This window comes from Chroicocephalus ridibundus, chromosome 3 (genome assembly GCF_963924245.1).
Source record: "Chroicocephalus ridibundus chromosome 3, bChrRid1.1, whole genome shotgun sequence".
Classification (NCBI taxonomy): domain Eukaryota; kingdom Metazoa; phylum Chordata; class Aves; order Charadriiformes; family Laridae; genus Chroicocephalus; species Chroicocephalus ridibundus.
This window is the reverse complement of record NC_086286.1, coordinates 30,810,275-30,954,453: the sequence shown is the minus strand read 5'-3', so window position 1 is coordinate 30,954,453 and position 144,179 is coordinate 30,810,275. Positions and strand designations below refer to the sequence as shown.

General features: G+C 39.5%; 4 protein-coding genes and 2 long non-coding RNA genes across 27 annotated transcripts in view; 3 read left to right on the top strand and 3 right to left on the bottom strand.

The window, feature by feature from the left end:
* Nucleotides 1-17,082, bottom strand: part of CAMKMT (calmodulin-lysine N-methyltransferase) — a 225,795-nt gene extending 208,713 nt beyond the window's left edge. The window contains exons 1-3 of the mRNA XM_063328625.1: nt 16,956-17,082; nt 11,080-11,246; nt 1,527-1,591 (exon numbers count right to left, since the gene is read on the bottom strand). Coding sequence (XP_063184695.1) covers nt 1,527-1,591; nt 11,080-11,246; nt 16,956-17,054 — 331 coding nt within the window. The 5' untranslated portion in view covers nt 17,055-17,082. The remainder of the gene's footprint in view (nt 1-1,526; nt 1,592-11,079; nt 11,247-16,955) is intronic.
* Nucleotides 17,083-17,084: 2 nt separating this feature from the next.
* Nucleotides 17,085-49,385, top strand: PREPL (prolyl endopeptidase like). 13 transcript variants are annotated; one of them, XM_063328617.1, is made up of 18 exons: nt 17,085-17,619; nt 18,140-18,382; nt 21,059-21,259; nt 21,780-21,846; nt 22,516-22,722; nt 24,709-24,832; nt 27,162-27,378; nt 27,968-28,153; nt 29,605-29,808; nt 30,560-30,735; nt 32,287-32,503; nt 32,702-32,851; nt 33,787-33,913; nt 34,966-35,072; nt 35,959-36,118; nt 36,945-37,088; nt 45,519-45,709; nt 49,078-49,385. In XM_063328617.1, exons 2-15 carry the CDS (start codon nt 18,164-18,166, stop codon nt 36,034-36,036), a joined length of 2,280 nt encoding a protein of 759 aa, XP_063184687.1. In that variant the 5' UTR covers nt 17,085-17,619; nt 18,140-18,163; the 3' UTR covers nt 36,037-36,118; nt 36,945-37,088; nt 45,519-45,709; nt 49,078-49,385. The 13 variants fall into 13 exon arrangements, with proteins under 13 accessions (XP_063184687.1, XP_063184685.1, XP_063184684.1 ...); XM_063328615.1 differs by lacking the exon at nt 49,078-49,385 and adding an exon at nt 46,045-47,701; XM_063328614.1 differs by lacking the exon at nt 49,078-49,385 and adding an exon at nt 46,045-47,701 and having other exon boundaries at nt 45,519-45,887.
* On the bottom strand, nt 36,468-54,485 carry SLC3A1 (solute carrier family 3 member 1). The gene is made up of 11 exons (XM_063328624.1): nt 52,606-54,485; nt 51,567-52,053; nt 50,102-50,281; nt 48,850-49,004; nt 47,708-47,833; nt 44,057-44,176; nt 42,908-43,032; nt 41,461-41,659; nt 40,506-40,652; nt 37,885-38,001; nt 36,468-37,045 (listed from the first exon to the last, which is right to left on the bottom strand). The coding sequence occupies exons 2-11, from the start codon at nt 51,961-51,963 to the stop codon at nt 36,605-36,607; spliced, it is 2,007 nt and encodes a 668-aa protein (XP_063184694.1). The 5' UTR covers nt 51,964-52,053; nt 52,606-54,485; the 3' UTR covers nt 36,468-36,604.
* LOC134512831 (uncharacterized) lies at nt 51,857-57,808 on the top strand. The gene is made up of 3 exons (XR_010070254.1): nt 51,857-51,965; nt 54,504-55,620; nt 56,236-57,808. It is a non-coding gene; the product is annotated as an uncharacterized LOC134512831 (long non-coding RNA).
* A 7,740-nt stretch (nt 57,809-65,548) lies between these two features.
* Nucleotides 65,549-128,572, bottom strand: PPM1B (protein phosphatase, Mg2+/Mn2+ dependent 1B). Of its 10 annotated transcripts, none has more exons than XM_063328605.1 (9): nt 127,656-127,978; nt 111,291-111,406; nt 101,129-101,273; nt 93,730-93,774; nt 89,523-90,386; nt 87,496-87,613; nt 79,260-79,371; nt 75,151-75,208; nt 67,427-69,280 (listed from the first exon to the last, which is right to left on the bottom strand). In XM_063328605.1, exons 5-9 carry the CDS (start codon nt 90,366-90,368, stop codon nt 68,975-68,977), a joined length of 1,440 nt encoding a protein of 479 aa, XP_063184675.1. In that variant the 5' UTR covers nt 90,369-90,386; nt 93,730-93,774; nt 101,129-101,273; nt 111,291-111,406; nt 127,656-127,978; the 3' UTR covers nt 67,427-68,974. The 10 variants fall into 10 exon arrangements, with proteins under 10 accessions (XP_063184677.1, XP_063184678.1, XP_063184675.1 ...); XM_063328601.1 differs by lacking the exon at nt 93,730-93,774 and adding an exon at nt 109,023-109,119 and having other exon boundaries at nt 67,428-69,280; nt 127,656-127,977; XM_063328607.1 differs by lacking the exons at nt 67,427-69,280; nt 93,730-93,774 and adding an exon at nt 65,549-67,400 and having other exon boundaries at nt 127,656-127,970.
* Nucleotides 128,573-136,803: 8,231 nt separating this feature from the next.
* On the top strand, nt 136,804-142,383 carry LOC134513808 (uncharacterized). The gene is made up of 3 exons (XR_010070516.1): nt 136,804-137,370; nt 138,558-138,681; nt 140,113-142,383. It is a non-coding gene; the product is annotated as an uncharacterized LOC134513808 (long non-coding RNA).
* Nucleotides 142,384-144,179: the final 1,796 nt, after the last annotated feature.

The window sequence follows — 144,179 nt, the reverse complement described above, 5'->3', positions numbered from 1 at the left end:
CTCTAGCTTTCTATTCTGAGAATCTACAACACCAATCTCTCTAAATGCCTCCCATAATTTAAGCAAAGCATCATTAAGCTTATGATGCCTACATCTATAGCTGATGTCAACCGTAATTACAAATGCGCATTTTCTTTCTCAGCCTTGGTATTATTAATTTGGATATTCATATATCCCTCAGATATCATTTTCATTCAAAAATCAGAGAGCAAATTTCTCTTTGGCAACAGTTAAAGAATATATCCTGAAGTATTTTGTGTCCGGACCACAAAACTGCCCTCAATGTTCAGAACTCAATGAAAGCTAGCAAAGTTTAAAAAGGAGAGCACATAGCTTATGATCATTTTTTCCTTTTGAAGGCAAAAGTTTATTAACTAAATTGACCTTTTTGCTAATGAAAAAACGTTTACTGAAACATAGTTTCGGAATACTAAGACTGGAGTTTGGAGATGAAACGCATATATATCAGAACAGTTTCTATATCATTGGTTTGATAAGAAGGAAGAGATATACGCACATTTCTTAAATATCTGGCAAACTTAGAGAGACCCCCCCCCCAACTTTATTCTATCAGTTTTCTTGTTTGAAAACAAACAAACCAACCAACTAACCTAAGAAATAAAGCAGAATAATCAAATAAGAATTATATGTATATCTGTAAATGTTAATTATATAATAGTAATTACTCATTACATCAAAAACATTTAAATATTTTTGCTCAGCTTCTTTTCCATGATCTACTACAATTTTGTAATTCAAGTCCATTAATAGCATAGATAATTTTATTAATAAGTATACTGAAGCAGAGCCATACTGGGTCAGATGCTGAAGGTCCACTTATAGCTCATCTTGCCTCAGGTTAATGCAGCCAGTAACTGATGCTTAGATAAGAGTGAAAGATCATGACAAACATATCATCCTACTGCCCCATTAATTTTCCTAACATCCAGCACTTCCTAAGCCATACGTAACGTCTTTATATTTAACAGCCACAGTGAATTTTTCTTGCACAATTTTTTTCCCCTTTGCTTTTTGAATTCATGTCATGTTCTAGGATCCAAAACATTCTGTGGGGAGAAATTTCACAACTTGACTGTGTGCCTTCTTTTGTTTTTCTCTGGTTTGAGTTTGCCCTCTCCAAGCTAGAAGTATCATTGTTTGCTTCCTGTGTTCTTGCACTGCTGTTCCTCAGACAGCCACTGCTGGCCACTGGCCAACACAAATCAATGAGCTAAACTAATTTTTTGTCCAACCCAGTCCAGCTGCTCTAATGTCCCCACCGCAGTCACAGAACCAAAAATAACCTGCGCTAGGGATGACTTAAGGGTGTATCCACAAACACAACTGCACTACATAAAAACAGCATAACCTATAAAACACTACGGTAGGTAGATCTGTACCTCTGACCACAGTAATGGTGTTTCTCAGCTAAATGAAATGGTTATCGAGGGCTCACGCAGAAATATTTTACAGTGATACAACTGGACTTCTTCTACCAAAATAGTACAAAATAAACAATGACTTACAGACGTTCCCTGTGTTGTCAAAACTTGTAAGAACATCTTTAACATTTAAGAGTCCATTGTGAAATCTGGAAGAAAATATAAATACTTACTTTAAGAACATATAAACATTAAAAAAATTAAAAATCTTGCCTCATCAGAAAAGAGGTTCACTGCATGCATTCACTTCTCACAAACACCTTTCACAAGCAAGTAGCAAACAGGTACCACTGTAACCACCAGGGGGAAAACAAGGGGATAATCACTTGTCTTCAAAGTTTCTCCACCTAAATTCAAGAACCAGGAGCATGTTTCTCAGAAACTAATACTTTGGAAATGTTTTCGTTTTGATAAAGTGCATCAATTTTTGTTTAGTTGTGGAAGACACATATAGGAAAGGAAGAATTTTGATAAAGTGATTTCTTTACAGAGGAAAAACAAAAGACTATTTCTGAACAGCAGCTGCACACACATTCCTATTTTCTCCCACTAAATCAAGAACACTTCATTTAATTAATGTGAACAATGAAACTGATTAATGTGTTCAGTGAACTGCATTTTCTTTGGTTTTACCCAAGTGAAATAAACATTCAAAACTGGGGATAATAAATTAACTGAATTTCACATACCAACTGCAAATTTTAGAACAGTGAGCAAAACACTGACAGCAGCAGAAAGAACATGCACTGAAGTTGGATACAAATTTGCCTAAGATAAATGTTATAGATGTCAGGCAAGTTGGATTCTCACCAAAAACAAAAAAAGCAGCTAAAATTATTTTAACTATTCCAAGCTAATCTAGGCCCAAAATGAACAAAATGAAAATAAAAATAATCTTACACTTTACAAGAATCAATCACTTAGCTGTTTCACAAATGCAGCAAAAAAAAAAATCTAAAAATAATTCAGCAAGGCAGTAAAATACAATATTTTAATAATATTTCACATATAGCTTCTAAGGCTGTTTAGGAATGTGCTAATTTGAAATACTGGAAAAAAATGGGAGAAATCCAACAATTCTAGCACCTACAAAATTAGTTCCCATTCTCAGCTTTTCTTTCCTGAAGGAAGACTGTTGTAAGAATGCAAAAAAATTTAAAAAACAACCTTTGTGCAAATATGAAATTTTATATTTATAACAAAAAAAGCTATTTGTAGCTTCTGATAAGCACAAGCATTAAACAAACATTTACTTGTTAAATTTTGAGAAGCACCAAACAGCAACTAGACTAATTCTTAAAAAAAATTAAAATCAAATGGAAATTAAACTAACAAACTGAAATGAGCTCATAATCAGGGGCAACAAAATGTATGAAAGATATGAGATTCAACTGGACATTAGAGCTCTTCTCCCAGTTACATGAAACCAAACCAAAAATACATTCCTTAGCTGCAGTGGAAGCCTACAGGAATTATGACGGACCACATGGACTTAAAATGCACTTTTTTCTTCCTTTTTTTTTTTTGCAAGTTTGTTTTCAATCAGATTGGACAACTGATGCAACAGAGTTCATTCAAGGGAAATGACAAGAACATGGACGGGATCAGTAGTTCCGCCAGCCACAGAGCTGCCCTTTAAACTGTCCCCTGCTGCCTCCTTAGCATCCTACAAACTCCATAACCGTGCAGATGTCTGACACAGTTAGGATCTCTCAGACAGCTGTGGATGCTTCATCTCCTAAATGAACATAAGATGGGGAGGAGGGGGAGGGAAGATGTTGAGACAGTAAAGAAATATTTTAATCTTTGTTGGCATGAAGATTAGTCTTGGGATAACATGTTTTAGTCCGGGTTTTCTCTCCCCTCAACTTCTGTATGTATATAGTCCATATATGAATGAGATTTATCACGCCAATCTTCAAGCGAAGCAAACAGAGGTGAGGATGAAGAATTTAGCAATCTAGTACCTGTAGTTCAACAGAATGCTATGAAGAAAGAAAACAGGAGTGTCCTGGTCTAGAAAAGAATACAATTTATGTATTTCAGGGTCAAAAGGTAGACAAAGGTGAAAAAGAGAAATCATACAACCGTAGCACTGGCCTTATAATTATCACTAAAGCAAATTTCAGTCTGTTTCCAAAATAATGGTTTATAACTGGAAATGAGAAGTGGACAGCGCAGAGTACCTCAGTCTGAAGAATAAACTAAGATTCCACAACAGATGCATGCCACACTCTTACCATTTTTAAGGTTGTCCTGAAATCTTGGTGATGTTTTATTTAACCTACTGAATGTTCTTTGTCTACATTATTATTTTTCGTACACTCAGTTTTCATTAAGGATCAGTTCTTCCTGTCATTATAAAACACTCTTTCCATAATTAAAATCAACATAAGCAAATTTCAAGCATATTCTTATATTCATTATTCAGTGGTCAAAAGCTTGTGGTGTCCAAGTACAAACACAACACACCCAATGTTTGCTCTCTTGGCCAGCAGAGGCATTTTGCACAGGCCATCTGCAACATTCAAAGTCTCTAACTCTGTCTCAGCAATCTCTTTCTTGCTTTCACAAATACTGTTCATGGCTAGGACATGAGTGAGTCATAATTTAGTGATGAGAAGCATCCAGCTTTGCTATGAGGGACTTCCCCCTTCTCAGTCTTCCAGATGCCCACACTCATCGTGAAACAGAACAGGGTTTAACAGCTGCTTCCTTTAGTCTGATCAGCTTATGAAACCTTCACTGAATAAAAGCAGGGAGCAAGCTCAATCTCCTAGAATGAGAGGAGGAGCCAATATCTCAACAGTGATCTGAACAGCAAAGCTGCTGACATTTACTCCAAAAATCACATCTCAGGTCTTAACTATATTACCATTACGGACTATTTTAAGACTGCTCAACAGTGAACCTTCCCAAGTCAATTAGCATGATAGGAAAATACCTCTTCTTGCTGATAAAGCTTTTTCTCCCTAGACCAGGCTAAAGAGGTGGCACTTAAATTCCACTGGTAACCACTTCACAGTTAGGGAACCCAAACAGTGAAAAATTGAGCATAACTTCTATTGCAGACAAGTTTTAGGACTGAAGAAAGCAAAGTGCCAACAGCTGATCTACTTGTGAAAGGGAGTGCTCAGGGAGAGACACTTCCAAACAGCAACAGCCATATGTTTCTCCATTTGGAGAACTGTATTTGTAGGGCCTGCAGACAAACTCTGCACCAGCTATTCCCCAACCCTTTTCCATATCAGATCTGACTTGCAGACTAAAAATTTACATGCACCTGTAAATACAGGTATTCTCTAACCCTAAATTCTGCCATAAATTCATTGCTACTCAGTCCTGCACCTAAAAAACATAACTTCTAGCTTGGGGTCAACTGCTCTGCATACACCTCCCCAGCAGCTCTGTACCAGCTGCTGCTTCACTGTCCCATCCCATCAGCTGCTCCTCCATTACTGAGCCCAGAGAAAACTGCCGATACACATCACATCTTGTTTCTGTGAACGCCTCTCATCACCACAGCTTTCCACAGTATGCCTTACAAACTGCCCACAAAGAGTTTCTGTCACGTGCATTGAATTATGAAAGTCAAAGAAATGAATGACAGAAGCTTGTGGTTAAATCCCAACCCCCAAATTCCCATAAACTTCCATGGGCATCTCAAAATACAGAAGAACATTAGTATTTAGTGCTTTGGAATATGTCATGAGTGCTGTACAGTTCAACAAGTTCAAAGCTGCAATTGCTGAGATCAACAAAGTACTTCAAACAAGCATAGGTAAGCATCACACATAAAGTGAATTTCAGGCCAGCGTGGTTAATCTGATCTCCAGTGTTCTTATAACAAGTGTTCAAGGTACAATATGTAAAGATTTCTATGGCTGAGGCAGAAACTTACAGAAGACAAATCTGTCAGAATGACAATCTAATTTAACTCATGTTTCTCCTGATATGAGGCAAAGCAAAATTCCTTACTCTGTACTATGAATAAATCAACTTTGGATGTATAAATAAAGTAAGAGAAAGAGAGATATCTTTAAGATATATTAGTGTTCCTTCCTCTCCAATTCAGGCAACACAAGCGGCAGACTTTTACATCTATTTATATACAGCTGTAGACAGCAGAATAAAAATAATCTTTCAGTAGCTCCCTATTAATGTATGCTTTTCATCAACCATAATGAAACAAAACTATGTTCCTTCTTTTATATTATTCTTCAACTGAATGAGGAAAGATAATATAAATAACTAAATACATACAGTAAACTTAAAAAAAACGATAAAAACTAAGGAGGAATACATTTCCCTATAACACTCAAAAGAAAAAAACCACAACACATCACCATACATTATTAACCTAGATACAAAATAAAAGTACAATATTTGTGAAAAATGAAAGACAGGATAAGGGTGAAAAACTTACTGCTAAGGGTACTTTAAGAGGCGTGGTGAGTGTCACGACCAATTGTCCTCCCAGACCAGTAAGAATCTCAAGAGTTGTCTGCAAACTTTGTTATTTGATGAAATGTTTTTTTCTGAGCCAGAGTACAGATAGCAAAACAAGATAACTCCTCTTTCACTCCAGTTCAAGATCTCAGCTTAATATGGTAAGAAACCAAACCAATTGCTTCTTTGACTTGAAATTCTTTTTATAAATACACACGTCTTGGGCAATATGATGGAATAGTCTTAGTTCCATCAGTGAATGAAAGCAGTATGTTACCAAATCACTTTTTATCTCTTTCCTCAATTTCCTCCTTCTGTGGCCAAGCATTTATGCTGCTAAATCCACACAATTGCACTTAGCATGCAATAAATGGAACAAAGCAAGTTTATCATATCTGCAGAAATTGTCCATAAGGGGTAGGCAATATTCCTGGAAATCTGCTTCCCTTCATTTTTTTTTTATGTCTATCCCTAAAATAAAAAAATCATTAAAACTTCAAAACGTTATTAACAGAAATATCCTATAGGAACAGCCAATGGTATTCACTCCTAGACCATTTTCTAACATACCACTTGCCACAGACAAACAACATCCCTCACATTTCTAAACCAAAGGTCTAGAATAATCTAATAATTTTTTTCATATTTCTATCTAAAGGTTCATTCATATTCAGAATAAAGGCATGACACCTTGTAAAGAACACTTAACACTCTTTACAAAGATTTAACCCTTCCTGTAAGCTGCTAACATTGTTCTTTTTGGTTCTGCATTTTAGTATTTGAAACACCAAATGACTGATCAATGGAAAATATTTTACCACAGAAATAACATATTTCTTCTCTAATTGCTTAAAATGAGCTTACAATTTTAAAGTAAATCCATATCCTGAAGTAGAAAATTTGAAGATATTGATTGCTTCTTTTTTAACTCTAATAAAAGAATAATTTTCCTGTCTAAAAGACAGACACCATCTCCACAGTGAGACACTGAATCTTTATGATCTATAATCATTTCACTGCTAGAACTATTCATAAAAAATTTAAATTTAAAAGCATATTCCTGACTAAGAACAGAAGGATTTAGAAATACAATATTAAATAAACATTTAAAAATATCTCTACTAACTTACTCTATATCTTCTTATCACCAAGAAAACACATATTTAGCACACACAACTTTTAACAGCAAAATGAAATACCTCCAAAGTTAAAAAGAACTTGAACCACGCTAACATGGAAGTTTTATGAATAAAAACATATTTTTAATGGAGAAAAGACCCAGAAGGCCAGATAATATCTGTAATGAAAGATATCTTTTTCCACTTCACACTTGCAAGAAATTTCACTCAAGATGAGGTTTATATCTTTTCACCTGCAGACTAGATTACTCAGTTTACCATATCCAAACCGGAACGTGAAAACTGCAGCAAGATTCCAGCTTGGACTAACATGTCTGCTTTCTCCACATTAGACTGCCATAAACATTCAGTCTGATTCCCAGGCTGACTTCCTGTCAGTTTAGGGATTTATTTTTTAACTAACATTAATTGCAAACAACACTAGAGAGCAGTTTCATGTATGTAGCCACTCAATTCATACGATCAAGACAAAGTAGTAGTGTGCGGGAGCATCAAATATGGTACAAATCCAAATGAGACTAGACTAATCAAATGAGATTCTCGATTATAACACAAGAAACTTCATTTTGACACATCTTTCACTGCTAACAAAAATATCACACTCATCAGACACTCCTTTTCATACCCCAGAGCTATGGCGAAGCACCCTAGTACCTATACAAACTTCAAGAGACCACCTTCCACCATGTATCGTGAATCTACATTTCATTTAACACACCAGAGATCACTATTTAACCAGAAGAGTTATGGGGATTTTTAATATGAGACAATGATGTTGTCACCTCAAGGATCTAGCCAAAACGGCACATAAATCCAGCTTAAATTTTTTAAGCAAAAATTGCCTTATATTGGCTTCCTGCTTTGGAAGATTTGTTATTCAGAAAGATTCTAAAAATAAACTCGTGACAAAAAAGTACGGCATAAGCTTTTCTTTCCCAAATGTGACTCCAACCTGAATTTGATTAGAAAAAGAGCAGATTATTAAAACAAGCTGCGTTGAGAAGTTCAGAAAAGCACGCACATGACCGGGAGTTCCTACCAAAGCTTCTTTTTGCCTAACTAGTCCCCAAATCCCTTGAGAGCAGTAATTCCAGCTAGGTCATAGCACATCTGAATATACAATTTGATCAGTTTTGATAGCCCTTGAACTGATATAGCTTGACCTTTATACTCTTTGCCAAAAGCCACTAACAACCTTATGAACTTTCTTAAGTATTTAGTCTTGTCAAGATATTAGCTGACAACCCTTTTAACATCCAACATATGTAATAAGCTTTCCCAAGAAGATGTTAATGCATAAGGAAAACATATGTAGATGAAAATTGAAAAGCACATTTGTCAAGACTTTAGAGGGGCCATAGCAACATTATTTTCCTGACAAAAAGATACAGAAAAAGGCTCTCCTACTGAAGGACACTGTTCTGGGTTTACCTGACTGATGTTATTGTTAATAATATGCTAATAATATACTCCTGTTATCTTGTTAAAATTGTTCCTATTGATGAAAATTATGATAATGAATATTTTGCCAATGGGAGGGGAAAAATGAAGGGAGGACTATCAGACATACACAAGATCCTTAATTTTCCAAAACATGATCGGTTTTCAAAGATCCGGGAACACTTACTCCAAGATTTCTTGTCTTCTACATACACAAGATTCAGCAAGGAGAACTGTTGCTCTGTTATGTAAATTAAACTGTCATGTTTACCCTCTTAAATTACTGCTTCTACAAAAACAGAGAAGGACCTTTATTTAATACAGACTTAAGGTAAAGCGAATTTTGTTGCAGGATTTATACTTTGTCCCTGGCTAAATACACAGCGAGTATTTTCTCCTTCCCTTCTTCACCATCCTGCAATATTTTGAAATCATAAGTATATACTATCTATTGCCACTACTTCAATATATAGAGAAAACATTTTAATATAGAAGTGGAAGTAAGCTTTGCGGTTGGGTCTTTTTGGTTGTTATTTTTTGTCATTGTTTGGTTTTGTATTTTTTTTACTAGATCCCTGAGTATATTCTAGAACAGAAGAAGATACGGGGAAAAAATAAAAATCACCACGAGGAGACAATCACCCTATTCTCTTCAATATACAGTTTTTGAAACCCACTGTGAGCCTGCTCCAGCACAGGAACTGTACATTTCTATTGGCCAAGCTCAGAGGAACATAAAAGGTTAAAACAAAATCCCCATACTTAGAAAACTATATAATGACCACCAGTAATAAAATCATGCATGAACAAACATGCTTGTTCACAGTCTACAGTTTGAGCTTTGTCCTATTATCAGTGAAGCTACTATTAGGCAAATTAAAATGCCAAATAAAATGATGACATGGGAAGTGATAGAAACAGAAGTACACAAGTATCAAATGTCAAAGCAAGATCAGCCTGACATCCCCTTGGCTGTTGTACTGCTGGCACAGGGGAACCTTAGCTTGCCTCCTACCTTAAAACTCACACAACTAGTAAATCAAGTAAGTGACACAGTGTTGCAAACCATGGTAGTGAACTAAGGAGACTGAAAGAAGTTCAGGACTGCAGAATGCTCTTCATGCAGCAAGAAGTAGTTCGGGATTGCAGACTTGCTCAGCCTAAATTCTACCTAAACGCCCTACTTTTCCCACCACCAGTGTGCTTCTGAAGACTTAAAACCAGGACATAGAGACACTGCACAAAGAGATAAAGTAGACTAATCTCTGAGCATCTGGGTGAATCTGTAGCATTCCCCAGCAGTTCATCGGAAAAGTCCATAAGCAGGAAAAACACTGTACCTACTTCTGTTACAAATAGGCAATATTTTTTAAATGGAAAAGTTTCCTTTTGAAGCCTTCTAGTGTCAATAAGCTTAAAATAAAAAATTAAGGCTTTATAAAGCTCTAAACAATTTTGCATTTGACTTTTCACCCAGCTGCAAATGGAAACCCACATGTAGTGTTGTGGGGTTGTTTTTTTGTTTCTTTTGGGGTTTTGCTTTGGTTTGTTTTTTTCTTGTTGTTTCATTTTATAACCTTGCAAAAATGCCACTTAGTGATGGTCACTTGTTTGTGTTAGATCTTAGTTTCTAAGATTGACTTTAATTTAAAGGTCTCAGCTAAATAAAAACGCACTTTACAATTTCGATGACTCAGGCTCTGCAGAATATCTTCTGCTGTGCACAGAATGCAAAATCCTACACCCTCAGCAAGGCTAATTAGGGGCTGCAAAACAAGTATTGATTCAGGGATGCGTAAGTTACTGTTGCAGTGATACCTGTTGAGGCAAAACGAAGTTATATACCTGTACAAAACAGAACACGGAGAAGGAAACCAAAGCAGGAGCAAAGGGGAGGGTGGGGGGACGACGCAAACACACACAGAGTAATGAATGGGAGCTATAAACTTTTCTGTTTTGCTAAAGCTACTGAGAATTTATTAAGACTCCTTCAGAGGGTTTTGGGGGGAATCAGGTTTTTGTGTGCTTTTTTTAAAATGCAGATATCTTCTTTTGTTTTACCTGCTCTAATATATAACAGGTTTGTTCACTAGCCATAAACCATTTCTGTAGGAAGAGGAAATTTTTATTCTTTTGGTTTGCAAGTTGGCTTCCAAATTATCATTGAATTTTACAAGAACTACTAAGAAGAAAATTGAATAAAATACAGATCACCACCAAAAAGCTTTTAGAACTTTATGAATAACATCATGTCATTAAATTTTTTATTAACATTACAAGTAAATCTGTTCAGTTTTTTTACACCCTACTTATATCTGAAGAATGTCAAAACAGAAAGCTATTAGAAATATTAAATAAATGCTCGTATTTGCATTCTGTTATAGGTACAATCATCAGTATTTTCATTCAAGCTCTGCCACTTCAGTGACATGTACCAAAAAAAAAAAAAAAATCAGACTAGCTGCTTACTGTAACAAACAACTAAAAATAACATCTAACAGTTTATTTGTAAACTATGCCCTAGTTATACAAAACACTAGAATAATGATTAATGAGTTTGAGGCCTGTATAAGATCTTAGGACATACTTAAAACTTAAATGATGGTTACCTTAAGGACACACTATACTCAGGATAAAAGATGCTTTTATACTGAACCCAGGTCCCAGTTTCCTCTTCTGTATTCTGGTCTTCTACCGAAAAAAGATTGAATGACGCGAACCTTCTTACAGACACTTGTTGGAGATGCACATCTTTCAAGTGCTTTTTCTTCAGAACCTTTGAAATGAAGAACAAATTAAACATTAAGAATAAAACTTTAAAAAAATAAAGAACAAACACTGAAGAGGCAAGTCTGGAATCAACCATAATAGCTACGCTATTAGCTAACAGCTATGAGTAACTACTCCAAGTTATGTCAAGCCTGAGAAAATAACAGTAGTATTGATAGTAGGGGTCAAGAGAATGGGTTAGGAATTTATTATGCCTTAATATATATATTATATCTCAATAACTGTAAAGCAAATGTACTGTGTTCCTAAGTACACAAAGTTGCTTTTTTAACTCCCGCTCCAGTGAACCCACACCAGAACAAGAGAAGCAGACTGGGTTCTTCTCTATCCTCCCATCACTCCTGTGAAACTTTGTGTGCCACTCACTGTCCCTGTTGATTAAAAAAAATAAAATACAAAAAATAAAAAATCTGTGTGATATGCGTTTGCCACATAGAATACTTCCTAGGTTAGAAGTCTACTGCTGCACGCTTGCAGAACTGCTGCCAAACTTGCAACCTATCCCAGTCCCCAGACTTTCAGATGCCACAACTGCATATTCCCCTACCAGGCCCTCGGAAGGGGACCAATACATTACCCAACCTTTACGTGAGCCCCAAAATACACCGACGGCACCAAGTTCAGTGCTAAGAGACTGAAGATTTCAAGGCAGTGGCAGAAGCAGAATGTGGCCATTTGCATTTTGTATAACAGCTAAACGATTAAAACACTTGTTCAGGAAAGTGAAAATGTGGAGCCTCTGTCCTGCATAGTCTGCTGCATGCAACCGTGTCTTCAGGGAGCGAGGTATCAACTCCTCTATGCAGGAAAACACAGCACCCAGCCCGTTTGAGCTGCATCTTTGCACCAAAGACAACTAGCATTTCCCTGCACGACAAAAAGGCTTATTCTTTAGGTCAGTGATGTGGAAGGAGAGATGTCCTGGGTTTAACTTCTTTCCCCTAACATTGGACGGTTTACATAAATAACTGCCATTGCATTTTTAAAATGAAAGTGGATAAGCAGTCCACAGTGATGGAAAAAAAAAAAGGAGCAGAAGATAAACTCATCACTATAAACAGACAGAGCTATAAGAAATAGCTCTATTGAGTAGAAGAGCACCACAATTTAGTTTTTTGACAACCAGAGCTAAATCTGAAGTCAAATGAGAAGTAGCTCACCAGAATTATGAAACTTGAAGCTTTGCATATCGGATGCATACAACAATATAAAGGTCGACCTCTGTCAACTGTGTTTTATCTGGAAATCCACTCGCACCCAACACTCTTATGGTTTGGTGCCATGACCTATTATTTTGCAGGATACTTGGAAATACTACCGATGTGAGCAGAGCGATTGCGTTTGCTGTGCTGTTAGTTTCTAACAGCAAGTCTGATGCCTCAGGCTTGCTGCTTTTGGATCTATTTTAATCATCAAGTCTCAGCATAGGAAAGGCACAGGAATTTTCATCAAAGTATTAAAAATGGCTCCATGCTGTCCACACTATTTCTTCTACTTCTGTAACACATGGGGAAAACACACACATGAAGGAAATCACAAAAACAGCAAAACAGGAGAACCAAATTAAAAGACTAGAAGAATTGAGACATTAATATAATAGCGATACGCCTGGAAACAAGATGGACCAACTTGACAGCTAAAGAAAACCACCAAGATCTAATTTTCAGAAAAGCATGTTGTTTTGGGGATTTTTTTAAAGCAAAGGCAAGCCATTACTAGCAGGAAAAAAAAAAAAAAAAAAAAAAAACAAAACAAAACAGCAGTGACAACACTTTTCTGGTTTCAGTTTTCTGTTCTACAGGGACTTCTATCCACTCTGTAAAATGCATTCTCCAGGTTAGCAGAAAATCTCATGAGCATTTGAGTACTCAAAAAAAAATTTCTCCCACATCCTCCAACTAAAATCAAGAGGTAAGATCTGAAAATTACAATAGCAGGTCAAATCTTTTAAAAACCTAAATATAACTGAGAAAACAGAGCACAAAGGAAGAATATGTTAAATTTTTTATATCTAACTCTTCTATTTTTACATAAGCATCACAATCGTGTTACAAGCTACAAAGATAAGCTGCTGCTATAGGATAATCCACTGACAAAACCCAGAAGGTGACAAACCTATTTAAATTCATAATGATGTTTTGAAGACATTGAAAGACTGTCTCCTCTGTTTTCATGATGACCTTCCAATGAAGGTGAAGCTCCCTAACTTCCTGCACACTGCTATAATAAACAAACATGTCCCAGGGATCTATAAAACCAGTAGCCAATGTCAAAGCAAGCTAAATGCTTCTCAGCAGAATAGACACCATTCTTGGTTTTAGTGATGGCAAAGAGAAAGAGCTATGGTAAGGAAGGAATCACCAGACACCACCATTCTTTGGTTGGGGCTGGTAGCCATTTTATCTCCTCCCTCAGTAACATTTAGCTATGTTTCCCTGTCTATTTTTACTTTAAAAAAAGTCCAGAAGCTTTGTTTCACTCTCTTCAAGATCTTCTTTCGGTACTGAAATGCCCTGTCTTCTGCACAAGATCTTTACAGGTGTACACAAGTGTTGGACTTGTACATGGGTCATACATACACATATTACCTAAATAAATCATATTTTAGGTTCTGTAATGAAAGATTCTCTTCCAAAAATTAGATTCCTTAAAAGAAAAACAAGAACAACAACAAAACACCCAAAACAAACGATGAAAGCTCACACTTTTACCTTGTGGTTTTCTCTCTGACTTGCATTTTCTGTCCTCTCTAACTTCACCTAGCAATAAAGAATTCTAAGGCAATTCTTTCATCATTAACATACAAGACATTTAAAAAAACAAAGCATCACCAAAATGCCTCCTGTTTTAGAAAGAGTCTAGTAAAATATTACCACAGATGTCAATTGCAGGGCCCTCAGTATTTAATGACAATATTAGGATCCCTATAAAACCTAAAGATGTTTGATGTCTCTTAAAAAAAAAAAAAAAAACAAGCAAAAAACACATGGAGGAAGGCAATCACCTGAAATTCCCTGTATTTCTTTGTGTATCTCATTGTGTATTACCTAGTTGCACTAAAAGCCAAATTCAGTAACAGCTGATGGTCTACAAACCTCCACTGAGTTCTATGGCACTTACCGGAACATGGTATTTTGTACATGCAAAAAAGTTTCTACATAATCAGCTACAGCATAATCTATAACTACATCTCTAAATATCATCAGTAGATGCTGCATTATTTATTTTTACAAGTAGTTCATTTACTAAATTCTTTTATTCAACCGTAAACAATTTACAAACTCAAAACTAACAAAACCATGGAAAAAGATCTGGAGCACAGGCACCCTTCACAGAGGGAAGAGCAGGAAGAGAAGAAAAATTGTTTCAGGAGGTCTGTTCAGAGAAAAAAAAAAAAAAAGAAAAAAAGAAAAAAGCCACTTCCGGGTCCACATTTAACTTTCACTTTTCAAATCTAGAAGCTAAAGCACATTAGCAGGTGAGCAAGACTTCTGTGAGAAGAAGAGCAAGGGGAAGCTAACAGGCAGGATCAACATATAAAGCTTACAGATTTCAGGAACGTTTTCATTAAACTTTCTATAGGGAGCAAGTGTACCTATAAGGAGCAATGCCTACTCCTCTAACTTCCTTGCTAAAGACTACAGACTGGATAATGCCATTAATTGGTAGGCTGGTAAAGCTCAAAATACAGCCTTAGAGAATTTACTCCAGTCATTTATAAATGCCCGCTACATGTGAAACATACCTTAGCTTTTTTTTTTTTTGAAGCAAAAATATTTTCCTTGATTCTGACAAGCTAAGTTTAAAAATATTGCCAAACTTCAAACTCAGTACATACACAAAACATTTTATTGATAAAGAACACATAGGTAATTATGCAACCCCCTGGCTCTTTATGCTAGCTTCATAGGATACCTGATAAAAGGGCTTTTTTCTTAATTAAATCAGCGAGCACGCACTCAAGCATCCTTACCATAGCAAATCAATTTGTGTACGCACTGAATGAAAGCAAATTCAATATATAAATACACCACAGAACTGATTTCATGTAAGGCGTTATTATAAGCAGTATGAAAAGCATTTTTAAAAGCACTGTAAGGAACACTTTGACAGAGCTCCTTTAAAGACGGTTTCTCCCAATCCATAGATAGATCCAAGCATCACCGTAGTAAAGAGTGAAGAACTGATTTTTATTTCAGATGTACCAGTAAGATTAAATTGATCCTTGCTCATTGTACCATATAAAAATCAACAGAAAAGCTAAAGAACATGGAAAAACCCAGGGAATCTACAGAGGAAAAGGTCACAGACAAATGTAGTTTGAGGAAGAAATGGAAGCCTTCTCCCCAAATACCTACATGCACCCCTCATACCGTCATTCCATGGTTATGAAAAGTTCCTTAGGATTTTAAGAGGCAGGGATATGCCAAAGGCAGTATGCTGAAAAGAAGGAACAGCTAGTATAGCCACAGAGCACAGCTTACATAGTCTGCTAGGACAGAAACCTACAAAGACAAACCTGATACTCCTACCAATAACTTTGACGGTTCCTGCTTTAGAGTGTAACAAAACAGAAGTTTGTCCTGTTGAACAGGTCCAGAGTGTTTGCAAACCAAAAACAAAGAAAAGGTGGATACTAACCTCCCCACACCTCCCTCTCTGTTACCCAACTGCAGCCAGGTGCCCCTTTTCAACCCAGCTGCCACCATCAGACCCAGCTGCTGCCACTGTGCCCTCTTGGGGAGAGCTCGGCCTGGGGCAGGTCCACGCATCCATCTGCACAAAACTCAACATTTAAGCTAGGGCTGTAAATATCACCCTCGATAACAATAACAACTAATGAAACTGAGCGGGGTTTTTCAGCATATATACTCATCTGCAGAGGAATCCTTTCAAACCTTTGCTCCTAAAGGGTCCAAAAAAGCACGGAAGGCTGGAGCGCAGGCGTAACCACTTGCTGCTTCTCCCTTCTCAGGCCAGGCCCCAGGGCTCACCAGGCCACCAGCAAAGCACCATTTTGGCTGCCAGATGAGCGGGGTCTTGCCCCGGCTCCCCACTAGAGGCAGTTTGGGGGTGTGTGTGTGAAGGGCGGGAATTGGGTAGCAGCCACAATAACCAGCTCCACCAGCACCCACGAAAGGTGCCAAACCCCTGCTGAAAACACCAGGCCAGTGCCCGCAGGCTGTGGGGTGCTGAGGGGCTGCCAACCCTCCTCCCCTTAACACTGCCTATTAAGACCACAGATTGCTTTTTGGATCCCCTGACGGCATGCTTAAAAGACCCGTGTGCGTGTGCTTATGTGTATATATTTTTATTATTTTTTCGCAGGAAGAGGACTGCAAACCCCTTACTAGTCCTCGCAGTCCTCCCGTCAGGGGTGCGGGCATCTCTCCTCAGCGCGGCTCTCCACACGGCCCCCGCGCCCGCAGGATTCCGCACCGCCGGCCTCAGCCCCCCCCGCCCAGGGCACAGCCCGGCCCCTCGGGCGCTACGAGCCACCGGCCACACAGACCCGCGACCGCCCGCCGCCCCCGGGGTCGCGGCAACCCAGCGCCGGAGGGGCGAGAGGGGAACGCGAACCGCCCCGGCCCGAGGCGTCGCCGCCGCGTCAGGGGACAGGAGCGCCCTTCCGCTCCCCTCGGGCTGCGCCGCCGGCCCGCCCCGCCATCCCCTCCCGCCCGCGGGCTCCCCCTACCTGTCCGAGCAGCCGCCAGCGGGCTCTGGCCGCTCCCGCACCGCTCCCCTTGCACCTGCCCGCGGCGGGACGGCCCGGAGAACCGGCAGCCTCAGCCATGCAGCAGCGAGGAGCGTGCAGACCACCCCCACGGCGGGCGGGGAGCGCTGCCCTGGCCGGCGAGGACTTGCCGCTGAGCCTCCAGCGGTGGCCAGGACCAGCCGGCTTAGGGCTTGAGGGGGAGGAAGTGGGTGGCCATCTTTGGTAAGGGCAGCGCTGAGGCGACAGGCTGCTGCCGCGCTACGCCCCGTTCTTCAGGCGTACCGGAGGGTGCCTCAGGACGGGTCGCCTGTGGCCTCCGCGCCCGGGGGCGAAACAGTGCGTGGAACGGGAGCCGCTTGAGGAAGCCAGGGCAGGAACGGTGCCAGCCCGCTCGGCGTGCGAACGCCCGCGCGCGGCGGCTCCGCCCTGACATCAGCGGTGCTGGCCCGCCGCGGCTGGCGGCTGAAGCGCCCTGCCGCCATCTTGGCTACGGGCAGTCCCGGGAGGGAGCGAGGAGCCGCTCTTGCTCGCCTGCCATCTTCCATCCCGGGCGGCCCCGCCGGAGGGAGAGCGGGTCCGGCGACGGCGAGTCCTTGCGCGGGCGGCGGGCACTGCCCGGCGTTGGCCCGGCCTCGCCGCGGCGGTGAGGGGCAGGGCTGGCGGGGAGCGGGGCCCGGCCGGGGCCGGGGCGGTTTCTCTGGCCCTTGCCCGGGCGGGACGGGGAACGGGACGGTGAAACGTGCGGGGCCTTTACTCCCCCCTCGCCGAGTTGCAAACCTGGCAGTTTTCCTGACAGGAGGGGGCTCAGCTCTTGCTGTCAAGTTACCCTCTTAAGATAAAGTGATTTTATTGTTATACGATGCTTATGAAAAGGGAAAAAACTTCCCCGAACCCTTCACAGCTTTTTGCTTCTTCAACATCTAAACATGCACAGTTGCACCTTCTTTTCTCTTCATTGAAAGTGTCACTAGAGTTAAACTTTCAATCACCAGGAACCACGTTAACCAGTTGTTAAGAAAATAGCTTAAGTTTTACTGTTTCTTACCCGATTTGCTTAATGAATCAGTCTCATTTCTTTGAAAGAGAGAAAGTTTTGCTTTCAGTTTATGTTAACGTATATTTCACGTACACAGTGAACGTGATCAGCCATTGGGGATTTTTAGAAATTTCAGGTTGACTATCAAGAAATGAAGGTTGGGACAACGTGTGTTGGACTGCGAAATCTTCTCCAAGGGCTGAGCTTCAGTGTCAAATACTACTCTAAGCATAACCATCTTCAAACAGTATGTCTTTATAGTAAAATAAAACACAAAAAATGCCACATCCTGGACTGTTCAGGAGGTACATGCACACACCGGACTGTGCCACCTGGAAGCATCGTGCCTTGGAGATTCTTTTCCTGCAAGGTATGCTGTTTAACTATAGACTTAATGTCAGTGACCACCTTGGCAAGAAAGCCGTGTTTTTCAAATGTTGAGGAAACACATTTTTCCTAAAGAATTTGAAGCAGAGAGATAAACACTAGGATTTCAGTTATGTTCAAAGACATATACCATTTTTCAACTGTCCTATACTGTTTTGATATAAAGCTGCATTTTCATTGATTTTCCTGCTGTAGAAGTTTTAAAAGAAATCGGTATCTTCCAGGAAGATTCGGATAGTGTCAGGAGAAAACTGTGAGAGATCAGCTAGTGTAGAGGCAGTGTCCAAACTGATGACATCAGACTTAACCACTGTGACCTGGCTCAAGAAAACTTGACTTTTTCTGTGCTGACCACGAAGTCATGGTTTGCACTGTATTAAAATATTCTATTGACTTCTCATAATTGTATTCACATGTGATAAACTATGCTTTAAAAGGTACTTGGATTTATTTCTGTTAGTAAATATTGTGTAAATGGGTTGCAATGTGTCATGCACAGTGTCAGAAAATGGTCTGAAATAATTTCAGGTCTTCTGTTCCTATGTTTCTAATACGGAGTTTGCTAAAGGTATTATAAAAGCTTACTGCAGTGTGACAGCCTGTAAACCGATTTATATGCATAAGTACTGTTTAAAAAGATTGGTGCTTTGGTTTCTTAAACATGTTTTCAGGTGGGTACATGGTTGTTCTAAAATTGTTGCAGGTTGACAGTTTCTTCAAAGGTGACCCAAAGATCATCTTGTAACCTTCTTAATTCTAACCATAACATAAACAGTTCCTAAGCCTGTGTCTGAAACATAAACAGGTGTTTCAAGGAGCACATATGAAGTCTTGGTGGATGAGAATGTGTGGTTTTGTTTATTCGTTGGCAGTTCACTAACACAGTTACAAATGTTGATCTATGACACTGGTTCCAGGATACAAACACAGGTGGTTTTCACCTGAGAGGAAGCTGTGCCTGTTTGCTTTGGAGCAAATGTTTGCAAACCAGTTGTCACTGAGATCCTCTGCTATCCTCAGAATCTTTCTATATGCTCTTCTAGATGACTGTTTTTTCCCCAGGCAAGGGAGGTGCATAGTAACTCTAATATATACCTACACTGTGGCCACCAGCTCTATATAATATTTCCAAATAAATACAATGGAAACTGTTGAAAACAAACGGAGGGAAATCATCAAAAGATGCATAAAGTGTGGAACTTGCCAAAATAAATTGTGGATGCTAAAATTTTACATAGGTACAAGGAGAGATTATACATGCACATGAAAGAGACTTTTTACCTATCCAGAAACCACATTCAGCTCGGGAAATTCCTGAGCTAAAGTCATTGAAGGTTTGGGGAATATCATCTGTGCTTGTCCCATTCTTATGCTTCCCTAAGTATTCATTTGTGTGCATTGTTGGCTTTTTGTTTGCTTTTGGTTTGGGGAATGGGGTTTTCTTATAGCAATTTTTCCACTGAGTGGAGAGAAGGTGGTGTGATTAACGTGTCCTGCCGTTTCTTTACCTTGGCCAGTTACACAGTTGCTCCAGAGCTTCTCTAAGGGCTTTCACAGTTTATTTGACTTGAAGCTTCTGATTTGATAACCTAGACTAGAGGGACCATTGGTCTGAACCAGTAATGAACACTCAATATGCTGTCATGAATGATGTCGTTTACGTTCATAAAGAGTTTGGTAACTGGAGCAGATAGTTTCTCCTCCTTCCAAAGCCTACTCGTAACATTCATATTTTAGATCTTATGCATTTGTGAAGACAAATCAGGAAAAAAACAACAGTTCTTGATGAAAAGTGAGGATGGGGTAAAAGGTATATGCTGGTTTTTAATTTTAGACACATTCACACAATACACTGAGTGTTATAAAATGCTACTTTGTGTGATCTGTGTAGTGTTACATATTGTAATATATGTTGTTAAGCTTATTTGATTAAATGAGATTTTATAGCAAGCAAAAAGAAGTAGCATTGTGCTAGCAATTTTAACACATTTTAAACATTTTTACAAGAGAAGACAGCTTTGTTGGCAATGAGGAAGCAGTAGTCTGCTCATGAAGCACGGAAAACCAGATTGCTAAGCTTATTCCTGATAAAATTTTTGCAGAACCTATTATCAGTTCACTGCTTCACTTCATTCTGTGCCTTATGAACATTTATACTAACACTTTTGAGGAGGTGGAGCAAGAAGCTGAACAAGCTGCTAAGACTCCTAGGTACAGGGACAGTGTTGTGGGAGGCATTGTTGTCTAGGAAAGGAAATGAGAGATGATGCTCTTAAGACAGGAAAAATATGAGAAAACACCTCTGAATAAGGAAAAACAACAGGATTACATAAAAATTAACTAAAAAGTAGTTCTAGAACAAAGCCAAACATATTTACAAATAATGAATTAGGAGCATACATTAATAGTACTCTAAATTTTGAAGAGAAGACCTCAATAAACGTATAAAGCACATTTGACAACGCCTCCCTAAATATCAGGAAGAGCTGAAAAGAAAAACTTGCTCCAACTGTGGTTTTTCTTTTTAATGACATGTACTATTGTAATAATACAAAGTTGGTTTGTGTCTGTAGCTCAGGAAATATCATTAATGCCTCAGTATATTCATATTGTAGTACAGAGCACTGGCTTGTAGCCATTGTTGTCTTTCCTTACTTAGCAGGCAGGGACAAAAATCCCTTCCAAAAGGAAGCAAAATACATCCATAACAACATCCGCGCATTTGTACAAGGATCTTCTGAAATCAGAGCAGGAAAACTGGAATGACATTTCAGAAGGGTACAAAGCCATGACAAAAAGAATCAAGGAAAAATTAGAAGAATTGCACAACAAGTGTATGTTCAATTCAGGAAGCCCAAGGGTAAGTGGCAAAAAATACATTTGTCATCACAGAGTACAAATAAAAGGCAGTGAAACCATTCCTGCTATAAAATGCTGGTTTAGTGATTATTTTATGGTGGTATTTTCTAGTATTGAATATTTTAATAATTGTGGATAGTAACAGCGTATGTTTAAACCAGCTTGTACCTGTTATGATTGTGTATTTACCTTAATTTCAACATATGCAAAAGCAAGTAAAGATACAGTAATCAGCTGACTTTTTGATGAAGAATACAAGAGATTGTAAGTTACAAGAGCAACTGCAGGTGATCTGAGGCTTTTGTTAAATTTAGAGCAAGTATAGGTAGCTTAAGTAGCCTAACTTTGAAAAAACCTTTCTGATGCATGCAGTTCCTTCTATAGTATCAAATATACGTGCTGTTCTGTCATTTGTGTATGTTAAAATTGTCTTGTACAGAACAATGACTGAAAATAGGGATTCTAAGGGAATAGTCTGACTATACGTTGGACTTGAAACATGTTTGGTTTGTATTGAACAGATCAGGTTTGGAGAGAATGTGTACTTTGAAGAGAATGGCTGCATATTTCTTTCAAAAGGAGATGATGGTAAGGGATTTCTCTTCCTAACATGGTACGATTGTTAAAAATGTTGTGCATGTATCACTTAGTGTACTTTTCTTACATTAAAGCTTAATCACTCTCTTTCTTAAAATAACTAAACTAAAAATACTTTTATAAAATTCTTTAATGATTGATTAATAGTTCTAGAATCCTGAATCTGAAAAGGTGAGGTGAAGAGAGTTAGGGAAGAGTATACATTGATACTACGGCAAGTTTCTGGAGAGAAAAGAGAGAAGTCACTTTTTTTCAGAGCCCTAACTTAACATTTTGAAACAGGAAAAGCACATTCATGCTTTTTTGTTCCTGAGGGGTGGAAAAAAAAATTACTACTTGTATTTAGTAAAAGCAGCTGTGCTTAGGTATCTGAACTTTAAAATTTAGTACATTTACTAGTAGCTAAGATCTACACTTTTAAAATATTTTTAATAATAACTACAGGACTTTTTTTTTCCCTGGAACTGTAATTTTTTGCTTATTTTTACAAAGTGCATTTGCAAGTATCTTGCAAGACAAATATTTGGTGTTAATAAATTCCAGCAGTATACTTGTGAATACTGCAGGCAGACTTGTTAAATACAGGCATTAACAATCACTGTTCATTTTGACAGTGCCTTAATTACAGGATTTTTTTGCTCTTTTTTTTTTTGTATGTAGTAGATGAAGGAAATGTTGACATTTTATTCAGTACTGAAGATCTTGGCTTTTCTGATGCCTTTATTCAACGGATCAGAATTTCACCAGATCAGAGATACATGGCAATCAGCTTAAAAAGTGACAATTCTGAAGAGGCAACCTGCGTTATTATGAAACTTGGTCATTTTCCTGCTGTGGAAGAAGTAATTCCAAGTGTATTTAGTTTTGGTAAGTTGTTTATAAATATGCTGTGGATCACACCAGCTTTCTGCACATTTTTGTTAGTCTACAAATCATATAAAAATATTTAAAAGAAATAAGCAACATTTTTAGATTTAATCCTTATAGCTGGTGAATTGTTTCTTATTTATGATTTCTTCCACAGTGCACAATTGCAAGTTATCTGATGTGGATGAAAGTGACTGTTTTCATGATACAACTTTTCTTTTATTGTAAAAGCAAGCGTTTATACATGTTTGAAAAGTCATACATATCATTCTTCTTATTTAATTCAATACGCTTTTTAACAAAGCTACTGACATGACTGGTTGCAGTATAAAGATCTTTTTGAGAAATGGTACAGTTACTAAACCCTTACAGCTACAACCAGAGTCACTGATAGCTGTAGGCACTTACCTTCACTGGAAAGTGTGCAAGTGCTGCCTACTATTAAGTATTGGCTGGAATTTCAACTGGACTATAGGATGTGAGTCACAATTTAGAGCCCAAAGTCACCAGTCAGGCCATAAGTCAGTTCTTTCAAAATATATTGCAGAGCTTTGCAGTGCTGTTAAAATAAGCAGAGGTAAACTGAAGTGAATGGGATTTTTTTTTTTATGGCATGTTAAAGAACATATCAAAAAGAGTGCAATAGTGTGCATACAGTGTTCCACATCTTGTATTTTGGATTATATTGTTAGATGTCATCTAGGATATATGGTGCAGTAAGCAATTTGCTTGGGCAGGACAAAAATTTAAAACTCTAAGTAAGACTGCCCAGTTACAAAAATGAAGAGTAGCAAGAAGTTAATGTTGTGTTTGCACAATTGAAGATTATAAATGCCTGTTGAAAACCAGGCCTGCAAATTTGGCAGTGACATCTTTCACTATACTTGATTTGAACATCTGTTTGTCTGGAAGAATCAGTACGTATAAGAAACCGACTCCCTATTGCCTACATAGGTGTGACAGATCATGACAGACAGTACGAGTACAAAAAATGACTATCAGAATGGTAGATATTACACCCATTTTGTAGACTTACTCAGGTTAAGTGAGGTACAGGGGTGAGCAAGAGAATTAGACCTTATGACAACTTGTAAAGTATATGCTTGTATTGTATGATACGCAATAGCAGGCAGACAAATGAAAGTTCTTGAAAATTTACATCTGTGGGTTTTTAAATGCTAGGCTATAGAAGAACTTAGATTTCCCTTCTAAAGTCTTGTCTTCATAGTGAACCCTCAGCTACTTGTGCACTTCAGAGCCACATTGGGTTTTGTACTGAAAATTAGTATTTATGCATAACACAGCATACAATAACTTTTTAAAGCTTATGTATTAAACATCATTCTGGTGGCTATAGGAGCAGCAGAGATAGCAGTAATTTGGCTGGATCTGTCAGATTACTAAACTTCAGAATAGGAAGGTTCCTGTATTTACACATTTATGATGTTGATGAACACATATACAAGCATAGAAAACTGTAGAATTATCTCGACAGTACGCATGGGGCACACACATCATCTCTTTTCTCTAAACGGTTTGCATGCAGTCACATGCACTGGTGCAGAGCTCATACCCTCTATTATCTTGCTGACTCCAGCAAACCTCTGTTTCTCTGCTCAGTTTTAAACAGCCACACATCTTCTATTTTCCTGTTACCTCCAGAGCCCCCACAGGGTCAAGAGCTTCCTCTTCCTGGGCCCTGGAACATTATCCTCTGCCTTTTTTTTTTTTTTTTTTTTTTTTTTTTTAGTATATTACTACAGTCTTGTTCTGTGAGTTTCAGAGAAAGCATGGAAAAAAATCTTTTTGTGGCTTACCCCACAGGCTTACATCCCAGCCTCTGGGATGTAGAAGTGCTGTCCTCAGTTCCATGTCAGCTGCAACCCACCTTTTTTAGCATTGGGTCCAGTGTTCATGGAGCTCCCTTTTCTCTCAGTTATAGTATATGCTGTTCCAAATTTGATATGCATTTGTCTTTTTTTCCAGAATGGGCTACAAATGATGTTCTGTATTACACAAGTCAGAAGAACCTTAAATGCCAGAATGTGTTTATGACCACTTTCACTAATCAGAAACATACTGAGTTAGTTTATACAGAACAAGATGCAAGGTAATACCTAAAATATAACAAGTCCTTTATATATTCTAGAGCATTTTATAAGAAAATATAATTGATTTGGAAAACAAGTTCTTTCATACCGTATTCCAAATGGTAAAAGGCATTTTTAAGTTGTGTTCTGCTGTCAGTAGTGCCTTATGCAGTCTGAGAATGTGTTCTGTTCTCTTCTTGATGTGATCAACAGAGATTTAACTTTCCTCTCTTACCTCACGAGTTCAGCTGAGTTTATAAATGTCAAGGTCAGTCTCAGGTCAGGGTGTCCTTTAATGAATGTGTGACAGTTTCATACAGGGTAAATCAGACTGTGGATTTCATTTTGTTTTCTCTGCTATTGATGTCTGATACATCTTTTAAAAAACATAGAAGTTCAGGCTAATCCTTGCTCTGGGTAATGGATGAGCAAAATCATTACAGCATTCCCAGAGACAGAACCATTGTTGACTGAATACCCTCTCAATAACCTTTCTTTAAGCAGGGGTTTAGGAAGACAAGAAAGCTCTTGCTAAATTGAGTGCAGAACTAGTTTTTTCAGCCATGTAGCACATGGTAGTTTTACACAGCATTCCATAAATGTTTGTGATTATTCTTAATTCAAGTTACATACTAAGTAAAGAAATTTCAATTATACTTTCATCTTAAAAAAAAAAAAAAAGGAAAAAATCCTCAATTGAGATGGAGTAAATAAGATCCTTTTGTTCCAGCTGCATTTGATGCATACTTTTGGAAAATCAAGTTGCACTGACCTGACACTCCCCCACAGGGAAACTGTTGGCATAATTCTGAAGGTCATAGTCATTACAGTAAATCTACTAGAAACTTACTCTAAAGGTTCATGTGCTATTGCAGCTCATAGCAGAACTCACTTGTTCATTGGAGATGGCAAGACATTCTTTTATATTGCCATTGAGCAGTTCCGTTCTACATCTAACCAGCTCTTTTAGATGCAATCAAATATATATCTTTTTTAGAAGCTTAAAATTTCTCGACTTCCTTAAAAAAAAAAAAGCTAAAAAGACAAAAAAAAAATTGTAATCTCCCCAAGGACTCTGACCTTGATAAGTATGACTTGCCTTTCAGCTTGACTCTCTTAGAGGTAAGGTTAGCAGAGCTGAACTGTTGGAATCTCTGCTGAATGCAGTGCCGCACTCTTGCCAAATTCGTGTGTATTAGAGAGGCAGGAGGCTGATTCTTTGCAGACTTTAGATCCCCCACTGTGCCTGTCCTCCTAAAGATGTCAGGAGGGTGCAATTAGAAAAAAACAATAGTACCAAAAAAATTGGAGTTCCTCCACCTGCAAATAATTAAAGGCACTGAAAATGGTATCTAAAGCATCCTTTCCTTCACCAGTCAAATATTTTGAAGTCTAGAGGGATCATTATTGCAGTCATGTATCTGATCTGTATGATGCAGATTACAGTACTCAACCCTGCAATTTCTTGATGAAACCTTCTGGATCTTTGTGTTGGACAGTTTTGTCTTTAGAGACATCCAGTCTTAAAGATTCAAAATGGCAAAGAAACTGCTCTGTCCCAAGATGTGACATTCCAATTAATTAGGATGACTCATAGAAGTTTGAATCTGAATTTCAGCCTGAACTTGTCTAATATTAGGATCCAGCCACTGGTTATTGTTCTGTTTTCTGTTTCTGGATTTTAGAAGCATTTAAAACCAGTAGATAGTTCCTAGTTTCTTAGATAGTTCCAAAACCAGTTCCTAGTTTCCAGCTTTATCACTGCAACACTGTCCTCAGTGGGCCTCATATAGGCCTCTGTACTTTTTTTAAAAAATAGTCTTTTTTGTCTTATTTTCTTCAGACAAAGTTAAGTCAGTAGCACTTAGGCTTTTTATCGATTTATAATAGCTCCTGCTTTCCTTTTGTTATTGCATTTCCCACGTGATGGCCTTTATTAATTTCAATTTAATTATCTGTTACGAGTTTTTTTTTTTAAATAGGGTTACGAGCTCAATAAAAAGTTCTACCTTTTGCCTGAATCAGTGAGCTTCCAGTCTGTCTCAGTGGTGCAAAAACCTGAATTCAGTTGGGCAACAACTGAACTGCTTTCCTTGCAGATTTCAGGTTCCACACACAAGATTGTGGGTTTTTGAATCCCAGAATAAATGCAGTAGAAGTGGGTTTGGTAACCAAGTAGTCTGGAATTTCCCCAGCCTGCTTACAGGCATGCTGTTTCTTACCTTGCAGGTGGAAGCCCATGACTCTGAAACAACCAATGCATTTTTAAAATAGTAATATCAAGTTTAAGCTTTTTTTTTGTTATTATTTCCTTTTTTTTGTTATTATTTTGTTATTATTTCCTTATAGATTCTTTGTGGACATCTATTGCACAAAAGATAGGCGTTTTCTCACTATCAACAGCAACAGCAAGACAACCTCGGAAGTTTGGCTGGTTGACTGTAGACATCCTTTTAGGTTACCTGCTCTTGTACAAGCACGAACAAAAGGGCTCATTTACCATATTGAGCACAGAAATGACGAGTTATATATTCTTACTACATACGGAGAACCTGCAGAATATAAGGTAATTTTAACTGATAACAAGATTCATGGGATTCATTCAGATACCTGTTGCAGATCATATAGAAATAGTAAGGCTGGCTTTTAGTTCTGTGCTTCACAGCTTACTGAAATAATTTAAGAGAATTACATAGAGCGCTGCACGGATTGAAAGACTGATAGTAGTACATGGAGTCTCACCTGTAGCATGGTAATTTGATTCTAACTCCTTTGGCAACATCGAGAAACGAGTATGCTTTAACAGTCATTTCCCCTATATTAAATTTTAAGTTGGCGATCTCAGTGTATATAATTAAGCCACCTACAGTTCTGCTGGCCACGCAGAAAGTGCTTAACAACTGCCTGAAAATCTTCTATAGATTAATCTACAAGAATTGAACTTATATTTCCAAACGTTACTGAATTGTTCTTCCATTCTGCCCAAGGAAAGAGAGTTTAAAAACCACCAGTTTTAGTCAGGCAACGCCCCCCTCAATACAAACTAATAATTTTTTGCAGTAAAAATATTGCATGAGATCACCTGTATGTCTGTACATCTCATCTGTAACTCTTATTACATCTTAGTAATGCAAGGTTGTTTTTTGTTTTTATAGTTGATGAAGGCACCAGTTGCTTCTAGTGGCATGGAGAACTGGCAGTTAGTTTATGCACTGGAAAAGAAAACCAAACTAGTAGACTTGGAGATGTTCAGTGATCGCTGTATTATGTTCCTGAAGAATGCTGGTCATCTTTACTTAAACGTGATTTCTTTTGTTTCACATTCAGTTCAGTCAATAAAGGTATGTTTTAGTTTGGCTTAAGCAGCATAATATCTTTATATCTTTCCAGTGCTTTTTTTTTTTTTTTTTTTAACATAACGTTATAATGAAAAGAAAGATAAATTCCAAGATTAGAAGTGGTTTGGAAACCAATTGTATTACCTGGGGCTGTTCTTTAGGATTTCATCTGGTGGCTTATGGCAGCACTTAGAAAGTTAGAGAGCAGCCATCCTATGAGCGGGTTCTTTCTTCAACTTATTACAGTCAAACTCTTTACAATACAGCTGATTTGTAATGTAAAATAGGACTTGATTCCTTAAACACTCTACTTGGTTTTACTGGGCCTATTTTTAGTTACACTCATCAGTGTAATAACGGAAATAAGCCTGGCCCTCCCACAGAGGGAGATCAGAACATACAGAAGGCAAGTATGAACACTGTCCCATAGTAAATGGGAAGAGTTAATACTACAGTGTAATCTGTGCAAAGTATTTCTTCCCTTCTCTAGTTGTTGCTAAATACTGGTGGATTAAAAACAAAGGGACTCAATTCAAAACCATCATTTCTTTAGACCATTCAGATAAAATATCTAATTGATTTGTTTGCCTGAAAAATACAATATCTGAACTATTCACAAGTTTATTGCAACAAGCTACCAATGCTGCATTCTATACAACTGCTACAGAAAAAGGTTTTCAACAAAGTACACTGTATGGTCTCTGAACCCTTCATTTTTGAAAATGGTCGTAGTTTATTTATTCAGAAAGGGTCTACAGTTGCTCTGGAGAACTTGGACTTTTGCTGCCATTTCAGAAGTCTCTAGCAATCTAACCCAAGTAAGTAGTGGCCTGGCAGAGGGCTTGACTATGTCCCTGCTGCTCTCAAAGAATGAATCTTGATTTCTTTTATTCCTAGCAGAGTTAAAAATCTTAAATATAATAGCAGTAAGTGTCTGAGGGTGAATGTGCCAGGAAAAGGTTTTGTTCTTCACAATGGCTGGCACTAGGAACAAAGTTAAGAGGCAGGGGTTTTCAGTGGCTTAGCATTACTGAGCTAACTCACAGCAAAAGCTTAACAACTGACATGGACTTGGCTGCGTAACATGTTGAAGGAGGACTGGAAATCAGAGGGGAAACAGGATCTAAAAAATAAAAACAATGCAGAATCATTTAAAAGAATGTTTTAATTTAAAAACAAAATCTGCACTAATGCCCATTTTAAGCTGAATTTGGATTTCTTTTTCTTTTTTATTTCATTGTTAAACTTTCTCCAGTGGCCTTAGGGGAAAAGTTTGCCAAAGTCTTTCATTTTTTGACTGTTTCATTACTGAATTTAAAAGAAATACAGATTATGCTACATACAAGCTGAAGATAATTAGCCTGATATTCAAAGTCTTTTCCTCTGAAGGACACACTAGGCAAAATTCACAGAAGCAGTGTAATGGTCTTACTTGAAATACTGTGTTTTCTCAGCTACCTACATGGGCCTGTGAATTTGAATTGGAATCTCATCCTGAGCATACCACCAGCACTTGCTATTTTCAGCTCACCTCCCCAGTACACCCCCCTAAGCGTTTTGCATATTCATTTAAAGAAAATAATCTCATTGAACAAGCTGTGCAAGAGGTACCAATTATTACGAATTGTCACACTACACGTTTACTAGCTAAAAGCAAGGTAAGATTTTTCAGTCCTTTTCCCATTCCCTTTATTCTCCCCTTCCTCCCCACCCATTTAAAGAAAATGCATTTGGCAGGGAATGGAGATTTAAAAAATGTAAAGAGCAGCTGGTGCTATAGTTACTAAACAGTGGGTGTTTTCTTCAGTGCTATAGAGAAGAACAAGAAAAAGTCGTGATAAGATATTTTTTTTTCCCCATTAACCTGGGTATGCTAGAGGGGATAACAGTACACGATGAGTCAAGAGTCTTGGTATAGTATAACTTAGAATTGCTAGTTGATTTGCGGTATCGTACTCTCCGTGGCAAATGAAAAAGATGCCAGCTGTTGAAAAGAGCACCCCCACAACCAGCTGCACAGTATAGATCAAGAAAGAAAAGTTTAAACAGCCTAAGTTTAAAAAATTGGAGATGTTAATAAAGAGTTTGTGCTGCAGTAAGTGGTAAACTATTTTGTTAATAATAGATATTCTTGGTGTTAAAGGGGGAAGGAAGACTTGGGTGCTTGGGTAGTTTAAAAGCTCCTCAGGTGTTGCACTTAAATGAATTTTATACTCTGCATCTGTAAGCCTACACAGCAGAGGTTCAGTCTCTCGCTTTATTTTTCAAGAGTGCTTTGTACATTCTAAGTGAAAAAAATTACTGTAATCAAAAAAACACATTTTAAAATAAATAATTGAAGTTTTCATTGCCATGTGTCATTGAGATTTCTGAAATGTCCTTTATTGTAAAATACTCCTTCATTTCCAGGATGAAACTTCGGTGCCAATTACAGTTTTTCATAATATGAATTCTAAAGAGCTACACAGGAAACCACTTCTAGTTCATGTATATGGAGCTTATGGCATAGATTTGAACATGAGCTTTAAAGAAGAGAAGCTGATGTTAATTGAAGAGGGGTGGATATTAGCATATTGCCATGTTAGGTAAGTCAAATATAAAATGGAATTAAGATTTTAATCTGTGGGATATACAGACATTTCTTGATACGCAACTGAAGAGGTACAGAAATTATTTTTTCATGTAGCTATACCTAATTCTTCATGCTTTTCACTTCCAACTCTTTTTAGATTTTTTTAACGTATTTTTTAACAAAAAAATAAATTTACCTCAGGAAATAAATTGTACTCTTAAAACTACATACTGTATTTAGGTTTTTTTAAATCAAAAGGATGTTTGTATGCAACTTTTAATCTTTTGAAGTCTCATTACTACTTGTCTCATCCTTACTCAAGAAAAATTTTGATAACATGTTCAAATTGCAATGACATGCTAGCTCCCTTTCTTTCCAAGGGCATTGTGTACTAATGTTCAGTCTGCATCTTCTGAAAGCCATTTGCCTTCTACAGCAACAGCGAAGCATTTAACCTGCATCCCTTGTTCTTTTATTGGCTAAATCCTTTGTCTCCAGGTTTGGCTACAAATCTATTGGTTTTATAGAACCAGTATGTACAATAGGCTTCACATTTTCATGGAGATAATAATTCAGTAGATAAAGAAGATAACAAAAGAATCACTTTAGGGAGGGGAAGGAAAGGAGAGAATGAACAATTGTTTGAAATACCAGTTCCAAAACAAATTCGGCATACGAATATATCCAGCCTGCTATATTTAGTGGCAAACATTGTGCTGTTTTTCCTCCCCACCCCTCTAAATATCTTAAGATGGAAGTCAGTCCTAGATGAAGATGGATTCTTCATCCAAAGATGAAGAATTCTGGCAGACTAATCAGTTAATTAATTTTAAACTTGAAACATGAATAAGGAAACTTCAGATGACTTAGAACAAAAATTTCAGCTGCGGAGAAAGGAAAATAAATAAGTTTTAAAATTCTGTAGTACAAAATATAACATTTCAAGTAGTATTTGAAATCCACAAACTAGAAAAAAAAACCCAAAGCAACTTTTTAACAGTCTCAAAATTTAAGCCACGCAGAAGACAAATCCTTAGAGGCTCAGTGTGGAGCTAAGACATGCTATTTTACTGTTTTTCATAAATCATAGAATGGTTGGGGACCCAAATGGAAGGGACCTTAAAGATCATCTAGTTCCAACCCCCCTGCCATGGGCAGGGACACCTCCCACTAGATCAGGCAGTGTTAGTGATATAAGTATTGAAAATGTTTTAGATATTTTAATAGTTTCCTATATAAAAAGATAATATTAGTGTCTGATTTTGTATTGCCTACAATGACGGTGTCATTTCCTAAAGTGGTGCTTTTACTGTGAGTTCCAGGACACAAGCACAGTAGGGCACAGTTAGGATTTTCACCAGTCCCCATGCACGCATTTTTTTTATTTGCATGTTGTGTATTTTAGCCATAGAGGGTAAAAACAAGAACAGAGAAAAGAAGAGTTAATTGGGAAGGCAAACTATGGTTTTGCAATCCTGTGGCTGCTGTTGGCCTTTCATTATCTGAAGCTTTGCTGTGTAATGTTTTCCAAAAAGACTCCAACTTGAATTGCTTTAAATTTCAGGGGTGGAGGAGAGCTAGGCCTTAGCTGGCACAAAGATGGATGTCAGCAAAATAAACTCAAAGGTCTCCATGACCTTAAGGCTTGCATCACGCTGCTGCATGAATTAGGATTTTCTCAGCCAAAATACACAGCACTAGCAGCTGCCAGTGCTGGAGGAGTTCTTGCAGGAGCCCTCTGCAACTCTGATCCGGAACTTATCAGAGCCATGGTTTTACAGGTGAGTTGCTGCAGACCTTTTATGGATTGTGACATTAAACTGTATTTTCTGTTTCATTCTACTAGTTTCAGAATTGGAAACATTCCAGTTCAGAATTCGCTTTCCTCATTTGTTTGAGAAAACCTTGACCTAGGCGTTGGAGGTCCTGTGTCTTATCTGCCAACTTTTTTTTTTTTTTTCTTTTAAACAACTTCTAAGGCTCCTTTCGTAGATGTTCTAAATACTATGATGAAAACTCATCTCCCACTGACAATTGAAGAACAGGAAGAATGGGGAAATCCATTAGCAGATGAAAAATGTATGAAGTACATCAAAAGCTATTGTCCATACCAGAATATTAAGACACAGGTAAAACTATCCTTTCTGTGTGGAAAGTGTAGCAGTTTATAAGAAAACAAAAAGAGGATAACTGGAATTTTTAAAAAAAAAGTCTATTTTACCTTTTCAGTGCTTTAAACTCCCATATTTTGGAATTGTCTTAGCTGCTGCTTTGTGTTAAAATGAATCATCAATACAAATATAAACTATTTCAGTAATAATCTTAGCAGTATGTGGAGTCAAAAGTGACTACTAAATTAACCTAACACCTTCTCTTAAATAATCAATAGATTTCAAAACCTGTTTTTCTTATAGGACTGCCAGGAAGTAATAGCCTATTCTATCGTATAACAAACCTCAACATGTAAAATACTGTCTCCTTTTGTGGGGGGTTTCTGTTGTTCTACTGGGTTTTGCAGAGTTTGTCACAGGAGGAAGGAGGTATTTTCCGCTGATTAAATACCTTTTCAGAGGCAAACAATGAAATGGAAAAGGAGCTACAGCTTTGACATTGTCATCTCAGAGGAAATCTTTATTTGAAGCAGTGTGTGTTAGCTGTATGGCATAGGTTCATTAAGTAAAATCTAACTATATAAAACCAACTACTTCTTAGGTGTAGAAGGATTGCAAAACTAAACCACAACTACTGTTCTAGGGTGAACCATTCCATGATTATGACTACCCTTCTTTTGTAATAATCAGCATGTATCAGACCTTTACCAGTGGGTAGAGGATGCTTTTGATTACCTTTTGCAAGTAGATGATCCCCTAATATGAAGTAATTTTTCATACCAAAATACTTTTTGCAGTTATAGTGATAAAAGTGCTTTTTTAAGAGCAGGCAATTATGTAATAGATGTGCTTTTAGATAAACCATAACAAGTAAAGTGGAGAAGAATTTGTTACTCACTTTATGAGAAAAATCAGTTGTCAAGTATTTAACTGGTTTTGTTTTTTAATCTCAGTGTTACCCTTCAGTTTTTATCACGGCATATGAAAATGATCAACGGATACCACTAGCAGGAGTTCTACGATATGTTCAGAAACTTAGAAAGGCTGTGCTAGATCATGTCAGCAACACAAATAAGAAAGGTAAGACCATTACAGATACAGATATAACTAAACCAGAACGTTAGCAGTCATATAATTAAACATCATTGAGACTGACTCCTCCTTAAATGCATTTATTTGTACAATACGATCCAGTATCTAAAGCTCTGAAGTAATTTCCATTATGTGCAAGGATGAGATGTGCAGTCATACCGACAAATCGATAAACCGCAGCTAAGATGCACTCTCCAGAGCCTTAAGAGGGACCAGGTATCTCTGTATTTTAAATCTGCCTGAAAATAGTTAAACCTGTGTGTTAAATATTAATAGTGACAAACCACAACAGGTTCAGGAAACCCTCTGAGATTAAAAAAAAAAAAAAAAAAGAAGAGTAGGAGAATATGAGTTGGGCTTAGTCTTTCCTAGGCCTCAAATATGGTGACTGTTGGAGAGGGCTCGCTGAACCCATGGTGTCTAGTCCAGCTACTGATACGGTCAGACTGCAGTTCTCAACAACACATGGATAAAAATCTTATTTTTGCTGCTGTATAAAAACCTGCTTTTCCCAGTTTGCTAAAACTGCAGGTGTTAGGCCAAGTTTGAATGACAACAATGCCAAGACGCTTTTATACCTGAAACTTAACACTAGCTTTGGGACTGTTTCCAGGAAAAAGCACATTCAAGCCTTATTATTTCCTAGTACCATCTAATCTGGGCAGAGGCTTTTACCATTAGTACCAAAATAGATCTTGCATTAGCTTTTCTAAATTTCATTATGCCCCTTTCTGTGCTAGCGGCACAACTGCAATGGTTGAGAAAGGATAGCAGATGCTGCAATTGATGTTGTGGTCTTTGCTCAGAAAGAAAAAAAAGTACGTCTTTCCAAAAAGACTCAGAGAACAAACATGCAAAATATATAAACTTTTTTCAAATATGTAGTTAATAGACATACAAATAGTTCATCCAGCAAGCTGCTGATTCCTTCTTTTTTCTTAAGGAACAACAGAAATTCTGTCAGTACAGAAGGCAGAATTATCTATCCCTAAACAACTCACATCCCCACTTACCTTTTCCCTCGTTCATTCAATGTCAAGCGATCACAAGCTTCATTGTTCCAGGAAATTGGATCCCTAATATCATCTTAGACATCCAGGCAAATGGCAGTCACTGTGATTCATCTTGGGAGGATTCGCTGAATGAGGTATGTTCCCTGTTATGGTCCATAACAGGTTGGAGGGAGGTGGTCCCCTCGATTGATACTTCAGCCTCAGGAGTTCATCCAGTCACTGAGTGTACATTTGAAGTATTAGAAGAAAAAAAAAAAAAAAAAAAAACACAACCACCTGCTGAAATTAAGGTTGCTTTTGCAGCCTTTTATACATAGTGCAAGAGCAACTGCTAGCTTCATATATGTATAAAGGAGTTTTTATATATATAAAAAATGATATATCTCTCTATATTTTTATATATATAAAAGAGCCAGTGACAAAGCTAGATTATTGAACCTCATTGTGCCTTACACCTCAAAATAGTATTAAACTCCCACTGTAATGTGCTGAGAGCTTTGAATGAAAGGTTCAAAGTTGTGCAAAACATTGTTCCATCAGGAAAAGTCTTGCACTGTGGAGTATTAAGTGCTTAAAATTGTCATACTGGCTATTTACTTCCATCTTCCTCACGAGTAAAACATATATGATGGGTTTGATCTTCACATTTTGAAATGCATGATCTGTACTATCAAGGGACGCTACTACAATTAGGCTTCAACATTTTGCGCTTTGTACAAGCACGATGCTAAAAGCAAAATACTGCCAAGACCTGACATATTGTTACTGATGTCTCAGACTATCACAGCTGGATACAAATTTTGTTACTGTTAATTTTAACAAATCCTAGGAAATGTTATTTGGTCGTTGTGGTAGTTATTCCCAAAACGAATTATTTCAGGAAAAGCCTCGTCGTAGGGCAAGGTACTGCTTATCATTAGTATGGGAAAGGAAGAAGATTAGAATAGCTGTGCAAAATCTGAATGTTTATAGTGCAAGGATTTTTTTTTATTTTGTAATAAAATATTTTCATTATTTTAGGTTGCAAGACACCTTGCTTTTTTGAACAAAGAACTTGAAGTATGCCATCTCCAACAGCACATGAAATCCTGCAAATAGCTAATAAACACACTGACCACATGAAGAACTTCGGGTCAGATTTTTATTTATATGACAAGCAAACCCCTTCTCCAGAGAAGAGGTACTTCTCTCAACTCTATATATCACATCACAACTTTATATATTAGTCTTCCTTGCTTTTACCTATTTTAAGAAGTATAGGGCTGCCCCTTTAGAATAAGTTTTACAAATCTGCAGACTTCTAAAAAGTTCCTATGAACTGCCACAGGCTTTGGATTTCACAGGAGCTCTTAATGACAAGGGACTGTAAGGGGCAGCACCCAAAGAGCTACTGTTCTCTTTCCTCACAGACACACACACACTCAAACAGTACAGGTTTAAGTTTTCTTCTCCACAGACCCTAAAGGAGAGTTTATACCATACTTTGTCCTTTTCATCACCAATACAGATGCAAGACAATTAGGTATCTGTTTTCTTTTTCAGGACGTTTATTTTGTACACAAAAGAAGTTTTAATAACAGCCAAAGAAAATGGAAAGTTTTTAGCATTTCCCTAAAACTGACATTTTCTAAATTAACCTGAAAGCTTCGTTAATCTACTCCTGCGCTTAACAGCTCACATAAAGTAAATTGAAGGCCCTGGAATAACAAGCTTTTTCTGCCACAAAACAATTTCCTTGAAAAGCTTCCATAGTATGAACAGGCTTTGCTGTTTTATATTCGAGGACTAGGCCTTCTCCCATTTCAGTTTTAATTAGTTTGGTATTGACAGCTTTACCGGCATTGCTAAAATTAGTACTTAGTCTTATAATAGCTTCAGATGGAAGGCCAGGAACTAGAGCTTTCAGGTCTATTGTCGATTCCTGCCCAAAGTTGAGAACCATCATAAAGACTCTGTCTAACCCATCCAGTTCCCTCACATACACAAAAATGTTGCTGTCGTTCCAGATGTAGCACATCCAGCCCCGCTGAATGGGTAGCTCGTTGCTGCGAAGTAAAGCTAGCTCTCTGTACAAGTTCAGGGTTGAGTTGGACCAGGTCATCTGGATCTGCAACAGGCAGCATTAACAGGGTCACGGCATTGCACTGAAGGTAGGAACCATTACTTACCCCTCGCACCCACACAGCCTGCTAAGAACACACCTATTAGAAATCCAGTTTGACAATTATCTCTCTCCAAATCTGCAAGTTCCACTGAAAAACTGCTTTTTCTCATGCACTTCCTTGGCACGTGTGGAGTGACAGAGACAGGTTTTCAGGCAGGACAGAATTTCACTGACACTATTTCTTCCTCCCAGAGTGTCCTCACAGTACCATTTATTCAGGAGAAACCACAGCCATTCAAAGCCTGATACTGAATTTTTTTCATTTAGTCTAATCTACTGTAGTCACAGCATTTGTTTGTGGTTTATTTTTCCTGTCTTTTTTTTTTCTCTGTCTTCAGTTCTGCTCAGCACTGTAAGTCAGCAAAATCTGTTTGATTTGCTGCTCAACTGCCTTGAAAAAATTTTTTATTTACTTATGTTAGAGATGGTCCGTTAAGTTCTTGTTACAAGGCCAGTGCTTTCTGTAGTAATAGAAGTGAAAAGACGACCAGATTTCAATTTAATATTAACATCCTATTAATATTTTAAAGAGCCAATCATCTACATCATAATTGCCTTTGCCCTGCTTAAATGAATATAGATGAAGTCAACTCCTTACTTGTGAAGGATTTCCTTCTCTAATACAATTTGTTAGGATTCAGTGCCCTTTTATTTCCCTCCCTGGAGTTTGTTCTCATTAGCTACACTACCAATTCCCCACTAAGCAAAAGAAGTCAGAGCAAAACAGATACGTTAAAATATTTTTTAGACCATTAGAGTTAGTCACACACAGAGACACCTACTTCAACATTTACACTTTGGTAGTCAGAGTTAACAGGTAACCAGCTACTGTTGCCTTCCGTAAAACCAGCATTAACTTTGCCATCCCACTGCATGGGGGATTTCTCTGGAAAGGTCACCTGGAAAACAAAGTGGTGTCAGAGCCATTACCAAGAAGTTATTGTTTTCATCAGTGTATTAAAAAGTTATCCCTTGAACAGCCCGTTCGCACGTCTTCCAAACGATCGCCATTTCAGTATTGCTTTAAGTTAAAATTTACTAAGGAGGATGTAAACCTGCTCCAAATCTGAAGAGAAAATAGGACTCAAGACAGTTCCTGAACTGGAGGAGAACGGATGGTCTCCTGGATACAGCAGCACTGGGTAAAACGTGGAATTCCCAAATGACTCTGCTAGAGTTGTCTGCCCTTGCAACAGATCATTGGATAAAAGTTTACTAATGACAGCTCGGATATACTGATAAATATCTAGACACGCAGTGAGTGAATATATGAGGTAGTGAAGAGATGCTGTTAAAATAACAGTAAACAACTGGTAAATGCTATTCAGTGGCTGTTCTTTTGTAACCATCACTCTTTTTACCTTAGCACTCTTCCAGCTTACATTGTAAGGGGGACAATTTGGACAGCATTGTTTGCATGAGAAAGATAGAATTATTTCTAGATGCAAAAACTTTATTGAAAACCAGCTTTTAGCTGATTAAAAAGTGTCAGTGGAAAACATCTGAAGTTCTCACTTGGAAGAATTCAGAAAAATTCTGAAAGAGCTTCCTCATTGTTATTGAAGAGCTTGCCAAAAGATCTGACACTTAAATTTAATGATATAAGAGGGCATAAAATATTTTGCACGTACTTTGAGTGTTTGTTTTCCATGAAAACTGTTTTTCATATAAAGGGCACTTTTCAATACAATCTGTCAGAACAGCAGCTCAACAAAAGAAATTGTCACTTTGCTTGGTGACATTATAAATAATGGGTTTCTCCTTTTAGCATGTTCTGAAAAGCAGGGGGAAAAAAAAAAAAATCCTAAGTTTTCAACACTGGTAACACTCCCTTTCATCTGTACCTCTTTCAGCTTCTCCTGAAGTGTTTCAAATGCTGGGGCTAAAAACTATACCCTGAGCAAATACTCTCCGTCTTTTTAAGCCACCCATTAATCAGGGATTCTTCCTCTACAGACTGAACGAAGAGTGGTTTTGCGTTGTTACGAAGCCGTGAGCTGCAGGGTAGCCACTAAAAGAGAGTAAACCCCGAGGAGCCAAGGGCAAGCCACTTTTCTGAAGAGTATCATTCTGTCAGCAGTAATCAGAAGCAGGAAGAAAATGCTGGAGGTATTTTGACGTAGGTGTTTCTCAGAGGAAGCGAGATTTCCATTTAAATCAGGGAATCATTTCCTCACATCTCAATCAGACAAACCTGGTGACGATCCTCTGCTTCTTCAAGTACCTCTTCCCTTTTCCTCTTTCCCAAAGATTGCCAACACTGTTGGTAACATCATCAGAGGCTGTCTTATTCCCTAACAGAGGCCTTCCACAAAGAAAACAGCATCTGCCATAGGACCACGTTCTCATGGTACTCAGAAGTCGTCCTAAGAGGCAGAGCTGAGCTGTTCCCTTTTTGGTATAAGCTGTTCCACTCGTGCCCATACATCTTGAGCAACGAGACACAACAGCAATCAGGTTTGATCATAGAAGGGACAAGAAATTACAGGGGCTGAACACGAAAACTTCTAAGTTTGGTGGGTCATCACAGCATGAAAGGCACAGACACTTTGTTTTAATCCCCTGACCCTGAATAAACTTATTTCTGCAAAGTTCTGTAATCTAACAAACACAAACGTCCTATCATGTGTTACTTGTAGCTATGATCAAGTGAGCCAGACACTTGGTTCCCAAGGCTCGGGTACCTAAATCCCTTATGGAAAGGGCTCTAAAAGACAAATCAAAAAAAAACTCTGCGTGACAAACAAAAGCCACTCCTGCTTGCCACCAGGCAATGCTAAGCAGGGGCTGGTCAGTATCCCCACCCCTTTCTGGAGATCCCTTCCTTCTGCAGAGCTTGGGCACGTTGCAGAGGGCTGTGGCTTAGACAGGGGCCTTTGCGTACTCAGAGCAAAGCAGTTGGCAGGAGATGGTGACTGTAGTGACGGTCTCTCATGAACTCTGATTTTCTTTAAATAGAAGACAGGAAATAATGGACTTTGACAGAGCGATTAGGGTGCTTCTGTGTGAGGAAGAAGATAGCAACTTGGTTCCTCTTGCCTCAGGTGACTGCAACACACCTCTGCTAACCAGGAGCCCAGGCCCAGTGTTGGCACTTGCTGCCTTTTCTGCTGAAGCAAAGCAAAGCAAAACTGCTGCAAACCAAGCAAGGCTGCTCTAGCAGAAATCAGGGGCCATGACCGCAGTCTGGCAGTTCAGACACACATCAAGGCCTTGGCTGTGGTCTCTGGCCTGGCCATTTACACGTGCTGTCCTGTGGTTTTGCTGAAACTGAAACACCGAAAACCATCTAAACAGGAAGGCTGGGTTCGGTTAACTAAACAAAAGTTCTTGTATTTTTAAGAGTTCTGTTACTTGGAACTAAACAAAAACAGGACCAGAGTTTATAACACTGTTCACTTACGTTTTCTGATGCAATGTTCTCCATGCCTATTTCTTCACCATAGTAAGTTACAGGAGTACCAGGGAGGGTTAAAAGCAGCATGTTTATAACATTGACGTACTCCTTCCCAACCCGAGATGAAACCCGAGCAGCGTTGGGGCTTCCAACCTGAAGAAAACGTCATTCTGTTAAACACACGTTACAAAGTTTCATGCATTTGTGAAACTGATTAACTAATTTAACAAGGTAGTAAGTTGATTTTTTTCTTTTTCCTTTTCGTCCAGGCCTTAACTGAAGGCAGTTATGTTTTTTTATCTTGGTGCCAGCACCAACTTCTGACCCAAATAATTTAGCGCAGAGAAGCCCTGCCAGCAGCACAAAGCAGAAGTGGGGAGAGATGACAAATAACAACCCTCCACCCATTACAGTTCCCTCAGATTTCTGCCATTTTCTCTGTTGTGTGAGGGTGGTGCTTGGTTTGAAGAGATCTCTTGCACATCCCAAACATGATTTCTAGCAAAGACAAGCAAGGTTTTAAGTTAACTGCCCGCAGCTGCCTGCTCTGTTGTCCCCTGGTCCTGGGAGGTTTCCATCCATTGCACTGAGTCAGTTTACAGCCAAAGATAATTGTACCAATGCCATCCTCACTGGTGATTTAGGTCAATGTCCCATGCTGCACTGGAGACACCGAGGGCGAGGCATGATCGTAAATTCCTTTCTGTCACCCTTGCACAGAGGCTGTAACTGTTTATCAAAGGGCAGAAGAGCCAGCGGCTGGCCAGTGCCAGCAACCGTGACTACAGCAGAGTTTCACATGGGTATCTACTACAGCAGCTCAGGCTGCTGCTGATCCCACTGAAATCAGCGTTTGGGGTTGGGGAGAGGTTTCTATCACCGTAAGAGGAACTATCACCTATAGGTTTCTATCACCTATAGGAACAAGCCCTTCCTGTAGGAATCAGACTAGAACTCTTACCGCCCAGTTTGGCCATTTTCCTGTAGGCATGTTTTTCATCCACAAGTTGACAGCTTCAAAAATACTGTTGCCCGATAGATTTTTCATGTTAATTAGGTTGAAATTGAAGGGAAAATCAGCTTCTTGGATAAAAGTGGTTCCATAATACATCATTGTTGCTTCAATGTTTTCCTTCTCATCACCGTCAGAACCCAAAAATCTACAACGAAGTACACAAATACATGTTTTGGCTCATTCTTGATTTACAGAGAGCAGAAGGAAGCTGGGAATGGTATTGGATGTACATATAACATAACACAGCATTAAGAATGACGTTTGCTTCCCTCCTCCCCATCAAAAGAGATTAACACAGAGAAACAATATTTTGTCAAGCAGACAAGGAGAAATATTTTTTGGAAATTTCTGGAGAAAAACCTACAAGAGTAAACGCAAGGCTGAAGTCTTGTCTTTCTGAATTCACATCCAGCAGTTTCCAAGCTTTCCTCTACAGAAAGGGACCTGGGGGTCTCCCAAATTGAACATGAGCCAGTGATATGTGCTTGCAGCAAAGGCAACTAATGCAATCCTGGGCTGCATTAGGAGCAATGTTGCCAGATGGTCAAGGGAGGTGATCCTTGCCCTGTTGAGGCCGCATCAGGAGTGTGGCATCCAGTTCTGGGCTCCCCAGTACGAGAGAGACGGGGACATACTGGAGAGAGTCCAGCAAAGAGCCACTAAGACCATTAAGGGCCTGGAGCATCTCTCCTGTGAGGAAAGGCTGAGAGAGCTGGGACTGTTCAGCCTGGAGAAGAGTCTCAGGGGGATCTCATCAATGTATATAAATACATGAAGGGAGAGCGTAAAGACGATGGAGCCAGGTTCTTTTCAGTGGTACCCAGTGCCAGGACCAGAGGCAATGGACACAAACTGAAATACAGGAGGTTCTCTCTGAACATCAGGAAACGTTTTCCCTGTAAGGGTGACCAAGCCCTGGCACAGGTTTCCGAGGGAGCTTGTGGAGTCTCCATTCTTGGAGATGTCTAAAAGCCATCTGGACAAATTCCTGGCAACCGGCTCTAGGTGGCCCTGATGAGCAGGGGAGTTGGACCAGGTAACCTCCAGAGGTCCCTTCCAAACTCAACCATTCTGTGATTTTAACAATCTCTGACCGTGTCTGAGATGAACTGCATTATTAATACTGTAAAATAAATCAGCCAAAGGGCTGATTAATTACAGTGCCTCTGTGATCTGAAAGGTCACCCATTCTGTTTGCTTTTATACAGTTCAGAGGTAGAGCAGAGATCCCAAGGCCAACTTATTTCCTTTCCCTCACACACTGGGGAAGAGATAGCATAGCCTATGCACCGCTATTTGCATTTGAGGAAGAAAACTTTTTACGGCATGTTATGTTAATAAAAAACATTTTATTGCTAGCAAGAGGGTGATCACTAGCTGTAGTGATGATTACCTGTATCGGCCAGGTTCACTGCTGAACTGATTCAGGGTCTGTCGGAAGCTACGGATGATATCATGCATACCAACTTGTGTGGTCGTGTAGTCATGGTAGAGCTGGGAATAGGCTGTGATACTTCCCTTAAAGAAGAACACAACATTTCCCATTAGTTGACCAATGTTTTAGATTTCAGAACTCTCCAAATTCCTCCTGTCCTTCCTTGAGACAACGCACCAGTCCAGGTAAATTTTAGCTGAAATGAGTTTAACATCCCAGCACTAGCAGCGCAGATCTGAACTGCGCTTGGGGAAACTCTGAAGATATGATAGCAGAGGGATGATTAGTTTGGATCCCATTTTTCAAGCGGGAGAATCCGCCCATAGCACTAACCAACCAACCGAGCCCATCTGGAATGGTGAGCACAGCAGGTGCTGTGTCCACATACCAGGCCAGAAAGAGGGACAACACTGTTGTCCTCATTTACAAAGGCAACAATACCTGCGGAGCCAAACAGTTTTATGTGATCCCCAACTCCACAAGGGAACAGCATCTTAGTACTGGCACTATCTGGGAACGTCTCCCAGTTCACCGCCTCAGCAAAAGCAAGCAGCATAAACAACAGGGCGCTTGCTTCTGAATGTGTCTGACCACGTCTCACTGTGACACACTGCCAACACGAGGGGTTTTGTTTTACTCCAATTGCTACTAGCAACGTAGAAGAAATACATGCTGGTGACTGCCATGGGATGCCAAGCGAGCCAGAGCTCTGAGCTTGCCTCCTGCAGTGGGCTCCCCCAAGATAACCAATCAACCATTAAAACCACAAGACTGGTCTTTTTAGAATATAAATTGAAAAGCAAATTATTTTTAAACAAAAGTCAAAGCAGCTATGTCAGAACAGAAATACGAAGGGTCTACGGACAATTCTCCTCCCACCCACAGCGCTCCTGCCTGCAGTTATCTCACTGACATATACCCTCAGCCCAAGGGCTTCCTCCTTGTATGTGCTCCTTCTGCAGAGCGCCCAGGAGCCACCTGCCCTCCAAAGGACACGACTGACTCGGTCTTCCTAAAGCCACAATTAAGACCCAACAGAGTAGAAACATACACTCTTGCCCCAGTGGGAAATCCAGGAAAAAAGCAAAGACAGAACATATACGTTACTGGATTCTGGGACTTGTTCACTTGAGGCTCATTCCGTAGATGCGTTGCTTCTAAAAGAAATCTAACAGCGCTGAAACTAAATCCATCGATTCCTTTGCCGAGCCAAAATTTGATAATATCCTAGACAAAGGTAGAAGTTGAGAATTCCAAGTGAGCCCATCCCATTCAAAGTAGTACATACTGAAAAAGAAACTAAACCTGTTAGTAGGTATTAACATGTAATAATCTATTTTTTAATTTCTACTTCAAATTTTGAACTAGTGAATCATATCACTAGACTAAAGTGAATCATATTGATCTAAGGTCAAACTAACATCTAAATAAAGCACGTTTTATTAGTTCATCCAGTATAAAAAAGAAAAAGACTGCTTTGTAACTTCTCCCACAATTCACGCAACCAAAGCCAGGGCACGCCTCACTAACAGTCATTTCTAATCTCATCCATCAAAACAATTAGGTTCGTGCTAAGCGCTGTTGTTGAAACTCGTCATGGCTGCACATAATCAGAACACATTGATTCAAACATGCAAGAATATGTTGTTCTGCACAGACCTTGAGCCACCAATTTTCTTTTTATACAATAGAGCTCTTCAAACATTTGTTCAATACTTAAAGGGGGCTTATAAGAAAGGTGGAGACAAACTTTGTAGCGGGGCCTGTTGCGATAGGACAAGGGGTAATGGCTTTAAACTAAAAGAGGGAAGAAATTTTTTTACGCTGAGGGTGGTGAAGCACTAGAACAGGTTGCCCAGAGAGGTGGTAGATGCCCCGTCCCCGGAAACATTGAAGGCCAGGCTGGACATGGCTCTGAGCAACCTGATCTAGTTGAAGGTGTCTCCACTCATTGCAGGGCATTGGACTAGATGACCTTTAATGGTCCCTTCCAAGCCAAACTTTTCCATGATTCTCTCTTATTTGACTGTTGTGAAATTTTTTATTTTATTTTCAGGCTTATTTGTTGATTTGCAGGAACATGAAAAATTATCAGCCAAATTAACTGCTGTCAATTTGTAATTTCACTATCAAATTCAGAGGTTAGTCACTATTAATAAAGTTATATCCTACTTCAGTAGCTATTATATTACTACAGTTTTAATTGCTCTAATTTTAACAAACACTCTAAAGTTCAGTCCCTCTTGAGTGGTTTCTGCAAATGTTCTTTTAGACCATGTACTTTTCACTGTTCTTCATCTGAGAACAAAAACTGTACATTGCCTGAATAGGCTGGAGTAGAACTAGTCCACACTCAAGCTTTACAGATTTTTGTTTGGCAAATAAAGACTCCGCCTTACTGAGTTGTACTTTCTTATCGAGCCATTCTGAAAGCAGCAGCTCTTGATATGGTGTCTGTCCAATACTGAATCCACCAAAAATTAATTCATTTTTATGCATATGCTCATCACAAAAGGAAATATCAAGCGCTAACGTGGTGCTCACTGAGACTGATCTTTTATTTATGCAGGAAAGCTTCAACATGCTGGCTGCGACTTTTCATTGCTCTTGCCTGCCCTGTGGCTACACCAAAGGCTTGAGCTTCCCTGGAAGAGTCCATTTGCTTCCTGCTCAGTCCTTCTAACCTTCTGAAACAGGATTTTGAATTAAAATACTAGACAAAGCTTATTCTTTGACGTGCTGGAGCAATTAATGATGTTCGTAAGTATTACTCAAAGGTTAGTGTTATCAGGCCAAAATTACTAGTTTTCATCTCTTTTCTTTGCATAGGAAATGCAGCATCTATTTGCTACTGGACCTTCAGCAATGTATCAGGAACCATTAAAAAAAAATATTAGCCAGGACCATTGAAAAGTATGTGCAATGCTAGGAAAAAAAGGTGAGAGCGGAAAGACGTGGCGTTAAGGGATTCATTCTTAAGGATGTAGAGAGGTTACTAGTGGAGTCTTTGAAGGATGAGTCTCGAGAGCAGTCTCATTTCATGCTTTAGTTAACAGGTATGACCAGAAGCGTTTTGTTTCTTCACATACATGCAGTACCCGCAGTGAGGGGAGAGGCCCCACAGAGACAGCGAGATCATCACAGAAGAACGGGGCAGCCACGGATACCACCACCAAAGAAACACGCCAAAATTCAGCAGTACAAAGTAGCAAACACTTAAGGACTAAATCAAAACACTTGAGGTAGCTGTACTACCTGATGGGGTATAACTTAAATGGGGGGGAATAAAAGCAGCAATTGTCAGACTCCCCATGCTCAGCCCCACTTCCCCTTATTTTAAGGAATTCTACATTGTCTGCTGGGAGACACAATGCAGACCAGGCATGAGGTTTCATCAGAGCTCCACCTTGCTTGGCAAAGCGCTCTCGCTGTGACCTCTGTCCACCAGTGTCTCTCCCCTCTGAAGTCATCAGAGATGCTGCCAGATCGAAACTCACTGTCTCCCCTGTATCCACCAGCCCAGGCATTCCCCGTAATACAAGTCAGCGCTGCCTCCATTTCTTGAAAATGCAAACATCTCTTTGCTTTTAAAACAAGGTGCCATCCCCACATTTGACTGGCTATTAACAGCTCCTTGTATCAACAGAGATAAAAACCTCTCTCCACTTGGGCGATTCAGCTCTGTTTCAGCACAGGCTTCAGTGCAAGAGCCGCTTTACCTTCAGCGCCAATCCTTCAGTTAACTGTTGTCCTTCACACAACATCCAGACGCGCTAAGCACCTTCATCCTTGGCTCTTGATGGAGACTAGAGCTGAAAGCGGTTAACCACTTCCAGAGAGCGGTCACGTTGGGTTATTTGACTGCTAGCACCAACTTCAAAGAAAGTAACAGCAATCTCAGGACACAGAGGGAGAAGTACCTGTGCCACTGTACAAGATGCCCAAGACATCTCTGCTGTTAAATTTAATTCTGGCCATCCACAGCTGAGAAAAACCTCAGGCTGGAAGCGCTGCAAGGAGTAAGTAGCGGCTAAACAAAGGGATGGCGAGTCTCTCCCTCCAGGGCAGACTGGGAAAGCCTACCCCATTTAATCTAGCTTAACAAAAGTGAGGGGGGATGTTGTCAGAGCCGGAAAAACAAATAAGCATAAGCAAGGGTGGGAAACGCTATTTCAGCTGAAGGACAGGTTTGGTTCACAGACAGCTTAGTGCAAACAGTTTGCAAATAAGGTTCTGCTGAAAAGTAGAGGGCCCCTGAAGCATCAAAGCAAAGAAATTTTAAAGACAGCCTTTAGCAGGAAGAGAAAGCGAAAGGGAAGTCCTTTAAAAGTGCAATAGCCTGTTCCAAAAACCCATCGAGATCTTGCCAGGCACTTGTGAGAGGAGGGGACTCAAGCCGGCAAAAATAGCAAGTTGTATCTTCTGAAAACCCAGAGGACCACAACACCACCCGCTGACAGCGCTTCCACTCAAGGACAATTTTATTGGGATTTTTTTTTCGTTGCTTGTTTGCTTTTAAATTAAAAAGACTTGAACAAAGTACCTCTGATAGTGGAAGTATTACAAGATAAAGCCTGAATTTTGTTTATAAACCTAATGTTTGTCCAGACACCTTTTTGTTAACGACAGTTTACGTAAGTTGCAATCCTCAAATTACTTCCAACTAGACCGTAAATTGTGTACCACAAATAATCAGAGAAATGAAGTGTAGAAATAGCTGCTTTGCTGTTGGCAGAGCAGCAGCGGGTTACTACTTACATGGATTTCTTGCTGGACAGCAAGGTTGCGAAAATTTAAGTCTGGCTGTTCTTTCCCAAACTGATGAAAATAGCACTGCCTTCTCACATCATCAAACTGCCAGCTGGAATTCCCAAAGACGCTCACCTGCTCACGTCAGGGAGGGGGACAGTCAGAATTCTTAATTTAACAAACATTTACTCCTATGCATACTTTAAGATGTAGTGCATTACAAGCATATGATAAAGCATAAAATGCCTAATCAATGGACTAAATTTTGAGTAGGTTTTGGTACTTAACGTTTTTACATTTCCTTCTCTTGCTAGTTGCTCTCCCTTTAGCCGTGCTTCACTATATGTATTTCTTGTTCAATGTTCAGTTTCATTGTTTTTTGGTTTTGTTTGTTTGTTTTTTAAGTAGACTTTCACAGGGAATTATTCAGAATAGTGTGGAAAACATGGGTGGGAACATTTCTTCTGGAATTGTTTTTCCTAAAGCTTATTAAAAATAGCTTTAGTTAACATAGTGCTTTCTGCAGTCTTCTATTATGCCTTTGAAGCACCAACAGTCAGCATGTTAAAATGCTAACTTAATCATCCCTGTAATAAGGGAGTCCAAAAGCTAACATAGCTCTTAAGACCATACATTTAAAAAAAAAAAAATTACACTAGTTTGTCCAAAATATTAATTCCACCTTGAATTTTTAGAATATACAAGTTGGTAATCATGCAACTTTCTGGCCTGATCACTTTCCAGAAAAAGGGAAAAACCCAAGAACATTCTGTTTTGTTTCCCTCCCCACCAACTATGATTTCAGAGGAGTTGAGATGAAGTTTCTAGAGCCGAGTACCCGGACACAGAAGGGGGCACGTGTGAACAATTTGTGCACAACTACTCCTTTTGTGTTTGTTTAATGAGTGAAGATTTAATGCTAAGGGAAAGAAACAAAAGTAATTTTTAAAATTCTGTTTGAAGTAGGAACCCCTCCACCCTGAGCTGGTTTAAATCCCAGTCTGTGCTAGCTCATTTAGTAACATCAATTTGTACCTCTCGACAGCCATTTATAACCCAGGGCACACTGGGACAGTTACGTTACAGCCCCTTTTGCTATGTGGCAACCTGCATCCAGCTTGGGATTTGAACGTGTCCCTTCCCGTGTTTACCCAGTTGTTTGGAGGAGTGACGGAACCGGCAGCCTGTGCGCAGTCCTGCCAGATGTAGTAGTCCGTGTACTTCCCAGTCCGATTGCGACTCAGTTGAAACCATCGGTGCTTGTCACTTGTGTGGTTTGGTATTAAATCCATTATCACCTTTATCCCTTAAAAAAAAAAAAAAATCAAACCATTACATTCAGTCTTTTAAGTCAAAGCTCACATTTTTTCTTTATGCAGTATCAGAAGCGTCCCAGAGGTGCGGCAAAAGAGAAAGGCTCCCACTGGAAGAGCTTAGGCTCGAGGGACTGGTGAGTGTGTTCCATTTTGAGTCAGCACAGCCCCGCTGGCTGCTGATATGGGAAGGCACAGGCACAAACAAAAAGCCCCAGACTACTGATGCAGTTAGTCTAATGAAAGTCTGCAAGAAGCTGCAACGCATCTTGCTGGTCCTGTTCCCCCCTGCCCATTGCTGGGGAGGGAAAGGGAAGGGAAGAAAAGGCAGAACAGATTTCTGCTGTTAGGAACCACTTCCACTAGATCTGACTTCAACATCTGTCTCCCACCTCCCAGGTGGGAAAGGCACTTCACCAGTCTAGCATCAGTGAACACAAGTTCTTCCTCACTCTGCTTAAAGGCTTAGACATTTTTTGCAATCCCAAATGTCTTTGGGACTGGCAAACCATTTTCCATTCAGCCCAACAGCTGTAAGGGGAAACATCTGAGCAAACATTTGGTCTAAAGGCATAAACGCACCAACCGTGGGTGCAATTGCAGGAAGGAAGTGTATGTTCCCTCCCAACCCTGTAATTGCTTCCCTGCTTTCTTCAGAAAGCAGCCATCAGTCATAACATTCAAAGCCAGCCTTGATCCTGTTGGACTACTGATGCCCATGTCCATATGCACCAGGGAGCACAGACAGTATGTCAGCCCTACCACCCATGGACATCCTGAGAGGTGACCATGGCTTGCAGAGGGTGTACTGCAGCCTGACATTGCTGTTGTAGCTCCCCGTGCCTTTGGTCCCACTCCCAGCCCTACCCCAGGGCAGGAAACAGCAATCACAGAGCTTGTGTTGCTGTGGAGGTAACGCATACCCTTCACGGGCACCTCCATCTGCTTCTGCTCAACACCACCATGGGGGAACTGCCAGATGCACAAACTGAAATCTCAGATCATAACCTAGTGCTACAAGGTACACCCGTGTGATACGAGTGAATGTCTTTATTTTAATAGAGTTATTTTGCTTGGAATGGCAGCTTACCTCTATCGTGTATGGCTGCAAGCAGATTCTCAAAATCGCTCATTGACCCAAACATGGGATCGATCTCATAGAAGTCTTCAGCTCCATATCCAAGGTCTTTCAAGGGGGATTTATAGAAAGAGGTGATCCAGATGGTTTTTATATTCAAATACGTGATATGGTCCAGTTTTTCTTGGATACCTGTTGAAAGAAGAGGGCGTAATCTGTTTAGAAAAGACAAAATATTTCTGTTGAAATACGTTTGCTGGGGGCTCTCAGTCACAGATGGCACACAGGTCCCTTTAATACAGGGCCATCTCCTGTTTTCACTGATCTCAGGTATCAGGGCCATCTTGACATGTCTTCAGGGATAGCATCAGATCGCAGATGGAAACCATTCAAAGCCACTTTTATAAGGAATATAAAGCAGGAATTAAAAAAAAAAATCAGATGAACGCAAACTTATAGTCTATTATAAGAAGATTTACACTTTAATAAATTTAACACTCACTTCTGAAAATGAACTCCTATATTTTCTTAAAATGCAGCAACAGCATTGCTTTCCCATTTCAAGGAACATCAATTACATCAGTTAATCCTCAGAACACCCAAAGGAAAGCAAAATTTTGATACAAAAATCCCACGTTTTCCATGCCATTAGGAGAAGTCTCATATTTTTTTTCCCCTGTTGCCTTTTTTTTTTTTCAGGACCCCTTACTCCAGTCTCCCCTAGTTGTTTTGGGTTTGTGGGTTTGGTTTTTTTTGTGGTTTTCATTTGGCTTTTTTTTTTTTTTTTTTTTTTTTAAACCCAAATCTCTTCTATCTTCCTGACATATTTACTATTGGCATGCAACTACAGAAACAGTTTCTTCTCTTCTCTTGCTGGTAGAGTATGTTACAGCTAGTGCTTCTTGTTTAGAAATTTATTGTCCATTATGGTGTTGAGCCTTCCCCTTTGGAAACTTAGTCACAGTTAAGCTACTGATAAGTGGCGTTGCCTCACTTAGTATCAAGTACCCCTTTATCAATGCACTCGGGAGCTCAAAACCACCCAGACTCTGAACAAAAACAACACGCCCTTCTCTCCTTTTTCTCAGTTTTAATTTTTTCTCTTATGGCGAGGCAGAAAACCCGATACAACAAAGTGCTCAGCACCACCAGTTCCTCCTGACTGACCTCAGTTTTGTGGAGGTATTTTACTCTGATGATAGTTGTGCTGCTGCTTGCTCTCAGCCCCACTTCTAAACATCCGTTTTAACTCCAGGTTTAAAATAACAACTTGGGCAAGAAGATCCTAGATCTACTAATGACAGTGTGAATTGCCATTAATGTTTAGTTAGATAACTTTTATTCCTCTCTCCAGTAGGGTGGCTTTCTCTATCGGGAGATTTCTCTATCTATATTTTTTAAGTGTACATACACATGGATATACAGACAAACTACTTCTACACAGCTCTGCACGTACCAAGAACGGAAATTCACCCACCTTTCAGATCCCCATTCCCATCCATGTTGCTGTCCTTGAAGGAACGAGGATAGATCTGATAAATAGGACTGGCCTGCCACCAGTCAAGGCACCTTGGGGAGAGAGCGATAATCGCAATCGTAGCGGACACAAGCACGACGGCAGCGATGATCATGAGCCAGAAGAGAATCTCCCTGGTGACTCTGTACCGAGCTTGGCTGGAGAACTTCAGCAAGACTTCCTTCGGCATCCCTGCATAGGGCTTCAACACCAGCTCCTCCGTAGCCGTCGGGTCCGCATCAACAATGCATGTTTTTGGCATTTCTTCTTGGCTACTGGCATCAGTCTCCTTGTCATCAAAAGCCTCATTTTGAACAAATCCGTTGTTCTCCACACCTCTCTTGTCGCTCAGCTCCATAGGTAAGCTCTTAGCTTTCACCTCAACTATTTCACTTCGTGGTTTTTGTCCTGGAGACCCCCGCCACAGCAAAAAAGTGTGACAACACACCTTTGTTCAGTGAAATGAGAAGCAGAGTAATTAGCATCCGAGTTTATAATCAATCCCCGGCCAACTGGTCAAAGTTCAAAAAGAGACAAAAAGGGCAAAGTGCTCCCGCTCTTCCGCCTAACAGGCATCTTCAGCAAGATAACAAAATGCTACAAGAAAGCGCAGTTTATCCCTCATACCCGCTGAGCAAGAGTTACTCTCTCCAGGACACCAAGCTTCTCTTCCTTTGGACAGCACGGGGAGAACTTGGGGGTTTCTACCAGGAAAAGATTTAGTAAATACGCAGCATTCCAGACCGGTCAAGGCCTCCCCTGCCCCTAAAGCACTCTGAGCATTAATGAGTAATTTAAGCACGGGAGAGCAAGAACGAGGTGTTGACAACTTCTGGCTCAAAAGCAACAACACAAATTAACTAAGAAAAAAAAAAAAAAGATACAAAGGCTGGTTGCACTTCGTTTCTCACAGCTTAGAAAAACCAAAAGCCCCCAACCCAGCCCAGCCCAGCCCAGCCCAGCCACAACTCTTCAGCAGTAACCACGATAAGGCACATACCAATCTTGCGATTCACAGCATGTGATGGGCGGCTACACCCAGAGAGAGCCATCCCCAGGTCGGGACAGGATAGCGCTGCACAGGCACAAGCAGGACTCAAGAGGCAAACCCACTGCCCACTATTAAAATCCCTTTTTAAAAAACAAAGCAAAACCAAGCCAGAAAAACAACACAACAACATTTGTTTAAAGGAAAGTGACCTTTCCCTTCTTTCCCCGCTTTCTACTACTCTAGCCAGGAAAAAGCATTGCCCGAAGTCTGCACAAGTGTGCCCAGATGTACACATCTGCGTGCCCTAAGCCCCAGCTGCCCTGAAGCCACGGAGCCCACATCCCCAGGACCGCCCCTCCAGCCCCTGCCCTCTGCCCAGGCATATCAAAGCAAACGATAAAGCAATATACATTTGCCAAGGAGCTGCCTTATCACATCTAAAAGCAAATGCCTGCCCGTGACCATAGGGTCCTGGGGTCAGGGTCCCAGGGAAACTCCCATAGGCAACTGCAGTGGAGGAAAGGTTGGTTTTGGCCTCGAAAAAGTCTTTATTATGTTTGCCTCAAACCATGAAAGAAGTTTTTCAGTCATTAGTTTATAAACTCCAGCATGCAATACTCAAATGATTCAAAAAATGTGTTATTGCTTCAGTAGCTGAGGTGGGAGGAGGCCTTTTTTTCTGACAGATTTAATCCTTTTCTTCCCATTCTGTTGTCCCAAAGTGGGACTGTTTACCCAGTGTGCAAGATGCCAATATATGCACAGAGTGGAGGTATTTATTTAAATAATTTCTGTACATCACTTCCTCACAGCAGTGCCTGGCAGCAACCTCAGCCTGTGCTGTGTCAGGTAGCTGCGATAGCGGGATAGCTTGTGATTCAGTATTGCCGGGAAATTATTTGAAACAATCTCCCTCCTAATGACGCTGCAGTCTTAAATATCATGGTATCAGCAGGTTGTAAAAGCTTCCAGGCAGGCCTGGTACGCTCAGGGCATAAGCCTGTATTCGGTACCTGGTTTGAATGTGTCAGTCTGTTCACTGTATACTTCATTCATCTTTTCTTCCCCTGCCCCCCCCCCTTAATTTGCTTCGTTTCAATGACTTCATTTCAGATTAAAATAGCAAATGCATAATATAGAAAATGTTTAGATTGCATCACGTACACCTCAAGACCTTAGTACTCCCTGCCTTGCTTTTTCCCCAAGCTCAGAGTTTTAAACACGCCCGTGGCTTTCTTCCCAAAAGCTCCTCCAAGCACCCCAGCGCAGCGGGAAGCAACCCAAGTCCGAGGCAAGAGCAGAGGGCGACCAAAACACAGGCACCTGCCACGGACGCGTGGCTCAGACGAGTCAACGGGGCTCGGGACAGTCGTGCGCAGAGAGGGCTCAGCGCCAGGGCCGGGAAAGTCTGGGAACAGGCTCACACCACCCTCAGTTGTGGCTTGTTAGGTTTTGATTGATCGATTGAGGTTTTTTGGTTGTTTGTTTTGCCTCCCCCCCACCCCCGTAGACTGTAAGCATGTTTCTAAATAATGTGGCTGCCACAATATAGAATCAGAGCTGAGAATATAGATCTAGATATGAATGATACAAACACATAGGCGCAGAGCATTTATGTACATGCACCCTCCAGCGACGCCTATGACCCCCCAAAAACCCCGTCACTCACCACAAGATCAAAGCCAAGCCTCCCAGATCACGACACTGTGCAAAACCAACGCCTATGAGATGAGACTTAGCTCCTGCTGCAGTATTTAGAAAGAGAACTAAGTAGTATGTAAAAAAGGTGAAGAAGGACATTCACTGAAAAAAGCCAACTAGGAGCAACACCGACAAGCAGACCGTACGCTAATTATCCAAGTAGCCCCGCTGTTTTATCTGCTCATTTACTTTTTATTTTTAAAAAGGATTCCCAGCTAGAGCATTGTGTCCAAGAGGAGCAGCCACCAGCCTGCTTGTTCCAAGTCTTTCCTACCTGGCTAACGGGGACAGCCTCCCTGCGTTTGTATTCATCCTGGGAGACAACTGCATGACAAAACAGCAGAGCGTTAAGTGACACCTAATCAGGTTTTAGCGCTTCTTTTTCCTTTCTCCATTTCTCTCTAACTGTATGACAAGACACATGATCCCGCAGAGCCAAGGCCAGCCGTGCGGTCATTTTGTTTGGTACCACGTTGTGACCATGTCACACACAGCTTGCTGCAAGTCACAGTCAGCGTCTCTTTGGAAGAACGCAGCCCGAGGTCAAGGATCCTCGTGTTTACCACTTTGCAGCATGGGCACAGGACGAGAGAAGCTGGGTGCCAGAGCATTTACATACCAGAGATGCAGATCTGCACTTCTGCCAGTCCCAGAAAACATCTTTGGCACATCAGCAGGACACAGACATGTAGTTTATGACAACAAATAGCTGCTCAATAGGCAATGCTACATGACCGTGACTTAAGATGCAGTTTTGTGTCTAATTCACCAGCATTTAATGCTAATTTAATCAACTCTTATCCCTGACTGCTTGTTCCTGCCTTGCATTGCCCCCTGCCTTGCGTCAGGTGAAGTGTTTAGGCAGCTGCGCAGTGAACCAGATTGGGAAACAGATTTGGCTGAAAAAAAAAAAAAATACTAATTTCATTCTTCAGACAGCTCTCCAATCCGCCTGGTGCCCATGAGACCACACGAATGCGTCTGCCAGCCCAGCACAGGGAGGAGGAGGAGGAGGAGAGGCAGGGAGAGGGTCCAGGACACAAAGCACAACTCCCCGACTGAGCAACTCTTCAGTCAAATCACGGTCTTCGTGGCTGCGTTTGTTACAGGACGTTGCTGTCTGTCCCCTACAGAAAGTCAGGGAGTGGAAAGCAGTGAAGTCTTACACCCACAAACGCTGCTGGAATCAAAGATGGGGAGAGGGTTTAAATTCCGTTAATGGCTTACCCACATTAAAACTGCCACGGATCAGGGACCTACCCCCACTTCACCCAAGTCCTACGACACTGCTACCCCAAAACACTGTTGAAGTGCTGGGTCCAAGTGAGTATTTCAGCACCACCCCCCCCTTTTTTTTTTTTTTTTTTTTTTTTTTTTTTAAAGCCTCTACAGTTAATGCTGCTAATTGCCTGCATGGACATCTGTGCTTGATCTAAAGCTACAGGGTGGTTGCATGCTTCTCAAAGGCCAATTTAGTATTTTGGTAGTCAGGAACTGCCACTGCTCTCCACATGCACCCTTTGGAAACAGTTAACTTCCCCTTATTCAAGCGTCTTCCAGGGGCACATCAGCCAAGGCCAGCTCTGCGAACCCTGCCGCGCAGGAACCGTCGTCTTCAAAAGAGCCCCTCTTGTCCTAATGTAATCCCTAAGTAACATTAAAGGCTTATTTATACCTAAAGTAGGACAGAGCGTGTCTTAATTGACAAGCGTGCGGCTGAAGAGAGGAGTATGCTGCTGCAGCAGCTACACGCACGAACCAGAGGCCGTGGTATAGACGAATCCATGTGCCTCACTGCCTCCACCTTCCTCCGGTGGCTACAGGGCATGCAAAAATACAGGGACACACAATTATTTTAAAGTTAAAACAGAACATAAACCATCCTGGAACAACCAGGTCGCTGTCTTGGTGAACATACAATTTTTTTTTTTTTTACAGCCAGACTTCAATCATATTTCAGATCAACTCCACCTTGTCACGTAAGAAGAGCTGCAGCACAAGCAGGTACCAGCGGAGCACAGGGACACCTAAACTGGACATCTGGACCTTAAATGCTAAAAATTTTCTAGAAAACCTGGCAGGAAAATACAGCCAAGGAGCTTAAAACAGATCTGGACGATAACGTACCACAGACCCTGGAAAACAAGCCCAAGAATCTGGTACCTCCTCCTATATGTTTTTTCCTCATAGACTAAAAATAAAACCACACAGGTATTTTGCTTTTATTACAGACCTCCCCCCCCACCTCCACTTGAGGAGTTGCTCGCCTTGAAATTATTTGATAAAGGGAAACCATAAACTTCATCTTAAGAGAGGCAGATCACCAACAATTCCCGCTGAGCTTTAACTTTTTCCTTTTAAAATATATTTTATGTATGCAGGCATTATGCTCCTGGCTTGCTCTCAAGCAATTCTGAAACGGTTCCCCCCTGAGCAATTTTATAGTTTAGCAGGAGTAACTAGCCAGTGCAACTGCGCTAGCGGAATCCACTGAAAAGCATTAAATAGTAAAGAAAACACTTCACATTCTGTGCCAGTTATTCTGTTTACCTCAGGGTTAGATAGGGAAACAAAACCAATCGGTATGTGGGCAGTAATAGCTGCTATCTCCACACAGATTGCCATGGTTATTTCCGTAAGATGGAGGGGTTAATTTCCACAAGTATTTCTTATATATAATTATTTAGATGCACGGGCTGACTAAGTAGTCTGCTGTTTGAGGCTATACAAATGCCAAGTAGCTTGCCAGTTATTTGATACCATACATATTACACCAAAAACCACACAGAGGGGCGATTAAGCACCCTAACGTGCTAAGTGTAGGAAGACGTTTATTGTTAAAAAGTTCTCTTGCTTAATGCTTTTTCATTAAATGGTTTGTTACCACTGGAACTGGTCTGACATAATGCACTTCACCTCTAAATATAACCTCATTATTTACAGAATCGGGGCCAGCTTTACGCCCATGTAAAGAGGCAAACACTGCGGCTGTCAGTTTTCCCTCAGTGGCTCCCACAAGACTGATGGATAAACTGACCTTTAAAGCTACGTTTCATTCAGCACTAAAAGTCCTCCCTTGACGGTGGTGGGCAGCCGTCAGGAGAGAGATGCTCTTGAGGAACAAGTTTCTGAGATGGTATCTTCTACCCAGGAGATCCCTGAGTGCGCGTGAGGTTTCTGCCAGCAGCCTCGAGTCCTGGGAGCGTGGCAAAATACAATTGCATGGGACACCGTGATGTGGTTTGTTGGGGTTTTATTGTTGTTTTTTGTTTGTTTGTTTGTTTGTTTTTAAGGTTAATGGCATTATAAACGTTGTAATTAGCCCCAGCTTTGCTCACGTGACATTTCAGGGGTAGGTTTCACGGGAAGGAAGCACTGGGCCCCTGCCCGCCATGGGTCACCAGCATCGCTGGCTTCTCCCACTATTATTAATGAAAAGAACTATCCTTCAATTCTTGCTGTTAGCACAGCTGCAAGAACAGCAGCACACAGACCTGACTCCTCCTGGATGCCCTCCCCTACAGAGGGTCAAGCACTATACTGACATGCATCCACAGAAAAACTTAAAGCTCCAGGTTTGTTGCCTCTCCAGGAGGAATAACTGCACCCTTCTCAATCTACACTGTACCAGTTTCCCTTTACAGCATTCGTCCATCACATTTCTGACCTAGAGGATAACAACTTTCAAAGAATTTTCTTTTCCAGCCTAGTTCTTAAAAGCTTTGCTACAGAGAGACCCAGATCTCCGTTTGACTCTGGTATGAGCTGGGCACGTTCAGCACAGTATTAAACCCTGAAAGACTTGCTGAAGTTTTGACGGTGTACACTCAAGAGTGACTCGGTGTTACTGAAAGATCTCGGAAATGGGGAAGTCATAACACAGGCAGCAGAGCCAGACAGCCCAACAGGAAGCCAAGCAAAAGCTCAAAACCAAGAGGTGGCATTGTACTGCATCACTACTACATCTATCCTCTGTGTTACTAAAAGACAGCACCCCATAGCAAACCACATCTACCCCTGCTAGAACTTACCTCTGACAACAATTTACATTCACCGCATAGTAACTGAGGAGCAAGTTTTGGTCTGCTGAGCACTGAGCACTTCCTCACGTGGAAGGATGGAAGGATTTTCAGGGAGGGGCTGTCAGGCGAGGAATGCTGTGTTCTGCAGGGCTGACACTGCCTGACCACCACTATCACCACACTGTACGAGCTGTACTGCTTTTCACAGTGCCTCAGTTTCCCCACCTGCAGGAGGTACACACATAGTATCGCACAGTTTTTTATATATATATAGCACTCCACTGAGCCTCTCTTCAGCTTAGAAAAACGAGTTAAATCCTTCTCTGTCTCTATCAGTGCATCTAGATAGGTCTCCCTGCAACTCATTTGCTTTTTTGCACGTATGTCAAATGGGTGATACCTACTCGGGTTGTGCTCCGAGACAGTTTCCTGCTGAAAGAGCTTAGTTTAGATCAGAAATCTCCAGTCTTTGTACTGTCTGTACTACTGAATGGCAGCCCAACTGTCTGTAGTACTGTCTGTACTACTGACTTGCATCCCAAGGCTTTTACAATGGCCACCTGTGACCCAACACTTCACCGGCTCCAGCAACAGGAGCCTGGGTGCGTAAAATTAACGTGAACACTGGAAGTGAAACCAAGGAATTGGAAGAACACATTTTGGTAAAACAAACAAACAAAACCACATTTCTCCAACCGAGCTGGACTGACCTGGCATCCAGCATGGCAAGAGTTGGCCGTGTGCAAGGTTCTGTATTCAAGGAAGGTGCTCCCTGCCCAGGGCAAACTAGACCTCTGCATCAGAGAAACATTTCACAGCTATAAGAAGCCATTTCAAAGATCTAAAGAACTTAATCTTAAATTTCATATTAGCCTGAAAATACAAAGACTAAAATTAAAGACAATCCTTATTTTCCATGAGTTAAAATTAGCTTTTTAGCAGTTCTTCTAAGTATTAATCTTTAAACAGCACCCTACAAATCTCCCCGTGGCCCCTTCTTCAGCCGCGTAGCACAGCTTCCCTCCAGTTCCTACATGGCATGCTGCTTTCCCTCGACACACGACCACAGCACATTGACATTCCGATGTGCAGCCTCACCATCTTCCCCCTTGCTCCCCCACCACCTCGCAGACATTAACTCCAGCTTCTGTACTACCCCACAGCTGCCTCTGCCTTCTATACGTATATAAAGCATCTCTCAATTGCACCTTTGTCGTACCGAAGTCCAAACCCAAAGGGAACACAAGCGGCACACTTACCACCACCACTAGGAAAACACTGCCAATGCAGGCAGTACGTAAGCAAGTAGCGTTCACATGGTAAGCATGTTGACACACCGCTGTTTGAAAAGCGCTAGGCAGCTACACACAAAACCCCTTCCAAGAGGCATCTCCTATGTGATCCATACATTCTTGGGCTTTATTACTATTAAAAACTGTATTTCCTTCATGAAAAAATACACATTATTCTTGCAATGTAGTGACAGTCACCAGCCAAACTTAATTTTCTATATTGTCATCTTTTGGGTTAATTTTTTGGAGGGGTATTTTTAACTACACTGTTTCTACTTATGTACTAATACCATACAGAATTTACTATGCTTATATTGAAAACATACAGAGTTTTCTATGCTTAGCATGGAAGGGTTGGTTTGGTTTTTTTTCATACATAGGAAAATGGTCTAATGGGCCACAAAACTCAGGGCAGATTCCCATTTCCACACAGGTATTACTACAGTTCTCCCTAGATCTGTCTCCCTTTATGCACAGCACACCTCCTGCTAAGCCACCCAGTCCACACCAGATGCCTCAGCCATCCTGTCACCTATATAAAGGAACTTACAGCGCGAGACAAACTCCTAACAGTTTGAAGTTTTGCTTCAGAACCACCTGGCAGTTCAAGGACCCAGTGATCAGGGTGAAAGCAGTTTGGTGAAAGGTGGAGAAAGCATTGTCTGCAGCAAATATCAGGCTGTCCATTTTCAACTTAATGAATCCACTGACCTGCTTGGGCTCTTCAGGTGTTGTATCTCACATTACGTATCCGCATAAAATAGTTTCAGGCACCTAGCTCATCTCTACTAGTGAGCCAGAGAAAAACGCAATCCCACATTCAGCAAGTATTCACATAGTGCATTTAAATCCCCTTCGCCCCTGTCACATAGTGGAGTGACAACTCACACGTACATTCCCCCCTCCCCCTGGCTCTGAGGGTAATTAAAGCAAACACCTGTCTTTCATTCTATAGAATCATTTAGGTTGGAAAAGATCTTTAAGATCGTCGATGTGCCCCCTCATAGTTCTCATGCTTTTAGCTCTGCCACACTGCCCAGGAGTCTGTAGTACCAAGTACAGCAGGACTCTAACCCGCTCAGAACAAAACCAGTTTGCATTTCAAAGACAGATCTTCCAAATACTTCAGTACTGAAGGCTAAACAGAAAGACAGACATACAACATCTTTAAATGAGTGATAACGCAATACCCATTTTCTATATTTTTTCCTCCTTTTCCTTGATGTCATCCAAAACCACTTAATGCAGTTCAAAGCATAGGGGCTACTAAGGCCATATTAGAAGTTATAGCTACAAAATATAACTTTTATTTTCTTTTCATTCAGTTTACAGAAGCAGCACTTTAAATACAGTAACTGCATATAAAAAAAAAAAAAGTTGCTGCAGTTACTCACGCACTTGGATCTCTGTTTTTTTCCCTCTCTAATAAGTTGAGTGGGAAGTTAAATGCAATAACGGTAATCTCTGAAGCAACAGTATGGAACTTGCTAAACATTTTTAAGGTAAGGATGAGTAGGAGGTGAAGAAATGGATGTAAAATATATTCCACCATGTAAAAATCTGTCACCCAGTACAATGAAAACAGGTGTCCAAGACTAAAAGTAGAGACCGAGAAGTTGCTGTAAAGCACCACACTTTTAATCACCTCGCACACTGTTTGCATTAGCAGAGTATTTCCTACAGCTATACCCTTCCAAATTAAATGCAGATTTAGGAGAGCTGGAGAAAGTATTTTGGTTTGATTTCACACATTCTCTGCTCCCAAAAAGGAAATAATATGATTTTAAACACACTAGAAAAACACATCTGCTTTACGTACCCAGGCCAAAATCCTTATTCCACCATTAAACTTAGATGTGTTTATGAACTGAAGATGAGTAGTGGATAAAAGATGAAAAAAAAAAATTCTCAGAGTGTATTCTCCAGTTTCTCCTCAAAAGAACAAATTAAATACCGTAGGTTATTTGCCCAGGATTAAGTGGACATCCACCTTCTTGCATGTAAGTAACCTGCAAAAACAAAAACAACATTCACAAGATGAATTTGATGTGAGTGGTGTTAAGAAATTTCCTTACAAAAACAATGGGAAATATCTTTCCATTAATGCAATCAGACTTTAGCATGTATGCATTTACTTCAGAGTTTCCAACTAACTTCTAAAAGTAGAACGTTTACTAGACTACATATTCACACACACCCCTCCCCCCCCAAAAAAGTAGCTAAAATACATCAGTGTAGAGACATGATTTCACCACGGCTTCTCTTTTAGCACTTTTTTTTATAAAGACAGTTCAGATTTTCCAAGGAGAAATTAACACTCTTGCAAGGAATATAACATACCCAAACATTCTTGAGTACCCTTTCCAAGTTCTGGACACAAACTCCTGAAATCAGTGTTTTATCTCACAGGACACAGAATGTTCATTCTACGGATTTCTGTCCAATTTCTTTCACTTAAGCTCTGCAGTTCTTGCAAAGTGCTAAAGCAAATCTCGTTTGGTCATTTTCTGACATAACTTTGCATAGAAGCTCTCTAAAAAAAAAACAAACCCACACACTTGTTTAAAAACATCCCATAACTACCAAATAGAATCCAGAAGCTGCCTGAAAAAGGCCAGAAAAAAAAATAATCAGTATTTCTGTATTTACAGACCCGATGAACTTCCGAGATGATCTTATGAATTGTATTGTTTCCAACTTTCTAAAGGTCAAAGGCAGGGTCCTTACAACACCAAAGACTATTACAGCATAGCCGCAACTTTCCTACAACTCACTTCAAATTCCACAAGTCTGGGAAAGCACAAAAAAAACAGGGTAACAGTCATTTCCACAACAGACTTGACACAACATGTGTGAAAAAATTATTTCCAACACCACTGTTTCAGTTAGTTGCCAGAAGTCTTCAGAATCCATCTTCCTACTACACAGTGTTTTTCTTCCTTAATTAGCAAGGACAACTGCTTTCACAGAAAGACTACCAAACTGATGGAGAATGGAAAAAAACGGGGGCGGGGGGGGAGGGGGGCGCGGCGGTTCCCCCCCTATAGAAGACCAACCCCACGACTTGAATCCTTATCCGTTTTTGGTAAGTTTTAAAAGCAGGTGCTGAGGCAATCATTAGTTGACCTTAATTCACAGTCGCTAATCACAGCAACAGCACAGCAAAGCTTTTTCTGTTGGAAATCCTAGCCAAGCTGCATATGGACAAGCAAGGATAGCCAAGAACGGAAGCTGGAAGTACTCATCAAGGAAGAAGGAAGTTCTCAATAATCCAAATCAGTCTTTAAATCCAGGCATCACAGCAAAGGAGAGCTTTAGAAAAGGTTTTTGGAGAAGGAAAAACAAGGGATTTGGGGGAACATGACCTTTCAGATGTAAAAAGAGCAAAGCACTGGTTGAGCATGTGACAAAGCGAATGATGGAAACGAGCTATGACCTCAAGCACTGAGCTAAACACAAAAAGGAGGTGCAGTCATGCTAAAATGCAAAAGCTACTTGTCTTTTGATCAACAGAGCAGCAGCTAGATAGGAATATAAAGACGGTGCAAGCAAAGCATAGCGAAATCAGGTTGATACAGCAACAGTCTAAATAAAGAAGAGCAGGAAAAGATCAGATGGGCACACAGAGAAAGGGGCTACAAAGATGCATGAGACCCCAGGTGGAGTTTCATCTGCATAGACTGCATACTTACCTGGAGTACACTGCAGAAGTTCAGTGACTTGGGTACTTCCGTGCGGTTTTGTCAAATTGCCTTCATCTCTGGGAGCATCCCATGCAGCTGCTCACCTGCACCAGTGGAGCTACCTCCCTCTGACTTAATTTTTATTTGAGAGCTACAAAACAGTTGTAAAGAGCTAAAAGCAACATGCCTTCAGTAGACAATCCTTAAATCTACAATTTGGGGTTTAGCCCAACAAAACCCAACTTAATTGATAGATGAAAAACTGCTTGGCACTGTGGCTTTTTTTGCCAGAATAGACCTGATACCTAACGTTAAGGCAGTGTTGTTTTTTGCTTAATCCTCCCGAAGTTAGAATTGCCCACTGAAGCTTGGTTCCGTGACACAACTAATCTCAAGTTCCTATTGGTTTCAATATCCACTATGAACCTTTAAAGTGCCAAAGAAAAACGCCTGGTTTTCTGGGGCTAACTTTACTTTGTGTTTAAGATTTAAGCCAGTGATTACGGCTGACAGTATAAGAAAGCTCACGGATGAAGTGGCTGCCTTAACTCCATTTCATACACGATACCAAGAAGCTACCTAGCCACTAATAGCTAGCCTATGATGTGTTAGAAGAACTGACATCTTACCTATTTTGAATTTCCATTTTGGGGGGTTTTTTTCTTTTGTTCCGTCACCTAAATGGCAACATCAGCATCAGATTCACATAAGGGCCATGAGAAGTATGGGTATTTTGGCCAAGTACCACAAAGGTTTGCAGGCAGGCTCAAATAAGCACATGAAGATCCAGTCTATTAAGAGGAGACTTCTGTTGTAGTTAACCGCTCATATGAGCCTTTTGAGAAGGTCAGGATGACGCCACTTACATTTGCATCCGTTTCTTTATTCCCTATTCCATTTAACATGTTAGAGATTTGTTTTAGGGGACCCTCATTATTTTGCTCATTATCAGAGAGCAGATTTGAGAACTGACACGGACTACATTGTCTCTGTTATAAGAGAAGTCATAAAAATGAACAGAAGAAAAGAATCAAGCTGAATTTGACATGCCAGAAAGACCTGAGGTGGAAGAGACGCTCCCCACTCTCAGCATTCTATAGAAGTGTCTTTATGTTCCCAGGTGGCAATATAATTAAGAGAACATAATTTTAAGACAAACGTTAAAATGGACAAGTTAGAGAAAATACATGAACAAATTTGATCAAACATTCAGACTTCTCATACTAAGAATACAAAGTCAAAAAGCATAGGCTTTGGTTTTTTTTTTCCCCAGGCTGCTGAAATCTGAACAGTATTTTGATTAAACTAAGAACATGATTAGAATTTGGAACCCAGTGGATGCATGAATAGAAAGCAGTGCTAATTTAGAAGGAAAAAAAAAAAAAGAGGTCTTGATTTACGTTTTGTTATAGCTGTGCAAGCTATGGTCCTTCTCTGAAAAACCTATGTGCATGCTTCACTTCTGTACAATAAAAGCATAAACCCTTTGACTATCCACATGATGTAAGAAACCTACACATATAAGCATTCATAGGACTGGAGCATATGGAGTACAAGAACTCTTACCAGTAGAAGAGAAGAAGGTATTAATTTGAAGTTCATGAGGAACACATGCAGGGGCTGTGCTGTACAAGCAAATCCAACAAAATAAAGTTCAAAGAACTTACAGACTCAAAAAATCTACAGGTTGTTCATAAATACACCCATTCCACAGTAAGACTAAGTATTCAGACAGGTTATTACCACGCAGTACCAATAATAGAGGATTTTGTTCTCCTTTCCCACCCAGCTAAACAACTTCATTAATGAAGTTAAAAAAAATAAAAATCAGTAAAAGTTTTGACATAGAGCGTTAGTGTTCGAGAAATTTCTATCCAAAACACCGTACAAAACTTTATAGGTCTAACCTCAGATCTTTAAAAAACTTCAAGAAATGAGTTGACTAAAGTCAAGTTTAATCTGGATTTTTAGACTTTAAATGAACACTCTCCCATAGCTGGAATAAGACTCATTCCAGCTGAACTTGGGATGGATTTGCCCTAGGAGCTCTAAGTGTTGTTTGTACTCTTCTGTCGCCCACAGAGAAACCCACTTGGAGACTTCTGGCTTATTGTGACAAAAAGCCGCATCCGCTATAGAACAAACAGAAATCCATCACTAAGAGACACCTCATAAATCCTATTTGATTATCTTTTTATACAGAACACTCACATCTTCTTGATAAATCCTTCTCAAGAAAATATAAAGCATATCACACTGTTTTAGCAATCCTTTATTGAAGATAACAAGTTGGTTATGTTCACTGTATTGTATGAAACATCACAATATCATACTGGGAAGGTACTATCAGTACAGGGTTGGACCAGAGCGGACAGTCTGAACAATAAACCATTTTGCATTCTTCATTCCCTATCTTTTAACAACCCCAAAAAAAACAGTAAAGGGACAAATACCTGTTAACATCATCATTTAGAACACTTTAACTTACAAGGCTAAAATCTAATGAATAAATAAAATATACTGTGGCAATAATCCTCTCTAGACCAAAAAAAAAAAAATAATAATCAGATACACAGTGAATCAAAATGATTGGGAAAGCTGGCCTTCGGCACCAGTATGAAAGAGCATGTGGTTTTTACAGACTCACCATGGGGATAAAGTTACAGAAAAATACCATGAATTCCATTTCACACAAAACCAGTTGATGACTGTCATTAGCTTAAAACTACACACAAGGGCAATTACATCCTCGCTGAAACACAGTTTAAACAAATAGGAAAATGTTTACAAGGCATCCACAGCATGTAAATCATGTACAGATGGATACATTCATTGTTTCCCCTCCCCAATAGCTTTTATTTTAGATAAATACTTTACTCTTCCCCGTTTTCAGCATTTACTGGACTCATTACATGCACAACTCAAAGAAGTCAGAAAAAAAGTCAAGGTTATTGCAAAAATAGAATTAAACTAAGAATCTTCAAGTACCTTACATGACAGCCACTCTGTACCATGCCCATTGCTTATAAAATGAAAGGTCATTGAACCCATGAAAATATCTCTAATATTTTCTTAATTTAAAATAGATAATTTTAAGTGTATTTATAGTAATCTCAAAGTGATAATTTGAACTTTGAAAATAATGCAAACAATTAAAATTATACCCATATTACACAAGACTTCTGTCTGTATCAAGCTGAAAAAAATCAAAAACCTATAGAAAACCACATATAGAACAAAAAAATAATCACAATTTACATTATAATAAAGGCAAATTTTCAGCATTTTTTAAAAAACCTGCAGCTGTGAGAGATGTCAAAGCAAGTCACTACTAACTATAAATTCATCAGTTTGGTTTTAAAAGATTTTCTCTAGCAAGAGTTTAAGGGTGTGTTGTACACATGCGTAAAATTCTTACTGTTTTTAGATGCCTAGAATCTTCATATATTATTGCCAAATACATTTATCTTCAAGCAAGCAGTAGGCAACATATCACAATTTGGGACACCGCAGGGAAACCTAACTGGTCTGGTAATACAGGTAAAACTGGAAAATTAAAAAAACAAAACAAAACCCGAAACCCAACCAAAAAACCAACACATCTGAGAGCGTATTGCCCAATTGAAATTACTTTCAAGCCACAGAGCTGCAAAGCCTTCCAACTCGGTAAAGTGAAATAAGAAACGTCTCAAACAATTACTCTCATGCTTGTGTGTTGCACATCTCATTTAGCCATAGTGTATCTTCAGAGTACACCTACAATCCCATGCACCTCAGGTACATGTACCGATCTGCTGAGAGAATCGTTCCTTCCTTCCTTTTTAGGGCCAAAGTTCATTACAGATGTAATCAGTATGCCTGAGGCTGGTAAAAATACTGTAGTACAGGCAATGCTAAGAGTGGCAATATCAGAAAACACAAAAATGAACAATGATGGAAAATTCTAATATCTTTCTGCCCATTTCACAAAATGTTGGAAATCCACCAGAATTTTTCCCTTGTATTGAAGAAAACAGATTTAAAAGTTTTTTTTTTCCCCCTTTCAGAATCAAAAGCATTTTAGTAGATTTGTAAGGCTACCACGGATCTTCTAGATCTCCAGCACCCTACAGGAAAAGAAGAGGAGAAATATTACTACTCACCAATACAAATGAAAACATTTTGTTGCACTTTGGATTTAGGTGGCATAATTAAACAGAATACTAGCATAAGACAGATGACATTTTCCTTTTTTTCCATACCTGCCCACTTCCACACACAAACATTCTGGTCCTCAACTTCATGAGGGAATTTACTTTTATAAAACATGAACCCAGTAAAGCTATTATAGCATAAAGACTTAAAAACAAGTATTATCTAAAATTGTACTAAATCATAGCTATCAGTAGATACTACGTCTATGGACTACAAAAAAAAAAAAAATCTATAAAATGCTAAGGAACTCAGCTCTTCAGGTATTCCTGGTCCGCAAGAAATCCCCGCAGGCTCTTTTTCATTAAGGCAGTGAAATTTGTACCTATTTTGAACAATGATATCGTTGTGCAAGGGTTATATAATGAACTGACCACTGACACAAGAATTCCAGATTTAACTTATTAGCAGATTAGTTACTACCATTGTAAATTCCCAGTATTATCACTGATCTACCCAAATACATGTACATACACGTTGTACACCAAAAGGCACGGAAAAGATTTGGTAGAAGGTAAACTTCAGTAGACTAGCCGGTGTTTTCATTTATACAGTTGATGTTTAACTTGAACCTGAGAAATATTGCCCAAATAGAGGATCACGATGAATGTGCCAAACCCAAAATTACTCAAACATTTGTAGAAACTAATGAACATCAGGAGTTAACAGCAGAAGCTATGAAAAGTTTCAAGTCATGTCAGAATGATAGCATTTCAAAGGAAGTTTATTACTTGCTTAAAAAAGTCAATATGCATACAGATATTATTCCACAGCATATTCTTTATTTTCACTTAAACACAAGTTCTTAGAAGTTGACACTAGGTACTAAGTCTAAGTACATTTTCATTTCTGCATATATGTTATGCTACAACCTGGGAAGTAATAATACAGTCATCTAGAAAATAGATATTTATGATGAACAGTGGATACAATCTAAATTGGAAAAAAAATCAAACACATTTCATGAAGAATAATGACAACCTAAACCGTAGTAGCTTTTGTAATTTAGTTGTAATATAAACTATACACAATTGAAATACAAACACGCAGTATAGTATGCTGGGGAAGAAAACAAAGACTGATGAATTTGTATAATTCAAGTAATTTGCACAAATGATACAGTTACGGTGTGAATTACTTTACAATTAGCAAACATATCATAAAAATTATTATTTAAGAATGTATTTAAAAGAAAAAGTTTTAAAATTTCTTTTTGCATCAGCATGTTAGATTCCTATTGCTGGTGTCACACGATTTAAAATCAAAATCTCAAACGGGAAGTTAACTGCTTGCTACACAACATAAGATGCAAATACTATATAATATGGTAGTTGAACTCCTAAGGAAAAGAGAGCTTTGTATAAACAATCTGTACAAATAACTAAAGTAAAAACAAACAGACTCCTAGGATAGATGTGACAAATGTTGAGATATAAACAAAGGAAAATACGCCAAGTGAAGCCAAGCGTTAAATCCGCTACGGAAAACATTATGTCTGTTTATCGCTCATCTCATTCATCCCTGAATCTTCGTTTGAGCTCTGTATTTCAGCAAGGTGATTCCCAGATTCTGTGTGGGTGTCTGGTACGGGGTCACTGGGTCCAGCATGAGTATCTGAAGTAGATGCTGCCGCTGATTCAGCAGTGCACTCTTCTCCCTGCATCTTAGCTAGCCTGTAACTAGTCAGCATCTCTTCCAGAAGGTGGCGGTAGTTCCCCCTATGATTAATTCTCATTTGCCTGAGCGCTTCCACCAATTTTCCCTGCGTTCCACTTTCCTCAGCATCGCCAGGGTCCTTTTTTTAAGATTCAAGACCCCAAAAAAATGAGTCGTTAAACTAGGATATTTTCTAACGACATTTAAAAGAAGAAAAAACACACCACAATTTTTCTGACTGAGAAAACATCAGCTTTGCTCTATTTGAATCTAAAACACCTTATTAGCAACACACATCTTAGAACAATATAATCCACGTTTGTCTATTTTATACAAATAACAATTTAAGAAGTTATACCTATTACAACAGCATTTTTAATCGTTTCAATTTATTTTGAGCTAGACACTGTCAACATGGTACCTCTTCCCAATTAACTCCCTCTTGGTTCAAATTGTTTTTCAATGAATATAGCTGGTGCCCCCCACAAATTGGTCAGTTGACAAATTTGAAAGTTTAAGCTTCTTTAGCCATCAGGTCAATATTTTTAATTGTGAATTTCTGCACAGCCAATAGCAACACAATCCTGTGAAAAACTTCCTAAAGAGAATAGATAACTCTACCACTAGCAGTTTAGGTAAGCATCACATCAAAATAAGTACTCAAAGCATTTTAGAAAACAATCTCTCTACATTAAAGACTGATTTTTGCATGCATGATGCTGCCATGAAAGAAACAAGTAGCTACCTACCAGCACCAGGACTGCTGGTGTTTGAAAAACATAAGACACTATCTTTGACAGATGTGCACATTGGCTAGAAAAATTAACAGGTAGAATATCTATTCAAAGTAGAATCTAGCACCTACAGCACAAAACCTGAGTAATAAGCAGTGATCAAGGAACGGAGGTCTCCTCTGCAAGCCATCTATTTGGCTACAAGCCCTCAGTTGAAAAAAATTGGGGTTTTTTTGGCTTCTCCCCCTCCCCTCCCATAGACTTGCACATCTATTAAACTGCTGAGATGGGCGCTAGATATTTTAACTTTCAAGTGCTAAAGCAGTACTGCTGCTTTAAGGGAATAGTACATTTTAAAGCACTAATATCTATCAAGTTATCAAGCTAGACAAATGGAACTGTATCTCTGGAAGCTGGCAGATTTTGCAATACATTAGAGGCAAAATCCAGACTGCCTTTTTCTCACGCTGACCTCATTTTATTGTCATCTAGTCCAAAAGCTTCACAAACTACAAGTATTGCAGTCACTCATTTGCAAGCTTAATAGCAGCATTAAGACAACGTCTTGGGTTCAGTAGGATTTTGGATGCTGTAATGTTCCTGGAATAGAAGCCCCAAGACTGATAAACACAGTCCTCTAAGAGAGGACAATTTTACCACAAAAATGAATGTTACTGCATATAATGCCATCTCCCTGTGCTTAATTTGTTGCATAAATAGACATACCTCCACTGTGGTTTGCTGGTCTTAGTTTGAGATGTTTTAGTTCCCGTGTAGTAGCATTTTCATATTCAGATAGCTCTTCAAGAGCCCAGTGAGTAGAAGCAAGTTAAAGGAGGTAGTTTTAATGCCTCGTGAACACAAAGGCAGTGAAAATTCAGGGCATCAGGGTGAGGCTACAGATGTACCCTATTTCTTAGGTTTTGACAAAAAAAAACCCAAACCAACTATTTATGTATTTATCTAATTAATATTAGATCAGGCAACATAATTAAAGAATCTGAGTTTTTTTTAAAGTTCAGAGAACATCTAAATTCCACAGTTCCTCCAACCCATCAGTTTTGCTGAGGCTGACATTAGCAAATATACACCCTGAATCTCCACATTTCACAATATTCAGATCTTTAAAAATTCTTTTGTCAGATAGAACTGAATACTTTTGCTCCGATGCAACACTGAAGAGTAAAAGCAATAAGCAATACAATAGCAGCTGAGACTCCTAAACAATTCAAATGCTAGTAGGAGTCAAAGTAACAGTGCAGTTAGTGTTTGATATTCAAACTCACATCCTGCTTTGCACCCTCTTTGATGATGGGCTATTTTGTGCTTCTCTCGTCTCCCTCAGTGCTAGCAGACAAGAAAACCTCAAACCAGCAGGACAAAAACTGCCTCTTTTATATGCTGTACACTATAACACAAATTTCTGTCTTATCGGTGTGTGGCTAGAACAGGTCCCTGAAAACTATGATTATTGTGCAAGTTAGCATTTGTCTTCCTTCATGTTCTAATTCAACTTAGTGCTACTGACCATAAAAAAAGAATAAATTTTTGCTACCTATATTTAACATGAGGTTCACAATTTTTTACCCAAGTTCTGGTCTATTAAAGTATGTATATAAAAAGGGCTACTATGTATTTGAGACAGGATTTATAACGTTTAAGGGCATAATAATTTTGTCCATTTACATTTTTAAAATTACCTGTAGCAGCTCTTAATGACACATGATTTGATTCAACAAGTGCCAGAGTACAGCATCAGCAAAAGCAAGAGAGGAACATGATTGGTTTCAAACAAGATACTCAAACGCAGCTTTAAACAAATGCCACTGAAATTATTAATACAGGCATTATAATTTTAATATTAATCCTTGTGTTTAAGGATACATATACACCCAAGTAGCCTAACTGGATACTAGCCTCCTACTCTTAGGAACACATTTAAAAAAACCCCCAACGGTTGAGGAAGTAGACACATTAGAGAAAGAGTAATACTTTAACATGTTAACTACAACACCAACTCTGTGGTATTGTAACATTACAGTGGTAAAAATTATTTAGCTATGAAGAAGTTCTTTTAAATTCCCTTTAAAGATCCAAAAGTACCATGCCCCAATACATAACAGAGTTCTATGATTTCACTTGCACTTATAAAGTCCTTCACAAAGGCCTTTACAAACAAGCCACCATATTTATACTGCAAGTCCCTCTGCTGAAACACTGGCAAAGTTGCTCTTTGTGAGCCCAATGCAGGGCTCTCTCCAGCCCTGGATTAACAAAATACTTGTACTCTGCTGAGATGCCTGAAAAAAACCAACTTACGACTGCTATACCCTGAAGCCATACTAGTGGTCTCTGAATAGTGCTATAGTAAGGATTCTTTCACTCCAGTCTCGCACTCTACACAACATCTTATTTAGGAGATGTTAAAGATTCTCAGAAAACGCATGTGAAGAATTGGAAGAAATTACAGTCACTAGCTTGGACAACCAAAAAATTCTGAGCACAGCACTAACTGAAATCTTCACAGCGCTGAGTAGAAACAAAGCTAATCTAGAAAAATATACCACCTTGGCTTTGATTTATATACTTTCTAAGAACTTAATTTGAAAAGCTATTATCATCCAGTTCACAGTAACTCAGAGTAACTAGTTTAAATTGTTCAAAGCTAAAATGTATAGTATTTAGAAATAAGTCATATTCTCAGTTGCGAAAGTTAATGTGGTTGGTTTAGTGGGGTTTGTTTTTGTGGGGTTTTTTGGCATTTAATTTTTTTTTTTTTACTCATGCACATTAATATTTTAGCAATTAATTATTAATCAAAGTAAAAAAAATATTCTAGATTTACATAAAATCATCAGATGAAGATGACTGCCACAGGCGTACTTTGCAGTTAGTAACAGCAGAATTCTGCACTATGCTCCCCCGCAAGAGATACGTGTACACTGCTAACCACACACGGGGGAAGAGTCTCAAGCGCAAGTCAGTGCGCCTTCATGCTCTGCAGAGTCAGCCTCCGTGTCTGCAGCTCATAATTTTTAGTATGAAGATCTGCTCTTGCTTCATACTAGTTTAGAAAAGGGGCACTATTAGTTAGATTTCCATCTCACTGTGAAATGTCATCATTGGGATGTACTGTGTTTCCTTCCTACCTTTGCTTCCTGTTTAAACGTGAGATGTGTCGCAACTTTTTATCACAGTGCGTAGACATCATAGAGAGTCTGATGTTGAGTAACTGAACAGCTTCCTTCCTTTATACCCACCCCGTGCACCAGAGTATTCAGTTCAAAAGACCAAGAGATCACCATATATATATCTGGAACGGAGTAAAACTAGCAAGGAGGTCATGTTTTCACTGCCTCAGAGACGAGGCACACTAAATTCATCCACTTCAAGGACAGTAAGATAACAATTCCTACTTGCTGGGAAAGTGCAAATAGGAATTGCATCCTTCACTCAGTGGTACATCCTTCTCTCAAACTGCTCTGGGTCAGAATCACTTAGAACGCAACGAAGAAAGGGTACTGACTGGCAAATGGCATCTTACTACAAGATCAAACTAAAATTTAATCCAGTGTATTTAAAACACATAATCCAAATCATTATCGAGATTTGCACTAAATACCAACAGAAGGCGAAGTTTACAAAGTAGACTGAAGTGAGAATGTACTGCTTACATTTCATATCAAAGAAGCCAAATTAAGAGACTCAAAACAACTATCCAGGGATTCTAACAGCAATAAAGGTCAAAGCTATTAACGTTAATAGGGGTTAAAGCTATATTCTTTTATGAGTAACTTGCATATTTAAGTTTAGTTACCTCATTTTATTAAATTATTATGGATGATGTACAAAAAAAATTTCCTGGAAGTAGCCAATAAACAAAAGGATGCTGTACGGTACGTTAGGAGTTCAGCAAGTTCGTGTGGCTATTCAAAAGTAAACTTGGACTTAGGAAAGATGCAACTATGGCATATGAGATTTCTAGAAAGTTACCATTAGATAAACTTCTTTTTTCTTAAAAAAAGCAACCAACTTATAAAACCTATGCCGTAATCTTCAAATAAACCACTTTCACCAATAACTTTACCTCCAAAGCATGAACAAGATTATGGATAAATATAAAAGTAGTGGCAGGCTGAGAGAGGTGCTGAGTTTCCTGAAGGACTAAAGAAGCTGAAGAGAGGGAAATTTTGTCTAGCTTGTTTCGGGGTACTGTTGCACAATTTATTGAAAATTAAATGAAAAATGTGTACTCTATCACTTTTGAACAACAACAAAAAGGAACAAATCCTAAAAAATAAAAAAGTTAGAGATTTCTTCTGGTTTTACTCTAACAGAATAGTGGTCCCTTCCACCTACACAAGCTTTACAAGAGAATAAACTACGTATAGGTAGCCAAGAGAAGATGACAGTGGGAAAAACAGTGACAGCTGTGGTGAGACTGCATATTCACAATCTCAAGGCGCACAATTGATTATTTCAAAGTATTTAAAATAAAAGTTGTCATCTCCCCAACACCATTCATTGTAATGATCTCTTATCAGTTCTTCAGTTTTCCAAATATTTTTTTAAGCAAATTTAACTGCAACTGATATTAACACCAGTTATTACTTTTTATACTAATATTAAGAGCCACCTAGTAATCAGGTATAAAGATACAGTATAATATATTTCAATATAGTAGTTAAAATTCAACTTATTAGGACCTGGGCAGAAGAATGTAAGACATTTTAGAAATCAGAACTGAACTAGAATCACTTTACGCTTCTAGATCATTGCACATGGGATATTTAAAGACAGTGTGAACTCTAAAAGGGTACGCAATGTTAGTCTTGTTATCTTTTCTATTCAGTGTACCAAGGTCTTCCACACTTACAGAAGACAACAGGAAATGTGTTTGCCCCTTCTACTAGATTTCCAGACAGTAGACGTAATAGCTAGTTCAGTAATGAATATGCTGACCACAATTTTTGACCATAATAAACTGCAATTTATAAAACCCCTGCGTTGTTGCCTCACAGGTTTGACTGAAAAAGCAGCAGTCAATTAAATGTTCAAAAAGTCTTTCAGAATTAGGTGTCAGTTTGCTGTCTTTTTAAGGATGAAGTTCTATCTCAGATCCATCCAAAACAAGGTCAAAATGAACTGTATGCTACAATACATATGTGATGTTTATAATACTTTATTGTCAGTGATGTATACTTTTGCTTAATGTATGACACTACTTTGACATTCTCATCAACAAAGAGGTGTAGCAATCAAAATGGGAACTTACCCCCTCATTCTCTCTGTGTGGATTCAGCCTACTATACACAGCTTCAATAATATTACGCCTAAAAAGAGAAGTTTTAAAAAAAATTAAGCACAACAAAGGATTTTAAAACATTGAGAACTTAAAAAGTCTGAGCGCAGTAATAATTTCAAGGTGTTTAAGATGGTTTGCCTTTAACCTGCCTTTTAAAAAGATGAAGCCCACTCTCAGTATCTTTACTTACTTTCAAGATGTTTGGGGATTAAGCAGTAGATCAGGATTTGCAAAGACCTAACAAGGCACAATATGTTCTTACTTTACCCTTCCCACGGTCTACCCCTTTACATTTTTAGAAGTTCCAGCTACATAGTCAGGTTTTGCCAAGAGTAAAATTTAAATCTATATTTTGCTTACAACAACAAAATTCTTCAAGTTTGCTATTTTTCTTGCCTTATTTCTGGATGCGGAATTGAAGACAGTTGGGTTTTCCCCCCATTTTTATTACACATATACAGGTTACTACCTGCCTACGAACCTTTGAAGTGTGGTGCCCAGAGTATACAAACCTCTGAGATATGTTGTCTAGTGTCTAGTCACACTGTAGAAATTAAACTCAAATGCCACTAGCTAGCCTTTTTTCTGGCAGAGCCATATAAGGCCACATCTTCACAGGCAGGCAAAATAAGCACAAAAAGCTTCTCAAAAAATAAACCCCAAAGTATAAACAGGCTTCTGAGAGGAAAAAGGTTATGCCCCTACATCTTCAAATCATACTAAGAACTGGGAAATGTGTAATAAATATGAACAAAGTTACTGACAGCTTCAACAAAAAGAACTGCTACATGAACTAAGACTCTCAAGTCTGGATGGAAGTGGCCAAGATCTATAGAAATGATGCCTTACAGAATGTGGATAAGCACTGACTGTTGGCTCTTCCAAACAAAGACTGCAAGTGCATCAAATGAACACAGCAGCAAGTGTATCAAGAACACACAGTGATGGTTCTCCATGCAACAGAAATTTCTGCCCCACAATACTGAGGATGCTAAAAGTTTGAAGAGGCTCCTTCTGAACATTAACTTCACGGAAGAGAAATTCCAAGTCACTAACTACATAAACTACTGCAGGATCAGGAAGCATCTCAGTTGTAAGAAGCTGAAAACCAAAATAATAATGACAGGGGAAGTATTTTACATATTTTTCTAGTTTTATATTCTTCCCTAAGCATCTACTTTCGGTTATCCTGTGGATGAGACAGAACGATCCTTGGTCTGATCTAGTATGATGAGGTTCTTATGTTCATACCACGGAAGTAAAAGCACATTTAAAACAGAAGAGTTTGGGTTTTTAATGGAATGTTGTAAGTATGTCGACTTCTGAGACAAAGCAATAGATCAGGTAATCTCAATATCTAGTGTCCAGCATCAGAACGTATTTTTCCAGTCATGATCCAGCATTTAAAAGAGTACCTACTAAAATACTCAGAACTCTGGGAGATGGTTTGCAGAGCAGTGAATGCAAATGACAGTGCATCAAATCTCAGGATGACAGCTAACCTACAGCACGATGTCTTTTCAGTGTTATCATGTGTTCAGAGGCTATATACGTCAATGATGAAATCAGCATTTACCTAGACGCACCACACCAAGACAAGCAGAACGCAGGCACAACAGATACACCTGACAACTCAAAGCTTCAAGACACTGGTGTATATGCAATTTGTGCTTGTTCACACACAAAGGTTTTGGGCTGTGTCTGAATGCACTCCAGGAAAGAAGTTCAGAATTAAACTGACAGTGGCACTTTCAAGAATTATGTCAGATATGAAAAGTCCACCAAAGAACATAACTTCTCCTAAGGCACACCAGTTAAAGTCAACGTTTTAAGAATTCTAGAAGGGCTGCATGGCTGAGCTGGCATGGGATCCATCAGCACTGACAGATTTTCCTAAAGAAAAGAAACCAAATCTTTATGCAGATGATATAGCAAAGGGTTCTTTCCACTTAGTTCCACATTTAGTGATGGTGGAATGGCACAATTCTGACCAAATGTCTGTACTACAGAGAGCAATGGTACCTCCCACCAATGTAACAGCAAATGCCTAGACAGTCCAAGAAAGCCTGCCATAGAAAGAGCAGATAGCCGTTGCAGAGGGTTTAAATCAGATTTAAACCCAAGCCTTTGGGAAATTTCTTATCTTTGCATTTCACTCTTCTTTCTTTAAACAGTGTATTTCTTTGTACTTTCCTTTGAAGGGAAAATTCAGGAGCAAGATGTTGAATGGAAGTACTAATGCCTAAGTGACAGGGTGGTTCAAAACTTCTGTGTCTTCAGCAACAAGTGACCATTCTTCTGGCAGTATTTGAAGTTAGAGGGGGATGTGAGTCAAGTCAGAAGCCAGTCTTTGAAGAGTAAGATTTTAAAGGTCAAAACATCACCATCAAGCGACCACAGCAGAGCTGACACTTTTCGACCTCATGTCTGAAAGAATGAGCCAGTATGGGCTTCTACACAAGTGAGATGCTTGAAGGAAGTATACAACGCCAGTAGAAGTGTGGAGCTACTTCAGAGGTTCCTAAGGTTTGCAAACATAGCCTAGTCAAGGTAGCATTGCATTTCATTTCTCCAGCTCAGGCGTACTAAAAACCTGGTGCTGTAACTGGTGCTAAAACCAAGGATGTCAGCCACATCTGCACGTTTAAGCCAGGTCTTGGAGTTCAAAGAGAAGGACAATGCGTGAATCCTTCATGTCCTCGTAACATCACAGGATAAGGATCCCAGGACAAAGAATATACTCGTTAGGACAAAAGTTTTAAGTTACACAGTATGTGGGTTTGGGTTGTGTAGTCATAACTTTTTCAAAACTTCCATTCAGGAGCTCAATCCTGCAAGTAAAGTTAACTAAATACATCACTGCCTGTCTTTGTCCTAAGTTTGAAGGCCAAGAAAAAGGTACTAAATACTGTATGATACTGTCTAAAAAGAAGCTGCAGGTACACCTCCTGACATCAGTTTTCTGTAATGCAGGACTTCAAAAGTCAAAATGGAGAGAAACGCATCAAAAGGCAAATTCTGAACCTAAGCCCATCAAAAATGTAACCTGGGTCACAACAAATTAAAACAGAATTTATATGCAAAGGTTCCAGAATAATGAAGCAGTACATGATGCAGTTATTAATGAGCAAAACAGAACACACCAACTCATTCAGCAGTTGGGAACAGTTGGAAGAATAGGCACACCACAACTTCTCTGAATGCCTGGAATGCACACAACTGGAGAAAAAGGCCCAGAACTTACAGGTACTTTCAAGGCTAGAAAAAAATAATTATGGCAAACAGTGCTCATTAATAAGTACACGCAATGAAAAATAGATTTATACACAAAAGCTTAGAGGACAGGACTTCATATTTTGAAAAATACAAAGATTCCAAAAGCAAAATAACCTACGCCAGGGAGCAATAATGGGTCCCACTGTTTGGGGAATTCTAGTTTAACAATTGTTTATGCAATCCTAAATTCTGTTCATTCTAATGCTTAAATTATAGGTTATTAGAACATCACCATGAGCCTCCCCAGAAAACCAGTGTCGCTTCTGAATGTTTATTCCAATTAAGTTTTAAAACGCACATCCTAGCTGAACATTCTTGGTTATATAACATTCAATTTAAGACTAAACAAAGAAAAAACAATTTTCTTATAATAACATTTGCTGAGCACAAAAGCATTGACCCAAACTTGTAATTGACACTAGGCGGTGGAGGGAACGTGACATCAGGAAAATAGAGCTGGTATTTTGATATCCCAGCTACATTATTGATAGTTCTTCACAAATTTAAAGCAGTAAAAAGCTAATAATAAGTATTTTTTATTTTTTAAACTGGCCATATAGAAATAGCAGAGTAGCATGTTACGTACAAGAACATGATCAAGCCATTTCCTCTTACCTTCTGGAATGGCAACTGTGACACAAATGTTTATGTAGTGCAGAAAGGTAAACTAGCTCAAAATAGAAAAGTCAACTTTTTTCTTTGAATATAGCTATCTATTATAGTAAGAAAGCTTTAAAACATTTAAATAAAAGTATGTGTTTCAGCGAACTAAATGGTTCAAGAAATTCCAGTAGTGTACTCACTTGCCAGCTAAACCACCTCCTGGTGGTAAATTAGGGATATTCTCCGCAGTTAAAATACGAATAACATGAGCAAGATCAGGCATTCCTTCTTCACCCGATTTTTCCATAATTTCTAATTTAAAAACAGAAGAAGTCCTTAGATTACTGAATTAATACCAACCATTCCTTAAGACACTAAAATACAAGATGCTATCACTTTTAACAGAGACATTATGGAAAAATTACATGTAACCAGGAAGACATTCTTTACATTTTAGGTAAACGGTCTTTGCATGATGGAAGAGACCAATTTAAATCCATAGCCTGCCTTTCCAGTGTGCTTCTAGCCATCCTTTCTCACAGAGACTCAGAAGCAGCCTGTGAACTGGATGGAATATCCTGGAGACAGCAGCCTGTTCTCTTTCAAGAGGAGAACAGCTAGGAGTCACTGTTTCAGTTACCTTCCCATCGCACTGCAACACAGACTCAGAAGTTACACGACATAAAGCCAATGCTTGCCAGGAATTCAGCCATACTTCATTGTGAGTAACACCTTGAATTCCCAAAGGCCTGAATCTCCCGTGCATAAACACTACGACCATCATGCAATAAAGAGGCATAGGTAATGGCCCATTATCACTCAAGCGGACAAAACAGAATATAGAACTGACGACGATTAATTAATAATATGGTATTCCATTTCCAAAGCAGAAGTATCACACAAGTCCAGTAATAATAAGTTCTTCTACCTTGGAAGAGAATTGCCTAAACTGAAGTAAATCTTCACATGTTCTTATTCATCAAAGATGCTGTAAGGCAAACGTGCAATAGCTGCATATACATTCACATAGGCACAACACTACCAGCTTCCAGTCACCATCCTCTAGCCATTCAACTACTACCACAGCAGAAAGAGGTTCACTAAGTTATCTACAAATTGTAGTTGTATGCATGTATCGCATATTTAAGACAGAATTTTTTTCCTGAAAATCAACTAAATTAAGGAACGGAGTGCCATTTCCTGTAGACGTTGTTCTAGATAAAAATTCTTTGAGACACAAAACAAAAGAATTAAGAAGAATGACTCCTCTCAAATATCATCCTAAAACACTTCAGTCAGCCTGTACCTTGGCTACTACCCAAAAATAAACAAATCATTTAAATACCTTACAATCAATTGATTATATTCTGAATGCCTGATTTGGAGCCTGCAACTAAAGCCAGAAGCAGCTACAATTTGAGTTTCTGAAGTAACTAGAGAAGCACATCCCTTACCTACTTTAAACTCTACATCCCAGCTTTCCTGGCATTTAAATCCCTGTTGATCTCTATCACCTATCCAGAAAGCAAGTGATATGTAGGCTTCTCTCAGGACTACTAAACTCAACAAAGTGCTTCCAAGGTTCTTGCTTACTCCATATCAGGGGGTTTTGTAGGAAAGCCCCCCAAAACCCATACTACTATTAGAGTAGTTTTACTACCCTGTAACAAATAAGGCACTAGGCTTCTAAACCTCAATTTTAAGTCAGCACCATACAATCTCTGCAATGAGTAAGCTAGGCATACTACTACTAGAAGCGATTAAACATTCTTCCATGAAACTTTATGCATATTGTCATACATCCACGCATTACGAATGAATCATGGCCAGCAAAAGAAGTGACAGATGAATATGTTCACTTGAATCTTCCACACGTATTCATAAGTATTCAAAAAAATCAGCCACAAGTCCTCATATACATTGCATCCTTTTGTACAGTTCTACCTAGAAGTAGATCGTATACCACTATAATATAATTTTGCTGAGTCCCATCTGATAGTAAACGTCTTAAGCATATACCACTTTTTATACCAAGAGCACATCTGGTTCTGTACATACTAAAAACAGACAAATAGCAAGAATTAATAAGAAGAAAGGCTACAGAAGTAAGCAATTACTAAATATTAATGCAAGCATAAAATTTTTATATCTTCTTAAAAGGGAATTAAAGCAACCACAACTAAGGATTGCTGTAGATTTCTTGGTACTGGAAACTTTTACTTTATGCTGTATAACCACTTCTCAGGGAATGCTGAACTGAACCATGAGCACCTTTGCTCCATTTCTAGAAGGTGCCAAATCAGGAATTTTGGTGAAACTGAGCATCTCCTTTTTCTCTTCCTGATATTAGGTTGACTAATTTCATCCAGAATACGTCCCCTCTCAAAAAAAAAAAAAAAAAAAAAAGCTTCCTAACAGAAAAGTTGAGAATAAAGCAAATGACCAAGCCTGACCTTTTTTCATTACATATCAGTTAGCAGACGTGCACTGTGGATTTGTTTGACAAAGGCCACTAAAGAATGAAACCAAACATTTTCAGAAACAGATTTATAGGCATTTACAAGGTTTTTCACCTTCATCTCTATGACGTAAGATTAACCCTGCAATTAAACTTTTTTCCCCTCAATGTGCAAAACACAATTGCAGAAAATTTTACATCTGCAGTGCTAATATAATTCAGACACTTAAAGAATAATTTCCTGGTATTATCATACATGCAAATCCATGAGTCCTGTACAAAGTCTACTACTTTATTCCTAAGGTACTTTTCACTGAAAACCTAACACTTACCTCCAAGATAACCATTTTGAAAATTCAGAAAAAGATTTATTTCTATTTTATATAATGCAAGTCCCCAACCAGACAGCGTTACAAGTTTTCTATGTTCCAGTATCTCCTTTGATTTCCAGCTATTAGATTATGACAAATCAGTTATATATATAGTATATATTCCACATATGTAAAATGCACCATCAGTATTCATCTACTATTAAGACTGTTTAAGCCAGCATAGAACGTGTGCCCCTATTTATGATTTTGGGGGGGTTAGTGTGATTTTGGTCTTGTTTTTTTAACTGCATGTCTGACACACCCTTTCAAATAAAGTGAAACATATTAGAGAATTGAACTGACTTCTGTTCCTGTGACCAAACTTCAAATCTCTGAAGAACAGAGAACAGAAAGTAGCATTTGGAAGTGGCAGTAAGAAAAGACTGACCTAGCATAACTTAACTACTGTCCAACACCTGCCTTGCTTTGGAAATTAACGAATTAAGTGATTCAAAACAGAAGCATGGCTGTGCTCACCATCATAAATGACTCAATCACAAGCTACTCACTACAGTCTCATAGGTATTTCGGAATTCTCTTGAACAGGCAGCTTTGGAATGCAGTCATACACAAACTAGCAAAAGCTTTGGTGTACAGTTCTTCCCCTAGAAATCTCCGTAAACTATGACTTGTCAAGTTTGGTTTTTTAATAATTGTTAAAACAAAAACTCTGTTTTGGTATTAAAACAATAATTCTCTCTTGTTTTAATAACTCTAGAAAGATTTTAGGAACTGCTAACTCAACTCATTGTACAAATACACAGGATCTTAGCAGTCTACTTAGGAATGTACAAAGACAGACTACAAGCGTTACATGAATAAGTATTAAACTGCTTTTGAACACAGATTTTATTTTATTTTTTAAAACAAACAAAAGCATACATCAAATAATGCCTTTCTCTCCAAGCCAGAGCTTAAAACGCTCAAGTGTAGCGGTGAAAAAACCTGTCGTCTAAAAGGTTTGATGGGTTAGTCCAGTCAGCTTGAAATTTAAAGTCCACAAGAGCACAGAAAAATATTCCATATTGAACAGTGTACATTCATTAAGAACAGATACCACTGATCAAACTAAAAATCCTTCAGGAAGTCTCAAGGGATTTTATACTAAGTGCCAACGTTGCCCTCATTTAAAGTTAGTCACTTACTGAAAGACAAGAGTATCTAAGAACTCATAGTTTGTATTTTTCACATCATCTCCATCTTTGCAGCTTAGTAGTTCTAAGACAAGCTGATTTTTTTTTTCCAGAATGTTTTTACTACAGGTGTGAATCGGCTATCCACCAACTGCAAGTAACTTGTGATCCGTTAATGCTTTAACAGAAAAAGAAACATTGTTGCACACAATAACTTAACATGAACAAAGGCCATTATTTGCCTTTTGAAAGGAACAGTCATCCTCTAGTCTGGTATTTTATGCATTAGTAAATCTATTACAGATTCTCAGTATACACAATCACTTGCTGTAAATGAACACAGATTCCTGAACTAAGCTGCTTAGCGTACCATGTTCAGAGCTTCATAAGACATCAGAACTACAAATAAATTATAACTAATATACTTCCCTGAAGAAGGCTATGCTAAGGTGTAAAAGATATTTAGAATACATCTAAAGAAATACAACTTCTGTCTTCTGAACAGAAAGTAGAAGAGAAGATCAAATCCATATTAACAACATCACAACTTATCTACCAGGCTTTAAGTTTTTAGAATTGAAGGCAATTTAAACCTTTCAGGCACGGCTCTTATGCGCTGTTTTCCAGACTACACTGAGTCTAAAGATGAATGCAAAACTGATTATGGCAATTGTCCTTTCCTAAATAAAAGGACGTTCCCACCTTCCAAAACTTATCCTTACTACGCCAACACTTGAGATCATACTCTCTCCCCCCTGCTTCTTTTTTTTTTTTAAACATTAAAAGTGTTTCTGCTCACTACTTAAACCTTTAAATTGGACTACTTTTTTTTTAAAAGAATCCAACACCTTTCCAAACAATTCTCCCCATGTTTTTTAGTGGTTTGAAACATTGTTAAAGCTTCTCTGTATCATTTCTGAATTAGTAATACTCAAGGCACAAACGTTAAGGTAAAAATTGCAGTCCAACAACTCTTTTTTTAAAAGTAAGGACATCACGTCAACATGACAGTTTCATAGAATTTATTATGAATGCAAAAATTTGTTAGGAAAGAGATGAACATTCCAAGTTCCTCTGAAGTCCGTTTCCTTTATTTTCTCTACTTCTTGACAGAATTTCCTCAAATATGCTCTCATTCCTTGCTAAATACTTGACATTTAAAGGCCTTGCGCTCTGTCCAATTAGCAGAACACAGAATGACACAGGGAACTCATGCAGAAAAAAAACAAACCAACCAAACAAAACCAGAAGAGCTGAAGCAACAGAAGTCCAAGCTTTCAAGCAGCTCATTTCTCTGGAGCGTTTAAGCTTAACAATCGAGTTACATTCAGAATGGCTCTGCAGCAGTTCAGACTACAAACTCTCCACTTGCTTTTGGTGTGTGTGGTATTTGTTAGATACAACGATATAGCTAAAACACACTTCTGCTGAGAAGTTATTTTGATACATTCAAGTAGTAACACAATTACACTACAACACTGCATTGTTACTAGCAAATAGCGCTTCCTACGACATTTTCAATAAGAAGTTATTTGACAGCTTTTCCATTACTCTTCTTCACATTCACTTATGAAAGCAATAAAATACACTGCAGTTCCATACTTTGTTCACTTATTTGCTAATTGAGAGAGGAACCACCAAGAAGCTGGGAATACTAACCAGTAACCGCTGTGTACACACCTGACTGCTGTCAGCGCAGGTAACTGCCTCTGGCTCCCTCCCAGAGCCTATTAACAGCTCGTGTACTCTACGCAGACATAGGAAGATAATAGGTATTTATCTTAACTAGTGTCATCTAGGAAGCCTGGGATGTAAGCCAAGTTCTGAGAAACGTGCCTGAGTTAGCATTTGAAGTGACCATTAGCACTCTCTAATCTCAACAGAAACTACAAATATGCAAGCCATTTCAATTTAGATCCCATTTAAACAAGAGAGGACACCACGCACAACGCCAGCGCGTTCAGAGATAACTTGTATTGTGGCCTGAAGGACTACATATATATATATTTTTTAAAAATTAAGGTTTGTTACATCAACTGTCTACATTACTGGGACACTGATGTGAACACAAATTTCTAAATTTACCCCACTAGCTTAAGTAAAAGTGCAATAAAAAAAGATATCTAGACAAAGAACTTGAGTGATTCTCACAGCTGTTTCACACGAATGAAAAATTAAATGATCAAATATCTACACCAAGTGTCATTTCTAGCATTAAAATAAGCTGGAGAGTTTTTTATACTGAAGTGGCTGAACTAACAGCTGTCCCCAGAAAACAGGTTACAGTGGCAGCATGTACACTTCCACGTCACTGTTGCATTTTACACTGAATTAGTGTTAAGAAGAGTTATGAATGTTTAGCTGTGGAATTTTTGCTAAACTCTCAGAAGATTCCCGATCTCCTCGAATCTAGAGATTACTTCTTACTTATACCTAATGCTACTGGATACGAATTACTTTCTAACAAAAGCACATCAAATCAGTCCTTTCGGTACCCATTACAGCATGTTAAGAAGTCAACGGGTGTCTCAGATATTCAAATAAACCAAAACCAACAAGAAAAACAGAAGTGTCATCTATCTCATATGTGACAGTGCTGGAGTCTTGCATTAGCAATTCTCATCAAATAGTTATGAGAAAGGAAATGAAGTATTTTACCTCTACAGATTATACACACCATGCTTGGGTGCCTGGCACATTTCTGGATCCACCTTGAGAAAATTTGGTCAGTCACACCTTTTTTCTTAAATAACGCGCAAGCTCAGGCAGTCAGTGGCCAGAGCTGTGGTTTATGTCATTGAGACCTTGTTACAGTCTCAAGATGGTGACTAAATGCTGGTTCTGACCTGCGAAATCCCAAGCATCTTGGCACCCAAACGTAAAGTTACTTTCACGGAACTCTACTGAGTAGTCCTGTAGACTGCCAATATCACATTTTTCAATATGAACACAGAAAAGTACCATCAGGACAGCAATACTACACTATAAAGCTAAACCACTGGCCTCAGCACCTGGAACAAATACATCCAAGGCGGCTGCACAACTCCTTATCCACCTATGAAAGGACACCTTTGCAAGAAGCACAGTTAAACTTGGATCTAGCAATCAGAATATTCTGGTCCAGGCCGGAAACAAGTCAAAAAAGGGTGCACATTATCTCAGCCAGCTTTTTCTTCAGAAACCCCTTTCCTTCCTTGAACACTGTTGCTATAATAAATCGGTCAATAAGCTGCATCACCATAAGTGGGTGACAGTGCTTCAGTACTCTTCTGATGAGATTATAGAAGTTTACAGAATCGTAACAACAAGGCTTTCAAAACCTCTGATGACTGCTTCTCTCCAATGATGCTACTTCACAGTATTATCCTAGCAACATTTGTAACAGCAAGACAAACTGTTCTAAGAACTCAGCTATTTTCATGCCTGGGTTGCTTCTAGAAGAACCTGTGCCAACACAAGGACAATATTATAAAGAAAGGCAAACTTTCAATACCAGCCCTGAACTTCAGTCAATTCTTCAAAAACTGAGCTATACCTGGATGACTAAAATAATTGAGAAGACTGAAAAGACACAGCTGTGTACTTAGAACAGTCTTAACCAGTCATAAACCATTTTGAATTAGAAGCAGGAGTTTGAAAGCCTGCTTCAAACGTCAGTTTTTCTGACCATAAGAATGCTGCAGAAAAGCAGCGAGTATATACAAGGGCAAGTCTTCTCATTCTTAGTCAAGGTAACTTTCCTTTCACTGTTTCTGCTTAAGGGAAGAAGTTGCATTCAACCTTTTGCATAAGTAGAGGTAAAAAAAAAAAAAATCAGTGACTAAATGAAACTGGTTAGAAATTAAGTTTAGTCCTCCATGGAATGTTTTTTAGTCACACATACACAGACACTTGGTAAGCATTCAGAAGCCAAAGGGATGATTTAAAGCTCTTGTATTCATAGGTATTTTGATCATTTATGCTCTGTTAAGTTTTCACAAAAGTGCATTTAAAGTTTTGGTAGGAAAAATAACACCGCTGTGTTACATAGAAGCAGTTAAAAAAGCTTGGATAATTAGATAAATAAGCTGTCCCATGATGAAAACCCAATACAGCTTTTTCTTTTTGTCAAAAACTTGCACAAAAAAAGGGAGCAAGTACCACAAGTACCCCTTCTAATGATATTTTCTAAGCAAGACATTAACATCATCACAATTTACTTAGATGATGTAACACACTGCAAGGTCAGTGGTTGCATTTTGACCTGTAAAGACAGAAGTAAAAACCTAAAGCTCACATTAAGAAAATGCTTGTGGAATACCATGATAAACTAACAACATGGCTTAAAACATTTTTCCTGACACACAAAAATTCAGAGTTGTAACCAGGCTTGAATTTGACCCACCATATAGTAGCATCATGGCTTTCAGGGTTTTCGTTTTCATGCTTAAGTAGGTTTTGATAGCATTTCTAATGAACAAGACAGAATTCCTACCTTCAACCCGTGATTCCAAGTACTTATCCAACTCGGCGTCTTTTTTCACTGCCGCATCTGAGACCTTAGGAGCATTTGAAAAACAAACTAGTACAATACTCATGTTATCACGACTCCCCTATGTGACAAAGAAAAAAGAAGAGTTAGGATTTTTAGTGTTATTTTTCATTTTTCTATTCTAGTCACATTATTACTTGTTCCAAATACAGTACTAAAGATACACCTGGGAATAAAGAAACCTTGCAATAAAACTGTATTTTGATTAATAAGAACCTCTAAGTTTTCCAACTAAACTACCCCCTAGAATTAATTTTACTGATTTTTATTGTACATTCTTAAAGTTTAAAATATTTAAAGGGACTTATTTACACGTCAACCATTTTAAAATAGTATCAAGAAAACAGGTCAGAAATTAGACAGACAGTCGTTTGATGGTACCTTAAGCTAAGTTAAAAAACAACTTACGTTGCAAAATGAAATGCAGAATACTTATCCTAGACTACTAGAATAGCTAGCTATTAGTTTATTTCAGTTTGAGAGCATTCACATAAAACATTTACATTCATTACAAATCTATATCAGAATACACCTGTGTCACACACAGCAACTTGAAGAAAATAAGTACAAAATATGAATGCATTTGGTATGGCCAAGCTGACCTTATAGACTATCCTGTGCTCAGCAACAGCAGCCAACAGCTTTTTCAGATACTAACTTTAATGCCAGTTCTTCACTGGGAAGTTCTGATACCACTTCCCTGCTCATATTTAATTTCCAAAATTATAATTCACAGGCAAATTTAAAAACACAGTGTCTAAGTCTCTTACAAGGAAATCCAGGAGAAACATAATTTAAATTCCTGGTTTGAAATCAACACCTTAATTATTTATTTCTTTTGGTAGAAATTCAAGTGCCATTAGTCACTGCATATTGTTTCTCTGTAAACCCAACCTACCAGATAGTTCCTATCATCTACCACAACAACTCCTTCTCCTGAAGAAATTAAATAGGAATCTGACATTACAATAAATTCCTTCAGAATTACTCAGGAGTTACTCTATTTTCCCTTTCGTACCAAGCATATGGGGACATCTAACTTTTACAGCAGTTAACATTATGTGGATATAATTCACATCCTGAAGACAGAGGAAAACATTCCAATATCGTTACAAACTGCAGAGATCCACAATCTGACTCTATAAAATAAACATGAAGTCGGGGCTCAGTTTTACTGAAAGTATACTACAGTGACCATCCTCTAACAAGGCTGGTCAAGTGCTTGGTCAGGAAAGCCACAGCATCTCAACAAATCATACAGTGTATGGTATATGCTGGAATGCAACCCTATTTCTGAAAAAAAATTACTTACTTACCCTTTAGTGTTCGAATTCTGAACTTCAATATTTTCCTTAAAATTGCATGTTTGATCTATGGCCTAACAAATGAACTCTATTTACACTAGTAGGAATTGGACTTTTCAGGGAACGCTGGAAATGGTATACCTATGAAACATTTGCAGAACGACCTGTAGTTGCTCCAAACAAACTCTGAATTTGAGGAGTACAAGCAAGCTCAGATGCAAAAGTAGCACTTCTCCATCTAAGCTACAACAATATGCTGAGGACAGCACTTCAGGTTGACAGACAAAGCACACCTTGAAGAGGAGATGGTGCAAACGCTGGTTTTATGCAAAGCATACAAACACTGCCCAACTTGAAAGAGCTAAAAAAAAAAACAAACCCCAAACAAAATACCTCGCATAGTATTCATTCATTATAAAAAACCCCTGTGTTTGGAAACAAAGTTTAGAGCTGGAACCTTTATTTTTGCAATTGCTATCACCTCTCCAGGCACAAAGGATAAAGCTGTATATTCTTCAGCAAGGACATACACTCAAATAGGTACAGAAGTTTGAGGGAAAGGAAGAGGGAGAAGCGGAAGAATAGGCCAGGAACTGCTGTTAACACTGTACCCATCTAAACAGAAGATCATTTTAGAACAGCTGCTTGGAGAAAACAGTTACATACCTTATGTAAACAAGTGTCCACTACCCAATTGCACACTTTTTCCAGGTCATCTGATACTTCAAGTCTAGACTTAACAAATTCACAGAGCTCTTCATTGCTCATTACATCCCAGATTCCATCACAAGCCAAGATGATAAACTCATCTTCTTCTGCCCTTAAAATTTCACAAACCTCAGGCTCTGGAGAAACAAGTTGTTCTGTAGGGCCTTTACCATCAACACATTTATAGTCATAGTCCCCCAGAGCTCGAGAAACTGCCAACGAACCATTAACACGCTGAATCATTACACTGCCTCCTGCGTTCTGGATTCGCTCTTTCTCCCTTGGGTTGCAAGGTTTGTGATCCTGTGTTGAAAAACAGACTTGTCCATTCCTATAGAGAACAGCACGCGAATCACCACAATTGATAAAGTATACATGCTCAGGTGAAATCATAACTCCCACTGCTGTTGAGCCACTTCTGTCCATCCCATTTCTGAGGTCTGAGAAATTGCGCATATATTCATCAATTTTCAAAAAGCCAGTTCTGATTCCACTCTTGACATTTTCCACTGAAGGTTCAAGAGCAGATCCAGGTTTTTCTGTCGCCCTAAAGTCTTCATTGTTAGTGATGTGTTCTAGTAAGTGCGTGGAGCAATAATTTGCAACACGAGATCCTGCGTGACCATCATAGACAGCAAAAAAGGACCAGTCCTCTAAGCCATGGGGAATACCTACAACAGCTGTGTGAGCATCTTCCATTTCCACTCTCCATCCCTGCATACTGCTGAGGCCGTAACGCAAGCCATTCCCTGCACCATGAGCATTATGTTTTTCAGTTTTTGGTTTATCCAAAAATGCACCCATGTTTATGCAATATTGAATCTGGAAAACAGAGAAGAAAAGTCTTATTTATAAAACCACCACTCCATATAAGCTTTTTTCTCACTTTCCTGTGTTTCTTCTTTATAAAACAAATGATAAAGCATGCACGTGTGCTGAGGTCGACAACTATAATAGGGGGTGGGGTGGGGGGAATAATAAATGACATGAAGTAAGTGACAGACTCTTCTTTGCATTTTTGGTGAGGTGTTGTGTCTTTTAAAGAGCTACTTCATCAAAATTAAAGGCTCTGCATATGAAGGCAAAGTAGTTCACATACCTTTGCAGCCCTGCCAATTTTGTCATTCACTGCAGAAACTAATTCATGCTGGAAAAATAACAACCATATAACTCCTATTCTCTTTCCAGTTTTATTGTGGCATGAAGAAAAGCTAATACTTCATAAATAAGAACTGACTGGTCTCACTAGATTTGCGTGTACTGGGCTACTTCTGTATTCTTGTATAGCACAGCAAAAGTGACAATAGGGGAATGCAGACCATCTGCCAAAGGAGACAAGGCAAATCCCACTTCAATCCAAGAAAACTTTTCATAGGATTCTTTTAATAAATTATACTTAGTCCTTCATAAAACATAATTTCTATTTTTACCATCCTGAAAAGACGTTCATGTGTTTACAGGTGATTTTAAGTTTAAAGATGCATTGATCTTGATTTTAAAATGTATCCAGTTACAAGAGATATGAGCTAAGGCAAGAAAATAATCCACAGAAAGTTAGAAGTTCTTCAGTATCTGCTGACCTATGTCAAAATACACGAGAAAGAACCATCCCCAGACAGCAAACTTGCAGGTAAATTGTGTGTAATCTATGTTGAAGCTTTAGAGGACTTCTGACTTCCTCTCTTGTACTAGACTACCTTGCACTTTTTATAAAGTCAGCAGAGAATACATTCTTTAATCCACAGATCCCATAGTACTTTTGTGTGAACTTCAGAAACCCAGATACCACAACCTCTGATTATGCTAAAAAATCACTACCCTATGAAACCCTTAGTGACTGGATGTGGAAACTATAGCAACCTTCATCCAAAAAGAATCTGAGACAATTCTGCTGTGGCTGCTGATCCTGAGCAGTCAGTCACTAGGTCTCTGGCATACTAGTACACACCAAGCCTGCAGAGTCATGACAATCTCGTTCTGGTTTAAGAGTTTGTTACCACATCAGAAAAAGAGGTTAAAAAATCCTTACTTCTGCCATTCCCCTCATCTAAACCCATTTTCGGCATACACAGCTTAGTCTGACACGAGAGATAAGAAGAACAGTACAATGCAATAAGGAAAAGATTACAGTTAGATTCTGCACAGCACCTCCCTTTTCAGGGTAAACTTTACGACTTTCCTCCAGATAATCCAAAATTCTACAGTGACCTCCATGAAGTGCCAGGGATCTCCTACATTCCACAGACCACAACAGTTTGCTCACCAGTTATGCCTCTTTTGAAATATATCTCCCACTCTTACTTAAATACAAGTTTAGACAAACTTCCCCAAATACTGCAGCAACTCCTTATCCGGTTTACTTTTTTTGTACAGTTTTACTGTCTGTCTTAATTCAGGTTTAATGGCCTTTGATTGAGGTGCTACCAACATTATGCAAAAGGAGCAATGTGGTTCTGTAAGAGACTGATCGTCATATAACTTGATGTATTTTTTCTTTAAAAAAAAAAAAAAAGAAGTTATCCGTCTTCAAATTATCTGTTCTGACATGAAATAAAACACTAATGAGAGCCCAGGTTTAGAAAGATTTACTAGAGAAGATGATTTCTTAACTGTTCAGCTAGAAATTGAGGTTTTGCATGGACAGTATAAATGCTAACACTGTGCAATTATCCCCTCTAGTTTGGCTCTGAGATAGTACCACGATTTTTGATCATTTCTCATTTATTAGGGAACTCTACACTTGCATAACAGTTAACTGTCTCTACGTATCAATCTTCTGCTATCAAGAAGTCTGATGTTATTACACAAGTCTTGTAGTTAGTAAGTTGTCTTAAGTAGCCATTAAAAAAAAAAATTAAAAATTGTGTGACACCAAAGAAAGTGTCCTGAGCCTTTTATGCTCTCCAAAATGGGCATTCCATGTACAAGGTACAGTCCTCAGCTGCAGAATCTATAGTAAAGTCAAATTAAGAGAACGTGCTCCAAGGTTGTTGCCAATTTGATTTTACTCCATATAAACATAAACAGTCCTCAAACTGGATTTTATAAAGCAAAACCAGAAGTAGCAATTTCCCAGCTAATGTCACATCTAATACAAAAAAGCAAGTTACGGAATGCCTTCAAACCCGCACCTAACATTCTCAAAATACTTTCTGTACTTTTAAGAACTTGAAAAGTCATTAAGTGTTTCAAACACAAGCTATCCATCCTAAACTTCAACCACCTTCCCAATCAGTTCAATTTTATGATACTATCTAAAGAATTTCACACACAAGAAACCACAAATATTATCTTTATTCTTTATCTCTGCAGTCACCATCCACGGGCCTCTAATTATATTACCTGTGATAACAAAGATGAAGATAAAATAAGTACACAACCTTGTGTTATGCACCGTAAGCGTCACAATGTATATAATTTGCAAGTGAGAGTAGTAAATTACATCCTGCTCACAATTATTTGCATCATTACTTTTTTCCCTTTATCTGAAAAGAATATTTGCAACACTGTGAACCAGTGGAAGCAACACACAGCAATAGCAATGAGGTATTCGTTACTTAGTGAGATACAGAGCCAAAATGCTTTTCACAACCCTTTCTCTTGAAAGATCTGATTTTGCTTTGAAATAAACAAACAAAAAAGAATCAGCGTCCAATTGTCATAAAAGCAAAGCAAGGCAGTGCTACACACCACCACAAACAAGTGCTCTTAGTGCTCTCAGCAACTGATATTCTCATCGCAAAGCTGAACAAGTTCCACATAGTTTAATAGTTCACTTAACATTAGTAAAGGAGTTTTGTGAAAGGATTTTAATAGCTGATGACCACTCATTCACAAGCTACACACAATACAAAGCTATTTTAAATGCACACAAAAACATTCTTACCAGTAAAATGTAACGCAGGACTGAAATGCTACTAAAATGACAGAAGTCCTCCAACACTTCAGACCTTGTATGAGATTTCTTATAATTGATTTAAGGATGTCCTTATGTTCTTAAAAATCAGAAGTGTGGAAGAAATCATATGACTAAGAAAAAAGATCAAAACCTATCTAATTGAAAAAGCCTGTGAGCTCAGAATTGAGTGTTGTGCTTTATATATTTAAAATCAAAAACTGTTTAAAAAAAACCACCAAAAGCACACATTCCACATCTTAGCTTTACCTATTACATAAGTAGCTTCACTTCTTATGGCACAGGAGTGAGAAACTGAAAAGAAAGATGATACTATTTAAGATTATATTCTTGATATTCTAAACATTCTAATTCATATTACAGACCTTGCAAAGATTAACTTGCAATCCGTAAGAAAACTGTAAGTTTAGGAATCAACTTATGGCTGGTCCTATAAAAGACGCCAAACATAGAAATCTTCCTTTCGCTGTGTATATTACGTAGACTATATAAGGCAGCAACTGGTTTGAAGATGAGCTGAAAAAGCCAAGCCATTTCAGTGAGAATGGAAGAAAGAAACAGTGATTTCACTGACACATTGAACCTCAGGTTTTCAATCAAAATTATCAGTGATAGTGAGGGACAAAGAAGACTTAAAATCAATCAACACCTGTTGAAAACTTATTTTTAACATTAACAACTTCTAGCATTTTAAAAATACTAGGAAGTTACAAAAAATGACATGGCATACAGGTAAGTACAGTATATTCCTATCAGGTGTTATGCACAAATGTAACTTGAACTTCATATCTACAGTGACAACACCAACAACTATCTCTAGGAGTAAACTCAGCTGTGTATTTACCTATGTACAAAATAGTTAAGTAAATCATAGATGTTTTAGTGAAGTTTGTGGTATCATACCAAACTACTTTTGTAGCAAAGCAGCTTAAAAAAAACACCACACAAAAAAACCCAAACAAAACACTACTTGTTTTCTCCAAAATGAACAGTTACAAAAAGAAAACAGTTCCACTAGAAAAACAGTACCCTGGTACTCACATCTAGTTCTGTCCCCCATTTAACATCTCAGACCAGATCAGTAAACAAACTTGAGCACCTAAAAATGCGACTCAGCCAAACTGACCTGCAAAAATCCTACAGAAGACAAAGCTTATCATTGGTCTAACCTGGTGTTTCCATGTCTTATTTTAAGCGCACTAGGCCAGATACAAGTCAATCTTGACACAAGCACCTAGATAACATTTGAGTCAGGTCAGAAATCACAAGTTACAGAATCATAGAACAATTCATGTTGGAAGAGACCTCTATAGCTTAACTAGTCCAAACCCTTACTCAAAGTTCAATCAATATAATATCCAACACCAAAAGGTGGCTCAAGCTGTTCAGTTCCTTCTCCAGTTTTGGACATCCCCAAGGATGGAGATTCCACAGCCTCTAAGCAACCAGTTCATGTCTGACCACATTCATAATGAATACAGAACTCTTGTAATTGCAAATTGTATCCTGCCTCTTCATCTTTCATTACACATCTCTGGGAAGAGCATAGCTCTACCTTCTCTATACACCCCCATTACACAGTTGGAAGACAGCAATTGGATCCACACCTTGGCCTGAGAAAACAATTTAATTTCCTTCTAGTAAAAATATTTACCCCACATAAGATTATTAGCTGAAACTTTCAAAATCTGCAAGACCATGCCTACTGTAACTTCCCAAACTTCCTTGGAAACAGAAGGCCTTAGTTCTCATCCATGCTCCACAGACTATTCTTTAAAACAGTATATATTCTTCAGATCAAGAACGAAAAGCTAGGATTCCCTTCTTCCAGTAGTCTTCCCATCTCTGCGAAAAATAAAAGAGTAGTAATTAAAAAAAAATAAAATCAATCACCTGGTAAGTGCCAATAATCACCAAGGCTCAAAGGCTTTTGGAAGACCTGTAGTGGAAGAAAGCACTGGCCTTTCCCCCTCTCTGGCAATGGAATAAACTGAATCTGAGCAGTACGCTGCTAAAGCAGCAGCTCTCACTACCGCTTTACTGTTCATCTCCACTTTTAAATCAATAGCTAAGCCATTTCCAAGACAGTTCAGGGCTGTGAGTCTCTAACAAAAGCTGACGTTCTTTCCCAGGGCGAAAACCTAACCCAAGCTTACTTCTCTGAAGTCCTAACATATATTCTCTGATATTTCCTACCTGATGCAAATCCTACATGAGGTCCTTATCTCACATACAGGGAACATAAGAAATAATTCAGGCTCAGGAAACCAAGGACATCTACCTTTTTGGGGCATGCAAGTATGAAGACAAAAAGCCATGTCCTCTGACACACAAGAAAAAAAATCATAATAAGTATCCTTTTCACCACAGCTACACAGTAAAGACTTTTTTTGGTATTAGATCAGCCATATAGTAAAGGGTCTTAAAACCGAGCCTGTGCATAAGTTTGATTTTCTCTGTTTAAAAGAAAAACAATCAAACACACTGATTTTCTCCCAGGATCTACTTATAAAACGGCAAATAGTTCTCGCTCAGTTACAGATATCCATGATTTTCTACTACATCATGAAGGGGAACCAGGTAGCTACTTGAAATGAAAAGCACGCTCCTTTCCGTACAGATTTATATTTAACAGGCAGAAATATTTACTTGCTGGTTGTCATGAAGGCAGCCAAAATGTAATTAGATTATAAAGGACTAAAAGCCATAATCGACGTTTTTGTAGATACTATAAAATAATTTGCAGATCACATGCCAGTTTCAAAGACAACATCAGAACTAGACTGATACCTTGATGGCCAACAGTCCGAAAGGGAATAATATATCTTTTCATATAATGAGAATGGTCCAATATCAATCTTTTGGGCCTAGGTCAGAAAAGCATACTGAAAAAATATCTCTTCCTCCGAAGGATTCACTCAACAGGCCAGGCATTTTTAATAAGTCTGTGCTGTGGAAAAGAAACAGGCCAGTTTCCTGTTACAAAACACATGTGCTCTTGCTATGTAAAAAAAAAAAAAAAAAAAAAAAAAAAGAGATGTTCCAACAGAGAAAACACACTAGACAATGAAGATGTAAGTGGCAAATAAATAATCAAATTATCTGTGACAAACAATTTCAAAGCTTATTGGAAGTACAGGAAGAAATAATTTTTCTGGTTTAAGTAAAAAATTCAAACTTAGCCTTGGTAGAAAGCTCCTCTGTCTTCATCTTACACTCTCTGTAGTGTGTATGTATGTGCATACACGTTCCACACATTGTATGTGTCTATACACACTGTAAAGAGTTTTGACATTCATAAAGACTCCCTGTACCCTTCAATTTACACAAAAAAAAAGAGTGACAGAACATTGCAAGTAATCTTTTGCTAATCTTGTGCTTACTTACAATATACTACCATTATACTATCACCATAGTTACATTATACTACGAATTTCTACCACATGTATACTAAATACAAGTTCACTTGATGAGTGAAACCAGCTTTAAAGATCTTTATTTTTCATCCCAGAAAACTTCAGATCGCTTTTGACTTACTGACCTTAAAAATGCCAGCACTACATCAATTTACATTAGGCAAATAGTTATCGAATTTTTCAGTAAGAGCTCTACTTGAAGCTTGGCTGTAACAGCTACTCTAACTATGTAACCACAAGTACTGGCAGAGTCAAAAAGCAATTATTGGAATCTAAGAATGAGATGTGAATATTTTACTTTCACTTAAAAATGAACAACACAAAAAGGACAGTGACTATCATTCACATCCACTTGCTGTGGGGTTTATTTGTTTTAAGGGTGGGGTTTTTTTATTTTTAAATAAACTCTGGCCATGGCAGTCATCATCAGGCAGGATCTCAACTGGCCAAAGATACTGACATGAAGAAATTAAGCATGAATATAAACTTTTAATATAGAGCCTACTATCAAAAACGTTTCCTGCCAGGATAACATTAAAGAGGTCCAATAGGCTTTTAAACCAGGAATTCAAAAAATTTTGCACGTTATCCCTATCACCGGGTAAAATACACGCCTTGGAGCTACAGCTCTAATTTCTGCATCCCTATTGTTACAACAGCTGGGGAAAAAGAAACAACAAAACCAAAACATACAACAACCCCAGCCACCACAATACTTTCAAACCAGCAAGTTAAAGAGGTGATGAAGATTTGAGAATGTGCTTCAGATACTTTAAACTGTTCTGGAGGTACAAAACAACCATAGGGGTAATTTAACACTGTGGATTCACACCCATTTTCAATGTCAGTAGCAATACCTGAAAACATTATCACTTCTGCTCTGCCTCAGCTACTCATCACTACTTTACGCCAGCAATTTCTTTCAGAACTGCTGAGACATTTGTGCCCTTACTCTTTGAACTGTTTAACTGAAGAGGTGCAAAGTTAGCTTTAGTATTTTGAAACTTTGTGACTTTGACCGCAGTGGGTTTACAAGCCAGCAGCTTAGACAACAGATCCAAGGGAGCAGTAACCTTCAACAGGGAAGACAGTGGGGAAAAAAATAGAAAGGAGCACCAGGAGCTAGGTTAAGAGCTATAACCTTTTTAGCTATGTTGTTAATACCACAAGAACCTGTATGCTCGTGGTCTTTTCAGAGGTTAATTTTCTATTCTGCATTTTGCACCTATTAAAACGCAGATGAAGCTTGGTAACTGGAGATCTTCAAGCTCAGCTTATATGGCAACAGCCTGTCTCTCTTGGACAAGCTGCCCACTTTTATGCTGTGGCTTATTTTTCTGGAACACAGTTTGGTAGGTGCAAAGTTAGAGATCACACCTAAGATATTCAAGCTGAACTTCATAGAAAACTTGAAAGTGGTCTCTGAATCCAGCTTTGCAATGACAGCATGTAGTAAAAAGCCACCAGTGCCCAGGTTCATGCATTTTTACAGTCACCAAGCCTTTATCACGCAACTTCACCTTTACATAAGTTGCAGAAGTCAACTTCATACAGTTTTGTAGCCAAATGAAAGCTTAAAAAAAATATGCAGTGTTCTTCCTAGTTAGCTACGCATAATTCTGTGCTTACCAGTGTGACTTCTGACAACTAGCAGCCCTTAGTTCCCTTTGGCACTGCAACTAGGAACTTACTGAAGAAAGGAATGCAGTGTCATTCTCAGTAAGAAACACACTACCATAGTCAATCTCTTCATTAATGTCCCTCATCTTAGTTTTCCAGGTAACAACTTCAGGTTTTCTTTACCCAGATTTTTCTCCAAACACTGTTAAGTCTGGGAAATTCAATCCCCTTTGTTATCTGCAAACAGTTTATCTGAGTTACAGATTAACCACACAAAGAGTTGTATGTAAGATACATAAATACCCAGGCTCCTTCACCAAGTCCAACAATACCGGGCCCAGACAGTGCAAAGCAAACACACTATTGCTTCTAGCACATCCATGGGAACAGAATGAAGGTTGAAGTCTTTAACAGCCAAGATAGCTCCGCATAAGCCAGTATTCATGCTTTGGTACCATTTTCTTGAAGTAGGAGTTTGGTGCACCGGCACACAAGTGAAATGGACCTACTCGGTTAAACCGGGTACTACCTGTTCAGGCTGATTAACCCTGAAGTAACATTTTGTCCTTTACTCAAACTCTGCTACAAGGTGTGGCTTTATTATACCACCTGGAAGACAGCACTGTACTCTTGTTTATCCCTACTGACCATACTATGACAAGATTTATAACCCATGAAATTCCTTTTGTTTCCCTGTATCCGCTCATACTTCCTGTAGCCAATAAGCATATTCTCACTTTCTTTACTGGACTATTCAAAACAGATGCCCTTGTGGTACTTGAACACTACCAAACAATGATTCTTCCCTAATAAATTTTAGAGTTATTTCTATGCAGAATAATTTTTTTTTTTGTTCTCTAAATTCAATTACGAGACCAACTATTTTGAGTTAAATTTAGTTAGCTCCTTTTCAATCAATTCACCACCACCAGCTAGGTTTCTATTAAAGAAATAGCACCTAAGATTTTGAAGAAAGAGAGCCAATGTTTAGCCAATAAGCTATTGGTATTAAATTTGAATAATTTTTTTTACTCATTAGCATGAAGCAGTATGTCACTAAAAATGAGTTCTCCCTTATTCTAAATTTAGGCATTTAAGACAACTTCTTTTCTTACCTTTTTCAAGGTGTGTTTACCAAAAGCTTCAGAAGCATTTTTGTGAGAATAGGACAGCAATGAATCACCGATTCATATAATCAATAAATTGTTCCTAAACAGGTCTGAAAGACCAGAATAGGTGTTCTGCAGAACCATGGCAAAACACTAAACCATTTATTTACATAATTGAAAGGTGACTTGTTGGTTCACACAAATCTGAGGAAGTCAGGCACAAGGGTTGGGCTAGATGAGTGTTAGAGGTCCATTCCAACACAAATTAGTCTATGACTTGCACAGCATAAGAAGAGTTGTGCCTTTTTTCAACTTGTTACATCACTACAAATTAAGTACAAACATTCCAGACAACAGCAAAAAAAACCAAACCACAACACCACATAAAACAACCCAAAACACATTTGAACCTTTCCTTCCCTGTAGCAGCAATCAATGCCACCTCCTCGGCACAACCTGTCACTGACCCATGCATCACCCAACTTCAGAGTAAGACATATTAGACTGCTTCAAACCAGCAGTCCAGACTCTTGGCCTGACACTATTGACAAGTGCAGCCTAAGGCAAGCAACTCTTCCTGTAAAAGATACCAAAATGTGAAATCAAGACTGAAAGGCCTTAACTTGATCGTAATTATGCAGATTCAGCATACGCAATAAAGCTATTTCATGGATAGTCTTTAAAACAACCCCCATTTTAAAACAGAATTAAATTATTCAGAAACGTACAAAACAAAATATGCAATCTCTCCGACGGACATTTGTGGTGGTGTGGTTGTTTTTGTTTGTTTTTTTAAAGTAATATAGTTTTGTAGCACTGAATTTATCTTCTTTTTTAAAAAAGAAGTCTGAGTAAAACAACAGTGACATTTAGTTCCCTACACATGAATGTAGAAAATAGTGATTGAGTAGTGGGAAAAGAGTTACCTCCATGGTTGTCAGATAAAGTTATGATACAAAACCAGCAGTCAAAACATTTTCACTGACCTGGAAGAAGACATCAACCTTTGCCCTTGAAAAGGCAATTCAAGAGTTGATGCTACAGCAGACTTGTAACAAAAATTTAGAGATTTTTCTGTAACCAATTAAAAAAAGGCAACTTAAGCAGTACTGCTGCTATTAGCATATTTAAAGAAATAGAGATCTTGAGAAGAAAAAAGCCACACGTGGATGGTAAGCTGGTAAACTAATCTCAACACACAGTGGTAAAATACTTCATGACTTTTACTGACTGACACTGTACAGTCTTTTGTGTTAGAATATACCTTCCTCAAAATCTGGGTCAGACAGAAGCTACACTTTAAGTCATATTTCCTCCCTATTAAAAATAAGATTAAGCAACATTCAAATATATTTAAAGAAGAAAAAACACATCCTTTTACCTAATCTGCTCTGAAATTTCTATTAAATTCCTGGTCAATTAAAAACTGCAAATTAAAACACAGTCAAAGTAAAAGCGATTATACCTTCCCATAAATTTCCAAGCAGTAGAATTTTTTCTTACCTGTAATTGCAACCTTGTCAAGGTTCTAGTTCAGTGCTGAAAGAATTAGTTTACATTCCTGCTGCCAAGAAGCACATAACAGAATGACTTGCAAAACCTTGAGATAACAGTACAGGACACAACATCTGCTTTATTTTGATATTTCCTAGGAAGAAACAAAGGAAGTAGTTAGCTACTCCAGATAGTTTAAAACAGATTTGTACATTAATTCTTTCATGAATACAACTTTTTCCTAAATAGAAGGGCTTGAACTAAAACTACACCTAGATGTCAAAAGACCTTTCAGTACTCTCTCTGAATACCATATTAAAGATTTATGGTAACAAAGAATTAGATTTTTCTCCCCATTTCCTTCACCAGCACAGACTAGCACTTAAAAAGCCATCTAGCCTATTACCTGGCATTCAAGTCCGTAAATTCAGTAACGGAAGGAATAGTTTTTGCATGCCTACCAATGTAACAGTGCTATTTGCTTAATTTTATTCACCTGCTCAAATGACAAGAGTACACTCCTTCAGTGTTTGACAAAACTTAAACCCACCAAGTGCAGCATGTATAATTTGTAAACTCCTTATTCTGCTTGCTTAGATGTGAAAATGCACAAGAGTTTAAAACAAAAGCAATAAGCTTCAGTTGCAAAAGTATTCCAGTCCTCTGAAATAAGAATCATTGTTTCCTTAAAGGTAGTTTTATAAAACTAACTACAAATTCAGCTTAAAATGTAAATGTAGCAGATAACTAACAATTCAGATGTGTGTATCTGCAAAAGCATCTAGGCATCTACCCATTGTTTTGAACAGGAGAAAATGCCCAAATTCCTTCATGGATCAGGGACTACATATTTAATCTTATAAACCACTGCATCTCACAAAAGTTACCATGACAGTACACTGGTAGAAGTCATTATTGCAGGAAGAATTCTGGATAACAGACAGCTTTGTCTGGAGCATGAGGGAAATACAAGCCTTATTGTAACGCTGATGATTTTAAACTGATTACATCACTCTAATGAGCTGAATGAGTGATATAGGGGACACACTGTAGACCTTAACTTTAAGACCACTGATCGAAGAATGGAACTATGACAACATTTCATTCTGGTTTGCTTCCTCCAAAGACTAAATAGTGCTTTTCAACTACCAAAAACTGTCACAAGCAAGAAATTGCTCAGAAGGCAGCATACTTTACTGCTGTTTGAAGAAGGATTGTAGGGGGTTCAGTAAGTTTTATGCCTGTAACGGTACACTGTATTTTCCCCAACATTCTCTCTTCTTAGGCACCACAACAGGACAGATGGTTCAAGAAATCAAACTAAGCCAGAAAAAGCCAGTTATTTTCTGCCACTTGAGCTCTCCAAACCAGCTTAGGAAATCAGACAACTGCCAATGCCAGAAATCAGCTGCTGCCGATTGAGATTTGCTCAGAGTATTGTGAAACTACACCTTAAGCAGCATCCACTAAATCATTAATGAACTCTGAAAAAGTATTTTGAAAGAACTAGACAGCAAGTATCCTAAATCATTGTATTGGACTACAGAGCAAAAGCCCTCCCCAAAAAAGTTTAAAAGTTTATCAGTAAGAAGAGTTGTTTCCATATCCAAGAACTTTAGGAAAAGAACAAAACCCAGTGCAGATTCACAGAGTTGCACAAAATAGCTTAATACCCTCTTCCTAAATACACCAGTGACAAGGGCATGAACACAGAATGCGTGACCAGAACGCAACTCCCTCGGAGCACTGTCTCCCACCTTCAGAAGATCCCCTTAACTGTGACGGTACAGGGTGCTTTCGTGACAAAATGCTCAAGAAGCTCAGTTCTTATGATGCTACCCCAGTAGCCTTTAGAAGTGGCTGACTCACAAGGGCAGACCGGAAGACAAGCATCATGCTTCCCAGAAGCACGAGGCTTGACCCCTCCCAAGTTCTTCTACTCTACAGAGGATGTGAGAGTGTTCATTAGACAAGGGTGACTTTCAGCCCAGAGACAGGTTGCTTACAGTAGGACAGATTCAAAAGCATATATTTTGGGCTGAGAGCATCTTACCCTAGCATATACTCCTATTCACCCAAATTCTATTCACACTAGTTCTCAGAAGAAATACAGGTATTCAGTATCTCAAAACACAAAAATATCTTAAGATATATACTCCACCACTGAACGCTGCACAAAGAGGGGACATTACTCCTACTTACTTTTGCACAGCAGGGACTTTTACTTTTCCAAAGAAGCTGCACGGTCTTTTTCCATAGGAAAAGACACTTAGATTCATGATACAGCCCCCAATAATTTGTGTGTAGAAAATGCTCACATACACAAATTAAATGGTTTTATCCAGGTTGCTAATCATAAATTACATCACAAGAATAAAGCTGAATGCTTCCTATTAGAGGCTTAATGAAATTACAAGATGTATTAAGCATTTTATTTGGGGCCCTTAAATCTTTGTGGTACATAAACACTAATATTTCAGTAGAACTAAGTTAGTTCAGTAAACTTTTATAATTTTTGCTACTAACACACCAGTACTCTACAGTAGAATAGTTTTTAATTGAGCACAAGTTAAACATTCCTTGGCTAATAAAGAATTTTAATTTCACCATATTTACAGTATTTTCTTCAGAAGGGAAAGACTATGCAGCCAAAGCCATCATAAGTAAATCGCTGCTAAAGAACGAAACCAATATTCAATAGAATAAAAAAATTCTGCAGTCTAGAGAAATTTAAAGAACCCTACCATGTTATTCTACAGAAGGGTAGGCATCAAATGCTGGTGGCAATAATCCTGGTGGCAAAGCACTAATGATCCTCAAGCTGAATCTTAATGTTTAAAACACACAAAACCCACTACAATACCCACTCCTTTGCAAGTTTCCAGACTCTGGTCAGAGAGGCACCAGAAAAACACTGGTTTTGTTCTGTCCCACAACCAGCTACAACTCTGACCTTTTACAGATAACCAAATCATTGCTGCTTTAAGACAAGTACACAAACAAAACAACCCACTCCCTGAACATCAACAGTAAAAGCTATAATCTCTCATAATTGACTTTATGACATCACAATACCACCACTGCCGATATAATCCCCCAGAATCATAAACTTGTTCATGCAGAAGACAGTAAAAGATTTTGCAGAAGATACTAGGAGAGACACAGAAAAGAGCAATAGTGTAGACTTACCACAGGTTAGCTAGTATACTGCAACCTCCTCCCCACTGCATGTTCCCAACATACGGTAAACCTCTCCTAAAAGAGGCATTCATTAGGTTATCCGATTTTTTCCAGGAATACAAGAGTACATAAGGGAGTGCAGTACTTAGGCTGCATGTTCCCACAGTACTTCTTCCTTAGTCTACATATATGACAAAGTCCAAGCTAAAATAGCAGTTAATTTCTGCGTAATTACCTGAGACAATGTACAACTTTCACCCTAAAGAGAAAGTTGATCATCCTTTGCAATAAAAAGATAATGAATTCTCTCTGCATTTGCCAAGCGGTTCTTTGATCTATACAAAAACACTGTGAATCAACCAAGACTGGGCAAAGTCTTGATTTGTGTTTTTGTGGATGTGGGTTGTTTTTTTTTTTGCTGTTCCCCCCTCAACGTGGAAGCTGCATTAAAATGTTCATTACTCCAATAGTTAAAGGAAGGAGAATGAACAAAAGTTCAAAACTAAAAACTCTATGAAGTAATTTAAATGCTTTATCCTTCTTGAAGCAGTTGATCTAGTCTTATGGTTTTGCAAAAAGCACAATGGTATCTTTTCGACACATTTTAGAAGTAATACTCAGGGTTTCTTAAAAAGGTAAGTGCCTTGAAATAAATTTACTTGGGGTTATACTGAAAATTTAGTTCAGCAGTTTTGAAGTTTGCAGTTCAAACTTTTATTGCCAGTTAGTCATTTGAGCTATTAAGGGCTGAATTCCCAACACAAACGCACTATTAGACTAGTATTTTATACTAATGTAAAAGTTGATAATACTATGGGCTTAGCATTCTAATTAGGTCCATACTTTTAAATATCACCTCACAAATGGTGGACTTTAACTACAGCTTGGAAAGCTGCCTTTTGATACATCTACAAAGCAGCTCCAAAAGCTACTCTGAACTTTTTTCCTCCAGACCTATCTTTAATGCATTTTTTTAATTCCTAAAGGCACCTCTTTAATTCCTAAATTCTCTGTAATTCTCTTTTAGGTAAGCTTTGGATCAGTAAATTCACATTATGGCTATCTAGATGCCTTAGCAGCAGTGGTAGCTTAAGCAGTATTTGCTCTCAGCTGCTCATTCCCGTTTCCACGCTAATATCTGTTGCTCAGCCACATAGATAGCTATGCTGGTACAAGCGAATGCCTGAAGCAGAGACTGCTCATCCAGCTGATGACTCAGTAACTCAAACTCTGGTGAATTATACAAGCAAAAGATGAAGGAATACCAAAAGCCAGCCTTACCAGAATTCAGAATGCACGTATGCAATCTACATTTGCCTACTGGGAGATTGCTGGCAAGCACTTTGCTCTCTGGTTAGAGATCAGAGTTATGCTTAGCATAACTCGCACAGAAATATGGAATCATCTCTCAGTCAGTTATGCTGGACAGCTTTTCAAACATCCAGTTTCAGAAATGCTGAAGAGAAAGGCCATCTAACATGCCTCGGTAAAAATATCCAAGTACAAAAGTCTTTCATTTTCAGTGACCTGATCTTTAGCTAAACTAAGAAGAGAGTATCTTCAAGAGTTAAAGTGTCCTGCATTTATGTGCTAGTGTTCCTTCACAAAAAAAAAAAATCTTAATTAAAATGACAAAGAAGGATTGTAAGCAAAGGGCTTCTACTTTGAACACACATGTTTATTGGGGATGCTGAGACTTTCTAGACAAGAGCTTGCAAAAAAAAAATCTCTAAACTAGCTTTTATCAGATCTTACATTATGGCTATAGTGTAAGTAAAGTTTAGATATGCCTTCCACAGCAATCCAGGAGTTGCAGGTGGAGTAAGATGTGTTCATATTCTGCACAGCTTTGTGTTTCTTTTTTCATAATGCAAAAGTGCAGAATCTGCAAATATCCATCTTCCTGATGGGGATTCAAAATTACAGCTCAGACATATCACAGTGATTTGCATAGGCAACATCAGGTCATGTTTACTAAGTGGCTATCTTTTGAGCACGTTCCTACGGTGTTTCCCCATGAGGTAAATTTATTATCACCTTACTAGCTAGAACACCTAGGTAGCAATAGCCAATGAATCAGTTTGCAACCATCTGTCCATGTTTTGCCTCTGTGAACATCTGGCCTTCAAATCAATGTTTTAAACAAATACAGTCACTCCAGGAGGATTACTTAGATTTTGTAAATATCCATCTGCTTCAAACAAGCAGAAATCACAGCCTGAGCACTGGTTAAACGTTCTGAAAAAGAATCAACTACACCTGTCATCTGATAACATTACAGGGCACATCTACTGAGAAGTCCTTTGGGCCAAAAGAGCATGTCCCTCAAACACACCTCACTTCACACAGAAGTCAAGTGTCTCACCCACTCTAGCTACTATGGCAGTATTAAAGAGCATCCAGAGTTTGTCATTCCTTTCCCCAGAAAGAGAGCAAGGTGTTAGCAAACTATGGTATTATTCAAATTCAGAAGTAATCTTGCAAATAAAAACTGTCTCTATTGATTATGCAGTAGAAAGGGCTTAGCCCTTTCTTGTTAAGCCTTTTAAAAAAAAATATTAAGCGTAAGACCATAAAAAACTCTTACAGAAGCAGCTGTCAGGAAAATCAGAGAAAGCAAAAGATTTCAGATCAGTCAATTCTGTAGCAAGTATGTGCATTTGGATCATAAACAAACTCCATTGGCACAGACTTCAAAACGCTGTAGGATAAAGAGGTAAGAAACCTGACATAATTGTCTACTTTCATTGCTAAGACAGCAAAGGTGTCTGAGCTCCAAAATTTTAAGATGCTCTAGCTGTAGCATATAGTCAGGAAGTTTGATAGTTTTCAAAGGATTAACATCATTGTGAGCCTCTCATAAGAAATACTCACAAAGGGGAAGAACAGATTGTCTGCAGAAGGCTATCTTGACTAATTCTTCTCAGAACAGTGTTCAGTGATTTATAAGCCAGCTAACAACTTTTGGGAACTCTAGCTAATTTTTACCTGGGTGAAGAATCTCACCTTAGCATCTAGTGGCTAGGAACGCATTGAGAACAAGTCAGCCTTTGAATGAAGTCTTACTACTACCATTGAAGCCAATAAGGAACTCTATCTTCAATACCACATCTTATATTACTGCTGCTCCCGACAGGAAAAAAAAAAGCTTAAACCTTGCTTCTACAACATGTCTTTCTGTACAGATCCAGTATTTAGAGCAAATATGCCACACAGGATTCTCAAAGGCACAACAGCATCCCATTTTGTCTACCAGGGGAATTAAGCCATTACAATATATGCACGTCAACTAATCACATTTTTCCCCTCTCTTACATGTATAATACACACAACCTTAAGTGGGACCATGAGCATATACAAAATTTAGAAGGAATTTAAACTCCACAAAGCAGAATGAAAAACAAGCAAAACGGCCAAAATTACAGTATTTCAGTTAGCACCAAGTACAGAAAATAAAGTAAGAAATCCCAAATGTCGATATGTTCTACATTAACGGAAATAAGTTTTATTAAAGTTTTATCATGTTTATCAGGGATAGCAAGAGTGGTTCTTTACTTCCTTTTATGTGATACTGATGATTAGGGGAAGAACTTCACGTCTCTCCAAGAATGCAAGTAAGGTTCTTATTCTTCCGTCATCTTCTAAAGGTAAGTCTTCAGATACAAATGAACTAAAACTGAGCCATCACAGCAGATTAAAATAAACTTGGACATTGCTGATGTACCTGTGCAGACAGCTACAGGAGGCATAAGTTCTCTGTCACAGTACTTAACCACTTGGATCTATTTATGGCTTTTTTAGCCATGTTACTGCTTGCTAGGTTTATACACAAAAGGAGTTAAGTTAAATGAAAACAAAAAAAATAATAAAAGTCATTCAACACCATAAGAAAATCACCAGCACATTCAAATCAGTAACATAAGAATACCAGTATTACAAGCTGCCAAATATTAACACTTACTATGCTATAGGCATTTTAATGTTTACTGCAAAGCACACAACTTGGAAAGAAATAATTCAAGCATCTGTTATGTCAACTAACAGCCTACACACACACAATCTTCCAAAAGAACCAATTTAAATAATACAGAAACTGAAGCCTCCAAATAGGAACTGTTAAAATACATAGTTATTTTTATACCTCATTACAATTTTAGAACATCTTGTTTTTTCCTTAGTCTCTTCCACGTTAAGAAATTTTCTCTACCTATTAGCAAAGTTACTTCAGTAACAGTACTGTACTAGCATTAATAGGATCATCACTTAGAAACGTGAAGACATCTTACAATTTCTAAGGTCTATTTGCTTAGAAAGTCACTCTCTTAATCCTAACACAGATTTATCATCTTCCTAAATCAACCTAGTTGAACTGATTTGGTTTATTTCAAATAAGGCATATCTGAAAGCATTTTAAGGCAGTTATAAACAAATGCTCAACAGAAGCAGCTGATCCCACACGACATGTAATGATACACTTCCATCCTGTAACAGGACCAATACACCTGTAATCACCTGGTATATACTATTCAATCCACAGTATGTCACAGAAAGTTAAGTTTCAGATCCCAGATGGCTTGTCAGACTGCTTCACAGAACACAGTACTCCCCCCTGCACTTTTATAGCATGCTCTACTTTTACGACAGGCTTTTTAAGAAAAGTCTGAAGTCTAATTAGAAAAAATACTAACTCTAGGAACTGCAGAGTGAAGCAAATTTCCATTACCTTTTTTCTGGCAGCAGTCTCCAGTATCGTTGCCTGGACACATGGAATCTTTTTCAGGTGTCTGCATTGAGGCTATCTGAACTGCTTCACTTGTCATCTAAACAGAGGAGTACTTGGCAAGAAGCAGCCATTTGGCAACTTACAAGCTTAAATACTCAAAGTTTTGTCCAATTAATACTGCAACTTCAGTTTCACAATAAATCAGTTTGACTCACTTTTAATCAATACAGTTTAAACTCTTGATTTGCAATATATATTTCAATGCTGAAATTTCAAATATATCTATTTAAAAACTGTTTTAATTTTGCCACTATGCAAGTACCACAATACGTGTAGAACTATACCTGCAAAAATTCAAAGGGCAATTTTATCAATAAGAATGTTAAAACTAACATGCAAGAAGACCATGCCAGTTTTCAAGAAATCAATATTAGAGAGGGTGCTTAAGGGCATTACAGGCAGTCAATGCAGTAATGATAGGTCTACAAGGACTTGACAGCAAAAAGGATTCCGGGAAGCAAGCATGTTAATAATTCAACATTCATTTTATGCTATTCATCAGGTCAGACATCAGCTGCAGGCAAATTTGGATAACACAGATTAAGATACCAGCTCCACCAGAGGTTACTGCTCCTGTACACTGTTGGCTGCAAGACATGCTTTTGCTGGACTGAATGGTGATGGGAACATCTTAGCACAAAGACGCATAAAAACACATTAATTGTAGCAAGGGGGCAGACACCCTACTCTGTCATCCCATTTATAGAGGCAACATGTCAAGATATTTTAAAATTATTTATATCTTCCAAAGTTCACATCACAGTCTTACCACTTTACTACATGTAAATCTTAACCTGCATGTATATTATACCAGGTTTAACAAACTGTCTGCATCAAACTAGGCATCCATAAAAAAAATTACCAAGGTTCACAAAGGAATATGCAAGTACTCAGGCTTTTGCAGAATGACAACTGAAAGAACCTGATTAATTTAGCAATTTAAAAAGAAAAGCAGACATTCAGCTTGGGGATTACACAGATAATTCAGTAAAACCTACTATATAAAAAACAGAACTAGTCACAACAAATTAGAAATAGGAACACGAATGGAAGACTGCTGATCTGAGCCTTCAAATAAGTGCTGAATTCAGCACAGTTAGTGCCAATTTCAGGAGGTCTCCACCCCCCCAAAACTGAAGAGCTAGCATTAGGCAGCCAGCTGCCTACATTAAGTGGGACTTGTACTTTCCAGCCCCCAAAACATCTCCTACATCCTTCTGGGTCATTCCATGTGAATGTCTCCACCATCTGTTCTAAGGCTGGATACTACAGCCTTGTATTCCCCTGCTTACACAAACTACCTTCTCTGCAAGAGATAGGTATGTGCCTCTCCAGTCTCCTGAGCCACTTTTTCAGTTCCTCCCTTTGAGTCCCACGAACACGATGCTGGTCCAATCAACGGGACAGTCCATCAGCATTCTCCCCAAGACTGCTCCCACTGAAGGGAATTCCACTTTGTCTGCTACAGGTTTTAATCCCTCTAGTCTTCCCTGGGGGTGGTATGAGAACACCACAACAAACATTATGAAACGTTTTGTTATACTGTGCAGGGAAACAGAAGGCAATGGTATCACTCTGCTGAATGATGTCAATGGCTCCTACCACTTCATCAGTGCTCTAACTTGCAGACAGATGACACCTGTATAGGCGCTGGAAGCTATGGCTTTACCAAAAGAAATGCATCTACCATTCCTTCCAAAATGCAGCAAACCTTCCCTCTGAATGGCAATTATTTACCAATATTTTTAAATTGACTGGGAACGTCACTCAAGGTCTATAATATCGCATTCACAGAGAAATTACAACAGGCTCAGCACAGGACCTCAAAGTAAGCCAAAAAGAGTTACTAATACACTGGCAATTTAGTAAGACATTCAATTTTATATCATGCAGTTTAGTGTATAAGTTTTAGAAGTGGAAACACCTATGCTACCCAAAAGACAGCTTTGCATAGTAAACATTAGTTACATGTAGCAACTTAGTTAACTGTTTTAGTTAAGGAACACAGCCACTGGTAGCTTATATGCCTCTGATCATTAGTGCATTTCCACAGAATTATACAGCAGTATTTAATACTTAAATATTCATAATATTCTGTAGGAATAGTGTAATATGCAAGAAGCCAAGAACTCAGAAACAGTACCATTTTGCAAGCCTCAGTATTCATGCTTTTTGTCAGCTGATCATGGACAATTTTTGAAGTCTTACCTTGAACGTAGTACAAAAGTCAAATTTCTTCCAGATCTTTGTCCTTCTGATAAAGATTCTCTTTAGAGACTCTTCCTTGTATATTAGGGATGAATAAAGCAGAAGAGCCTGCAAGTCTGAAAGCAGTAAGATGGAAGAATTGACTAATTTCTCTCCCAGTTCAACACAATATTCAATAAAATCTATAGCTCAATAATTGCTTAATAGCAACTTCTAGACTGGACCTAATAAAAGTACCACTGGAAGTGTCCAAGTTAGTCATGAAGTTCCTACTTGTCTAAGGTAATGCAGCAAAAGATCATGGGAACGCCCTTCACTTATTAGAGATGAAAGTATGAAGTGATCTAGGCTACACCATTCAATGGCCACCACTTGCCAAAAAACTCACACTGACAACATGTACCTTCACAGAGGTGTAAAGCAAATCAATTTCCAAATCAGGAAAATGTAAAAACACATGACAGAGCAAAAGACTGCATATACTTATGTGTATGCATGCAGTTTAAACTGAGAGAGGATGGAAAAGCCTGGCATACTAAAATGCAATCATTTACAAGAATATATCTAGATCCTGGACTCAAAGGAAAAGAAGGACTAAAAGTTGAGATTCAAACTTATTCTAAAGCATAGAAACCACGACAAGGAAGCCTGTTACTATCCACTGCAGATTTCTTTAAAAGCAAAAGCAGAAACACACCTGACTATTCACCAAAATTATCTTGGTTACAAGAAAGAAACAAATGCGTGAGAAGGGCTATCACAGCTAAAACCACCATGCCTGAATTTATCAATATGTAATATCTGCAGCATGAATCTGACTAAAGCATTCTCTGTTTTGGAGGTGTCTACATATAGCATCCAGGATAATAGCTTATTTTCATAGGCCTGGGCAAAGAGGGAAGTGAATCAATCTCAGAGAGACAGAGATTTAGTTTCTTTTTCCAGTATCTTTCTTTAAACTTCAAACAACAAATGCTCTACGAATTGCTTTGTTTTACTACAAAGTTCAGAATAACATGTGAAGGCAAGTGAGAGACAAGGCATATCAATCACTTTAAAGTTCGAAAACTTCTTTTTCAACCCTAAGAAAGAATATTTTTCCTTTTTGTCTTAGATGAAATGAGCTTATTAAATGAATGAACCTCACTTATTCGATGCTTACTCAATAGGTAGATTTCAAGTAACCATCACTATAAAGAAGAGTAACAAGAGTAAATGCTGTTTTCTTTAGCGGCCCTAGAAATAAATGCCACTCACACAAGGAACTAAGTTTCCAAATAAAACAAAATGTATTGATTATTTTGGCTACTTAGGTCCCTGCCATGGGTGATTCTTCAAAGAATGATTCAGAGTGGAGCAGACCTATGAGGTCATCCAGTTCAATCTCCTTCTCAAAGTCCAGCCAATGTCGAATTCAGTCCCAGTTGCTTAGGGTTTTATCTATTCAGCTCTTGAAAACCTCCACAGAGGTTTACGTCCTATAGGTTACGTCCTATAACCTCTTAACAATCATCCTTTCAGTAAAAAATTTTCAACGTATATCCACTCATTTCAATTTATGACTACTGTCTCTTGTTTTCCCACTGTGCATCTCGGTAAAGAGAGTAGCTCCATCTTCTCGGGAACCATCCTTGTACATATCAGATGGTTGCTATCGGGTGCCTCCTAAGCATCTCTTCTCCAGGGTAAACAAGGCCACAAAAGGCTCTCAGCATGCCCTCACAGGTCACGTACTCTAGCTCCCACGCTGTGGACTTGCCCTAAATTTATCAACGTTGTTCTTGTTGGGGGTGGGAGCAAAACTGGACATAGTATTACAGATGCAGTCTGGGAACACCTGGAACAAATGCTAACTAAAGGGGAATAAAGTTGTTTGTTTTCATCACTTGTATTCAGCCTACTGTTCACCACAATCAGGTAATTCTCGGTAGGGCTACAATCCAACCAGTCTGTAGCACTGCAGGAAAGTTACCAATCCTGGAAGCAGGACTTGGCATGTGCCCTTGTTGAACTTTGTAAAATTCCTACGGGCCTACTCCTCTAGCCTTTCTAAGTACTTCAAGATGGCCGTCCTGCCTTTGAGCCACCCAGTTCTGTGTCTACCACATACCTGATGAAGGTGCATTCCACCTCCTCCTCCAGGTCATTGATAAAGACATTGGGGGAGGGGGAAAAGTAGGTCACAGCAGAGCCTTAAGGAGATCCAGTGGTAACTGCTGTCCACGAAGAGTATGAACCATCAGCCACCCTTTCAGATGACTCTTCGACCAATTTTCACTTGTCTAGTCACCCTCCCATTCAGAATGTAAACAGGAGTACGCTGTGGGACACTAGAAATCCTTGCTAAGGTCAAAGTAAAAAAACATTCGCTGCTCTCCCCTCAGCTGAAGACTTGGTCATTTGACAGAAGTCAGTCAGGTTGGTCAAGCATGACTGACCCTTAGCAGAACTATTCCTACTGTCAGTCAACCTATTTCCATCACATTCTTTTTCAAGGGACTCAGAAATGTTTTGCTACAGGCTGATATAAGCTACTTACTGATAGTGCTATCCAAGTAAAGCAGTATTTAACGCTTTTAGCAAGTGAAATAGAAAGCTTTCTTTATTATATAACAGAGCAAAGATATGCCCAAAACAGTGAACAGGAACCACCTCTAGGCTTCAACTATATGCAGAATTCAAATGTTCCAAAGCCTAAATATAAAAACTCTATGCACAAAAATAAGCAGGTCTCAACAAGTAAACACAGCCATCAAACAATTGAGTTTCTGGCTAATTTTCAAGGTATCTGGCAACAAGACAGTGACAGCAGAGGTTATAAAAGCAAAAACTTGGTGTTCATAACTCTATCCGCCACAAGTTTCTATAATAAATTTTAGGTAAAGGGATGAGAAAGGAGTGGAAAAGAATAGCAAATGGACAAGAAAACTTAAACATGTTTCACTACGCACATTACGAAGAATTTCTGAAATTCAGATTGCTTACATCTTTTCAGATGGTTTTATTTTCTCCCAGACTGTATTGAGAGAAAATTCACTTTACTGAGATCTCTGAACTTGAAGTTCAGCAACTCTTGGACACAAAAACAGTCAGTGCCTGACAAATGACTGCAAATTCTTGTCTCTACCAGTGATGAGATTATTCATGTTTCACCCAAACTACTTCAGTCCCTTCGCTGTTCCCCAAAACTTATGCTTGAAGAAGGTAGTAGATAAGATACTCTAGCTTCACATTAAGCAGTGAACAATGCCAACACCACAACAAATGAGCAGAGGCAGTTCTCTTATCCCCTAAGGAAATTTGCCAACGTAACAAAAAGCACAGATAAACAGCTTGACTCACTCAGGAGCTTTCTGACAAACTTCCTACCATGACCTTTGCTATGTAAAGTTTTGGTTTCTGTTGTATTCTCATGTGCCTACAGAATAAAGACATTCTTGTCAGCAAGTGCTGATATTTAATTAAACCGGAATGACTGCTGTGAAGGGAGTCATATCAACCTCTGTAGCAAGCTATGCATTTGGGGAAAATCCAAGAGAAGAGATAGGCATTTTTAATTTAGTTATGAGAGAGGTTTTAACGCCAACATTTAATTGCATGTTCTTTTACTCTAGGATTGCAACGTGGCTGGTGACAGTGCTAACACTGTGACAGTTACATGACTTCCAGTACGGCCTTCTCTTCATCAGCAGTAACACTAAGTAAATTTAGGACTTCCACTCGCAAGATAGCTCATCAGGTATCCAAACCATTAGTGTTAAGAACCAATGTTAATAACTACACCTTAGAAGAACCTCGTTTGAAACATCTCAGGGTGCAATCTTACAAGAAGCTACACTAAACTAAACTGGTAACTACTGTAATCCCACCTCCTGCCACGGATACTTTCTACTCCAACTTTTGCATCTGTAGTCGCTAAACTAAAAGAAAATTAACCTCAGCAATAGATACCCAACATACACACATCACATAACTCTCTCACCATGAGATGAGTCACAGCCAAGTATCAGCATGAGGAGGCAGAGGAGGACATGGTCCGAGGCAGAAGACCGCAGAATTACAGCAACACTAACATACTCAGGTAATTATACACGAACCTCTTCCTTACAGTCAGGATTATGAGCGGGTTCCAGAAGCAAATGCCTGAATGCATGCAGAGGCCTGACAAAAGCTCTCTTTTCTGTACTGTATCAACATTGAAAAGTAGTGAAACACCAAACAGTTCTAAGCATCTTTAATTAAAAAGAGGAATACCAGATGCCCACCAACTAGGTAGCATGTAGCAGAAAGCTGTTTGGGTACAGGGAATGAACTCCCCATAACAAAGAGACAAAAACAAAGCTATATTGTGTACATTAAGTGAGCCAGCTTCCAAGATGTTACATCCATTGTTTTTAAACAGCTGCAAAGAAATAACAACAGTGCCTGGCTGACAAAGGAAGCAGATGTATCTAGTGCCACTGAGGTAGCATAAGATTTATCAACTAGAAAACAACATAGAAGAAATTCAGAATTAAAAGCTCAGCTTCAACCGAATTACATGCTGGCTACTTTTTTAACTGTGCTGGGTTTATCTTTGTACTGTCTTTAGGGTTTAGAAGGCACTTGCCTTTGGTAGCTGAACCAAACAAGTTTTATTGCTTTTCCCCTCTTAAAGGAAAAATTATTCTGGGTCACATCAGCCCACTCTAATTTTCCTTTCCTTCTCTGAAAATGGCAGTTTAGTCCAAGTACATCCTTTCAGTCACCCAAAGACCTTCTAGGAATCTTAGCTTCCTCAGCAACAGTGATGCGAGTCTACCAATTCCATGACACCTTAAATCCATAATAAGAATAAAACGTGCAATGCATTGATTCTTCCTCTATCTGCAGGACTTTTTACACAGTTCAGGGTGGAAAAAAAACCAAACCAACCACCACACCACTTCTACACAGTTCATGAAAAAGCACTGTAGACTAAAGCTTCTCCCATTCCCCCCCCAGTCCTTCTCAAGAAGGGACACAACAGGAGAAAAAATGAGCTCAAAGAAACCACACATCAACAAAAATAAGGAGAGAGAATGCAGACTAATATAAAAAAGCTCCTTCCCATCTTATCCAGGAATACAGGTGTCAATGATCAACTTATCCTAGTTGGTTTTTACCCATGCCAGTATCAAAAAATCATGATACCCCTTGAAAGGCAAATAATTCCAGTAGGCTAGTGGCAGACAGCAGAAACTGGTAATAAAACATTGCATATCTGCTGATAAAAATCTTTCACATGATGAACAGATGAATGAATAGAAAACAGAACCCTGTGATAAGAGAATAAAGAAGAACACTTCTCGATGAATAGTGTGCTCTGCCTATTCAAGTATTCTCCGGATTAGTTTAAACTCTCAGTGAATTTAGGACTTCAGTTCTTTAGAAAGCATTGTAGTTTTCTTCCTCTCTAAGAGCACCACTTTTCATTTCCTCTCCTGTCTCATTTCACTTTCTCTCCTGCAGTAACAGTGTCAGACTGTGACCAAAGGAAAGGAGAAGAAAAACACTAAGTGGAAAGAATCAACAGTTCCAAACCATGCGGAAGAAAGTTTGCTCACAGATAGTCCAGGTTCACCAATTCTTTTTGTACTAGTGATAGCTTAAGATGATTACTAAAAAGAAGATAACAGAAAAGGATGATGGAGATTCCAATACAGTGTTCTAGGATCATTACTTATTTCAGAGAGTCTTCAAGCACAGATCTGACAATTCGTGACAGATCTAAACTGTCATGTCTGCTTTGTATGCAAGAGCTTCCATTTTAATCTGTGCTTCAATAAACAAACATGACCTATGGAGGAAGGGACAATATGGACAAATGTATTAAGAAGTTCTCCACATTAGCTTCATATTCTTTGTGAAACTGACAACATAGCCAGATTTCAAGTCTGGACAAACCTTAAAACACCTTTCAAAAATGAGTTATTTCAGTTATGGAATTGCTACCCCAAGTTTTTGTTTATAAAACACATTTGAAACTTGTAACCCTGAACAAAACCAAACAACAGTGAAAAAAGATCACTTCAAGTAGTAACTGACTAGTATTTTTCTTACATGGCACCCTAGTTCCCCTCTGTACAGATTCAGAAATATGGAAGACTTTAGATTGAAAATAGCATGGTCATTAAATATATCTGAGAATATATAGGGTTTTTTCCAAGGAAAATATTTTCCCAATATATATTAAGGGTCTAAAAAAAATACAATTTCAGAGTACTTTCCCCAGTGACATTTTTCTGACCTTGTTAAATTCTATCCCCTGCCATTGGCAACAGCAGCGCACAAGCTCAAGAATCCCGAACTATACTGGAATTTTACTTCTTCCCCTCTGACTCTGTAAGTCAAGCCCCATTTCACTTCATGTTAAAAAAAAAAAAAAAAAAAACAAGCAAAAAAAACCACAAAAACCAACAGAAATTGTTTTGACAGTCTGTAACCTTATCCCCTTCCCTCCAGAAGTCAGATATTCTAAGTTGACAGCATTCCTTTTTTTCTTTAAATTAAAACAATACTGCAACAACAGTCAAAACCGCATAGCTGTTATAGTTAACAGCTACTATTTTGAGCTCATAAAATATTTTAGAAAAGGTCTTCTCTGGCCTAGAATTGCTTGTGTTTGGTGCATTCTAGTTAAGAAAGTGAGAAGTCATCCTATTCGATTTAATGTTACAAGCTAGATATTGATCTTCAACAGCTCTTAACCTCCATCACCCTTACACTCAAATACAGCAATAAAACATATAGAAGCATGGACATGGCTCAGCATAAGGCAAACCAAAGGGAAAAAAGAAGTTAAATACATTCTATTGTTTACTATGATATAAAAGTAGGATACAAAACACCAATGTCACTGTGGTAGAGTCCTAACAATGCTTTTCTTCCACACCACACACAAGCCTAATTATTTCAATTTTAAAACACAGAAATATGTTAAACTATAGCTTTTACTGCTTAGGAAAAAAACCAACAGATGAGCTCTCAAGGCTTGTCTGCAGAGACGACTGCATAGCTATTTGACTCTAGCCAACATTGTGAAACATTCTCCTTCACATGTAATCATCCGCTAAGGCAGTATGCTTGCCTTTTCCTTGATCCCACAAATGGCTATTAAAAGAGAGAGTCGCTTTAATCTGCTTCCGGTTTCTTTACATTGTAAGAGATGCACAGAATCTAAAGAAGGGTTGGTTGGAAAACCTCCCACAAAACAAGCAATTTCTATTATTAAAACATCTTTTAAATAACTGAATGCCTACAAACTTCCAGATTATCTTTTAAAAAGCAGTTCGATTGCAGTGTGCTTAGGGAGGATTTACAGAACAAGTTTCACACACCCTCTTACCCCAGCATTAGCTCTAGCTATTTTTTTCCCCAAAAGACTGCTTTTATTTTGATCTTGAAGTTTTATGCACAACCTTCTATTAGTTTAGAAAAAGTGCTCCTCAGAAACATAATCAGCCACAACCTAGACTTTGGATGATTTCAATAAATTCATACACCAGCCTAAGCAATCAGTAAGGAAAAGAGCAGGAAATACCAAATACAGATGAATTATTGGATATTTTAATATTTTGCTCAGTAGTACAATAGTTTGGTGGGGGGTTTTTTTGGTTGGTTTTTTTGTTTGTTTTTTGTTGTTTTGGTTTTTTTTGTTTGTTTTTGTTTGGGGTTTTTTGGGGTTTTTTTTTGTTGTTGTTTTGTTTGGTTTTTTTTACACTTACAGCCCGTAAAAGAACATTAAAAAAATGGCATCATCTCAGAGAAAAGGAAAAGTGAAACAAAAAAATCCCTTGCTGTAATATGTCTCCTGGAAAAGTGGTAAAAGCGCAGAAAACGTGACAAGCTAGCAAATGGATAAACATCACATCTGAGTTTGATATGCCTATAGGTAGTAGTAGTCCCACAATTACTGGGTAACACTCACTAAAGATGCCTGTAAAATACCACCTGTAATTAGACATTGTTAATAACCTCCTTAGAGGCGTCACTTCAGCTCTTACTGAAGACACCTAAAGTGCGACGTCCATGAGTCTTAATAGACTGTATTACACACTGGGGCTCTATTGAGATACATGGAGCTTCTTTGCCTTTCAAAATGTAGGACTGATCACTACCTAGGGGAGTCAGTGGGCTACCTCTGTTAGGTCTGGATTCAAGTTTTACAACAGCTGACATAAGAAAAACACTTCATGTTTGTCTTGAACATGCACACTGAAGAAGCGTACCCTTTTCTTGAATCAGCTACAATTTTTCTCAAATGCCCCACAGACAACCAAACTGAACATAAGACAGTAGAAACCAGTGCCTGCAACTAATACCATATCTGAAGTGCACAAACTGGTACGCAGAGTACCTTTTGACCAGGATGAGATTTTCCTGTTGGAAACCAGAATAAAACAACTATTTTATTACTATACTAGGAAAATGGAGAGCAGGAGCAGAAAGGACACAGAAAGAAACTGAGTAACATCTGTGCTAGATTCACCTTTCATACCTTTACAGAAGCTCTCTGAAGTCAGTGCTTTGAATATAGGCCCACTTAAAATAGAAGTAAAAGGAACAATTTCTTTAGCTTTAAACACTGAAGGCAGAACTCTCAGAACTCAGCCTGCAGTACCGCATAGCTTCAGTACTGTACTTCTCATCTTAAAAGTTTCAAAGCACATTAGAGTTTCAGCAGCTTTTCAAGGTCACAAGGTCGATAACAAAGACAAGTCCCCGGCCCCTCCAATTCCTAATCCACCACCCTCAAAATTGAATCTACCTGTACTCCAGAGGCTTCAACACATCATTCATTTTAAAACCTTCATTCACTTCCCTCCTAGAATCATGGTCCAAAACTACCATACGTGGTACCAGTGTGTATTACAAAAGACTACATCAAAGGCAACTTTAGACCTCTCTATATTTATTTGGATGTGGTTTAATAAGCATGTTGGATATTCTCAGGAATTCTATCTATCCTATGGAGAAGAAATCTTTAGCATCAATTAAAAAGCTGCTGCTAGGAACAAAATTTCCTCCTTCTAGACATGTTACCTGAAGCGTTGCGGGGGTGGGTAAAATACTTTTAACTCTTCTGGAAGAAATTTAAAATAGTGATAAAGAGGCAGTAAAACAAGATACCGCTAGCGGAAAATAAATAAAATACAGCCTTAGGAAGCCAAGCTACAGTGTGTCATTACCCCCCTCCACCCCCCAAGTTTGTTGAAACTGGCTACAATTCAGAAGTTAACACAAGGGTAAATATTTCAGAGATAATCAGTTCCTATGAGTTTTGTGGAAATAAACAGTCAAATCAAGGACAGACATCCAAACTAGTGCCCCTTGAGGACAAGTGCAGCAGGACCTCAGCTGTGTTACCAACAAAAGCTTCCCATACAGGACAGCAGAACAGATAGTGCCCCAAACAAATGAAAATACTTTCAGAGCTCACAATGCGGTATACCCAGAAAAATCCAGCCACAAGACACAAAGCCACAGGAAGTCAGGCTTCATAACCTGCTGCTCACACAGCTAGTTTCATTCTGGATTAACTGAAGTAAAACCATGAAAGAACAACTTTCCAGAATTTATTGCAGTTTTAACACCAGTCGTTTTCACACACAAATTCAAAACCAGGGGCAGTAGTTTGAGAACAGATATTCAGTCACCAGTCAAGATAAACAAACAATCCTTACTCAGAGTAGCAGGACAGTTTCTGCTGTCCTGACAACAGCACTTCGGAGACAGAAGGCTGCAGCAGCCAGCCCCCGGCATAGCTCAGCACCCTCTGAAACGCTCCAAGGTGCCTTTTACAGACCCAGTCAGTACATCTACATTAGCACTTCAGTTTGGATCAGGAGAGCACTTTTGAAATAAATCTGAGCCACCCCACATACTTTGCTTTGGTTCACGTCTCAGAGAAGTTTATGAACACATGATCTGGACACCTCTCAGACTAACCCAAACCAAAACTCCAGGAAAAACACCTAAGACCCCATAATGTTTGGAGTATATATACATGGTCCACAGAACCAGAATACAACTAGTCTAAAATAAAGCCCCATGAAGTACATACACCATGGACACTGGGTCTACCTAACTACTGCTTCTCTCTGCAATCTTCTTCAATTGCAGCATACTGCTTGCTAATATAAATATAAACAATGTAGCAGATACTGCCCATTCATTTAAGAGAACCTCAAGCAGCAGTAACTAAACGCACAGACTTAAACTGCCAAGGCACACCTCACTAGCCCTAAAAAGGGGGGCTGCATTGTGAATTTGAGCGTTCCTCTTCAAGGAGTAACTACAGCAGCAGTGTCTCACCACCCATCCACTTTTGCTTCCACGCCTTTACAGTTAAGAGTATCAAAAGCTAGTGGGATACATCTAGGAGAGTTCTCTGAATAAAGTTTAAAAAAAATAAAAAAATCCAAGATCTACAGACTTCATGCATCACCTACTTCTACTGTTTTATAAAACTTTTTAAATAGACCACATCAATGGCTCCACTGTAGCTGGTGATAGGAAAGGAAGAGCAGCATGTGCTCGATAATGCTTTATATTACTTGCACATCAGTTTAACAAACAAAGCTGCCCAGATAAGAGGTTTTTTTGTTTTTGAATAAGCTGACCAACATAATATTCATTGTTTCAGTTTTCCACTTAAATCCAAATATCAGTTCTTTACAAATAGTTCCATCATTTGAGATTTGTTCTCTACAGTCACCAATTTTTCTTTTGCTATACAAAATTTTAAATACAACATCATGAGTTTTGAACAAATAATACCCAGCTTTGCAGGACAGACACACTGGTGGGAACAGGCCAAAGCAGTACCGTATGAATAAATTACAATAAAGTGTTACCTTCTCTACTCAACAAGTCATTATTATCTTACTTCATTACCTCCTTGATAAAAACAATTCATACACTAACAATGCAGAGCCATGTTTGCTCTACATTCAGTAAAGGTCAGCTTCCTACTCTGGGGTGCAGACACGGAAATAGGATTATGGAAGAAGACATTTTCTGTTAACACACTAATCCCCTGAAAACTGCAAAGAAAGACCTGTGCTTTCCTTTGTGACTTAACTGGAAGTTTGTGGTCATTGACTTGTCATTATCATACACACTAAAGAGCCATCTTAAGCTCTCCAGTAGCCTAGTGTGAAACATCCTTAAGTGAACTGGCTGTTTTTCTGAGCTGAATTCCTGTTATCTCTTGTGAAAACAGACTTAAGCACCTAGTTGTATTCAAAAGAAAACTCAATGAAAAGGTTATTTCCCATCAAAGACGTAGAGGACCTAGGCCATGAGATCATAATGTAGTAACATCATAAAATGACACATTGAAGTAATGTCAATGATAAACTAATGGTGCACTGGGAAAAAAAGAGTTGTGGGTGTCTTACTTTTCCTAGCAGAACAATACCTGGGCATGAATAATTTTCTTTGAAATTATAAGAAAGGATGTTGTCCACCGAGATACAGTGCTTTCACTTCTATCATTTTCTACATTAAACATCTTTGTGCCTTCTCTACCAATGTACGTTTTTCTAAGAGCCAGAAGACTAATTTAACCTATGCTCATCGGCAACCTTTTTTTTTTTCCATCATGCCAATAATGTCTCAAGAAATTCAGATGAGCTACACCAGTTCAGCTATCCTTTACCACCCTGTGCAAAGCTTTTCAGACCAGTTTTCTTTTGGAGTGACACTCACTAATTCTTCAGAATTTTTATTTGGCTTTAGTACATGGTACAAATATAAATCTGTATAAGATTTATTTGCCAAATTTTAACTAGTTTGACCAAAGTCTCCCATGCCAGATATCTGCCCAAGCCTGAAAGACATCAGCCAAATAGCTGAGGAGTTTGCAAGGCTGTCTGTTAAAAACAGTTTTGATGATCTTTTTGGAAACTCAGCATCCTTGTTCTTGCATCAGGAACACATCTTTCATTGTCCATGCAAACAATTCCTCTTTTCTGGGCTTCTGTAGTCTGACGTTATTTGAATTTGGGTGGCTTTTTCTTATTTATTTTTTTAAAGTTAAGAATCTGCAATGACTTGTCCAAATTCTGAAATTAAGTCCCATGAAAATTACATGCATACTGCATATGTTGAAGACCAGTGCTAAACCAAACCTCTTTTGAAGTTTTATAAAATATTTATCCTGCATTCACACTGCTAACAGACAGTGAGAAGGAAGAAGCCGCAGTTCACATCCTGTACATCTATAAGCCAAATCCTGATGATGAAGCGTAAAAAGCTGAAGCCCAAAATGAATAAGAGTTGCAAATAGGGAAGGAGCCAAGATAGCAAAAACGTTTGCTTTAACGGTTTTCCAAAGAAATCACCATTGCTCTCTTCCAACTTACTGAGAAGACCAATATTGAGATGAAATCACTTGGGCTGCTAAAAGGCCCAAGATCCGAAGGATGCTTCTTCATTTTCACAGAGAAGCGAAGAGAAACACTAGCGCAGCACTGAATTCAGAGAGAAGAGAAAACTCGTTGGACAAGATGGCAAGAATTTTAAATAAATAAGAATAGAGCATACTTGATACAATTAAGGTAGTGGGCAGAATGAATCAATATTAAAGAAAAAACCAAACTATTAACACAAAGATATGCATGACCTGTTACAGTAATCACTCTCCACAATTCACACATGGAGTCTAGAGCTTGGATTCTTTCACCGGGGCCTTTCCATTCACTTGGAAGGTCTGTGCTTGCAAAAAACAATGGTTAGCTACCTATCCTCCAGTGCTGATCAGAAAAGAACAGCTATTTACCACTTACTAGGTTACAGAAGTAGGCCTATGTGGCAGATTTAAGCATTCCTACTGCATTGATGATCCAAGACACCACCAAATGACCAATTTCAATTTTCAGGCTTTTTTTTTTTTTAAAAAAAAAAACACAAACCAACCAAAACCACAGCAATAAACCCCACACACACCCCTAGAAACGTTAAGGTAGCATTTAGCTAGGTGTGCTGCAGTTTGCTTCATTGAAGATGGACAGTACCCTCCGAACACTGTTCTATACACAAGTCCATCCCTTGCTGCAGTCTAAATAAATCCTGCTCCAAAGAATGACATTCATTATGATGATACAAATACTTTACAAATTTTTACATACAATATCAAGAGTGGTGGTTTACTGCCTTTCTCTTTTTGTAACATGGAGGCAACACATTCATATAAGAAATACTCACTACTCTCAATTGCCCACTCCAAAAGCAGTTTTTGACACTAACCACCTTAAAAGACTATGTTCAACACACAGATTTCACAAGCTCTAATTTCAATTGCAATGGGTTTATATTTCTGCAAGACAGGGTCTCAAGTTCGTAAGTCAGAAGCACAAATTAGTGACGACTGTTGGAAAAGTTTAAGTGAACAATGATAATTCCACACCAGAGACAATAAGGGAACTGGATTATCCAGGATGCCTACTATGAGACTACTATTTTCTTTCTCTAGTTCCCTACCTGACTAACTGACCACCTCACAGCTACTGCAAAAAAAGAAAAATTAGTTCTATGCAGTCTATATACAGACCTCTCCATACTACATAAATTCTGTTCCCCTCATCTTGATGTTATGTGCTTTAAGCCTATATAACAACCTCCTCTAGATATCTGCACAGAACAAGAGAAGAGGGACTGTGTAAATAAACAATATATACTATCACAAACCCACAGAACGTGGGATACACATGCGCATTTTTTCCTCATTTCCATCCGAGCTAAACAGCTTTCCATTCTACATAGATCATCTTTTCACAGATCTCTAGCCCTCTTTCAAACACAAGCATATGTCCAGTACAGAAGACTTCATACCTTCTGGACATATGCACTCAGTTGAAGCATTAATGTATATGTAATGCACAAGCATAGATACATTCAAGCCCCCAAGCCCGCGCATACATGGGGCTTGTCTACATCACATTGGGTGCTCTCAGTTATCTGCTGACCTGTCAACACCATTATGAGTGCTAGTTTCAGCAAAAGTTTACCCTTAAAAGTTAATGGACAATTTACTCAGCGGAACAAACAAAACAAACAAAAAAAAGCATCTTGAACAGAAAACCCTTGACTATTCTGTAGCCTCCCTTAATCTGATAATATTCATAACAGTCACAAATTGACTCATCTTAATTCACTTTTTCAGCTTTCACTGGCTGTCATAACTACGGAATACTTCTTTCCATACCAAGAGAAGCAAAGGATCCCCACAGCTTCCCACCTGCTCATGGCACACCTGGGAACCCCGACCTCATTCATCATCCCTCCCCCACACCATTACAACTTTTCATAGCCTCCGCCAAAAAAAGCCTGCCTCCTCTCTCCATACAGACTAGAGTTTCCCACTAACTCAGCAATACGAGAACTCCAGTTTCCCTTTTGCACAAATACCACTCCCCTGATACACACATGTATACATAGCCTAACATAATCTTCACCCTGTACATGCATAATCCCCACAAACTCGTCCTACCCCCCTTTTTCAAATGTACACAAACCTTTCAAAGACTTCACCATTCATTTCTTCACTTCTACATATCCACCCAAGCCCCCTCACTTTCTTATAATCTGTGGTAATCCTTGGAAATTTACCCACAAGAAGAGTGCACTGATGCACTTACAGAGAGAAATTTACACTGCCTGACACCTGTCACATATATAGACACCTACAGCTCTACAACTCCCCAGATCATGCATAGACTATCATGACCTCAACACAGGGCATTCGCTACACGTTTTCTAATTTGTATCCCATGGCTCAAACAACAAATATCCAGCTTTTCCATTTCATCACAAGGGACACACCAATCCACAGCTTCTCTCATGTTCCCAGGACACAGACCACACTGCTTGCTGCCCTACCCATCTCAACACACAGAAACAGTGCTCACACAGCTGGTGACAGCCAGACATCTCTCTCAACTCTGTGTGAGCACCAGACAAACCAACTTACACGCAGTAAGAACATGCATGCCTTTCTGTCCACATACCATCTCATATTACACACGAAGGTCTCGCACATTAAGTCTAACCACACTGGCCACCAAAGAAAACAAGTTCGGAACCTTGTAGCAACCTGTTACCACTGTGCCTGTAAATTGTACATAGGCTTACCACCCAAAGCCTCCCTCCTCCACAACACTCAGAAGCCAGCCAACTTATCACCTTACTTCTCACAACACACACACAAGATTGTTTACCTATCACTGCTAAATGCATACACCTTCGTGTACCACTATTCCTAAATACATGTGGTTTCACCCACCATCTGCATCCCCACCGTATAAACATATCCCTCAGCACAAAAAAACCAACACGCATACAGATTTTTCCAGCTGCCTCCAGTCCATCAAAATTACTCCCTCCCTTCGAAAAGCTACAAATTATAGCAAAAATACATCCCCATTTATACCCACGGGTCTGACAGAGCCAGCAAGCTTCAAACTGCAGGAGAGAGCCGCCTACAACTTCTCTCCCCTTCCACGCCACAGCCGCCCGGGCGCTGCCCATCTGCCCGTGACTCCATCCCCCCCCGCACACCCCCACCTCGTCACCAGCACCCAGGCCTAACCGACGGCTTCTTCCCTCTGACACCGGGGCCTTGCCCGCGGCTCACCGCCTCCCACGGCCCCACCCCGTCGGTAAACACCGACGGGCCCCGCCACTCCCCCGGCCCCAGCCAATACACGTGCGCGGCCCCGGCCCGCCGGCCGCCCCCTCACCCCGCTACCGGCACGCCGGCCACCTTCGGCCCCTTTCCCGCCCAGCAGGGGGCCCGGCCCGACGGCTCCCCCGACCCCACGGGCAGCGGCCCGGCGTGCAGGGCCTGGGCCGCCGGCCCCCCTGCCGCCACCGCCCCGGCCCGCCGGGCCTGGGCCGCCGGCCCCCCTGCCGCCACCGCCCCGGCCCGCCCTGCCCTGGCGCACAGAGGGCGGGCACACCGGCCCCCGTTGCACCGGGGAGGGCTCGGCTTCCCCACCGTCCCTCCCCCGTGCGCCCTCCCCGGCTCCCCCACCAGCAGGCCGTATCAGCGCGGCCCCCGGCTCTCTTTTTCACCCACGGCGGGAAGAGGCGGAGGCCGGGCCTGCGCGGCGCCCGTCCGCTCCCCGGGGACGCACACGCAGCAGGCCTTGCCCGCCGCCCCTCCGGCCCCACGGAGCAGGCCGGCGCCACCAGCCAGCCCCCACTCCGGTGCGCAGGCCCCGCTGCTCGGTAAGACGCGCGTCCAGGCCCGGCCCGGCCCCTTCTACCCACCCCTGCCCGCCTCTGCGCGGACACGACCCGCCCTCCCCCGCACCCCACGGCCGGCCCTGACCCCTCTACCTGTCGGCGGACGAACGCCGGCGTCCCCCGGCGTCCGGGCCCCCGGCGTCCCCGGGCCCGACCCGGGCGTGCGTGTGGAGGTGGGGGTAGGCCTGGCTTGGCCTCAGGCGCGGGCCTCCCCGCGCTGGCCGCCGCCGGCCGCAGTCGCCGCCCGCTCGCGCACTCCCAGCGCCGCCAGCAGCGCGGACATGTTGGGAGCCCCCGTCCCAAAGGCCGCCGCTGGGCCCGCCCTCCCCGCCGCCCACGTCAGAGCGCTCCGGGAAGGAGGGAGGGACGGGACGGGACACGGCCCCCGGCCCCGCCCCCGCTGCCGGCCGGGCCGCCCCGCGTCCTTCCCAGCCTACTGGCTGCCGCTGCCGTCGCTCATCCCTTTCCCGCCCCCTCCCGGCGGCTATTGGCCGTTCGCCCTGCCGGTTCTGCCCTTCCTCGGTGCCATTGGGCGATCAGTTCGCCGCTCACCCGCCAGCCCCGCCCAAAAGCTTTTTCCTGGTTGGGCAATTCCCCTCTGCTTTGGTGACTATTGGCTGCGGCTTTTGTCAGTCAAGGCGCTATAGCGCACGGACTCTCTCTTTCTCCGCACCTTTTTTTTTTCTTTTTTTTTTTTTAACCCGGCCTCGTAGCCCGGGCAGGGCTGACGGAAGCGGCTGCCAGCGAGCGCCCTCGTCCCGCCCCGCCCCCCTCCCCCCGCCCCATCAGTTCCCTCCCGGCGCGGATTGCCTGCAGGCCATTGGCTCTCAGCGCCGCCACTCACGCAGCCTCTCTCGCCCTGGCCGCCGCTTCGCCAAATGGGCGTGAACCGCCCTGTGGGTGCCTTCTTCGGATTGGGCGACGCCCCTGCCAATAAAGGGCGGGGAGGGGGGAGCCGGCAGGCCCTGGCGGAGCCGCAGAGCGCGTCCCGGCCGGCGCGCCGCTCCGCACGCCGATTGGTGGCGGGGCGGGGCGGGGCGGGGCGGGGGAAAGGCGCGCGGCCTCCCCCCGCAACCCCGTGTCGCGCGGCAGGGGGTGTTGGGGGGCAAGGAGTACCCGTATGTTCGCACGATTACATCACCGCCAGCCAATCAGGGGGTGCGGGGCCGGCCTCCCGGGAGGGCGGGGCCTTGCGGACGCCTGCGGGAGCCGTTGCGCCTCACGCGCCCGGGGCTGGGGGAGGGGAAGGCGGTGAGGTGGGAGGTTGGGCCGCCGCAGATTTCACGACAGCGGAGAAAGGGGCTGGAGGCGTCTCGGTCCGCGGCGTATGCCTGCCGCCGGCGGGGCTCGAGCGCCACGGCCCGCCTCAGGGGACGGGCGGCCCCCCGGGCTTGCCCGAGGGAGGCTTCTCCGGGCACGGGGGGGTGCGGGGGAACGAGCACCGGCCCCCGAGCCGCTGGCAGCCCGCCGCCCGACAAGTAGCGACATCCGTGGGAGGCCGCCAGCGCAGGAACGGGCAACGGCCGTCCGCCGTCGGCCCCTCCGGCTGCAGCCAGAGCCCCCCCGTGAGAGGCCGTAATTAACCCCCTGCGCGGGCTGCCCACCATTTAACTGCTTTCTTACCCCAAACCAAAAGTGTTTATTCAGGAAGGAGCGGGAAAATTGGCCTGGTGCCTCATAATCCCTTGTTATGTTCCTCTTTCTCAATCAACGGGCTGGCTGAAGCCAGCTGGGGTTCATCCCTCTGAACCTCAACTCCTGCCTCTCTCCGCAGCCCTGGACGGCAGCTCTGCTTTGACACGATCGTCTCTGAACGGCATAGAAGCAACATCCTTGCCTTATGGTCCCAAGTGCCTGAAGTTTAACGTACCGTCCCTACAAATGGCATACGAATTCCCACGCAACAGTCTACTGGTGCTCTCGTCCCCTTACATTGAGGTGTTTCGTCCACGTGCACTATATACGTGAGGACTTGTCGTATGCGGGACGTGAGATCACAGGTCAAAACACAGTTTGTGTAGCATTTTTATTTATCCATCTGTCTTTTCCGGAGTGTTTGGAAAGGAGCTGGCCCTGAAAAGGATGGGAGCTTTCCCTTCTGGAGTTGGCATTCTCTCCCAGTCTTCCGCATAGGTACACTGTGGGATTATTTATGCCCACAGTACAGAAAATACTATGCAGCTTTTAGCTTTAAGATCACCAGCACCACGACTCATATTAGAACATCCTAGCACAGAGCACTGGAGGCACTTTGAGCTCGGGTGACTGATGCAACTGCAGCTCGATGAGGTGAAGCTTTGCTTTCCCTGGGTTCAAGCGCATCTGCTCTGCGACGAGAAGATGGGAAAGGTCACTCTAGCGTGACGGTACTGCTTCCCACAGCTCTCTACGAGTTGATAGAGTTGATTGAGAATGAAACCTAGATTGCCTCGGCACAGGCACTCGTGAGCAAGTCCAGAAACGGCCAGAACACTGAGGCTGCAGTTAGCCGTCTGTCGTAAAAAACTTACTCATAGACAAGCTAATTTGAGTGCCCAGACCCAGCTGCCAATCAACCTAGTTAACTTTGCAGCGTCCATGTGATCTGGGACTCAAGATACTTTTATATATCTAGCTAGTGATTTTTTTTTCCTTTCCTCAGGCTTATATCTCATAATCATTTAAACACAATTCATGTATTATTAAAGCGATGACAAATATGGCTAAAAATTGCTATATCTTTGGGTTTACGAATGTAAAATTCATTCAGCCTAGATGCTTCTTGGACTTTTGAAATGGTTTTTATTTCAAGTGATTCACCAGGAATTATCTGAGAGCCTGTCACTCTTTAAAGCAATGGTAAATCTGGCACAGATTTCAGCAGGTACAGAACTCGGCTGTAATTTTATCAGGTCTCAGTTTACACCCTCTACTTTGCGTCTTGGCTACCTGCCAGAGAGATACCATAGGTAGCGTTAGATAATACTGCTCAGTATGACCAAAGTATACTCAGCTGCTACTGACTCCTCCATCTAATTTGCTGTAGCAGCCATTCTTCCCACAGTGACTACTAAAACAAAAATGTACAGAAATTCCGAAGGAAATCACGAGTTAGTCTTATCATTCAAACCTTCTGACCCTGCCTTTCTCCTTGCTTCTAGGTTTGACGCTTTTGTTCTTATCCCCTTCATTTCACCTTCAGCTCTAACTGCATATATCATTTTATAACAAATTGAGAAAAAAAGCCCAAAACTTCCTTATCATATCACCTCACTGCCAGAACAACCTTTATAGAATTGACTTCCCAAAAAAATAAATATTACCCTACGTTATCTGTAATGTAATAAATCATATCCCCTATTGCTTCTCAAATGCAACCTGCTTAAATGTTAAACTAAAAATCCACACCATGCACATGAGTCCTTAACTCAGCGTAAACAGCACATTCCTAATCCCTAGAAAATGTGCATATCTGGCTGGTTTATGTGGGCTAAAACTAAATGCTGGCGTTGCTCAAGAGGTGTGTGTGGCAAGAGGCGAGTAGCACAGTGACATGCAGCAGGGGCGGTGGGTGAAGTAATAAGTAGGTGAAATAATGGTTGTATGTGGCAATGTGGAGTTAATGGCTAATCTAGGGATTTTGTGCCTTTTAGTGGCTGGCCCCAGTTAAGCTTCGTGTAAGATTACTAAAGCAGGATATTTGTTTGTGAGAATACATGTGTGTTGGATCGACAGTAACGTGTGCATGCCTGAAAGTGTGTGCATTTTTTAATACATGCAACATCCATCCGATTCTTTGTGGTGAAGAAAATAACTATGAACTATAGAAATGTTAACCAACAAGTGGGAAATAGATTGTATAGGATACGGGTAATTTGCAAGCAACTTTATTTGACAAGGCACTTGAGAGGAATGACAGTGAGTTCTTACCATATAGAGTTTTTTAAATTCTCTTTTTTTTGTGTGTTCTATTGTTATTTGTGAGCGTATCCTTTTAGGAATAGCTGTTCATGAATCTCAATAATTAAATCTATTTCAAGTTCAAATGAATGAACTGTAAAACAGGTCTTGACAAAATGTCAGTAACTTTGGGAAGCCACTCCATCTGACGGCGTTTTCTCATCATTATCTCAACTTTTACCTTTGTTTTTGAAAAAGTTAGCTTTTCGTTTGAAGCATGTATCTATCTAGTGTTTTAACTGGCCTTTACACTGGTTTGACCACAAGTGGCAACTGCTCTAGTTTCACAAGAAAGCATTCTCAGACACTGAGAGTATTCATGGTACATGAATATTTTTTATCTGCAAAGCAAACAAGCCCTTTCATTTTCAGCTGAGTAACTTCCCATGGAAATTAATTCACTAAACAACAGTAGTTAAGTTCTTCACCACTTCCCTGCGTACCCCTTCTCGATTACACCATCTGTGAAGAAAGGAAGGAGATCACCACAGATAATAAGCTCATCTTCACATTAAGAAACGAGTAGAGCAAATTTGGAAAGATTCATGAAATACTTTACCTTGGTTTTGCTCAGCAAGAGGAAGATTAAATGCTAATGCAGCAATAGGGAATAGGAAGAACGTGGGATGGGTGGCAAGGAAAAAGGCACAGATACAGACAAAGGCAAAACCCAAGTAATGTTACTGTGTCAAAATGAAATAACTGAAAAGTGGATATACGATTTCCAGCATTTTGGGAAAAAAGTGGAGGAATTTCACAAAACAGTTCAGGACACAACCCTCGTGATAAAACTCATAGAGTTTCTAACTGGAACACATGGATTAGAGGGGATTTGCAGTTGAGGAAACAGAGAAGTAAAAATAAAGATGGGTAGTAACATTCTATGTTAAGGAAGCAATGTTCTGCAAATAAAACACGGTGAATAAAACAGCTCATAATTTAGGTCCAAATTATTTTTGGAAGAGATAGTTACAGAGCATATTGAGAGGAGAGGGCTGTGAGATCGTTACAGACCCCTGGGTGGAAGTTTTGGAGGTAACTAGGAAACTCCATATTATTAAAGAGATGGTATGGCTTGGATACAAAGAACCAGTCGGTGAGATTTCAAGTTCCCAGTTAATAGTTTGGGGAATACATGCTACTCATAGTGGGGGCCAGGCTCTCTGGACTGTGGTAGTCAATGAATTCCTCCTCCAAACTGTCATTGAGCCTGTGAGAAGTAAAGCTTGTGGATGGTTCAAGAAAATGCCTTTGAAGGCCTGACTGTAGATAATAACCCTGGAGTAGGCGATCACAAGTTGTGTGATGAAAGGTAGTGGTGAAAAAAAGTAGAACATTCTAAATTTCAGAAAGGCAAACTGTGATAAATGAGGGGACCCGGCAATAAAATCAGCTAGTATAATAAAAATAAAAATTTGAATGTGGAAGAAGCCTTAGGTATGGTAAAACCAAAGTTGCTAATTCCATTGGGATTCTGTATCTCACACAAGGCAAAAAAGTTAATAGGTAGAGGCTTCAAGGCATACGTGGAAGAAGAGTGGCATCAAGAGAGAGGTCAGAAGTATAAGCAGAGATCATATAACTAAACAGAAAAAAAGTTCTATTTCAGAAAAGATCTCAAACATCAATAAACGTGAGAATGAAGGGAGAATTTAGCTGGAAAATCAGTTTAATGTAGACCTTGCGTATGATATCTGGAAAATGAGCAACATGTTATCCAGCTGTGACATAATATTGTAAGAAAGAAGTGATGTTGCTTTCCAGTGAGGAAGAAGTGGGGTTTAGAGATAGCCTACATCCTATTCTAAAACTAAGTGTGTATTTTGTCTCAGTTTTCAGTAAAGATGATAATGTTGAACATGGGTTAGAGGGCAGGATGGCTAATAACTAGGAGGGAAAGGAAAATTGCTAGTATCACGTATAACATGAGAATAAAACACAGTCTACAGCCTCTGGGGAGAAAAAACAGATAATGCCCATTCCAGAAGTCAGACAACAGCGTCAAATGAAATCACTTGTCTCATGGTAACCTTTCTAAAGTAACTATAACAGGAAATGAGAAAGAGTGATATTTGTTTACAAAAGGTGGACCTTGCCATATTAACCCAATATCTTTCTTTGATAATATCATTCAACTTTTAGATAAAGGAGATGATAGGAATTAGCAGAACAGTACCAGAAACTAGTGGAGGTGATGGTCTATCCATAGAGGATAAAGCAAAATCAAATGATCAGAGGTGAAGTATCCGAGTAAATCATAGAATCATAGAATCATTTAGGTTGGAAAAGACCCTTGGGACCATCGAGTCCAACCATCAACTCCACTCTACAAAGTTCTCCCAGGTTGATCTCTTTTCTTCCCAGCGCCTGCCTCCCACCAAAGATCAGTTTTGGGCTTAAACCTTTTAGATATTTTCCTTACTAACACTGACACAAGAAAGTGGTAGGAAAGAAATTTGTAAATGACCCAGTGCTTGGAGGTACCAACGGTAAGGAGAACTAGGAAACTATACACAAACTGACAGAGAAATAGAAATGCAGTTATCTTCAAGAATATAAAAGCAAGACTTTTTTGGGATTAATATCAGAAATTTCCTCTGGCAGCTGGGAGCTTGTCACTTCAAAAAGATGATGAAGAAAGACAGTATTCTAGTTTATCACAGCATGGTATGAAATGACATTCAGTGTCATCGTTAGAATGACAAATGCAATCTTAAGCATGGCTGGGCAACAGGTTAAGTGCCTTTGCACAGGCGCTTAATTGGCAGTGTGGAACTGCTTATTGGGAGCTCCACACAGGCAGCCACGAGCTGCACATCTCAAAGCCACGAGCTTTGAGATGTAACAAACTCAAGAGGTTGATGTGCCACGATGATTTCTGTTGCCTTCATTTGAGCTTTGTTCGTGTTGTTAAATTGGGTAGGGACAGCCAGCCACAAGCTGTCAAGCCAGTTTGTAATTAAGCCATGATTTGGCATGGCTTAATAAGTTACTACTCCACAGACAAGCTGTAATAACTGCCTGTGTGCATGCTCCCAACTCATCCAGCTGCTGAAGTAAAATGTGTTAGTTTAAGGAACTATACACTGGTACAGCATCCTAGCTAATAAGCAATTATTTGCCTTGGTAACCCAGTCACTTATGAGCATACCTTCACACTTTTCCTCTGTACTACTGGGAGGCTCAGAACTCAGTGCAGTATTGTGGGTAGCATGCTAGATAGATTAGAAGTGTTAGTTTTGTTAATTTCTTGCTGAGATGTTTCCTTTTGCGGTCCAAAATCTTTGTAAACGTTTTACTTTGATGTTAGAATACCAATTTTTGCTTAGACTACTCTCATCCCTACTGCGTCTTCATCATTATTACTGCCCTGGCTTGTTCTTCACTGACTATCTGGACTTCAGATTACTTTTTCTACCTGTTGACTGAAGTATTTTAAGAGAGCTTAAAATGCTTTAAGAGAGCTTAAAATGCTTTAAGGGAGTTCAAAAGCTTAAGCATAATCAAGTGTAAAGTACTTAAGTTCTTATCTTTTAAGCTTATGTTATTGAAGAAGTCAATCAAGTTTGGCGAGCAAGCTTGCTTTTAGGCTCCATAAGATAGATGACTTCCAGTAACAACATCCTCTCAATTTTCAAACACTGTATAGATACAATGTTATATAGTACAGACCATTCTAGTGAAAATTCAAAAATAAGCATGAGATTCAAAAAGAAAAAAATAAATCTGAAGAGATTATCATTGAAATATGCAGCTATTAACTGAGATATATGACTGTCGATGCAATTCCATTGCTACCTTTTCCTGCCCGCTTACGTTTCTCTCCTAAGTATGTCTCTTAACCGTAATCTAATGACAACGAGTTAACAGCTTCCTACTTAATCTTTGTGGTATTTTCCTAATTCATATCATCATTACTATTAATTCACTATTTTACCCTTCCTTACTGTGACTATGAGAAGTAATTGCCTGGGAGAGTGGCAAAGGTTGCTTCACAAAATCAGCGACACTTTAAAAATACTTTCCCACATTTCCATTCACAATCATCTCTTTCTCCCCATTGTTGAGGGAGAACAACAGCTTGAGAGCCCCAGTGAGAGATCGGTCTTGTAACACGCGCTGTTCTCATCTACCCCTGGGTAAGAGAAGCTGCCTAGAACGGGGCAATGTATCCGGCAGAAGCAATTTGATCTCTGCGAGTGGTTTGTATTATTCGAGGATGTTTCTGGTGAGGGCAGTCTGTTCAGATCAGCTGAGCTGTTAAACTGGAATGGATGTGACTCATCATCCTTCTGAGGGGAAAAACACCAGCAACCAAACTGCGCACAGTGTGAAGGGTTGCCCTAATGCACGCTTGAAACATTAATGATGAGCAAAACGTGTCTTGAGAAGATTTTTAGTTTTTTATTTTTTAAAGACTGAGACAGAAAAATGTTGTCTTCTGACAGAAGCTTCATGTGTGTCCAGTAGGTCACTGAACCTTTTCCTGAAGAACTGAACTGCAGCAGGGGCTATTGAGTAATTTACAGATGCATGTAACTGATGAATACTGGTTTAAGTAGAAAGGAAAGGTGGCAAGAAGTCAAACCAACCAAGAAAAGTAACCCCACAGCAAGGGAAGGGTGCTCTATGGTATCCATCCCAGTGGTGGAGAACTCCAGAAGTGGCCCAGCAGGCCAGAGCTGCAGACGTGACTGGTTGTGAACTTGCTAATGGAAACACTAATAGTGGTGAGTCAGTTAAAGAGAGTCGCCAATAGCAAACCCATGCGGTAAGATCAACAGGCTGCACGCCAGCTTGCTGGGAGGTAAAGCTAATAAGTGTGATTGGCAAGAGGGATAACACTGTCTCCAAATGGAGTCCCTCACTAAGTTGTTACAAAGGAGTTAATTCTTCCTTTTCTGCATTTCTGTAGGGTGGTTTGACAGGTGCTATCCCTGACCGTCTCAGTGGCCCATGTCAGACACTTTGTCACATTGCAGCCACTTAAATTTTGAGCTCTAGCAAACAGCTTAGCCTTTTGCATGCTAAATCCAAGTACATCCCCTACATTGTCTTGCAGTATCCACAATTCAAAAATTAACATATTTAGTGTTAAAACATATAAGCATGTAATGAACGTCCACAAAGAAAAGCAAAGCAGAATGCAGGCCAGGTTTCATATTGTTATTTATTAAGGTTTTTTTTCAATTAACACTGGGGTGTTTTTTTCCAATTATATACCAACAGATAGAACACTGTTTTAAGGTAAATATGCTGTATTTAGTTTTGAAGGTGTTGATAAATCCCTCTTCGTCTAGTTATTAAATCCTTCCTAAAAAAAGAAAACGTGTGTATTTCTTACTAGCATATCCACATGGAGATTATTCATGACAAGGGTATTAATTTATAGAAGCTATTCTTCTGGCTTCTAGAAATTATATTAGTGTCTAGGCAGAAAAAAAAAAAAAAAACAAAACCAAAAAAAACCCAACCAACCCCACTCAGATACATTCTCACCATGGTGACCTCCAAGCGAACTGTCACAACAGAAGCTGCTGTTGCCACTACAATTTCCAGAGCTCCTGCTGTTCGTGTTGTTGCCGAGGAGAAAAAGACACTGCCCTTCACTGCACTTAAAGCTCAGTAAGATCAGATTGCAGCTTAAAGATAATGTTCGCACTTTACTGTACATCAGTATCAAAGAGAAAAAATGAGATGATCAAAATATGCCAACCATAATAGTAGTGTCAACATTAAGTGTGCTGTGTACTTCCTTCGAGGTGCCGAGCGCTCTGACTCCCTCCTGTTTCAGCAAAGGGAAACCAGTGTCGTGATCACAGCCTTTGGGTTCAGCTCTTCTGCTCGAGCCAGAGTGCCACTAATCTTGGTAAGAATACGAGCCAGGTAAGCAGCAGGGGGTTGATCCCCCTCCTCAAAGGAAAAATAAAATCTAGTGGTGTTTTTGAAACAGAAATAAATTAGTAGTTGCAGTTATCAAAGAGAAAGTATAAAATAAGAATGGGCGTGTTGCCTCTCTGCAGAATGAATGTTATGAACTCTGTTCCCATGCTCCGCCGAAGGGCTGCCAGTTAAAATAAGCGTTTTTGCAAAGGTCCTTTTTGCCAACAGGAGAACTACTAAGTCAGTGAAATGTGTAGAGCATACCTTTTTAAGAGGCTACTTGTTACCCAGCTAAACAAGTGTATTTCAGATTATTAGAAAAGATTCTCTAATTTTGAAGATAATCTAAAGCTAGTGACAAGAGGATATCGCCTTTTAAATGTGAATATTCAGCTTCGGAGAAATGAGGAGTTTCAGGAATTTTACACTCTGCAGTAAAAAAAAATGAAACAAAACCAACAAAATCTTGGTGATAGGACTTGACATTTTAAAAGCAATATTTCTGAAAGTGAAAGGGCCCCCAGAAGACCTCTGATTACCCTGCTCACTATCAAGAAACTCTGGAATAAATAACTCAGAGAAACTGCAGGGATATCTATAATTAACTATGGCTAAGGGAATTAGTGTTGGAAGTTACCATGATAGTTGTAAAGACTCTGATATGATAAAGTGAGGAAGGAAGAGGACTGAAAGTTATTTGAGAAAATGCTCCAAATCCTAAAATGATCATCATTATTAGTGACATCTCATGTGTGAACCATATGAATAAAGTAATCCATTTTTCACAAGCTGCAAGGTTAGGGTCTGATATGCAGCTTGATGATAGTTTTATTATATGTAATTTATAAAATCTTAAAAAGCCATGCAAAAAAAATATGTTCATAATAGAAGTTAGGCGGTCTGGGAAATGGAGACCCGAATCAAATTATAATTCAACTGATTTTCTAAGCAGGAAGGTAAATCTAAGTTTGGAAATCAGTGTGCCAAAGGATCACTGCGTATCAGAGACGATTCAGTTTGAGACAAGAGTAAACAGATTTCATTTGCATTCATCTAAATAGCTCAGGTTGATCAAAGCTACTACACAATACATTAGAATTTTCTCTAAATTGAAGGGAGCAAGGGAAGGGAGGTGGGCCAACGAAACATTCTGAGGTTTACCCTCCCTTGCAGTAGAGAAGTTCCTCACACTTTGGGCAGAGGCAGACAAAAACCTAACCGAGAAATACACCCTGATGTGCAGTTGTACTGGCTCCTTGGCTCCCAGAGGCAAGCTGTGAGTGACTGCCAGAACAAGGTACATATTGAAATTGGGTTTTCTTGTTTCTGTGCTTTTTGTTTGTGTGTTGAAGATTGTTTCCATTTTGTAACCAGAAACTTAACCCTTGCTTTGCTAGTATAATCTTTTTTGCCTTTTTTAGCTCTGCCTGGTAGTAATGCTGATTTCAAGTAACTGTGTCAAGCACAAGGCACATTATTTCTAAAGAAGCATCAAGTCCAAATAAATGAGCTGGCACATATACCTTTAGGATAGCCACAACCTGGGAGAAATTTGAGAAACCAAGGCATTTCTTAACAAATAGCAAGAGTCAGTGTTACACTCTGGGGAGAAGTCTTTCCAGTGGGGCATTTATTCAACACATGGGATTGTGCAATTGCAGGTGCCCAACTGAGATTAAATCTTTTGGAGGTTACGGAGTGCTCTAGCACTAGTGAGGATGCAACGTATCGCAGGGAAAGAGGGGTGAGGCAGAAGAATAGGTGGAACTCCAAAACAGTCAATCGAGAGTGCCATAGGGAACTGCAGAGTGTATGACTACCAGGATAAGCCAAGTGAGTATCTTAACATCTAGAAAAAGATTCAAGAAATGTAAATATTACATTCCGTTGCAAAAGGGTGTAAGAACAGCAAAATTCCAAAAGCTGGAAAAGAAAGAATGACAACAGACAGTGGAGAGCACTACTGTGCAAAGCTCTCCAATGGTAACAAGCTCAGCTTTTTCATAAAGTCTTGGGGAAAAAAAATAATATATATATATATATATATATAAATAAAAGAGAGGCTCTGCAGGTGAAGTGTTATAAGTGCAAAGGTAAGTACATAGTGAACACTGCCAAACACACTGCTGGCACTGCCATATCGTAGTAGGATACTTAAAACTGCGTGCCAGCAGTGTATAAGCTATAGAGACACAGAAAACCTCAGTGCCAGTTTACTCAGCTAGAGGGGGACCTTTGGATACAGGCTTTGCAATGATGTCTGTTTATCTAAGGTAGGTCAGTGTTAGCTGAAACACCATAAACTGCTTATTTGCATTGCTAGACAGGGCTTGGGAATTTTCACTCCTCGAAAAAAAAATGTTACTTTTTTCCATTACTAGCACGTTGCTATTACATTGTCATTATATTTTTTTGCAAGTCATGAGTAAAACAAAGGAGGATACAGTATTTGCAGAGATGTCAAAAAGAGCAGGGGCATTCAGTCTCCAGTGGCTGTGACTTCCAGGTTTATTTATTCAGTCTGTGGCCCTCTGGAATAGGCTGTAGGCAAGATGACTTGCTCTGGTAGTGGCAGTAGCCTACTTCTTACCACCATTGCTTCCAGGGGCCCTTTTCCTGCCCAGCAATAAAAGAACGGGAAGGACCACAGCCCCTTGAGAAAGAGGGCTTTTAGAAATGAGCTACTGTCAGAACAATTAATCCAGTAATCACTCTTTTCTCCTCACAGGTCTGTGGCGCTGCTTGGAAAGGAGGAGACCAACATGGAGCCGTCTGAATTACTTGGTGATGCTAATCTACTCTCAGCTGCTCTGTTTCTTGGGGACTCATCTCTTCAGCATAGGAGACTTGCTGCAAGCAACCTGTTGTATATATTTGGTAATTATGGCACTTTCAGGAAATTGCCACATCCTGCAGCCGAGCATGAACTGCAGTATATGGCCCTCTCCTGTCACTAGAGAAAGGCGTAGCATCTCAAAAATGGGCGCCTCTACTACAGAGCATCTGACAGGAGTTCAGCAGAGCGGAGTCCTTTGTGCATGCCTGTTTGATAGAAATCATGGATGGTCTCAGACAAAACGTAGACTGTGACTGGCAGCGCAATAGCAAGAGAAGGAACGTTAATAGGCGGAACATACGGGGACTGAGGTAGAAACATGTATTTCAACTTCTATTTAAACCTTGTCATACAGCTGTGTGGTTCTCCTTGTATCATGCCCCATTACATACAGAATCTTAGTGACCGCTGAGGGTTGAAGTAACAAAAAGAAGAAGTTATACTCTATTTTCAGGCACATTTAACTCAAACCACAAAACCAACAACTTCTGAATTCTAGTGATAGAATTACAAGAAAGCCCTTTGTGAACAACGATGCAGGCAGGAAGGTGTGACTAAAGACTTAAAGTCTGGGATTTTTGTTTTCCAAAAGCGAAACAAAGGACTGTACACCCAAAGTACAAGGAAGTCAGTGAAGTAGAAACCACAGGGGATGAAATGTCCACTCATCCAGCACTTTCAGATTTAGAGGACAGGGCAATTTAGTGAATCCCAGAGATGAGAAGACAGAATCATAGACGAACTCATGCAGATTAGGAATCATGCCTGACTGACTGCAGGAGCAAGAGAAGTAAAACACACAGCCCCAAAACACTGTCAAAGCTGACATACTTTTGAGAAATGGCATAAATTCCCAGAGAAAGAGGGAACGGTATGTGGCTTGGGGGCATCAACTGTTCTTTCAGAATATTGGAAAGGTGGAAAAAAGTCTGGAGACCTCGATCAATTTACTGAAGCATTTGATCGTGTTTCTTTTGGGGGAAGATACATGCATCTCATTTTGTGTCGCTTTAACATTCATTAGTCATTTGTCAGAAGAGTTTAAAAAGCAAATCATGCAGTAGTCCAAGCAAAATATGTTTTTCTCTCCCTAAGTCTTTGGGTGGAGGGGAAAGAATCCTGGACTGAGGATGAGACTATCATAAATCCTGATTTAACAAATATATGAGCCTGTATCCTGGAGTACAAGATCGAAGAGAAGCATTTGTTTGGTTCCAAGAGAGAATCTCACTGGCCCTTGTCTCTTCAGTCACTACAGCTCGCACTGTAACAACGAGAATTACTTTTCAGGCTGCTATATCACATCAGATTTTGACCAGAACTTGGAGAAAGACAAATAACTGGACTGATCACGTTCCTATTAATGTCTGCCATACAATTCCTATTTATTTCAGAAAAAGCAAGATCAGTCTGAAGATATTTGTAGGAGCGTTTAAAGAATTGCTTTCACACCTCATTTTATACCATTTAGTTCTATTGGCTTCAGTGGGGTAATATAAGATTTTCAGTCTTAAAAATAAAACCAGAATTAGGTCAGTTTGTCTTTTTATTAATTATTCATTGCCTAAGCCTAGGGACTTATTGCAGTTGAGGCCCACGTGCACTGGTGCTAAAGCAGTAGCAAAAAGGCAGTGATTACGTATTAGGCCTTTAGGTCCCTGGCATCAGTAAATTATCACTGCTTCTGTATACCTGCAGTGTTCCAGACAGACCTTTGTAACTGGAAAATACAGTTGCACTTATCCACATTATTTTAAAATTTTATTTCAAAGGATTCTGCGAAATATAATCTGAACACACATTTAATAAGACATAAATACAAATAAAGGCAACCATTGAAGAAGTGCATCTGTCCCTGTAGTTAAAGCCTACTAAATTAAATTTTAAAGAATTCACTCAGACTGGAAATCATATCACTGTGTGTGGGCATAGAAGGCAGCTCAGTAAATTCTGGCTCGGTGGGTGAGTCAGCATGAGTCATCAGCAGACATACCATCCTACGGTTATATGAATCCGCAAGGTACATTTAGTAACATTTCACAGTAACAAAATAATGCCATCCTCCTGCTTTTTGTCTCGATGACATTAATGGCAGCCCCAACTTTCCTTAAATATTGTAGGTGTTCTGAGCTCAACATGTGACATTAAAAGCAGAAAAAAAAGAAATCGCTCTATTTTCATGTTTTCATTAAGCAAAACTAACACAAATATTAAAAGCTGTTAGGAAAGCCTTGGGTTGTAAATGAAATCATTTACATAGTTGCGTTACACTGACAAGCAACTGAGCAACATCTGCTTTTCAGGTGGATTTCTGATTACTTGATTGAAACATGAGGAGTTTCTTTTTTTCTCTTCCAGTTTCAATTGTTTCCATCACTCAGAATTTCAAGTGGGTAATAAGATGCTACGACAAATGAAGTTATTCATCTGACATCACCAACTGTGTAATAAGCAAACTAGTGTCAGTTTTGTTCTGAAGGACTTTTTAATTGTGGCATCTTATTGAAAGACTCTGAACACAAAGTGGGTGAGCCTAAGGCTGAAACTATTCCTGCTTTCTCCTCTTCCACTTCTCTTAATTTCCATGGAAAAGTTAAATTGTTTACTAAATATTTAATTTTCCTCCAAAACATATTTCATTTTCTTCCAGCCTGTCATTCCATTCACAATATATAATTACCCAGCATACCCCAATTCGTACAGCTATGTAGGAAATGTATTTTTCACTCCTTCTCACATTAATTTTGGGAGCTCTATTATTTAATTTTTCTTTAGTTTTGCTAAAGTTTAGGGAAATTTTGCAAGTGATATGGCTGCACTTACGCTCTGGTGAATGGACTAGGATTGCTCAAGGGCATATACATACACAGCCATTTGGCCGACTGACCACCTCACAGCCCAGGCTGGAAACTAAACCCACTGCCACGATTAGTCATCCACTTGCATCCCACTTATTACAGTGATGCCACACAGATGCAGCCAGATTCACATCAGCTAATCTAGTTACAAAACAGAGGCCCTGGTTCTATCAGATGGGTTAAAATCTGTGTAAATAGAAATGGCTTAACCTCTTATTTTAGGCAGCAGACTCTTGTTTCCCGCTCTCCCAATAGCTTGGCAAATGCATTCTGAATTTGTTCTCTCACTATTGTCAAGGGGAGGATGTTTCCTGGATTGACTCCTAACTATTAGGTTTTGGTTTACTAACCAATTCCTTTCCCAGGTAAGTTGTCTCTATATCACCTACTTAGTATTTCAGGCAATTAACATTGCCCTTCATTTGTATTGCTGTGTGCTACTAGCCTCAGTAAAAACTTGTTTATTTTTTTTAATTCTGTGAGTTCTGGGTGAGGAAACATCAGTTTTGCGAATCTTGTTGAACTGAGGAGTGAACTAGTGCCATTAGGATGGGTAACTTTAGGCACGTCTCGCAGAATAGCACAAACCCCTTGAAGGTTTTGCAAGAAGCCCCGAGGGCGAAGTGCTTTGTGACTGTCAGAGGTACCTTAAGGCAGGATTTGGGCTTCCAGTCTTGGGCAACCACAAGGACAAACTCAAAGCCACATTCACCAAACATCAATGCTGTTTACTCACAGGGCACTCAAGGTTGCCATCTCCCCACACACAGCCCAAAGATTTCAGCACTTAACCCAAGTTGTATATAAGATCAGTTAGCAACGTGTCTCTTAGTAATAGCTAGCATATCGCAAAAAACGCATGCCAGGAAAATCAGAAATAATTTTCTTCAGACATCTTCTCTCAATAACACTATTCAGTAATAGCGTTACTTCAAATGTTTTACTCAAAGACAAGTCTTGTAGGACATTGCTGCTTTTTGACTGCAAACAGTGGAGAGTGGAAACACATTTTCTGCAGAAAATCTCATTATTGTGGATATATATAGATGCAATATACACTTACGTACATACACATACTTGTTTTTCTAGAATATATTCTCA

What these genes read in the sequence shown, in the direction of transcription:
- PREPL (XM_063328617.1), top strand. Translation starts at nt 18,164, where the DNA reads ATGAAGGTTGGGACAACGTGTGTTGGACTGCGAAATCTTCTCCAAGGG. An exon ending in ACCAGAATATTAAGACACAG is followed by an intron (nt 32,852 to 33,786) that starts GTAAAACTATCC and finishes TTTTAATCTCAG; the next exon opens with TGTTACCCTTCAGTTTTTAT. An exon ending in GGGAGGATTCGCTGAATGAG is followed by an intron (nt 35,073 to 35,958) that starts GTATGTTCCCTG and finishes TCATTATTTTAG; the next exon opens with GTTGCAAGACACCTTGCTTT.
- SLC3A1 (XM_063328624.1), bottom strand. Translation starts at nt 51,963, where the DNA reads ATGGAGCTGAGCGACAAGAGAGGTGTGGAGAACAACGGATTTGTTCAA. An exon ending in TCACTCCTCCAAACAACTGG is followed by an intron (nt 47,834 to 48,849) that starts GTAAACACGGGA and finishes TGACGTGAGCAG; the next exon opens with GTGAGCGTCTTTGGGAATTC. An exon ending in AGAACATTGCATCAGAAAAC is followed by an intron (nt 38,002 to 40,505) that starts GTAAGTGAACAG and finishes TTTGTTTTCCAG; the next exon opens with GTGACCTTTCCAGAGAAATC.
- PPM1B (XM_063328603.1), bottom strand. Translation starts at nt 90,368, where the DNA reads ATGGGTGCATTTTTGGATAAACCAAAAACTGAAAAACATAATGCTCAT. An exon ending in TGGACACTTGTTTACATAAG is followed by an intron (nt 87,614 to 89,522) that starts GTATGTAACTGT and finishes TTTGTCACATAG; the next exon opens with GGGAGTCGTGATAACATGAG. An exon ending in CACACAGAGAGAATGAGGGG is followed by an intron (nt 69,281 to 75,150) that starts GTAAGTTCCCAT and finishes TCTTAAAAAAAG; the next exon opens with GACCCTGGCGATGCTGAGGA.